The sequence below is a fragment of the Pseudophryne corroboree genome, chromosome 10 (genome assembly GCF_028390025.1).
Source record: "Pseudophryne corroboree isolate aPseCor3 chromosome 10, aPseCor3.hap2, whole genome shotgun sequence".
Classification (NCBI taxonomy): Eukaryota; Metazoa; Chordata; class Amphibia; order Anura; family Myobatrachidae; genus Pseudophryne; species Pseudophryne corroboree.
In genome coordinates, this window is record NC_086453.1 from 126364233 (window position 1) to 126508411 (window position 144179).

General features: G+C 44.4%; 1 long non-coding RNA gene across 1 annotated transcript in view; it reads right to left on the reverse strand.

Moving 5' to 3' along the window:
* Positions 1-136539: 136539 nt before the first annotated feature.
* Positions 136540-144179, reverse strand: part of LOC134966214 (uncharacterized) — an 8469-nt gene continuing 829 nt past the window's right edge. Inside the window, exons 2-3 of the long non-coding RNA XR_010188602.1 lie at positions 140660-140790; positions 136540-136666 (exon numbers count right to left, since the gene is read on the reverse strand). This is a non-coding gene — a long non-coding RNA (uncharacterized LOC134966214). The remainder of the gene's footprint in view (positions 136667-140659; positions 140791-144179) is intronic.

Consider the following 144179-nt stretch of genomic DNA (forward strand, 5'->3'; position numbering starts at 1 on the left):
AGATTCCGGGAGTTCTGGATCCCTGCCAGGCTTCGGCAACACCCTGAGGAACACTGAGTTAAAGAAACCAGGCAGGGCCCGACCGGAGAGTGATTCATTAAAAGATACCTGCAATGTGTCCCGGATATGGGGCATTAGGATTTTATAATAATCATTGGAGAGGCCGTCCGGTCCCGGTGCCTTTCCAGTCTTCAGTGCCTTAATCACCCTCTCCATCTCCTCCCCCGAGATGGGTGTCATAAGGGATGAGGCCTGGCTGTCAGACATCTGAGGTAAACTCATATTAGCCCAAAAGGCCTCTTTATTGGGCAGATTACTAGGAGGCTGAGAATACAGTTGGGCATAAAAAGAACTCGGCACCTCCGTTATTTTGGCATTAGACCTGACCCTAGTACCGTCACTAGTGCGGAGGGATTTAATTACTGAGGAAGAATGGAGCCCTTTCAATAAGAAGGACATTAATTTCCCCGGTTTATTACCATATCTGTGAAAAGAAGCAGACCTATAGAAAGTGTGCTTGGCTTCTAAGTGATTCAGAATATTATCAAAAACGGCCTTTTTGTTATTATAATCAGCCCTATTAGTTGGAGTAGGTGAATGCTTAAACCTCTGAAAGGAAGTCGTTAAGTTTGCCTGGGCTTCCAAGTATGAGCTGTCTAATTGCCTATCCCTGTGTGCGCAGTAAGACATAATTACCCCTCTCATGACGGGTTTAGATGCCTGCCAGAATGTCAGAGGCTTCTCAGACTCATAACTTGCGTTGTTACTCTTATAATCTAGCCACGCCGCCTCCAACATGTTACGAAATTTCAATGAATTAGCCAGATGTGCCGGGAACCGCCACTGCCGCACCGGACCCTTATCCACCTGCACCGCCAGCTTAATCCAACATAAGGCATGATCCGAGATACTTATAGCTTCGATCCCAGCATCCATAACCTTAGGGAACATATGTTCTGACAACAGCAAGTAATCAATGTGGGAAAGCGTACCATATGCAGCTGACAGGCAAGTATAATCCCGTTCTAGCGGATAGCATGCCCTCCACACATCCACCACCCGCATCCGGCGGGTTATATAGTTAACACCCACTTTAGGGTCACTAAGCCCTCGACTGGAAGCCACATTCCTATCCATAACATGAGACGAAACCACATTGAAATCCCCCCCTAACACAATGTTGGAATCTATATGACCATACAGTTTGTTCAGCATTTCTAGAAAAAACCCTTTGGGGCGATTATTCGGAGCATATATGTTACATAGCAATAGGCGTGTGCAGTCTACTGTGACGTCTGCAATAATATACCGACCCTGCGGGTCCACCTTTACAGAATGAACAGTATAAGAAAGAGACTGTCTAATCAATATGGCTACCCCCCGTGCCTTAGAGGAGTATGGGGCCGAGGCCAACACTGACCACCGAAGTGTGTTAAGTTTGGCCATCTCTAGAGGAAGGAGATGCGTTTCCTGCAGGAAAGCTATATCCATACGGAGCTTGTTCATATACATAAGAATTTTTTCCCTCTTAGCCGGGGAGTTAAGACGTGGGGGACGTTCCATGTGCTAATCGTTAAAGACGACATGCAGCCAATCTAAATAGACCCAGTGAAGTAATGACGAGCACAAAAAAGGCAATGGCGGTCCAGCCACCACTGTTCCACCCACCACGCTACTTGAGCAAACATACAGGGGGGACTAGACAAGACACAGAGAGGGTAACAACATATAGAAACAAAAAAGCAGAGCAGGACAGGAGGCTGCAACTCGCCTCCATCATCCAAGAAATAAGGACTTCCAGCCATTTAGAAATCCGTAATGTTAACTTCAAACATGGCGTGCTTACCCCTAGCACACCCCGGTCAATAGCAACCTTCAATGAAAAAATGAAACTCCCAGCTTCCCCCCCAGCCCAACTGAGCAAACTAAACTGAGATAAAGGAAAAGAGGGTGTTTAGTACTTGTAAACTGGATGAGTATCACTTAAACAATTTTTCCCCCGCATATGGATAGCATACAAACAGCAGGCATGCAAGCAGTCCCATCCGGAACCTCCAGGCCTTTCATCAAGTGACGCGTGAATCTCTCAGCACAGGGCCTATGATGCGGAACGTGGAGAAGCAGGAGAGGATGAGTGTCCCGACTTTCTTCCTTCAGACAGGTAGCCAGCTGCGTCAGCCACATTAGAAAAGTCACGAAATGACTCCCCTTCAAAGAGCCGTAATCGTGCAGGGTACAGCAGTGCAAATTTCTTGCCCTCCTGGACCAGGCGGGAACAAATCTGGGAGAAATCCTTGCGGGCTCGGGAGACTTCTGCGGAGTAATCCTGAAAGAGACGAATGTCCCTACCATCCCATGCCAGAGCTCTGTGTCTCCTGGAAGCAGACCAAATAGCTTCTTTATGCAGAAAGTTTAAACAACGAAAAATTACCACGCGTGGCCTCGCTTTCTGACCCGTCCTGGGCGGTCCGAGACGATGGGCCCTCTCCACTACCATGTCTGCACATGTATCCTTAATGTCCAGCAACTCCGGAAGAGACTCCTGTAGAAACCGGTATAGGTCTGGCCCTTTAAGAGATTCTGCTAGGCCCATGACCCTGAGGTTAATCCTCCTCGATCTGTTCTCCAGGTCGTCTAATTTATTCATAACTTGGTAATAAGATTTCTGCATAGTGTCAGCGTTCGTTTTCAATTCTGCTTCATCTTGGAACACTTCCCCCGATCTCTGCTCCGTGACTAATACCCTCTGGGACAGCTGTTTCATCTGAGACTTAATGTCCTGTGCCACCTGCGTTAACTTAGCAGCGTGTGTGTCCATGAGGGGCCCCATCGTTACCTTGATAGCTTTCACGACATCCTCATATGAGACTGGGGCTGCAGGGTCGGGAGAGGCAGGCCGAGACCCATCATCCAGCTGCGGACCATCCTGTGTGTCCGGTGCGGTGGCCATATTGGATTCTGCCCGGCGCCGCTCAGAGCGGGATCTTTGCTGCTTTGCCGGCATGGAAGAGGTGAGAAACTTCTCCATATGGTGGAGAAGAGCTTCCCCTCACTGAGGCTGCGGGAACCGACGGGTTTGTGTCCGCGAACGCGGCTCTGCTTGCTGTGCTGGCCGGGGTAGCAACGGAGCTCTCACGCCAGGCTCCCGATCACATGGGAGCCGGAACCGGAAGTCTCCCCAAATGACTCTTTAATACATTTAAATCATTTCTGAATCCTCCCTCACCTACCCCACCAGCCACTATCAAGGCACAAGATCTTGCTTCCTACTTTAAGGAGAAGCTTGATAAGATCAGAAATGACATGGTATGCTCTTCAGCAGCCAGTGACCTGCTCAGTTCTTTACCTGAACCCTCTGGCACTCTTTCTTCATTTGATCCCACAAATGAAGATGAAGTATTATCACTCTTCTCATCCTGCTTCTCTACTACCTCTCCTCTTGATCCTTTACCCTCACAAATAAGTAAAGCTCTGTCTCCAGTGCTCATCCCTACCTTAACTAACATCTGTAATCTATCTCTCTCTGCTGGTATTTTTCCTTCACTCTTCAAGCATGCAGTGATTAGTCCCATTTTGAAAAAACAAAATTCTGATCCTAACTCTCTCTCAAACTACCGCCCTATCTCTCAGCTCCCTTGTCTCTCTAAGCTACTTGAGAGACTTGCCTACACTCAACTCACACACTTTCTTAACTCACACAATTTATTGGACCCACTTCAGACAGGCTTCCATTCCCTACACTCTACAGAGACAACGCTGACTAAAGTGGTTAATGATTTGGTCACTACGAAGTCTAAAGGCCATTGCTCACTACTTATTCTTCTAGATCTATCTGCTGCCTTTGACACTGCGGACCACTCTCTTCTCATACAAACACTACAATCCCTAGGTCTTAAAGAGACGCCCTTTCTTGGTTCCTATCCTACTTATCTAATCGCTCCTTCAGTGTTCGCTTCTCTGAATCTACCTCCTCTTCGCTACCTCTTTCAGTTGGAGTACCACAAGGCTCAGTCTTGGGTCCTCTGCTTTTCCCAATCTATACCTCATCTCTTGGTAAACTAATCAGCTCTTTTGGATTTCAGTATCATCTGTACGCAGATGATACTCAAATCTACCTATCCTCCCCTGATTTGTCCCTATCTGTACTGGGCCGTGTTACTGAATGCCTTTCTGCCATTTCATCTTGGGTGACATCTCGCCACCTCAAACTTAATATTTCAAAAACAGAGTTACTTATATTTAAACTGGCCAGTAGTAGGTACCAACCTGATATCTCTATCACTGTTGAAAACTCGACTATCTACCCTACCCCACAAGCTCGCTGCCTAGGTGTCATCCTTGACTCTGATCTGTCCTTTGTTCCCCACATTCAATCTGTCTCAAAATCATGTTACATGCATCTAAAAAAACATATCCAAAATACAACCATACCTTACACAAGACACTGCTAAAACTCTAATGCATGCTCTCATCATCTCCTGCAGTGATTATTGCAATAGTCTCCTAACTGGTCTTCCCAAAACAAATCTCTCACCATTGCAATCCATTTTGAATGCAGCTGCAAGGCTAATCTTCCTCGCTAGATGTTCATCATCTGCAGATCCACTCTGTCAGTCCCTCCATTGGTTACCTGTATTCTGCCGTATTCAATATAAAATACTTTTACTTACACACAAGTCCATTAACCAAACTACACCAAATTACATCTCTTTGCTCATCTCAAACCCAACCTCTTCGCTCTTCACAAGATCTTCATCTCTCATCCACACTCATTACTCACTCCAACTCACGATTGTAGGACTTTCATCGGGCTGCACCCACTCTGTGCAATGCCCTACCATGCACAATTAGACTCTCCTCTAGTCTCCAAACCTTCAAGTGTACCCTGAAAACTCACCTCTTCAGGAAAGCATATCAAATCTAGAACCGCCCTCATAACTTTCATAAACCTTCCTGTCAAATTGCATCCACTCTGCACAGTCCACACATATCCTCCCATGTCTTCTCACCCTTCCTCCCGACCCCGGTTCATCATTGCTGGGTGACCATATCATACAGCCCACCAAGATCCTTTGCAGTCTGGTGGACGACTATGCAATAGATAGCACCTATCCTTGTGTATAAATGCCTATTTCCCTATAGATTGTAAGCTTGCGAGCAGGGCCCTCCTACCTCTATGACTGTTTGTTATTACCCAGTTTTCTTATATCATTGGTATTTCCAATTGTTAAGCTCAATGAAATTTGCTGCGCTATATAAGAAACTGTTAATAAATAAATAAATACATAATATACCTGAATACATACATGCATGCAGTTGTAAAGTTGTTAATGTTTACATTTTCATAACTATTCCATAATCTAACATCAGAGCCGCATGCTACAGTTGTCTCCAACAGCAGCCTGTTAAAAAAATACATTTATTTAGTACCTGTGTGATTAATGGGTCTGGGGTCGGGTACCTTTGCCTCTCTGCCACGGAAAAAGAGTAAGTACACCTGTTATTATTTATTTTACCTACCAAAACCATCTTATGCAAAAAGTGGGTGTTACATATGCTTCTTGGTGTGGTTCTAAACCAGAGAGTATACCAAATACCAGAGGCTAGAAAAATAGACGTGAAAAAGGAGATTGATAAATTGATTTCAGCTAAATGTAATTGATTATTCTTCAAGTGAATGGTTTAGCCCAGCATTGTTGGTTCCAAAACAAGGTGGGGCCATATGTTCTTGTGACAACCTTAGTTTTTCAAATAGCATTTCACATTTCGACATTTACCCTATACCTAGGATGGACAGCCTAGTGTATTTATGAAAATACCAAACAGTAACTATTTATCCAACTTAGATTTGGCAAAATCTAAGGATCTACATTTAGGATACACTGTACAGTATACCGTATATCACACAGGTAGATAAGTCAAAAACTGCCTTCAGCCTTCCCTTTGGACTGTACAAGTATAAGGTACTTCCATTTCGATAACACTGCATCCTTGCGACCTTTTATAGGGGAATGAATAATCTATTGAAACCTCACATGGTTAATACTGCTGCATATTTAGATAACATTGTACTTTACTCCTGGAAATGAGCGTAAGATCTGCTCAAGATGGAGCCTATCTTCAGGTCATTGAGAACCAGTGACTTTGAGGCAAACCCAGCTAAGTGCGCAGTGGTCATTAAAGAGGCCATAGATTTGGACTATGTTATGGGAAAAGGTCAGGCAAAGCCTCAGATACATAATTTTAGAGGCTTAGAACTGAAAGTTAAACATACATTAACAATGCACTTTTATGGGCTTAGTTGGTTTCTTCAGAAGGTTTATAAACAAGTTTGCCACTATGGTTGCACCCAGTGACGTGCGGTGAGGTCAGTGGCTGGGGAGGCACTGGCAGCTAAACAACCCCCCCCCATCCCCATTGAGGAAAAAAGAAAAAGTGTAGCCCCCCCACACACCACTAAAACTAGCACCAGGCAGAACTAGCCAGGGGGGATAATGCCATAGCAGGGGAGACACTCAGTGTGGGGTCCCCCTGCCATGCCATTAAAGTGACCCCAAACCAGTCAGCCCAGGGCTGGAATTCCTCGGAAAGTGGGCCCCCCAAAAAATTTAAATGGGGTCCCCCCTCCCGAGCAACAACCAGCACTGGGTTGATAGCTCAGTGCTATGCCCCGAACCCCTGGTGGCGGTGGGTGCGGGGCTCATTGTATTCTAATATTGTTCTTTACAGGTGGCCTACAGGTCCCAGCAAGCCTGCCCCAGCATGCTGGCACTTGGAGAACCACAAGTGCCAGCATGCCCGGGCATAAAGGGCCCGCTGGCATCTGTAGTCCACCTGTAAAGAAAATATAAAAAAAACACAACACTGTCTTTAAAAAAAAGTTTTATTACACAGGGTCTTCACCTGGGGGCGGTGGCCTTTAAGCTCTTTTGCGTGGCCGCTGCCTTCCCAGGGCTGCCGGCATCTTCACCTGGGGGGGGGGGGGGCGCCACCTCCCCAGGGCTTCCGGCATCTTTCTCCGGCGTCTTCACCTGGGAGGCGGCGACCTATAAGCTCTTTTGCATGCCCACCGCCTTCCCCAGGGCTACCGGCGTCTTCACCTGGTGGGCGACGGCTGTTAAGCTCTTTTGCATAGCCGCTGCCCATCCAGGACTTCAGGCGTCTTCTTTCTTCAGGAGCTCTTCACTGCTCCTCCTCCAATGTTGGACTGACGGCGCTGCCTCATGCTGACTTATATAAGTCAGCGGGAGGGGGCGATAATGCGGTGGCCATCTTGAATTTCAAAAATGACGCTGAGGCTGCATTTTTGAAATTGGTACCGCTCCGCTGCCAAACTCTGCAGAATGGCCCTGACTGCCGCGTCCCGCCGCCGCCACCCCCATCCGCATCTCCGCAGCATCCCGTCGCCCGCACCTCCGTCGCATCAACCCGCCGCCACCGCTGCCCGCACCTCCACAGCATCCCGCCGCCGAGCCCACCAAGTGATGACAGCGGATCCAGTGACGGATCCGCTGGCCAATCACTGTGGCCTCACTCACAGGGGCGTGCTTTCATGGGTTGAAAGCACGTCCCTGTATGAAAGCGGTGCCTCTAATGGTGCTTCTTTCCTATGTAATTTCAATGGGCTTTTCCTGCCCATGGCTTGTCCCCGCCCGTGCCCGCCCCCCGTTTCCATACCTTTCCTATTCAAAACGGGAGGCACCACGATCGGTGCCTCCCAAACACATTTAACACCTTATAATGATTAAAATAATAAAGGAGATACTTATGACACAGACTATGTGTCATAAGTATCTTCTCTGTATTATTTTACTCATTAATGACAGGGGAGGCACTGCCTTCCCTGACTGCACGTCCCTGGTTGCACCATTGACATGCATGCAGTTATCCATTGTATTCACATACAGTACTTCAATCAACCCAGGCATTCCATAAAATAAATAATAGTACAGGAGCTTCCATTTATATATTGTAGTACTGTAGTTCATTTGTAAAACTTTACTACCATAGATTCAGTAGATCTAAATAATGTTTTACTGGTCTATTTTATAATCGTAACTTTTTTTTACTTGAAGTTTTTTCTATATTTTTACGATGTTCATTAAAGAGCCATTATTATCTAGTGGATTACATTTTTGTAACAACTTTTCTTATTAGACTAGGTGCTTTATGACAACAAAGTGCCAATATCTAGATCAATTATATCTTATTATCATTATTATTATTATTATTATTGTTATTATTATTAACACTTCTTTATATATCGCACCAGCATATTCCATTGTGCTCTGCTAGTGGGAACACAACATTAATAAGACAAGACTGGGTAATAACAGTCAAAGAGGTAAGAGGGCCCTTACACTATATAGGGAAATAGGAAATTGATACATGAGGATACTATATCAATGATTGCTAATACTCACCATTCAATTTATATACTTGAATTTATACCTGTTAAACCCTGAGATAACAAATAATTGATTTTTCCCTCAACTCCATAATATATACTTACTGTATTTGCTCCATGACAAATTCAGATTAGCACCTTCATATTTTCTATAAATCGTACTAACTCCTATCACCACAGTGATTTCTCTTGGCACATTGTGGGCTGCGCAAATGAGGGTATGCCTATTCCAGGACTTGATGCAGTATGATGAAAGGAGATATGCAGCTAGGAAGAGCAGCAGCCTTTCAACTCCTCTAAAGGACAGGCTTCAGCACTATTTTTTAGAACACATAGGGGGAGATTCAATTGTTTGAAAAGTCGGTTGGGTGTCTGTTTTTTTCCTATCTATTAGATAGGAAAAAACAGACTCCCAACTGACTTTTCAAACATTTGAATCTCCCCCATTAAGTTCTTTCCTTTTAGAAATCTTGATTGGAGGTATTCAGAATATGTGAATAAAAAGAAAATGTTACAATATTTATTATATTATACATGGTAGATATGTTGCATTACACTGCACAAGTCTATAGTGTATTTCAAGCCTCTGTGGGGGTTGGTCACCCCCCCTTTGTAGGCTGACCACACCCCCTTTGTATGGGCCCCTATCACTGCATTTCCCCAGGTGGGCCCTCCATGCCCGTCTGACACTGCTCCCTCCCACACTTCCATTAAAATGCCCTTGCTGTGTGTATTTATAATATTATTACAGTTGTCATGGAAATATATTGGCATTTCTATCTGTATTAATAAAATATGTTTGCCTACAGAGTAACACTATTTTATCATATCTTGTTTAAATACATTTGGGATCTATAATGTGTATTTATCTGCAGCATAATATTCTGTTTTTATGGACTAATTTCTATTGAACATTTTTCTCTCTTTGACACATGTGATTAAATCTAGAGAACAGTGAATAAGTGAGCCAGAAGGTTGTTTGCATTTATAGACTGCTGTCACTTTCAGAAATAATTCATAGCTAATGTCCTGGAGTTTCAAACCCACAATCACGGAGCAGTTTCTACATACTGATTATTGCACTGTGTTTTAATGCATTCAAGGACTCATGCAGCTTTCAGTATAAGCCAGAGGTTCCCAAAGTGTGTGCCGGGATCCGGTCTGAAGATCGACAGTATCTAGGTCGAAAATGTTTAGGTCGACCACTATAGGTCGACAGTCACTAGGTCGACATGGATGGAAGGTCGACATGGTTTCTAGGTCGACATGTGCTAGGTCGACAGGTCTAAAGGTCGACATGAGTTTTTCACATTTTTTTTGTTTTTTTGAATTTTTCCATACTTAACGATCCATGTGGACTACGATTGGAACGGTAATCTGTGGCGAGCGAAGCGAAGGCACCATGCCCGAAGCATGGCGAGCGAAGCGAGCCATGCGAGGGGACGCGGTGCACTAATTTGGGATCCCGGTCACTCTACGAAGAAAACGACACAAAAAAAAAAAAATCCTCATGTCGACCTTTAGACCTGTCGACCTAGCACATGTCGACCTAGAAACCCTGTCGACCTTCCATCCATGTCGACCTAGTGACTGTCGACCTATAGTGGTCGACCTAAACATTGTCGACCTAGATACTGTCGATTTGATGAACCACACCCCTGTGTGCCGTGGCTCCCTGGGGTGCCTCGGGACACTTGCAGGGGTGGCCTGTGTTGGTGGTTCAGGACCAATTCAAATTATTCATGGTCAATATAATAAGCAAAACCAGTGCTGGTGGCTGCGAGTCATAAAATATGTGGCCAAACAGAAGCAAATCTTGTCCCTAACCACACAACTGACCCTAAGGATGACATATAAACGCGATCTACTTAATGTAATACAAATTTCTAAATAAGAAATTTTTGGCCTAGGGGTGCTGTGAAAAAAATTCTGATATTCTAGGGTGCCGTGATTCAAAAAAGTTTGGAAACCACTGGTATAAGCACAAATGCTTATTTCTTCCCACTTGAAAGTGAGCCCTTTCAAGTGTCAAATATAACTCGAGAAAGTCAAATGGCGTGGATGAAGATTTAAGAGGATACATCAATACCTACCTACAAATATGGGGGATATGTACTAAACAGTGCTTTTTAGGGGGCTTATCAAATCGTCACATATCGCCAGCTGTTTTCTGCCCCAAACCACAGGATTTACTATCCTGAAGTCCATAGATTAAAAAAATTAAATAACCGGTGATGTGCAAAAGTTTTGATACCCCTAAACCACATGGACTTTATGACAAGCGGCCTTGCAAATCAAGATGGGAGAGATCAGGGTTTACCACCTATTGTACAGATCTTGCTGTGGAAGTAAGGTCTGCGTCCATCTCTGAATACCACCCATAAATGGCAAGTACAAACATTTTAAATTCCATTCATAGGGGGTCATTCAGGTTTGTTAGTAAACAAAAAAAAAAGCACACTAATGAGCAAAACCATGTTGCAATGCAGGTGGGACAGATGTAACATGAGCAGAGAGATTTATATTTGGGTGGGTTATATTGTTCTGTGCATAGTAAGTACTGGTTGCTTTATTTTTACACTGCAATTTACAATTCAGCTTTAGGATTTATATTCAAAAACTAGTGATGTGCACCGGAAATTTTTTGGGTTTTGTGTTTTGGTTTTGGATTCGGTTCTGTGTCCGTGTTTTGGATTCGGACGTGTTTTGGCAAAACCTCCCTTAAAAATTTTTGTCGGATTCGGGTGTGTTTTGGATTCGGGTGTTTTTTCAAAAACCACTCAAAAACAGCTTAAATCATAGAATTTGGGGGTAATTTTGATCCTATAGTATTATTAACCTCAATAACCATAATTTCCACTCATTTCCAGACTATTCTGAACACCTCACACCTCACAATATTATTTTTAGTCCTAAAATTTGCACCGAGGTCGCTGGATGACTAAGCTAAGCGACCCAAGTGGCCGTCACAAACACCTGGCCCATCTAGGAGTGGCACTGCAGTGTCAGACAGGATGGCACTTAAAAAAATTGGCCCCAAACAGCACATGATGCAAAGAAAAGAGAAAAAGAGGTGCACTGTGGTCGCTGGATGGCTAAGCTAAGCGACATAAACACCTCAATATCACAGGAATTATTTGTTCTTCTCAGTGGTATTATTGGTCCAAATCACAGGAAGAAACTCACAGGAATTATTTGTTCTAATCAATGGTATTATTGGTCCAAATCACTGGAAGAAAATGACAAAATCACTGGAATTAAATGGCAGTAATGTCGGGAATTATATCAAATGGCAGTACTACTGGACATATACAGAGGTGACAGACAGGATGGCACTTAAAAAAATAGTCCCAAAACAGATCATGATGCAAAGAAAAGAAAAAAGAGGTGCACTGTGGTCGCTGGATGGCTAAGCTAAGCGACACAAACACCTCAATATCACAGGAATTATTTGTTCTACTCAGTTGTATTATTGGTCCAAATCACTGGAAGAAAATGACAAAATCACTGGAATTATTAGTTCTAATCAAAGGTATTATTGGTCCAAATCACTGGAAGAAAATGACAAAATCACTGGAATTATTCGTTCTAATCAATGGTATTATTGGTCCAAATCACTGGAAGAAAATGACAAAATCACTGGAATTATTTGGCAAGATCACTGTAATTAATAATTATAAATCACTGATATTAATTGGTAAAATCTCGCTATCGCCTGCCTAGTGAAGTGGAATTTAGATGGGATTTTATACCGGGGACACAATAACTTCATCAATTGTCTAAATCCCAATGCACTAATGGCGGAAAATGGGCGCATGTCTAACAGCGCAATGATTATACTGAGAAATGATTATTCTGATCACTGATGACACTACGGAGAACTGACACTGAGCAGCGAGAACAGCACTGGACTATTGTACTGTAGTATACTGGTCACCACAATGCAGAACTGACACTGAGCACAGATATTAAGCACTGATCAGGATACTAAAAGTGACACGGTGCAGCAAGATAACGCTTTGGCCTACTGTACTGTACTACTATATACTGGTGGTTACCACAATGCAGCACTGTACTACTATATACTGGTCCCCACAATGCAGCAAATATATTGAGCACTGATCCAGAGAATAGAACTGAGTCTGATATGGAGCTGCAAGATACAGCAATGGACAACTGTACTGTACTACTATATACTGGTGGTCACCACAATGCAGCACTGTACTGCTATATACTGGTCCCCACAATGCAGCAAAGATATTGAGCACTGATCTAGAGAATAGAACTGAGTCTGACATGGAGCTGCAAGATATAGCAATGGACAACTGTACTGTACTACTATATACTGGTGGTCACCACAATGCAGCACTGTACTACTATATACTGACCCTAACAATGCAGCAAAGATATTGAGCACTGATCCGGAAAATAGAACTGAGTCTGACACAGAGCTGCAAGATACAGCAATGGACAACTGTACTGTACAACTATAAACTGGTGGTCACCACAATGCAGCACTGTACTACTATATACTGGTCCCCACAATGCAGCAAAGATATTGAGCACTGATCCGGAGAATAGAACTGAGTCTGACACGGAGCTGCAAAATACAGCAATGGACAACTGTACTACTATATACTGGTGTTCACCACAATGCAGCACTGTACTACTATATACTGGTCCCCTCAATGCAGTAAAGATATTGAGCACTGATCCGGAGAATAGAACTGAGTCTGACACGGAGCTGCAAAATACAGCAATGGACAACTGTACTACTATATACTGGTGTTCACCACAATGCAGCACTGTACTACTATATACTGGTCCCCACAATGCAGCACAGATATTGAGCACTGATCCAGAGAATAGAACTGAGTCTGACACGGAGCTGCAAGATACAGCAATGGACAACTGTACTGTACTACTATATACTGGTGGTCACCACAATGCAGCACTGTACTACTATATACTGGTCCCCTCAATGCAGTAAAGATATTGAGCACTGATCTGGAGAATAGAACTGAGTCTGACACAGAGCTGCAAGATACAGCAATGGACAACTGTACTGTACAACTATATACTGGTAGTCACCACAATGCAGCACTGTACTACTATACACTGGTCCCCACAATGCAGCAAAGATATTGAGCACTGATCCGGAGAATAGAACTGAGTCTGACACGGAGCTGCAAGATACAGCAATGGACAACTGTACTGTACTGCTATATACTGGTGGTCACCACAATGCAGCACTGTACTACTATATACTGGTCCCCACAATGCAGCAAAGATATTGAGCACTGATCCGGAGAATAGAACTGAGTCTGACATGGAGTTGCAAGATACAGCAATGGACAACTGTACTGTACTGCTATATACTGGTGGTCACCACAATGCAGCACTGTACTGCTATATACTGGTCCCCACAATGCAGCAAAGATATTGAGCACTGATCCGGAGAATAGAACTGAGTCTGACACAGAGCTGCAAGATACAGCAATGGACTACTGTACTGTACAACTATATACTGGTGGTCACCACAATGCAGCACTGTACTACTATATACTGGTCCCCACAATGCAGCAAAGATATTGAGCACTGATCCGGAGAATAGAACTGAGTCTGACATGGAGTTGCAAGATACAGCAATGGACAACTGTACTGTACTGTACTACTATATACTGGTGGTCACCACAATGCAGCATTGTACTACTATATACTGGTCCCCACAATGCAGCAAAGATATTGAGCACTGATCTGGAGAATAGAACTGAGTCTGACACGGAGCTGCAAGATACAGCAATGGACAACTGTACTGTACTACTATATACTGGTGGTCCCCACAATGCAGCACTGTACTACTATATACTGGTCCCCACAATGCAGCACACTGAGCACAGATATTGAGCATTTCAGGCAGAGAATGTAGTCAAGTCCTCTCCGCTCAATCAACAATGCACGAGTGAAAATGGCGGCGACGCACGGCTCTTTATATGGAATCCGAATCTCGCGAGAATCCGACAGCGGGATGATGACGTTTTCCCCCGTTCGGGTCTTGCGTGTTAGGAGGGAAGAACCGAGGCTGCCTCAGACCCATGTAAACCATGTGAAGTTCGGGGGGGTTCGGATCTCGACGAACCGAACCCGCTCATCTCTAGTTTGAACACACCCCACCAAAATCCAACTCTCTCTGCACATGTTACATCTGCCTCACCTGCAGTGCAACATGATTTTGCCCAGTAGCAGTGCCGTAACTAGACATTTTAGCGCTGTGTGCAAGAAACAGCATCAGCCCCCCGCCATATTTTGAAATTAATTTTACCTCTCCCCCCCGCCCCATCAATCACACGCCGCTAATTACGGGCATCAAAAAATAGGGGTGTGGCTTCATGGAGCATCCATTAGTCACATAACTCCGCATGGTAGTGCCCGTTACTCACACTACGCCGCACAGTATCGTCTGTTACTCACATCACTCTGCACGGTAGAGCCCATTAGTCAAATTACACCACACAGTAGCGTTCATTAGTCACGTTACGCAGAGTGGTGGCATCCATTAGTCACAATACACAGTGCGATAGCTTCGGTCAATCACATTACACAGCGCTGTAACGTCTGTCAGTCACATTACACAGCACGGTAGCATCCGTCGTCCACATTACACAGCACGGTAGCATCCGTCGTCCACATTACACAGCACGGTAGCGTCCATCGTCCACATTACACAGCACGGTAGCGTCCATCGGCCACATTACACAGCATGGTAGCGTCCGTCGTCCACATTACACAGCATGGTAGCGTCCATCGGCCACATTACACAGCATGGTAGCGTCCGTCGGCCACATTACACAGCACGGCAGCATCCGAGTCACAGACAGTATTACTCCATATCTATATATCTAAATATATATATATATATATAAAGATATATATATATCTATATATATATATCTATATATCTAAAGATATATAGATATATATCTATATATAGATATATCTATCTATATATATATATAGATATATATAGATCTATCTATCTATATAGATATATCTATCTATCTATCTATATATATATATAGATCTATATATTATATATAGATATATATCTAGATATATATACACAAACACATTAGATTAATGTATGTGCAGCACCTACATGTCATGCCTGGTAAGCATTGAGTCTGCACGAGGGATGAGGGGAGGGAGAAGAGAGACTTCACTCGTGTGAGAATCGAAGGCAGCAGCAGCCATCTATGAGAGGAGTCATCTCATAGACGTTCCCGGAAGTGGATGTATGCAGTGCTGAGAAGAGCAGGAGGAGGGGGGCGGACTGTCAGAGGGGGACTGATCGTGGGGAGAGAGTCTACACAGGCAGCGCAGCGCTGCTGCCCGCTGTAGTGTAATGTATATTAGCAGCGCTGTTTCCGGCAAGGAAGGTGCCGGGCACAGCGCTACTAATATTACACTACACTACAGCGGGCAGCGGCGCAGCTGATGAGGAGCAATAGGTGTGTGCGGATGGTGCGCCCACAGCCTAACTGCGCTGTGTGCAATGCCCCCTTCGCACACACCTAGTTACGGCACTGCCCAGTAGTGTGACTTTTTGTTTGCTAACAACTCTGAATAAGGCCCATTGTCTTCAGATAGAACTTTTATCATTAGTTTCTTGATAACTTAGTAATCTGTGCATGTGTCAAATAACAAAAATGTATTGCTATGAAACACAGCTACTTTTTTACTCAAAATTTCCATGCAGTATACTCTAATTCCCTGCATCACAGTGTATTCTGGATATTAAGCCCTGTCTAGAGCCTAGGCATATTTTGAGTTTGATTTAAAAGCTGCCAGTGACATTTTCAAAGGTCATTTTTTGGATAGGACTGTTTCTCTTTCTCTTATCTACAAAACAGACATGCTCGGTAGAAATTCCAATGTTGAAAGTTTTTTCACATTTAGTATAAAAATATATATTTTCTTTTGTGTGAAGTAAAACGTGTATCTGTAGAGATCATTAGTCAATGTTCTTTCAAAATGTTTCACCTACAAAATCTCTCTCTTGCTTTAGGCTACAGGAACTACAGAATGTACTGTGGAAATTATACCCATTCTTCTCATTATATAAAGTACATTTGTCTTCTCTGTTCTAAATATTCAAATTATTGCAAATAAGAAACATTTATGTCTGTAGTGTTCTTGAAAATACACAGGGGTCTATGTACCTACCTTTAAAATGAATGGGTTAAAGTCTGTGTCATTTACATATCTTTGGTGTACTTTTGAATTAGAGATTCAAATAGTGTTTAAGAATTTATGTATGGCACACTACTTCAGGGCAGCTGAGAAATACTAGAGGAAAAACATGAATATATACAGTATTTTAGAAATATGCCAAGTTTGATTGAATGTTGTATAACTGAACTTTACTAGTAGAAAATGATGTTTGATTATGCAACAACGAATAAAAATATGACTTGCTAGTCATGGTTATAAATGTATTTTTGTCTTCTTATGCCGAAAGACCGGCATTTAAACTCATCTCTCAGCACTGAGGGTTAATAGTGTTTGAAAATGTAATAATGGCCTGAGAAGTAACCCTAGCTGACCTCTAAATGCTGCTGTAATGTATTCATGCATTTGGAGCTGTGAAAGCCCAGTTAGTTTATCTTCAGATGCATGTGAAAACGTTTGGCTCTTTTCCTGCAGTCAGATTGTGTATGCATTATTAGCTTCACAAAGCAACAGAAAAAATAATAATAGTGATTTGTAAAACATCTTATTAATTAGGAATATAAATCAGGGGCAAAAGAAGCATTTCCACAGGGCCCTCTCCACATGATGCTAACACAGTGATATGATCAGTATGTGAGGGGCGTTCTGTCATTTTAAATAATGTTAAACTGCTCTCCAACCCATTCTCAACCCTGTCAAATGCACTGTAATGCTGTTTGCATTTGTATTAGGTGCACATAGCTCATGGGAGGTGTGGTATGTCTTGCCAGCGCTTGGGATCCCAGCGCCCAGTATACCGGTGCCAGGATCCTGACCGCCGGAATGCCGGCAGTGGGGTGAGCGCAAAAGAGCCCGGTGGCGCGCTATTTATTCTCCCTTCAGGGGTGTCGTGGACACCCCAAGAGGGAGAATATTTGTCGATATACCAGCGGTCGGGATTCTGGCATCGGTATGCTGAGCGCCGGGATCCCGACAAGCTGGTATATCAAGTGCCACCCCTCTTTATGAACAGAAGAGTAGGATACAGGACATGCCTGCAGTCAGCACCAAGACAATGCTCTAGCAGTATCAGGGAGCTATTTATGAAGCATCATGTTGTAAAATCTGGCACTTCTGATCGCATGTAAACCCGATATTTAAATGAGCAATGCTTTTACTAGAAAAACACGGCTAGTAACAGCATTGTCCTTTTAAATATTGGGCATAAACACAATCAGAAGTGCTGGGTTCAGTGATGGCTAACCTTGACACTCCAGCTGTAATTGAACTACACATCCCAGCATGCCCTGCATCAGATTTGCTATTTGGCCATGCTAAAACTGATGCAGGGCATGCTTGGATTCCATCACTGGCTGGGTTTTACAACCCTACACTTCGTAAATAAACCACCAGTACAGTTGTCAGAACATCATTCCCTTGTGCAGGCTCCATCTGGGCCCCCTCCTCTCTAGCAGGCAGCGCTGTGATTCTGGGCACTAGGGTCCCTAGGAGACCCTAGCGCTCTCCCAGAGTCTAGATCACATGCGCAGATCACCCGGGAAAAGGTGCGGTGGCCATTTTCCCAGTGATTTTCCTACTGCGCGTGCGTAAAACACCTGTGATTTCTGGATCCATGCTGCTGTGCCGCGGGACTCCGGAAGGTAAGTATTAAAAATAATGGGTGCAGGGTGTGCGGTGTGGGTCTCCCCTGGATCCTGGGGGCCCGTGTGCACTGCACATACTGCACCCATTATAAATACGCCAGTGCTCTCCTAACTATTCTTGCTCCTTTCATTGTCTGTTGTCGCTTGTGTCTTAAGCTCAGTTGCTGATTTTCTGGAGGCCCTTTTTGGAAATAGGGCAATTATATGAAATATGGAAAGCCTAGCAATGAGTGAACACTCTAGGCCAGTGGTTCCCAAACATAGGTGTCTATTTACTAAGCCTTGGATTGAGATAAAGTACACAGAGATAAAGTACCAACCAATCAGCTCCTAACTGTAATTTTTTTTAAACCCAGCCTGTGACATGGCAGTTACTGTAGGAACTGATTGGCTGGGACTTTATCTCTGTCCACTTTACCTCCATCCAAGGCTTAGTAAATAGACCCCATGGCTCTCCAGGCACCTAACAGTCCAGGTTTTAAGAATATTTATGCTTAATCACAGGTGACCTAAATAGTTCCTCTCCCAGTTTGATTATATTATCTGCGCACAACCATGGATATCTTAAAACCTGGACTGTCAGAGTGCCTTGTGTACCATGTTTAGGAAGCATTGCTTGTAGTCAAAAGCACCATTTAATATTTAGACCTTTCTCTGTGCAACCAGTCATAGTTCAATATCATTCACAATTAATAAATAGACCTACTGTATGTCCACCCAGCCATCCCTGACATTAAATTAATGACATTTAATACTGTATATCAGCCTGTTTCTCCCCAAAGTCAACATCACTTTAATAGCATCCATATTTAAGAAATACATCTACTGTATGTCTCTTTAAAACATCCCCAACATTAAATTAATAGCATTCCAATATAATATAATATAATATCTTTTCCCCATCTGTATCCAAAAAATTGACAGTACTCACATTTAAAAAGAAAAAAAAATACCAGCCAAATTCATCATTTTAATAAAATGTATGTGACTTTAAGAAAATTCACAGTATAGCTCAGTTAAATGTAAAAAATAAATATACAGTTCTGTTCTCAAATATATACTGCAGAACCATAGATTGTTTTGCTTGTGCATGCCCGGTGTCCTAATTTTGTGTTTACAATGGTCTACAACTGCATAGCCTATAAATAAAGTCCCAAGTTGGAAATTAGTTTTCAAGATTTGATAACTCTACCTCCTAACATTCATTGTTTTACCAATACTACAATGTTTTATTACTGAGGGCATTACTTGTTCAGCAGAACCAAGGAAAAAATAGAAATTTTCCAGTGTAGCATTTTATATACTGTAGCCAGTGCAAGGTCTCTATGCACCCTAGGCAAATCTCCAGGCTAGCGCCCCCTAACCTGCAAACACTCCCCACCTTTCGGAGGGGAGATGCAGGTGGCCACTAGGTGGACTAGGGTATATTGCATTATTATACATATACAGAAAGAAGAAACAAGACTCATGGACTTTTAAAGTGAAAAAGTATATTTTTGTGACTTTGTTCGGCAATATACAGTACTTTTACTTTCAAATCTTTGAGTGATGACTATTTTTTCTGCCTATGTATACATGCTAGCTGGCATGTTGGCAATTGTTGTATAGGACACTGAGTCCAATTTCAATTTTTTTGCTGAGTGCCAGGATAATTATCTCTCTATCAGAGGAGTATCTAGGGGACCAGGCGCCCCTGGCAAAGTAAGGGACTGGCGCCCTCCCATATTTGAAATAGGGAAGGTGCATAGGCAAAAAAGGTGCATGATCTTGTGGGAAAGGGGCATGACCACACAATAGTACCCCCGATTCAAACTACATTACACAGTGGTACCCCTTATACACATTATGTCACACCATAGTGTCCCATACACATCATGCCCACACAGTAATCCTTGTCGCACTGTGGAGAAATCAGCAGTGCCTAGCCAAGGAGAGGCGCTGCCCAGCGATGTTACCTGCAGTCAGGGGGTATATCAAATATTAATGGCAGTGAAAAGGTATCTCTGCGCACTACCTAGTAGTGGCGATGTAGTGATATATTAAGAATAGCATTCTAGTAGTTTATTTTGAGTTTCTTCACTATGGTGCTGAACACCGGCGCTAGCTCTTGGCTGCTGTGCGAACCACCAGCCCAGGCACTGCCACTACTAAGTGATTCCACTCATTGGTCGGGAGTGGCACTGCCGGGCAGCGCCCCCTCATCGTCTGGCGCCCCTGGCGAGTGCCATCCTGCCAATGGATAGATACACCCCTGCTCTCTATCTATCTATCTATCTATCTATCTATCTATCTATCTATCTATCTATCTATCTATCTATCCTGTATACACTGCATCTGTATATGGGGTCTGGTGGGATAATGAATTGTATGTGTATACATACATACAGTATTATATACATATATACATATATTTGTATGCTCCTTATTGTGTTCCATCGGGGGGATCTGTACGTTAATTACAGACCCCCCTCCTTCATATGTACTGTATTGTACCCCAGTGCCTGTGTTTCCCTATTATGCTGCTTACAAGTGCAAACCACCCACCAGGCTGTAAGGTGTGTACTGCCTGTGGTCCTGCAGAAACTCCCATGGGTTACTTACCTAATAGTTGTTTCCTTGTTTTCCCTCATAATTGGTATGGCTCCTCTTACAGGCGGCAGCAACGTTACAGCGACGCTGCAGGTGCAGATATGTAGTCAGGTGCTGGTTGCTGGTGGAGAGTCGGGATCCAGGGACCTGGAGTAGGTGCATCAGGACTGTGAGGAGCGGCCGTGGGGGGCGCCCCTTGGGGAGCCATAGTTACATCTGCCTCCTATGTACCTTCACATGACATGAAGTTACACGTGTTAGCACGGAGGAAGCGCTGAGGCACTCTGTGGTAAAGCCTGATAGCGACGGCTGCACCTGATTAGACCCGTAGCTGCAGCCAGCGCAGTGTAAGGAGGAGGCCGCACACAGAGTCATCCGTCAGTTTTTTGCTAGATGAATTTAGTGGCGCCCTTAACCACTTAACTGATGATTTATTTCGCCAAAACCCGATCCGAAATGGTCAGGTTTTTTTTTATGAGTGAATTAGGTGAAGAACATGGATTTAACCCTATCCCAAATGATTTCAGTTAAAAAAAAGATTTAAAAAAATAAAATAAAATATTTTTTCAAACATAGAAACATCGATCGGGAACATCATGACCATCGGAATGTCGGGAACATTGCGACCATCGCAGCTCTCATTTTGAAAGCCGGGACAGCCTCCAGGTATACAGGGGGGATCTGGGTGTGGCTTTAGAGGGTTAATTTACGTTCCCCAGCTGCTGCCATTGTCTGCAGCCGCTGGACGGGGGTAGATCCTGACGTGCTGACCGATCAGTAGTGATTGGCAGCAAGGCAATCAGCACAGAAGAGTGCAGGGAGGCAGAGGGACCTTCCGGTCCCTCTGACAGCAGCAGCAGAGGGACTGGTCGTATCCTGTGCGACCAGGTCAGATAGAGCACTTGCAGGCATGGTCGCATCATGCCAGGCAAGTAGTTAAGGAGTCGGCGCCCCTAAGCTGCCTAATGGTAGAGCCCGCCCTGACTGTAGCTGCAGTTCTGCAAGAATGGACTGGTAATAATCAGGGGAAAATGCACTACACAGAAGCTTTTACTTAGTTTTCCTAATAATGAAAGGTGGCTTTTTATGACCTCATTAAAATAATGAGGACTGTTAAGAAGATTTCCAAGCTAATCACCATTGGGATATTATGCAACTCAGCCAATATACATATAAAATAGATTTCTGAGTAATGACATTTTCTGATTCTGACAAAGCTGATTCTGATTCATGGTAGGCCATTGATTCCATGGCCCTCATTCCGAGTTGTTCGCTCGCAAGCTGCTTTTAGCAGCATTGCACACGCTAAGCCGCCGCCTACTGGGAGTGAATCTTAGCTTAGCAGAATTGCGAACGAAAGATTCTCAAAATTGCGAATAGAAATTTCTTAGCAGTTTCAGAGTAGCTCGACACTTACTCTGCCACTGCGATCAGTTCAGTCAGTTTCGTTCCTGGTTTGACGTCACAAACACACCCAGCGTTCGCCCAGACACTCCCCCGTTTCTCCAGCCACTCCCGCGTTTTTCCCAGAAACGGCAACGTTTTTTCACACACACCCATAAAACGGACAGTTTCCGCCCAGAAACACCCACTTCCTGTCAATCACACTCCGATCACCAGAACGAAGAAAATTCCTCGTAATGCCGTGAGTAAAATACCTAACTGTTGAGTAAAATAACTAAGCGCATGCGCTCTGCGAACATTGCGCATGCGCAGTAAGCGATTAATCGCAAAATAGAGAAAATCGGCAACGAGCGAACAACTCGGAATGAGGGCCCATGTCCGATCCACTTATGGTTAAGAACATGACTTGGACTTGTAAAGGCACAAACCATAAACCTACTGTATAGAAAGCCTGTTTCAGCACTTTTTTCTTTCTTAAATGTACTGTACAGTAGTTTGTTCTGGTCAGCGTATAAAGTGCTTCTTTCCTATCGTACCTTAGAGAGTATAGATTTAAAATCTCTCTCATTTTTGCGTAGTCTTTTATAAAAGTTGCCTGACTAGTATTAAATATTTGCCAAACAAAACAACATATCCAACACCGGAGATTACATTTATATCTGGAACAGACTGCAGCTGATGCAGAGTGAGTTTTACGCCAGTTAGCATAGCATAGAGAACTTTGCTGAAACTGTGCTGTGCATGCTTAGAATACGAATGAATTCATGTGCGCAATCCCACATTATGTGCACTAATATCACTTCTCCCCAGGGGCGTAGAGAGCCACATCGGGACATGGTAAAGGAGGGGTGTGTGGCTTAAAAAGGGGCGTGATGACACCTGTTACTATAAAAATAATTAGATAATAAAATAATTGCGAGACCGAGAAGTGGCCACGCCGGGCACCCGTAAAGGAGCGGTGTGTGGCTTAAAAAGGGGCGTGATGACACCCGTTACTATAAAAATAATGATATCTTAAAATAATTGCGAGACCAAGAAGAAGGCGCAATTTTAACAAAGATCACATAAAACAAGCACAAGATGTATGGGATTAATTTTGAGTTGCCGGAAGCTGCAGTGGAGACTTTCATCCAGACATACCTGCTTCAGACTGACCCAGCTGCTTCACCAAGTGGTTTGAGTGAATTCAACTTTACATAGACTCCTCTAGTGAATGCTTTGAAAAGATTTAATGTTCATTTTGTTTGTAAATATAATACATTATGTGCATACGGAAACTTATTGCAAACCCCTCATAGCTGCAGGCAGCAACAGAAGCCAAATTTAATATATTATGCTAATGCTAAAGTATCTATTCAACTAATATGGGGGTGCATGTGCAAACTGTAACCTGTGCCACCCACTAATTTTGCACTGGCCACGGCAACCATCATAATTAGTATCTGCACCTGCACATAACTCCATGCTAGGTGCAAGAGATCCGTCAGAAACAGGTTTACCTTCCCAATACACCAGACTCAGGGGCGTTTTAGGAGAGGAGGGGACCCGTGTGCAGCCTCCGTTGTGGGTCCTCTCCTCTCAGGCAGTTTGTAGACTCTGGCACAATGCCAGAGTCTACTGCGCATGCGCAGGTCTCCAGGAACATGGCGCCCGCGCCTTGTTTCTGGGGACATCCCCAGTGCACATGCGCAAATCACTCGGAATGGGTGCAGCTTCCATTTTCCAAGCGGATTGTGCCTGAACTGCAGGGATGCTGCCGAGGGACTCTGGAGAGGTAAATATAATATAGGGGTCCATGTGCACTGCACACACTGCATCCATTATAGAACCGCCTATGACCAGACTCAGAATCACAGAGCTTTTGATACACACCATGACACCTCCACATGTCAGGGTGGTTATGTGCGATTGCATTGTAACCACCCAGTTCACACCCTCTTTCACAGAATGACAGTCCTGGACAGGTCACAACATACATTTGCATCAGTGCAATCAGTATATGCAAAAGTTTACAATTTGCACCTGTGAACATACAGTAGATCAGAAAGCCTGATTCAGAGATGGATGCAGTTCATATCGCTGCTGCATCTTTGGATGAAGCAGTGATGTGAAAACCTGCTAATTCCATAGAAGCAGGACTGGACTGGTCCTCAGGGGTACAGAGGAAACCCTCGATGGACCCCACTGCCTGCCCCAGGACTATGGTGTATTTACTACAGAGCATTGCTGTTATTAATCTGGTACATTATCATGCATGCACTACAGTATTTACTATATATAGTTATTAATGGGCTCAGCCCATGCAATCTCTAATGGTTGGGCAAACCACTGTGGTGGCTGGCCACACCTCTAAAAAGGGCCCCTACTACTGCATTCCCCAGTGGGCCCTTCACGCCACAGTATGACACTGCACGGGAGGCATCTGATGGGAAAAGAACCTCCTGCCGGAATTGCAAATCAGAGTGCTGCATCCTGAGACCCAGCTTAAGATCATCTGTAAGACCATCCGCCATCTGAGTAACCCTGAGGTTTCTCTGATTGGCCATTGCAGCTACGACACAGAGGCATTAGAAGATGCAGAGCCTGGTTTCACCATTCCCAGAAAATGAGGGTCACACCACATTTATTGTACTGCTTCTCAGCTCTTTGGAAATGTATGCAAACAATCAAGTTTGTGTACATCCCCGAAGTAGGTCCATAGACAAGCCCTTATGTGCTGATTTATATTCTGGGTAAACATGGCTTACATGTGTCCAGTGCAGAAAAGCGCTTTACCTTAATTTTGCATAAGCTGCAAATGAAGGATCAGACTTATTGTAGATTCTGCTAATAGTTATATATAACATACACTACTTTTGCACAGCTTTTTTTCTAACATAACGTACACACTTTTTGGTTACAACCAGTGTTAAAAGTAGGGTAGTATGGGGTGGTACGGAGTACCATTAAGTAATATGACGGTGGCATGCCGTACCACCAGACCACCATCGGTGCCACAGGGGAGAGGGTCTCCATCCGTAATTAGCATGCAACCCCTGGCAATGAGCAAGAAACCCCTGACATTAGGTATGTAACACCTGGCAACAAGCAAGAAATACCTGGCAAAGAGCATGTAGAGCGGTAAGTCCTACTAGAGGCATTATGTGTGTATAAGCGGCACTGCAGGGGGCATTATGTATGTAAGCAACACAGCAAGGGGCATTGTGTGTGTAAGCGGCACTACAGGGGGGAATTATGCATGTAATCAGCACTGCATAGAGCATTATGCATGTAAGTGGCACTAAAATGGCATGGGGGCACAAAATGTATAATTATGCCACTGCATGTATAGTGTTACCCAGAAGTGCTGTTAACACTGGCACCACCAGGAGAAAATGCAGAAAACTGCATCTTTTACCATGAAACCCCTGGCAGCAAGTAATTAGAAGCATTACTGTGGGGCATAATTTGTAAGGGGCATTTTTGTTTGTGGGACATAAAATGGTGTCAGTGGCATAACTGTGTGTGGCATAATAGGCATTACGGTGTGTGGTATAATATGAAATAGGCATTACGGTGTGCGGCATAATGTGTAATAAGCATAATGTGTAATAAGCATTACCATGTGTGGCATAATGTGTAATAGGCATTACGATGTTTAGCATAATGTGTATATGGCATTACGGTGTGAGGCATAATGTAGCCATGCCCCTATTTTCATGTAGCCCCTCCTCTAGTTTTGTGTGACCACGCCCCCTCATGACACATGACCATGCCCCCTCATGACACGTGACCACACCCATTTTTCCTATCAGTACCACTAAGAAAAAAATTCTACTTGCACTACTGGTGACAACTAGAGATGAGCGGGTTCGGTTCGTCGAGATCCGAACCCCCCCGAACTTCACTTGGCTTACACGGGTCCGGGGCAGCCTCGGTTCTTCCCGCCTTACTCGCAAAACCAGAACGGGGGAAAACGTCATCATCCCGCTGTCGGATTCTCGCGAGATTCGGATTCCATATAAAGAGAAAGAGCCGCGCATCGCCGCCATTTTCACTTGTGCATTGTAGATTGAGCGGAGAGGACGTGGCTACGTTTTCTGCCTGTATAGCCCAATATCAGCTAAATATCAGCTCAATATCTGTGCTCAGTATCAGTGCTGCATTGTGGTGACCAGTATACTACAGTACATTGGTCCATTGCTGTATCTTTCTGCTCCGTGTCAGTTCTAGTATCTTGAACAGTGCTCAATATCTGTGCTCAGTATCAGTGCTGCATTGTGGTGACCAGTATATAGTAGTACAGTACAGTAGTTCATTGCTGTATCTTGCTGCTCCGTGTCAGTTCTAGTATCCTGAACAGTGCTCAATATCTGTGCTCAGTATCAGTGCTGCATTGTGGTGACCAGTATATAGTAGTACAGTACAGTACAGTAGTCCAGTGCTGTTCTCGCTGCCCAGTGTCAGTTCTAGTATCCTGAACAGTGCTCAATATCTGTGCTCAGTATCAGTGCTGCATTGTGGTGACCAGTATATAGTAGTACAGTACAGTAGTCCATTGCTGTATCTTGCTGTTCCGTGTCAGTTCTAGTATCCTGAACAGTGCTCAATATCTGTGCTCAGTATCAGTGCTGCATTGTGGTGACCAGTGTATAGTAGAACAGTACAGTAGTCCATTGCTGTACCTTGCTGCTCCATGTCAGTTCTAGTATCCTGAACAGTGCTCAATATCTGTGCTCAGTATCAGTGCTGCATTGTGGTGACCAGTATATAGTAGTACAGTACAGTAGTCCAGTGCTGTTCTCGCTGCCCAGTGTCAGTTCTAGTATCCTCATCAGTGCTCAGTACCACTCGTCGTTGTTTTGTGCTGCATTGTAGTGACTAAAAGTCCGGTGTCTTGTGCTGCATCTTGCTCCTGTAGGGTGCTGTGATAGTGTCCTGTCACTGTGCATAGGTTATCATCATTCCAGTCACAGTGGTATCTGGGGGGATGACAATTCCAGAGGGCCTTTGTGCTGCTCACTAATACTAGTACAGTGTCTTGTGCTGCATCGTGCTGCTCAGTGTCAGTTCTCCGTAGCATCATCAGTGCTCAGTATAATCAGTGCTCAGTAAAATCAGTGCTCAGTATAATCAGTGATCAGTATAATCAGTGCTCAGTAAAATCAGTGATCAGTATAATCAGTGATCAGTATAATCAGTGCTCAGTATAATCACTGATCAGTATAATCAGTGCGCTGTTAGACGTGCGCCCGTTATCCACCATTAGTGCAGTGTGATTTAGACAATTGATGAAGTTGTTGTGTCCCCGGTACCAAATTCCATCTAGATTCCACTTCACTAGGCAGACGATAGTGAGATTTTGCCAATTAATTCCAGTGATTTGGACGTAGCATTACAGTGATTTTGCCAATTAATATCAGTGATTTATAATTATTAATTACAGTGATCTTGCCAAATAATTCCAGTGATTTGGACGTAGCATTACAGTGATTTTACCAATTAATATCAGTGATTTATAATTATTAATTACAGTGATCTTGCCAAATAATTCCAGTGATTTGGACGTAGCATTACAGTGATTTTACCAATTAATATCAGTGATTTATAATTATTAATTACAGTGATCTTGCCAAATAATTCCAGTAATTTGGACATACAGTATAATTCCAGTTGGAATTGTTTGTGTCGCTTGGCTTAGTCATACAACAACCTCATTGCACCTCTTCGACATCTTTGCATGAGGTGCTGTTTTTGGCCTAGTTTTTGAAAAGTGCCATCCTGTGTGACACTGCCGTATGAGTCCAGGGGTACTGCTGTATTAGTCCTGGGTACTGCCGTATAAGTCCACCAATTACAGTGACTGGAGCGTGCTGGAGATGCTGTCAGTGGACCGAACAATTGCGGCCCACTCTTGACATTCAGCCACTGTGTGAGACTACTAGATGGACCAGGTGGTTGTGTCGCTTAGCTTAGGTCTACAGCAATCTCGGTGCATCTTTTTTACATCTTTGCATCATGTGCTGTTAGGGGCCTTTTTTTGATATCTGCCCTCCTGTCTGACACTGCAGTGCCACTCCTAGATGGGCCAGGTGTTTGTGCTGACCACTTGGGTCGCTTAGCTTAGTCATCCAGTGACCTCGGTGCAACCTTTTGGCCTAAAAACAATATTGTGAGGTGTTCAGAATAGACTGGAAATGAGTGGAAAATCTGGTTATTGAGGTTAATAATACTATAGGATCAAAATTACCCCCAAATTCTATGATTTAAGCTGTTTTTGAGGGTTTTAAAAAAAACAATAACACCCGAATCCAAAACGCACCCGAATCCGACAAAAATTCTTATAGGAGGTTTTGCCAAAACGCGTCCGAATCCAAAACACGGCCATGGAACTGAATCCAAAACCAAAACACAAAACCCGACAAATGCCCGCTGCACATCTCTAGTCAGCCCTACTGTGTATGAGTCTGCCCAATATTAGCTTGTGCCATGCTTTGAAAGCCTATACTTTTGGTCCAAGACCTGCCTTTTCTAAAATCAACTCAAGAAAATTTATTGCAGCATTCTTTTATACTTTGCTAAGTATCAATATTTATGTATTAGCTCAGAAATGTTGTTCAGTGTTTAAATCACTTCCAAAAAGTGCATACTAATTTTATACCTCTGAACACAATGCATAACAAACTATTTACTCATAAAAATAATGCATTACTTAATTCACAACACACTTTCTACATTTGCTACAGAAATTGCTTGCCAATTTTATGTACATTTCATGAAAATGGAAATAAATCTCCAATCATAATGAACAGTAAACAGAAATGCCAATGCAATTGCAGTATGACTGAATTACTATTAGTAATGTAGTGCAATGTTCAGTGGTGTAAATAAGCAGATTTGCCAGGCATAAATATAACAATATTAGAGTACAACGGTCACAAACAATAATTTAGATCAACATCTCTGACAACAAATAATCTTTAAAATGCTTGTTCAATCTGTATACCGCATTCCTTAATAAATGCATATTTGAGCTGGAACTTGTCAGATTTAGTAATTTAGGGCTACATTCAGGGGTGTACACAAATTGTTTGCAATGTTGATATTTGCGCAGTTACTGATTATACAATAATAAATAAATACTTTTAATTTGTTTCTTTAAAAAAAAAAATGCGTGGCTTGTGTTGCGTGAACGATAATGGTCAAATGCACAATTTGGATTGCACCTCTATTGTGTAGTATTTTATAAACTACAAAAATGGTCCTGTCACTTTTTACCATACCTGCTACGGGTGCTCCTCAGGTAAAGCCAAGAGCCATGGATTAATATTTACTTACATTAAGACATCTCAACATTACAGCTATATAGATTTACCAAATTTTTAACACTCATTTATATTTACAACCATGAAAATCAGAAACTTCCATGCAAAGAAGAGGTAGAACAGCTAGCACATAATAAATGCTGTAGGGTGGGGGCCTGTGCTCACTATTTCTAGGATAGGGTTGGTGCAGCTCTACCTGAAGGTGTCCTACCTCCTTTTTTTGGTCTGTATTATGGAATGGTGAGCGCAACTCAGGGAGGAAGGGTGGGTTGGTGTAAGCGGGGAAGGAAGGAGATTGGAATTGAAGAGAGAGGGGGATGGAGAGTGTGTGCTTTTCAAATTGCTAAATTTGTATGTGTATTAATTGTAATGAGACATAGAGGTAAATTTACTAAGACGGGGATGTTCTATTTAAGATGGGATGTTGCCCAGAGCAACCAATCAGATTTTACTTCTCATTTATGTAGCATCTTCTAGAGGATAATAGCTGGAATCTGATTGGTTGCTATGAGCAACATCCCATCTTAAATAGAACTCCCATTTTAGTAAATTTACCCCATGGTGTTGAACAAATGTAGGTCTTTATTTAAAAAAGTTTTTTGCAGATTCACAGTGCTCAATTCATCAGGTTGGTCAGGCAGACAACCCTTTTGATGTATACTTTGCTTGTTGCTATACCTGTATGTATAAGGTTCCCTTAATGGGTGAATGTCAAGTGTACTTTTAGGCCACACCTTTACCATAGGATTTTAAACCAGAACCTACAGTATGTTCCATTTGTTATTCTTTAAAAGAACAGTCAGTGTGTCCTGGGGGTGAGTGACTCGTGCATAACATTCATTCTGGAACACAAATACACCTGGTTAGACAATGAATACTATAGACAGAAGACAGGCACAGCTGTGGGGACCAGATTCACTCTGCGCTATGCTAACCTGTTCATGAGCTAGTGGGAGGAGGATAACATCTGGCAGGGGCATGGCTTCGGAGGAAACCTAGTGACATTTTATTGATGACATAATCTTCATCTGGAAAGGGACTAAACATAAATTACAGGAATTTGCAATTCACAACAAAATACAGCAGGGAATAGATAGAATTTCTAGACATGGACATACACATAGCCAACAACAAACTAGAGACCAGAACTTTTCATAAAAAGGTGGGCGTAAATAGTTATATATTATCCACCAGTAGCCATCACCTGAACTTGGCAAAAAAAAGCATCCCCCTAGGACAATTCACATGATTGAGAAGGAACTGCACACAGTTAGATTACTACAAACAACAGGGACAAGAGCTGAAACAGAAATTTATGGACAAAAATATGACACACACATTGTAGATGAGGCCTTCACAGAAATGGGGGAGACAGACAGGAAGGAATTAGTTCAATAAAAACAAAAACAACTACACATCAAAATAAAGACATATACTTCATAACACAATATAACAATGCAGCAGGAAAAATAAAACAAAGTATAAAGAAACACTGGAGTTTATTGATACAAGATGAAACCTTAGCCAATATATTACCACCACAATCCAAAGTAGTATACAGAAAGGCTCCAGATCTGATAAAAAACCTAGTACATGACCATATACCCCCAGTTCGAATTCAACAAACCAAAATAGACAGTACTACAAAAATACATGGATTCCACTATTGTGGGACATGCATAGGTTGCAGGACAACCAACTCCAAAACTACAAAAGCTCTAACAGAATTCAATTCTAAGAACACAGGACAAGAACACAAGATAAGGGATGAACTCACTTGCCACACAAAAGGAGTAATATACCTAATCACATGTCCATGCGGTGTTCACAAGTAATTTATCCCCAGGATACACTGACTGTTCTTTTAAAGAATAACAAAAGAAACATAGGTTCTGGTTTAAGAGCCTATGGTAAAGGTGTGCCCTAAAAGTACACCTGACATTCACCCATTAAGGGGACCTTTTACATACAGGTATACCAATAAGGAAAGTATACAGCAAAAGAGTAGTCTGCCTGACCAACCTGATGAATTGAGCATTGTGACTCTGCAAAAAACCTTTTGTAAATAAAGACCTACATTTGTTCATCACCATGTCTCATTACAATTAATAATACACATATAAATTTAGAAATTTGAAAAGCACACACTCTCCATCCCTCTCCCTCTTCATCTCCAATCCCCATCCTTTCCCCTCCCACCAACCCACCCATCTCTCCCCCCACCTGAGTTGCGCTTACCATTCCATAATACGGTACATAATAAATAACAGTTTCAATTCAATCAATCACAAATAAGTACCCAAAGTGAAACAACATACAGCAATCAAAAGAACTATCTCAAATGGTTGCCTATATTGGCAGATGCCTGCAAGTTGGTTGGTGCATAGCAGTTGTGAGCAAGGAGGCTAGTCCACATGTTGACTCCAAACAATAGAAAATGTTATTGAAGATTACAGGATACAGCAGATAGAAGATAAACAGTAGCCAATATGATATGGTATTAATCTCTCCTGTTCTAAGCAATTTACAGCCATACAAAACTGTTACAGTCCAACAACACAGTGAAAGGCTTGGGCATATTTAACCCTTTTTACATAGACAATATATAACTGCTGTCTAATCAACAGTATCTTTAAGTCTGATGACAGTTATGTGATGTTATTGTGGCTGATGCATGCACAATAACACTCAATTAAGAGACAACTTTGCAGAGTTTAACCATTTTTAACACACCTCTTGATTACAGATGTCTCTTTTTGTGAAATCTAAATATCCTAAACTTTTTCAAAACCTCCTATAACAACACATAGCACAAAGCATCAAGTAATATCAATAACAAAACATCATTACTCATCACATTCCGGACCACATTTTTCACATAATGTACTCAGTGCTTGTGATGTACAGTAAGTCCTTTACTGAGTATATCAGCAATGTTTTGCTCACTCATGATATACTGTAGTTCACTGTGATTAACTCATTATAGACAAGTTCACTAATGAAATTACAGAGGTGTCCTTATATGCTGCTGTCATTTATGCAGATGTGTGCATGTGCTCCCACTTGCAATCCATTCACAGTAAACCTGTGGGAACATACGCATAAATGTGTTGGAAGCCCAACATCAATTAGGAGCGATTGATCAAAATCAAACAAAATTTACTTTTAGTAAATATACCCCTTAGCCTTTGCAAGTATAAGTTTTAATTAGAGATGTGTGGGAGATATTTTTGCTGGTTTTGGTTCTAATTTGTCATCCAGTTTTGTTTTTGCCAAAATGCTTTTACTGGTTTTGGTTTTGTATTTTTTTTTTTTTTTTTAAATATTGACAAAAAAAGCTAAGAACAAATAATGTGGTCCTTTTATACAGTATTATTAACATCAATAACATAAATTCTCAGATTCAGTCAATTTTGACCACCTCACAGCTCACAATATTGTTTTAAAGGCTGAAGCGAGCTGGCTGGTTACTAAGTGACAGAGCAGCGACACAAATACATGGCAGTTTATAGCATATCTATGAAACCTTGCAACACAGCAGTCACATGAAAGAAAACTGGTGGAAGATGGAATTGTGCTTGGGCTCTCCCACCCACCCTTATGTTGGATATTAAAGGGCTTACACAGTTTAACAAAACAAGCACTTCAGCAAAAAGGGACTAACACTTTTGAGGCTTATGTGCTTTGGGTGTTTTTTTGTAAGCACTACCTAAAATAACTAATAAGGAGGTTGATGATGAGGGTGTTTATTACATTATAATTTTGTAAATAAATGTTATAAACTTGCCGCAAATGACGTAACATGAACTTAGGTGCCTGGATGGCCAATGTTCCTACCTCTACTAACTTTGGCATCACAAATGGAACAGATGCCTTCCCAAACAATGTCAATATTTGGATAAAAATAATTCCACACCCAAGAGCTGGTTTTTCTGGTCACAATTTTTTTTTATTATGGGCAAGAACTGCAGCCACTTTTGGCTAACTTACACAAACAACATCAACAACATCCTTATCCTCAGTGTCAGACAGTAGTAGTACACATATATCCCACCATCCTGTTCCACTTTCACACAAGCATCCTCAATTTCTATTATGTCCTCACCAACCATCTTTACTTGTACTGCTCCCCACATGTGCAGATGGTGCAGAAATGGTGGAAGGAGGCGAAAGCGGATTCTCTACGAGGACATTGTGAGAAATATCAGAGTTACACATAGCTAATGGGAACACCCCTAGACTCTCCTCAGGGATGTGTGACAGTTTTGAACACAGTTTGTTCTACTGCCTTAGTGGTTTTCATTTTTTGACACTTCTTCTAGACTCTGAGTGAAGAGGTCTTGCATCGTCATGAGAAGTAGAAGAAGGTGTGTCAAAGTCGGAAAAATATCATGTTACACGTTGCCATATATTCACCTCATGCGCTTGCCCGCTGCACGTGCACATTCTCTCCCGTGCGTGCGGATACTCGCAGCTGCGTGATGGCGCCTCCTCGGCCATGCGCTCGAGCGTGTGGTATGTGCATTTACGGTAGAGTTTGTGTGCGTCTAGCGGTCGACTCAATCGTTAAATAATAAAACCAAATAGTATGTTTTATAGATAATGTTCCCCTTAATGATGACTGTAAGTTTGTTTAATGTAACTGGTCGCTGGACAGAGAAATTCCTCTTTGCATGATATGAAGGGTCAGACAGGGTTTGAGCAGTGGTGTTTGGTACCTAACTAAAGAACATTTTATTAGAAACAATCCGGTGCTGGTTAGGTAAAGATAAATCGCTCCTGCGTATAGTTATGTCTATTAGTAGTTTCTGGACATTTACTATATTTGCGGTTCATTATCCATGCGGCGGGAATTCTCAGATTCCCTCCCACCTGAGCAGTTTGATATAGTCACAGCCCACCTGTTCAAACTAACCTATGACCTTTTGTTATGATGCAAGGAGACATTCCTGTGTCCAATGAACAATGAGATTGTAGGTCCCTTTGTAGTATACTGTACGCAGTGTATATAAGGACAGCCAGCCTGGCCAGCTCAGTCTTCTCTCCACAAACGGTTGTCATCTTGACTAACTCGGAGCTGGTACCAGAGCTGCGCAGCGATCATTCCCCAGTGTGTGTAAGTTATTCTCTGTAACCATTCTAAATCTCTGTTTGTATTTGCCATATTCCCTCTCTCTGCTATTGTATAAGATTGTGACGATATTGTATATTTATGTGTAGTTAGCCTGCTTAGATATTGATGTTAGCCTGTAGTGTATGAACTGTTAACTGTTTTAACTTTTACATAGCTAGATATTGTTAGTAAAGGTGTTGGAACCTTAGCAAGGTATTGTGTGTTTATTACATTGCTGAGAGTATTCAGAGTGTCTCAATCGCTCAAGAGGCTTTCATACAATAGAGGTTAATTAGCATTGCAATGTGCTCACATTACAAAACCAAGGTTTACAGTACAAACTCAATCTTTCACTGTGTTGCATACAAGGTTTACTGAGTGTCATTCCGTGAGCGTCTGCGCCGCTCGTGTTCTCCTCGTGGTCACGAGCGTACGCTACGCTAGTAGCGTAGCATTACGGTAGTCGACCGCCTATAGCGTGCTCGACACCACGCGTTAAGTTGTGAGCGAGCGTGTCGCATGTGCGTCTCGACCACGGCTAAGCGTCTGCTACGCTAAGTGCATACCCTTACGGTACCCCATACGCCAATTGCGTACTGAGTCTCTTACCCATTTTATAGTGAATGTAATAAGATAAATAGTTAGCTTTATCAGGTGCCTCACTGACAGTTTCCAAATCACCACTCATAAATAAAGGGCAAGGTCTGAGTCATTTTTTGCTACTGCATGTGGTGAATGGCATGTTGCCAATTTTGTTTTCTGCACCAAACTTTTCCTTTAATAGAGGTGTTTTTGTCTTTACCCCTGTAAAATAGGTTGTTGTTTTTTTTACTTCATATGAGCTGACGAAAACCCTCTATGCTGTTGATCATTGGCTTTAGAGGACATTGAAGGACTAGTATCATCTTCATGACTAGTTGCAGCAGCTGCAGAGATAGTATTTGGTTGCTGCTCCTGCTCTTCTCTAAAACTGAACATTATACATTTTTTAGCTGGCAGCTCAGTACACACTGTGTGGAGTCAGACCACTTTTATATGTATGTAAATTGAAAAAGCGCACTAAGGTAGAGTGCACAGAATAAATTATACAACAATATATTGTGATGACAGGTAGGATCCATCACAGCTTTTTTCAGGTAAAGAAACAGAATGGTGCTTTACTTTCAGCATAAATAGAACAACACAAGTGAACAGAAAATAACAAATATCTATCCTCCATTCAGGGCAACTATCTCACTTCTTTGCCTCTGACTAACCTTGGGCAGCTGATCTGCTTATAAAGTCTCTCATAAAGTCACAAAGTCCCAGTCCTGTCTTTCACAGGTATATCACAGGCTCCAGCCTGGTTTGGCTTTGGCTGCCACAGCTGCTCAAATGTTTATCCTCACAATCTGGCCTGCTTCCTTGAAGGAAATGCAGTCTCAAAGCTTGACCTTCCTTGTATTCTACCGGTTTTGGTTCAGGCCTCCTGGTCTAACTATCCTGACTGCAGACTCTTCCAGTCTGACTCACCACTGCAGCAATTAGGTGTTCTCTCACCTGCCTTTACTCCCCTGTGTGGCCAGATTCATCATAGATAAAGCACAGCCACTTAATGGTCACAGCTCAGCCATTTGTAGATGTACACAGCACAGCCACTTAATGGAAACAGCACAGCCACTTGCAGATGGACACAGCACAGCCACTTAATGGAAACAGCACAGTCACTTGTAGGATGATCCAGCACAGCCACTTAATGGACACAGCACAGTAGTATAGCACACAGCAGCATGACTAGAGTGAAATAGTGCCATATCACCACCTCCTTATATAGAATTCATAACCCACAAGAATTCAGTGCTGAGAGTATAATGTTTTACCTCGATTTGGAATGTGAGCCTGGTAGGAAGACCCAAGCCAGCGCTCGGATTGACTCGGACACTGGAAGTTTTGGTGTTCCCAGATTCCAGGTAATCCGTACCACCCTTCTCTAGTTTTAATGAGCTAGTAGCTTTTAGTTATCTCAATATCCTCTTAACTGCTACACAATGCGGTTTTCCAGAATATAGTGAAAACTGTCTCACTGCATATGTAATGTCCGGGCGACTTCCAACACTTGCATACAGTACATCAGACTTACAATGGCATTTTAGGGATAGCTCTCATCTCTATTTCAGATCATGTAGTTGGCCACATGTTTCTAGTGTTGTACTTTTGTTGACAGGAGCATGCTCTGGCTGTTCATCTGACGTACCATATTTCAGTAGCACAGGTTCAAAATAGTTTTGCTTATCTATACTAATAGATCCAGCTTTCAGATTTTGCAGAATCCTTATACACAGCAGGTGATTTGCAGGACCTAGGTTTACAATTTTTCTCCCAAAAGTCTCTTGGTTAGAATTATTGGTATTTACAGGTAGGTCGAACATTACACATTTCTCAGGCACTTCATAGTTTGACTCATGAAATATTATATCTTGAGATTTAACAAGTTTTTTGTTAGCAATATCCCAAATTCTATAGCCTTGCTCTCAAGACAATATTCAAGAAAAATGCAGTCTTGTGATTCTCCCTTTCACTGCAGCAGTAGGTACATTGTTCTTTAGATAAACTACTGTTTGAACTGCCTCAGACCAAAATTTATATTCAAGGCCAACAGTGTCCATCATTGCATGGGTCCTTTCCACTGTATATTACAAATTGCACGCTCACTTACATTCTTTTGTTCTGCTGTATAAGCCATGTTTAGCTGGTGCCTAATCCCATATTTTCTCAAATGCTTAATTTATCCTTATGTGTAGAATGTTATTATCGAGTGATAACCAGTCAATAGCTACTATGGTGGAACATTATTTGAACAAGGGGGTTGTCCGCTTTCAAATGATAGTTCTCATAGCTTCTTTGAGGTAGGTGTAGGATATCTGGGATTCAACAATCCCATCACTGGGCTGCTTATTTTTTCTGCAGGTTAGAGTGCTACTGTATGCTAGCCACATTTTATCACCAAATAATAGCTAGTAAGGGTATACATAATTTGAAAGATAGAGACTTCCTCTAAAGATGATGTTACCAGTGTGATGATGGCATTACTAGGCAGGTTTCCTCCTGAATCCCCACAAACAGAATTACCAGTGGAGATTGGTAAGTATTAAAATAACTTCTTTGAATTCCATGTAATGAATTACTTCTTTGAATACCATGGCGGATATTCAATTGTTTGAAAAGTCAGTTGGGTGTCTGTTTTTTCCTATCTAATAGACAGGTGAAAACAGACACCCAACCGACTTTTCAAACATTTGAATTTCCCCCCATGTGTACTAAACATGAGTGGGTTATAAATTAGGGGGACATTTACTAAGCAGTGATAAGAGCGGAGAAGTGAGCCAGTGGAGAAGTGCTCATGGCAACCAATCAGCACTGAAGTAACATCTATAATTTGCATACTAAAAAATTATACAGAGCTGCTGATTGGTTGATGGGGCAACTTCTCAGCTGGCTCACTTCTCCGCTCTTATCATTGCTTGGTAAATGTGCCCCTTAATGTGAAAGTTGTATTTTCCATATAAAATGTGATTTAATATAACATAAGTACAAAATACCACTGCAAATAAAATTAGATTAAATTCAAACATCTGGTGTTTTTACTATTCAAAGTTAAATGGAAAACTTCTTATGTGCTGTAGCTAAGATAGAAAATAAATATTGTAATTATGAAAAAAGTATTGAGTAGAGCATAGAGACAACCTTGACTTCATAAAATATAGTCACAAAGCTAATGGATTATTTACTGTACTGAAAAGGCCTCAACAGTCAATTATCCACTAAAAGTGATTACAGATATGTCCTCATACATTTAGCCTCAAAGTGCCATGCATGACGTAATTGCCAGGCAGGAGTGAGCTGACAGATCTAATGCAACTCTACTTGTAACAAAGCATCTATTTCACCCAAAAATGTGTCTTATTCGCAATACGACATGACTAGGCCACACTAGGAAATGGGTGTGGATCGTTGGGTCGACACCTGAAATAGGTTGACATGGAAAAAGGTCGACATGAGTTTTTTTAAAAACATTTGGTGTCGTTTTCTTCATAAAGTGACCAGCACCTCCAATTAGTGCCCCGAGTCCCCTTGCATGGCTCGCTTCACTCGCCATGCTTCGGGCAGGTTACTATTCCCAATCATAGCCCACGTGGATTGTAAAGTATGAAAAACTTCAAAAAATGAAAAAAATGTGAAAAACTCATTTTGACCTTTTCATGTGTCGACCTTTGCCATGTCAACCTAGTGACCATGTTGACCTAATGACCATGTCGACCGAATGCATGTCGACCAATATTGGTCGACCTAATGAGTGTCGACCTAAGTGTTGTCGATCTAAAGACCAGATACCCTAGGAGACTATGTTGATTCATTTGATATGTCACACTTGTATATCTGTGTGCGATTGAGTCTGTACATATATAACAATCAATTTTGGTGTTGAAAAAAGCTGCTACCGCTTTATCATAGCACATCGTATACAGATTCAGAGACTCAGCCACACACAGTGGGAGTAATTCAGAGTTGATAGCAGTAGCAAATTTGTTGGCAGTTGGGCAAAATCATGTGCACTTCAAGGGGGCAGAAATAACATGTGCAGAGAGAGTTAGATTGGGGTGTGGGGTGTTCATACTGAATTCTAAATTGCAGTGTAAAAATGAAGCAGGCAGTTTTTACCCTGCACAGAAACAAAAGAACCCACCCAAATCTAACTCTCTTTGCACATATTATATCTGCTCCCCCTGCAGTGCACATGGGCCCTCATTCCGAGTTGGTCGCTCGCAAGCGGATTTTAGCAGATTTGCTCATGCTAAGCCGCCGCCTACTGGGAGTGAATCTTAGCATCTTAAAAATGCGAACGATGTATTCGCAATATTGCGATTACACACCTCGTAGCAGTTTCTGAGTAGCTCCAGACTTACTCGGCATCTGCGATCATTTCACTGCTTGTCGTTCCTGGTTTGACGTCACAAACACACCCAGCGTTCGCCCAGACACTCCTCCGTTTCTCCGGCCACTCCTGCGTTTTTTCCGGAAACTGTAGCGTTTTTTCCCACACGCCCATAAAACGGCCTGTTTCCGCCCAGTAACACCCTTTTCCTGTCAATCACATTACGATAGCCAGAACGATGAAAAAGCCATGAGTAAAATTACTAAGTGCATAGCAAATTTACTTGGCGCAGTCGCAGTGCGAACATTGCGCATGCGCATTAAGCGGAAAATCGCTGCGATGCGAAGATTTTTACCGAGCGAACAACTCGGAATGAGGGCCATGGTTTTGCCCAACTGCTAACAAATATGCTGCTGTGATCTACTCTGAATTACCCCCAGTTTCCCATATCAAATTAATCAGCACAGTCTCTGGTGTGTTCTTTTCAAGCAAAAGGATGCAAAAAAGATGCGTGGCACAAGCAGAGTCTTATGGGATCTGGAGCACCGAGATGAGCAATGCGTGAGGACACATCTGTAGATATTGAAACTGATCATCATTGTCTTAAGTATTCTTGCAGCTTCCATCCAATTCTCAAGTGAGATGCTCCACCTGAAGGTGTGTCTGTATGTAATCTAATTATTTTATAATCATGTGAACACACCCTTTCCATACTCACCCTACATTTGCTGCCATTGCCTGTCTTGTTTTACTTTGCTAGGTAATTGGAGAGGCAAGTCAATGAAAAACAAAAAAGTATGCAATGATTTTCATTCTTATTGTGCATGTCTAGTATAGAAATGCATATACTCTGCAAGAATGTATAAAAGCTCCATTACAGTATGTCACATAATTAGCACTTTGGTCAAAAGAACGCAACACAACATTTACTACAAATGAAAAAGTTTCAGATAAGCTGATGGTAATTCTTCATCATTGTAGAATAGGCTCTTGGATAATGTGTTCTAAAAAGTGTTATAATGTATACTCAACAAAGAGTAACTATATTAGCTTTGATCATTCCTGTCTCCTTAAATCAATAAGTAAAAACTTTATTCTAGCTGCTTCATTTCAAATAGAAACAAGGATCAATGCCACATGGTTGAATATGGTGTAGAATGAAAATGATGCAATATGTGCTAGGAAAAAACATCAAAGAAATCCACATAGATCAAACGCAGGAAGGTTTTAGGTCTATTAAATCATAATCAAGTATATTCACTTACAATTGGGCTAAATCAAGCAGACGGGCATTGTGGCACTCAATACAAACAAATGGAGGGATAAGTAAAGTAAATGGGCGCCTAGATAGAAGTGAGATAAAACAAGGGTATAGCAATATGTTCCTTACAGTTTGGTCAGTGCCTCTTCATAGGTTCATTCCCCTTTTTTGCCAGATGAAGATTCAGAGTTCGTGGAGAACTGGTGTAAAGCAGCTCCCAAACAGGCGTGTTGGTAAATAATACTGCCTTGAGAAAGACCCACAGCACTTGGGTCGAAACGCATATGCTTAAACATTTGGACCCCCTTGTCTCGGTTGAGAATTTGGACTGCAGTATCTGTTGCCCAAGGGCGATTCCAGGCTGTCAACCCGGGAAGACTCCCTGGTGATTATTTACCAACACGCCTGTATGAGAGCTGCTTTACACCAGTTCTCCACAAACTCTGAATCTTCATCCGGCAAAAAAGGGGAATGAACCTATGAAGAGGCACTGACCAAATTGAAAGGAACGTATTGCTATACCCTTGTTTTATCTCACTTCTATCTAGGCGCCCATTTACTTTACTTATCCCTCCATTTGTTTGTATTTCACTGTTGTAAGTGTTTGGAGAGACACTTTCTTTTGGGATAAAGTTGGTTCTGGGCAGCCTTAGTGCGCAATCTATATAATTTGATTCTGTTTTTTATTGTGGCAGTCAATGTCTGTTGAATTATCCATACTGTAAAGTTACGCTTACCTTTATCTGAGTCAATTTTACAAAGTATCTCATAATATAAACCAAGGGGATATCTACTGTAAGTAAGCCACTGTTTACAGTGTACGATTAAGAATAAGCCTCCCTCCATTATAAAGATGTTCCATGTATTATCAGGGAAATTATTGGACAGTAGAACATTTCTCTCAAATGAAACATATCTAAGTGAATACCAAAGTTAAAATAAATACTGTAGGTACAGTATTAAAAAATAATATTGCTGCTCATACCAACAACAACCACAAATTACACAAACGCATAATCTCTAAGTAGAAAATTACGTACTCTGAACACAACAAAATCAATCAAATGCTTATTTAATGTATATACTGTACATTTATCAAAAGCCAATAGTAAACAAGAAATGAAGTATCTTATATATAAAATTCATTCGTCGGTTTGTGTGTTTGTTTGGTTGTGTGTCTGTCCGGAGTGCATCTGGACACGCCTTAACCGATTCAGATGAAACTAATGTGAGGTGGTCCAGTTGGATCCTGGACAGATTTTAGGGAGATAGAGTCTCAGTCCTATTTATGTACACTGGGCAGAACTTTGACTCAGGGAGCCTGTTCTGGGCCTTCCACTGGATGGTAATATCGGATCCCAGAGGATATACTAGGGGGTTCGGGTCCTGGTTGGACATCCTATGAGTGTTCACCAGGCAGAACTTTGACCCAGTGAGCCTGTTCTGGGCCTTCCACTGGATGGATTTAGATGAAAACTTCACACAGTGATAACATTGGGTCCAAGAAAACATGCTAAAGGGTTGAGATCCTCATTGTTGGATCCTGTTGGTGTATGCCAGACAGAACTTTAACACAGGGAGCCTGTTTCAGGTCTTCCACTGGATGGATTTGAATGAGAACTTTAACAAACTGTAATAACTTACAGAAATAACCATAATTCAAGGACCTGAACTAACTGACTTAAATTACCAAAAACCAATTACCTAAAACAACTGACTGAAATGGAGATGGGAAGACAAAAAATATTGCGTACCCAAATGCCTTGGATTAGCAACATTGATAAGAGAAGGAAAACTGTGTACCCATCTCTTAATGTAAAAGTTATTATAAAACTGAACATTTTGTAAAGGAAAGTTGGGTATTAGGGCTACAGGTGACACCCAAATAAATATTGTTGACAGTTACATCTAACTCATTAATAACTTCTTAGCTTTAAGATTTAAAACCTCACAATGCTGGGTACTTCAGCTAGTCTTACAATAAATATCTGTTCACCAGTTTGTAAATCTCAGTGTTGGTGGTAATTAGTGTATTACATACAAAGACACAACTTTGTGTGAAACCAAATTCCCTTGTGGAGCACGCTTGGAATAATTATAATGATGGAATTAAAACTTAACTATCAGCAGAATAATACGATTTTACTCACCGGTAAATCTATTGCTCGTAGTCCGTAGTGGATGCTGGGGACTCCGTAAGGACCATGGGGAATAGCGGCTCCGCAGGAAACTGGGCACAGCTAAGAAAGATTTAGGACTACCTGGTGTGCACTAGCTCCTCCCACTATGACCCTCCTCCAGACTTCAGTAAGGATACTGTGCCCGGAAGAGCTGACACAATAAGGAAGGATTTTGAATCCCGGGTAAGACTCATACCAACCACACCAATCACACCATATAACTCGTGATAATATACCCAGTTAACAGTATGAACTCAACAGAGCCTCTCAAAGGAAGGCTCAACAATAACCCTTGAAGTTAACAATAACTATATACAAGTATTGCAGACAGTCCGCACTTGGGACGGGCGCCCAGCATCCACTACGGACTACGAGAAATAGATTTACCGGTGAGTAAAATCTTATTTTCTCTGACGTCCTAGTGGATGCTGGGGACTCCGTAAGGACCATGGGGATTATACCAAAGCTCCCAAACGGGCGGGAGAGTGCGGATGACTCTGCAGCACCGAATGAGAGAACTCAAGGTCCTCCTCAGCCAGGGTATCAAATTTGTAGAATTTTGCAAACGTGTTTTCCCCTGACCAAGTAGCAGCTCGGCAAAGTTGTAAAGCCGAGACCCCTCGGGCAGCCGCCCAAGAAGAGCCCACTTTCCTCATGGAATGGGCTTTTACAGATTTAGGCTGCGGCAAGCCAGCCACCGAATGCGCAAGCTGAATTGTGCTACAAATCCAGCGAGCAATAGTCTGCTTTGAAGCAGGAGCACCCATCTTGTTTGGTGCATACAGGATAAATAGCGAGTCAGTCTTCCTGACTCCAGCCGTCCTGGAAACATAAATTTTCAAGGCCCTGACTACGTCCAGTAACTTGGAGTCCTCCAAGTCCCTAGTAGCCGCAGGCACCACGATAGGTTGGTTCAAGTGAAAAGCTGATACCACGTTAGGAAGAAACTGGGGACGAGTCCTCAATTCTGCCCTATCCATATGGAAAATCAAATAGGGGCTTTTACATGACAAAGCCGCCAATTCTGACACATGCCTTGCCGAAGCCAAGGCCAAAAGCATGACCACTTTCCACGTGAGATATTTTAAATCCACGGTTTTGAGTGGCTCAAACCAATGTGACTTTAGGAAACTCAACACCACGTTGAGGTCCCACGGTGCCACTGGAGGCACAAAAAGAGGCTGAATATGCAGCACTCCCTTGACAAATGTCTGAACTTCAGGCAGTGAAGCCAGTTCTTTTTGGAAGAAAATCGACAGAGCCGAAATCTGGACCTTAATGGAAACCAGTTTTAGGCCCATAGTCACCCCTGACTGTAGGAAGTGCAGAAATCGACATAGCTGGAATTCCTCCGTTGGGGCCTTCCTGGCCTCACACCACGCAACATATTTTCGCCATATGCGGTGATAATGCTGTACGGTTACATCTTTTCTAGCTTTAATAAGCGTAGGAATGACTTCCTCCGGAATACCCTTTTCTTAAAGCCGCGGTAAGTCTTGGAACAGACAGGGCCCCTGCAGCAGCAGGTCCTGTCTGAGCGGCAGAGGCCATGGGTCCTCTGAGATTAATTCTTGAAGTTCCGGGTACCAAGACCTTCTTGGCCAATCTGGAACAAGGAGAATAGTTCTTACTCCTCTTTTCTTTATTATCCTCAGTACCTTGGGTATGAGAGGAAGAGGAGGGAACACATAAACCGACCGGTACACCCACGGTGTCACTAGAGCGTCCACAGCTATCGCCTGAGGGTCTCTTGACCTGGCGCAATATTATTCTAGCCTTTTGTTTAAGCGGGATGCCATCATGACCACCTGTGGCTTTTCCCAACGGTTTACAATCAGTTGGAAGACTTCTGGATGAAGTCCCCACTCTCCCGGGTGGAGGTCGTGCCTGCTGAGGAAGTCTGCTTCCCAGTTGTCCACTCCCGGAATGAACACTGCTGACAGTGCTAACACGTGATTTTCCGCCCATCGGAGAATCCTTGTGGCTTCTGCCATCGCCGTCCTGCTTCTTGTGCCGCCCTGTCGATTTACATGGGCGACTGCCGTGATGTTGTCTGACTGGATCAGAACCGGCTGGTTTTGAAGCAGGGGCTTTGCTTGACTTAGGGCATTGTAAATGGCCCTCAGTTCCAGAACATTTATGTGTAGGGAAGTCTCCTGACTTGACCAAAGTCCTTGGAAGTTTCTTCCCCGTGTGACTGCACCCCAGCCCCGAAGGCTGGCATCCGTGGTCACCAGGACCCAATCCTGTATGCCGAATCTGCGGCCCTCTCTGAGATGAGCACTCTGCAGCCACCACAGCAGAGACACCCTGGTCCTTGGAGACAGGGTTATCAACCGATGCATTTGAAGATGCGATCCGGACCATTGGTCCAACAGGTCCCACTGAAAAGTTCTGGCATGGAACCTGCCGAATGGAATCGCTTCGTCGGAAGCTACCATCTTTCCCAGGACTCGCGTGCAATGATGCACCGACACCTGTTTTGGTTTCAGGAGGCCTCTCACTAGAGATGACAGCTCCTTGGCTTTCTCCTCTGGGAGAAACACTTTTTTCTGGACTGTGTCCAGAATCATCCCCAGGAACAGTAGACGTGTCGCCGGAACCAGCTGAGTCTTTGGAATATTCAGAATCCAACCGTGCTGGTGTAGCATCTCCTGAGATAATGCTACGCCGACCAACAACTGCTCTCTGGACCTCGCCCTTATCAGGAGATCGTCCAAGTATGGGATAATTAAAACTCCCTGTTTCCGAAGGAGTATCATCATTTCGGCCATTACCTTGGTAAATACCCTCGGTGCCGTGGACAGGCCGAACGGCAACGTCTGGAATTGGTAATGACAATCCTGTACCACAAATCTGAGGTACTCCTGGTGAGGATGGTAAATGGGGACATGCAGGTAAGCATCCTTGATGTCCAGAGATACCATGTAATCTCCCTCTTCCAGGCTTGCAATAACCGCCCTGAGCGATTCCATCTTGAATTTGAATTTTCTTAAATATGTGTTCAAGGATTTCAAATTTAAAATGGGTCTCACCGAACCGTCCGGTTTCGGTACCACAAACATTGTGGAATAGTAACCCCGTCCTTGTTGAAGTAGGGGCACCTTGACTATCACCTGCTGGGAATACAGCTTGTGAATTGCCTCTAACACAGCCCCCCTTTCTGAAGGAGTCTTTGGTAAGGCAGATTTGAGGAAACGGCGGTGGGGGGGATGTCTCGAATTCCAGCCTGTACCCCTGAGATACCACTTGAAGGATCCAGGGATCTACCTGTGAGTGAGCCCACTGATTGCTGAAGTTTTTGAGATGGCCCCCCACCGTACCTGGCTCCGCCTGCTGAGCCCCAGCGTCATGCGGCGGACTTAGCAGAAGAAGCGGGGGAGGACTTTTGTTCCTGGGAAGTGGCTGTATGCTGCAGCTTTTTTCCCCTACCTCTGCCTCTGGGCAGAAAGGACGCGCCTCTACCCCGTCTGCTCTTTTGGGGGCGAAAGGACTGCACCTGATAATACGGTGCTCTCTTTGGTTGTGAGGGGACATGTGGCAAAAATGCTGACTTCCCAGCTGTTGCTGTGGACACTAAGTCTGAAAGACCATCCCCGAACAACTCCTCACCCTTATAAGGCAAAACTTCCATGTGCCTTTTAGAATCTGCATCACCTGTCCACTGCCGGGTCCATAACCCTCTCCTGGCACAAATGGACAGTGCACTTATTTTTGATGCCAGCCGGCAAATATCCCTCTGTGCATCTCTTATGCAAAAGACAGCGTCTTTAATATGCTCTACGTTTAGCAATATAGTGTCCCTGTCTAGGGTGTCAATGTTTTCTGACAGGGAGTCTGACCATGCAGCTGCAGCACTGCACATCCATGCTGAGGCAATAGCTGGTCTCAGTATAATACCAGTGTGTGTATATATAGCTTTCTGGAGAGCCTCCTGCTTTCTGTCAGCAGGTTCCTTTAGGGCGGCCGTATCCTGGGACGGCAGTGCCACCTTTTTTGATAAGCGCGTAAGTGCTTTATCCACCCTAGGGGGTGTTTCCCAACGTGACCTATCCTCTGGCGGGAAAGGGTACGCCATTAGTAATTTTTTTGAAATTACCAATTTTTTATCGGGGGAAGCCCACGCTAGTTCACACACTTCATTCAATTCTTCAGAAGGGGGAAAAACTACTGGTAGTTTTTTCTCCCCAAACATAATACCCGTTTTTGTGGTACCTGGGGTCACCTCAGAAATGTGTAAAACATTTTTCATTGCCTCAATCATATAACGAGTGGCCCTATTGGACATTACATTAATCTCGTCGTCGTCGACACTGGTATCAGTATCCGTGTCGACATCTGTGTCTGCCATCTGAGGTAGCGGGCGTTTTAGAGCCCCTGATGACTTTTGAGACGTCTGGGCAGGCACGGGCTGAGAAGCCGGCTGCCCCGCATTTGGCATGTCGTCAAATTTTTTATGTAAGGAGTCGATACTTTAACGTAATTCCTTCCACAAATCCATCCACTCCGGTGTCTGCCCCGCAGGGGGTGACAACACATTTATAGGCACCTGCTCCTCCTCCACATAAGTCTCATCAAACATGTCGACACAGCCGTACCGACACACCGCACACACACAGGGAATGCTCTGACAGAAGACAGGACCCCACAAAGCCCTTTGGGGAGACAGAGAGAGAGTATGCCAGCACACACCAGAGCGCTATATAAATCAGGGATTAACTAAATTATATCCCCTTATAGCTGCTATATGTATATTGCGCATAAATTTAGTGCCCCCCCTCTCTTTTTTACCCTTTTCTGTAGTGTAGACTGCAGGGGAGAGCCAGGGAGCTTCCTTCCAGCGGAGCTGTGAGGGAGAAATGGCGCCAGTGTGCTGAGGGAGATAGCTCCGCCCCTTTTTCGGCTGACTTTTCTCCCGCTTTTTTATGGATTCTGGCAGGGGAATTTATCACATATATAGCCTCTGGGGCTATATATTGTGATATATTTGCCAGCCAAGGTGTATTTATTGCTTCTCAGGGCGCCCCCCCCCCCCAGCACCCTGCACCCTCAGTGACCGGAGTGTGAAGTGTGTATGAGGAGCAAGTAGTACTTTTATGAAGATCAATGTGAAGTTCTATATGTTTATGTTTGTTACAATGTTATATTTTAATGGATTAATAAAGGTTATATTTTAAGACAACTAGGATAAATTAGCCCTGTTTTGTATTTCAAAGAGTGCCCCCAAAATAGAGTCTTCTTTTCTCTCTACTTCTACTTTGACTTTCTGACTCTGGGGAGCAACACCAACCTCTGCCTGTGACGGATTTCCACAGCAAGTATAGGTATCTGGTTTGTAGACCCTTTTGTGTATATTTACTTATTCTCCAACAATATTTATGGTAATAAGGGTTTTCTTGTTGCGGATCATCTCAACTGTCTTTTTCTTATATTACAAAGCATTAAGTTAAACTCTTTGATTGTCCGAATATTTATTTTCCACAAGAATATACAAATAATGTGATTTCCTATTTTTTTTTTCAGATTCTGTCTCTCACAGTTGAAGTGTACCTATGATGAAAATTACAGACCTCTCCCTTTTTTAAGTGGGTCAACTTGCACGAGTGGTGGCTGTCCAATTACTTTTTTGCCCCACTGTATCTAACAATAAAACACTAAGGGATTAATGGGATTGATGTTGTATAAGGTCAAATATTTACTAAAGATGGGGAAACACCCTGGTTTCAGGAGACATTGAAGACTGATCCAAACAAAAGCAGAGATGAGAGGATGTGAGAAGATATAGTCACATCTCTGTGAGATTAGCTCCCTTCAAGAGAGAGGAAAATAAAACCTGCACATACTGTACTTGCAGTAGTAATTTGGAACTGTGGGCTTTCTGGGCTGCACAGCTCCAAGGGGAAAAAATGAATTCTGGGTTTTCCAGCTCACCCAGAGGCAGCAGGAAGTCAAAAGCAGGAGAAGAGTTTAAAACTCCCATACACCAACCTCACGAGGCACTGATGCCTGATAGAGGCCAGTTAGTAGGCCAGAGTTTTGTAGTTTGCTGTTCCAGGAAGAGCATGGTGGATGTTGGCTGCAGGTCATTGCAGCAGAATGACTGTTGAGCATGGGGAGTGCCAAGACATTTACTTTTCATTTGTTAATTTTCAGTTATTTACCATTCCATAAGTATTTATATGCACCAGTGACGTCCACGGATAGAAGCAATGCAGTAGTGATTAGAGGTGGCACTCACACGGACTTCCAAACAAATAAAGTTAACTGTTGCCGCAGTTTGATTGTAACGTTTCAAAACTTGTAATCCGTCATAAGAGAACACACAGTGAACAAATTGACTTACCTAAACAGATTTCAATCACTAGTGAACACAAACACCTGTAGCGAGGCAACATCCACAGCAGTCTGGCATGCTGACATCATCAGCCGAAGTTCCGAGCCAGCCCAGCCGTCCTGTCAGGGTAGCCGTGGAAACAGTGTAAATAGAGAGTGAAGAGAAAGCTGGAGCGCATAGGTACATTTCAAAGTTACAACATAGGTGGTGTCACGATCCGGGTATCTGGACGCCATTATTTGCCATTTAGATGTCTCCTGAGGCTGGCTCAGCGTTCCAGGACCGGATCTCACCTGTGTTACTGATGTCCACATTCTACGTCTCCCTTCTGTCACTCTGAGACGCTGTCACAAGCGGCATCGCGTTTGGCGTCTCCAGCCTCTGCGGCCTCCGCTCCTGTGTTCCAGTTCCTGATTGTCAGTGTGGCATTTCATGTCTGCCGCGATCTCCGCTGTCATCCATATGTTCCATCGTGCAGGTTACCAGTGTGACGTCTCCTGCCCTCCGCGGCCTGCGCTGCCATTGCTGCTGAATCTCCACATGGTTTTCTCAAACTAACTTTCCCTCCAAGTGCTAACATGGGCGCAGCCATGTTGGTTTCAGTCACATGCCTCAGTCTCCACCAATCCGCTGCTCCTGGAATCTGCATAATTGCCCAGCCAATGCCTGCCTTGCTACAGGTATAAGTATCCTGTGCCTGGGCCAGGAAGGCGTCAGTGCTTTGGTTGTCAAACCTTGTTCCAGTCTCTCTCTCTCCTGTGATTGTTTCTCCAGGTTTCCAGCTCCTGTTACCAGCAGCCACTAGAGACCCGCACCTGCTTCCATCCTGCGGTGCAGCCTGACTCTGCAGTCCTCCGTGACTACTCCAGCTTCCAGCTACCAACGATCTGCTTCCAGCGGTCAGCTTCCAGCAGTATCCAGTTTCCTTAAAGGGCCGGTGTTGTTCCAGTGGATACCAACATACCAGCAGTATCCACAAACCATCGGTAACCACCGTTCATCTTTCCAGTATCCACGCTCCCTAGCTTCATCGCATCACCTGGCTGGTTCCATCCAGCATCCACTCCGTGTCTGCATCACCTGGCTGGTTCCATCCAGCATCCACTCCGTGTCTTCATCACCTGGCTGGTTCCATCCAGCAACCACTCCGTGTCTTCATCACCTGGCTGATTCCATTCAGCATCCACTCCGTGTTCTATCACCTGGCTGATTCCATTCAGCATCCACTCCGTGTTACTACCATCTGGCTGGTTCCATCCAGTATCTACAGCAGTCTGTTCAAGTTACAGCGTTACCAGCTTCACCTGTTACATCTGCTGGCATGTTCCTCGGCTACCTTCACTACTACAGACAGGCCTGGTAAGGATATTCCATCAATGGGACTTTAACATCCATTCCTCAACCTACCAGTGCTCTGTGGCGCCTCCCAAGGTTATAGTGATCCAGGAACTGTATCATTTATCACTGCTCATTATCATCTTTGATTACTGTTGTATTAATACGGAGTCTGTTAATAAATCTTTTATTGACTTTTAAACCTGGTTGTCATGGTCACACCTTCGGGTAATCCTTCTACACTTACATGTCCAGGGGTCTGATTAAACCTCCCAAGTTCAACTTTATCTCAGCCCCTACAACAGAGGCTTCCTCCTGTCAGCCTAGACCCTCAGTTGTGACAGTAAGCACTGACCAGATGAATCCAGCCGGAGACCAGGATCAAGCGGCCAGGCCGATGCAAGAACTGGCAGCCAGACTCGAACATCAGGAGGCTGCACAAGGCCACATTATCCGCTGTCTCCAGGATCTCTCTACTCAGCTGGATGGGATCCAAACAACCCTCCATGGATCTGGCGCATCCGGTGCGTCCACCACAGTGACACCAGCTGTAACCTCACCCACCTTACCCATTTCTGCTCCACGTCTTCATCTTCCAACGCCAGCAAAATTTGATGGATCTCCAAGATTCTGCAGGGGATTTCTCAATCAATGTGAAATTCACTTTGAGCTACAACCCGCCAGTTTTCCCAGTGACCGTACTAAAATTGCCTATATTATTTCCCTCCTTAGTGGCTCAGCCCTTGACTGGGCATCACCTTTATGGGAGAAGTCCGATACCCTGCTGTCCTCCTATACTGACTTTGTAACAACATTTAGGCGCATCTTCGACGAGCCAGGCCGAATAACTTCAGCTTCTTCTGAGATTCTCCGGTTACGCCAAGGAACGCGAACTGTGGGACAGTATCTTATACAGTTCAAGATTCTGGCATCCGAACTGGCATGGAACGACGAAGCCCTATATGCTGCATTCTGGCATGGCTTATCAGAACGCATCAAGGACAAATTAGCTACCAGAGACTTGCCCTCTAAGTTGGATGAGCTAATCTCATTATGTACAAAAGTTGATCTACGGTTCAGAGAAAGAGCAACTGAGCGGGGAAGGTCATCTACTCCAAAATCTTCTGCTCCTCCTCCTCGTCAACCGTCTCCATCCAAAGATGAGCCCATGCAAATTGGTCATTCTCGTCTATCTCCTGCTGAGCGCCGAAGACGTCTTTCCGAGTCCCTCTGTCTTTACTGTGCAGCTCCATCTCACGCAATCAATGTTTGTTCCAAGCGTCCGGGAAACTTCAAATCCTAGCTCGCCAAGGAGAGGGCCGGCTAGGAGTAATGCTCTCCTCTCCATCTCCTCATGATTGTAATCTCCCAGTCTCGCTTCAAATTGCTCAACGTTATAGGAACCTCATTGCCCTCCTAGATTCCGGAGCAGCTGGGAATTTCATAACTGAAGCAGATGTTAAACGGTGGTCTCTACCCACCGAGAGACTTCCTTCATCCATTTCCTTGACTGCCGTGGATGGCAGTAAGATTTTTGATGCAGTTATTTCTCTAAGGACTCTACCAGTTTGTCTGAAAGTCGGAGTTCTTCATTCAGAATTTATATCTTTTTTAGTGATTCCAAGAGCCACACATCCAGTGGTTTTGGGCCTTCCATGGCTTCGTCTCCACAATCCATTGATTGATTGGAAGACTACGCAAATACTAGCATGGGGTCCCTCCTGTGCTGAGACCTGTTTGTCCAAAGTGCTTCCTGTTTGTTCTTCCTCCTCTAGGTCGTCTGATGTTCCACCTCCTCCATATCGAAACTATACGGACATGTTCAGTAAAGCTTCTGCTGATATCCTTCCTCCTCATAGAGAATGGGACTGTCCAATCGATCTCATTCCAAGGAAGGTTCCACCTCGAGGCCAAACTTATCCGTTGTCCATTCCAGAGACGCACTCTATGGAAGAATACATTAAGGAGAATCTGGCGAAGGGTTTCATCCGACCTTCTTCTTCTCCAGCAGGTTTCTTCTTCGTGAAGAAGAAAGACGGTGGCCTGAGGCCGTGCATCGACTACAGAGGCTTGAACGACATTACCGTTAAAAACCGATATCCTTTACCCTTGATTACAGAACTCTTCGATAGAGTCAGCGGAGCAACCATCTTTACAAAGTTGGATTTGAGGGGTGCCTACAATCTCATCCGGATCCGAGAGGGTGACGAGTGGAAGACCGCCTTTAACACCCATGATGGACATTATGAGTACCTCGTCATACCCTTCAGATTAAGTAATGCTCCAGCTGTCTTCCAGCATTTTGTGAATGAGATCTTCAGAGACATCTTATACCACCATGTCGTGGTTTATCTAGATGATATACTCATCTTTGCTAATAATCTAGGGGAACATCGTTTCTGGGTAAAGGAGGTTCTGTCCCGTCTTCGAGTCAATCATCTCTATTGCAAATTAGAGAAGTGTGTTTTTGAAGTCAAATCCATTCCGTTTCTAGGCTACATTGTGTCCGGTTCCGGACTAGAGATGGATCCTGATAAACTACAAGCAATCCAGAATTGGCCGATACCTTTAACCCTCAAAGGGGTCCAGAGGTTTCTAGGATTCACCAATTACTACAGAAAGTTTATATGAGACTTTTCCACCATTGTGGTGCCTATCACTGCGTTGACCAGAAAGGGTGCTAATCCGTCCAAGTGGTCTGAAGAAGCTACGCAAGCTTTTCATCTTTTAAAGCAACGATTCATCTCTGCTCCGGTCTTGAAACAGCCTGACATCGACACTCCTTTCATCCTAGAGGTGGATGCCTCCTCCGTTGGAGTAGGAGCGGTGTTAACCCTCGTCAAGCCAGATGGGCACTTTTCTTTTCCAGGTTCGACTTTAAACTCCAGTTCTGTCCGGGCTCTCATAATCGCAAGGCCGATGCCCTTTCCCGCTCTTGGGAGCAAGAAAATGAGTCGGAGTCTTCTGACAAGCATCCTATTATTAATCTGTTGGCATTCTCCACGGTAAGGATGGACTCTACGCCCCCACCAGGGAAAAGCTTTGTGAAACCGGTATTAAAGAAGAAGCTCATGCATTGGGCCCATGCTTCCCGTTTCGCCGGACATACAGGCATTCAGAAAACCCTTGAGTTTATCTCTAGGTCTTATTGGTGGCCAACTCTGAAGAAGGACGTCACAGAGTTTATTGCATCTTACCCAAAATGTGCCCAACACAAAGTATCCCGCCAGTCGCCTGCGGGGCAACTGGTTCCATTATCCGTTCCCCGTCGACCATGGACCCATTTGTCGATGGACTTTGTTACAGACCTGCCTATGTGCAACAAGTTTAATACCATCTGGGTGGTAGTTGACCGGTTCACCAAGATGGCACATTTCATTCCTCTCACCGGTCTTCCGTCAGCTTCCAAGTTGGCTCAAGTATTCATTCAAGAAATTTTCCGACTTCACGGTCTTCCTGAAGAGATTATCTCTGATAGAGGAGTACAATTTGTAGCCAAGTTCTGGCGAAGTTTGTGTCAAGCCCTCCAAGTCAAATTAAAGTTTTCTACAGCTTACCATCCTCAGACCAATGGTCAAACTGAGAGGGTGAATCAGGACTTGGAGGCCTTCCTCCGCATCTATGTATCTTCCTCTCAAGACGACTGGGTTCAACTCCTTCCCTGGGCAGAGTTCAGCTACAACAACCAATATAATTCCTCATCTTCTTCAACACCATTCTTCATTAACTATTGTTTCCACCCTAAAGTTCCAGAATTCCAGCCGCTTCCAGCGACTTCAGTACCAGCAGTGTATATCACCTTACGCCAGTTTTCAAATAACTGGAAAAATGTGCGAGCGGCTCTGCTCAAAGCATCATTCAGGTACAAGAAGTTTGCGGATAGGAAGCGTAGGGCAGTTCCTGCTCTCAAAGTGGTGATCGTGTGTGGTTGTCTACGAAGAATTTGAGGCTAAGAGTTCCCAGCATGAAGTTTGCACCTCGTTACATCGATCCTTTTCGAGTTGAACAAGTCGTCAATCCTGTTGCTTACAGACTCCAGTTACCCCCCTTCTTGAAAATACCTAGGACATTCCATGTTTCCCTTCTGAAACCACTGATTCTGAATCGCTTTCATTCTGCACTACCTCCGGCTCCTAAAGTTCAGACTCAACAGGGAGTTGAGTATGAAGTTGCCAAGATTCTAGATTCCCGTTTCCGTTACGGTCAGTTGCAATATCTTATTGACTGGAAGGGCTATGGTCCTGAAGAACGCTCTTGGACCAATGCTTCTGATGTCCATGAGCCTGCCTTGGTCCAGAATTTCCACTCTAAATTTCCTCAGAAGCCTAAGAAGTGTCCTGGGGCCACTCCTAAAGGGGGTGGTGCTGTCACGATCCGGGTATCTGGACGCCATTATCTGCCATTTAGATGTCTCCTGAGGCTGGCTCAGCGTTCCAGGACCGGATCTCACCTGTGTTACTGATGTCCACGTTCTACATCTCCCTTCTGTCACTCTGAGACGCTGTCACAAGCGGCATCGCATTTGGCGTCTCCAGCCTCTGCGGCCTTCGCCGCCGCTCCTGTGTTCCAGTTCCTGATTGTCAGTGTGGCGTTTCATGTCTGCCGCGATCTCCGCTGTCATCCATATGTTCCAGCGTGCAGGTTACCAGTGTGACGTCTCCTGCCCTCCGCGGCCTGCGCCGCCATTGATGCTGAATCTCCACATGGTTTTCTCAAACTGACTTTCCCTCCAAGTGCTAACATGGGCGCAGCCATGTTGGTTTGTCACATGCCTCAGTCTCCACCAATCCGCTGCTCCTGGAATCTGCATAATTGCCCAGCCAATGCCTGCCTTGCTGCAGGTATAAGTATCCTGTGCCTGGTCCAGGAAGGCGTCAGTGCTTTGGTTGTCAAACCTTGTTCCAGTCTCTCTCTCTCCTGTGATTGTTTCTCCAGGTTTCCAGCTCCTGTTACCAGCAGCCACTAGAGACCCGCACCTGCTTCCATCCTGCGGTGCAGCCTGACTCTACAGTCCTCCGTGACTACTCCAGCTTCCAGCTACGAACGATCTGCTTCCAGTGGTCAGCTTCCAGCAGTATCCAGTTTCCTTAAAGGGCCGGTGTTGTTCCAGTGAATACCAACATACCAGCAGTATCCACAAACCATCGGTAACCACCGTTCATCTTTCCAGTATCCACGCTCCCTAGCTTCATCCCATCACCTGGCTGGTTCCATCCAGCATCCACTCCGTGTCTTCATCACCTGGCTGGTTCCATCCAGCAACCACTCCGTGTCTTCATCACCTTGCTGATTCCATTCAGCATCCACTCCGTGTTCTATCACCTGGCTGATTCCATTCAGCATCCACTCCGTGTTTCTACCATCTGGCTGGTTCCATCCAGTATCTACAGCAATCTGTTCAAGTTACAGCGTTACCAGCTTCACCTGTTACATCTGCTGGCATGTTCCTCGGCTACCTTCACTACTACAGACAGGCCTGGTAAGGATATTCCATCAATGGGACTTTAACATCCGTTCCTCAACCTACCAGTGCTCTGTGGCGCCTCCCAAGGTGCTGTATCATTTATTACTGCTCATTATCATCTTTGATTACTGTTGTATTAATACGGAGTCTGTTAATAAATCTTTTATTGACTTTTAAACCTGGTTGTCATGGTCACACCTTCGGGTAATCCTTTTACACTTACATGTCCAGGGGTCTGATTAAACCTCCCAAGTTCAACTTTATCTCAGCCCCTACAACTGAGGCTTCCTCCTGTCAGCCTAGACCCTCAGTTGTGACAGGTGGTCATTCCGAGTTGATCGCTGGCTGTTTTCGTTCGCAGCGCAGCGGTTAGGTAAAAAAGCGGCACTTCTGCGCATGTGTATGCATGCGCGTCATACTTTCACAACAGCCGAAGTAGTTTCACACAAGGTCTAGCAATGATTTTCAGTCGCACTGCTGGCAGCAGAGTGATTGACAGGAAGTGGGTGTTTCTGGGAGGTAACTGACCGTTTTCGGGGAGTGTGTGGAAAAATGCAGGCGCGTCAGATACAAACGCAGGCGTGGCTGGCCGAACGCAGGGTGTGTTCGTGACGTCAAAACAGGAACTAAACAGTCTGAAGTGATCGCAAGCTAGGAGTAGGTCTGGAGCTGCTCAGAAACTGCACAATTTTTTTTTGTTGCAGCGCTGCGATCCTTTCGTTCGCACTTCTGCTAAGCTAAGATACACTCCCAGAGGGTGGCAGCTTAGCGTTTGCACGACTGCTAAAAGCAGCTAGCGAGCGAACAACTCAGAATGAGGGCCTTAGTCAAATGTAACAAACTTGCAGCATAGTTTCAATGTATGATAACTAATAGGCAAATAACAAACATAACTCTGTTCATAAACTGCGGCAAAAGCACCACGGATCATTTGATCCAATACACCAGTGGTTCTCAAACTCGGTCCTCAGGACCCCACACAGTGCATGTTTTTATAGTAATCCAGCAGGTGCACAGGTGTGTTAATTACTCACAGACACATTTTAAAAGGTCCGCAGGTGGAGCTAATTATTTCTCTTGCGATTCTGTGAGGAGACCTGCAAAATATGCACTGTGCGGGGTACTGAGGACCGAGTTTGAGAACCTGTGCAATACACTAGTACTGTCTAAAAATATATACATATACTATATATGTGTGTAGGAGTGAGTGGGATTGTGTGAGTGCGAGGTCACTGCCGGACCGTTGCTGCTACCTTGGCTTATGGAGTGAGTGAGTAAGTAAGCAAGCATGTGAGGGCCACATTTACGTGTGTGTAAGTGTGTGAAAAGTGTGTGAAAGAGGGAACTTTGAGTGCAGCTGTTAGTGGTTGAGTGACTGAGTGTGTGCTGCTGGGGGTGAGAAAGAGTGTGAGTGCTGCAGCTGCTGCAGGGGTGAGTGAGTGAGAGTGTGTTGCTGGGGCAGACAAAGGGTGTGAGGGCTGCTGCTGCTGGGTGAGTGAGGACTGCGGATGAAGTAGGGGCCGGAAGCCGGGTGCACGGCAGCAAGTGAGAAGGAGGTGAAGAGAGCTGGAGCAACTGCAAGGAGAAGGAGAGGTGATAAAGGAGAGGATTCACTCAGATAAGTTATACTTATTTACTTTATTGTGTATGTGATTGATTTAACTATTTCTGCTGTGTTGTGAATATTGATTCTCTTCACAGCTAGGTCATAGTCAATATCGCATTGCATAGTTTGCATTGTTCTTCAGAAGGTAATAGGGAGTTAGAGTTTTCAAAACAAATGGGAGGGGCCGTGATTTAGAGTCTCACTCAGTGCGTGTCGTGTAAGATGTATGCGCACCTGGAGCAGCCGGCCCAGTGCAAATACATATGCACGAGATGTGTGCGAATGGTTGCCCTGGAAGCCCAGATAACTGAACTAGAGCAAACCATTACGTGACTGAGGGATATTCATAATCTCGAGCAAAGTTTAGATAGAACGGTGGAGGAGTTGCAAGGGGGGTCACCGATAGACGAGGATAATCAGGTAGCCAGTTGGGTTACTGTTAGAAGGAAGAAAAAGAAGGGGAGGCAAGACATCTCTGAATTATCAAAACCGAACAAATTTTCCTGATTGGACGAAGATTCGGTGGATGATAGCAATGAATTGACGGAGCTGGAGGAGACTGTTCCCTCTAGCAACCGGAGGAGTGGTCTCTCTGGCTCAGATGGGATGACAGTTAGAGAGGCACCCAGGCTGATGCTGGTGGTAGGGGACTCTATCATCAGGAAGGCATATAGGGCAATCTGCTACCGGGATCGCTATCGCCGTATGGTCAGTTGTCTCTCGGGTGCTCGGGTATGGCACATCGCAGTAGACAGATTGTTGGGAGGGGCTGGGAACAACCCAGTGGTCTTGGTACACGTTGGCAGCAACAACAAAGTTAGTAGTAGGTGGGATGTCCTTAAGAAAGATTGTAGGGATTTAGGCCAGAAACTAAAAGAAAGGATATCTAAGGTAATATTTTCTGAAATATTACCAGTGCCACGCGCTAGCCCAGGGAGGCAGAGGGATATCAGGGAGGTAAATGTGTGGCTTAGAGACTGCTGTAGGAAGGAGGGGTGTGTGTTCTTGGAACACTGGGCGGACTTCTCAGTCAGGCGCTATCTTTTTTGTTGCGATGGATTGCACCTGAATGCGGGCTGCGGTGCTGGGTGGAAGGATGGTTAGTAGGTTGGATGAGCTTTGAAACGAGGAGCCTGGGGGAGGGTATAGCTAGAAACTATGGGTCATGCATTTAGAATAGTAGTGATGGTGGTAGTGAGCTAAATGGTGGAGGGAAAGAGCAGACGGCAAGGGCAAGGGTATTTACATGGGTTCTAAAAAGGGTATTAACAAAGGTATTACTAAAACATTAACTAACAACAATTATGTGTCATAATTACAGCATATAGAAAATGATGTATGGAGCATAAGGGAAAATACTTATGTCAGGGCTGAGAGTTTAGACAGAAACATAGGGTTGATGAAAGAGAAGAGTAAGGTGGGCAGTATTAAGTATGGTGTGGGTGGAGAGGGAGCGAGAAGGACAGTCAGTAAGAGTCAGTCTAGGGAGGCACTAGTAAACCATGATAAGATATTTTTAAATACACAAATGGACAAGGGAACCGCTAAACTAAAATGTATGCTTGCAAACGCAAGAAGCCTAGCAGGTAAAATGGGGGAATTGGAATTGTTAGCATCAAAGGCTGAGTATGATATTATAGGTATTACGGAAACATAGTGGGACGACTCTCATGACTGGGTTGCAAACTTGGAGGGGTACTCTCTTTTCAGGAGGGACAGCGCAAGCGGAGGAGGTGTATGTCTTTATGTTAAACCATCTCTTAAACCATACTTAAAGGAGTTTATTTAAGAGGGAACAGGCGATAATGTGGAGTCACTATGGGTTGAAATCTCAAGTGGGGGTATTGATGCAAAAAAACTACTCATAGGCACGAGCTACAAACAGCTGAATATTAGCAAAGCATACATGAAGAAGAACAACTCTTGCAGCAAATCAAAAGGGCTGCGGGATTGGGGACATCCTAGTGATTGAGGATTTTAATTATCCTGATATAAATTGGAGTAACAATTCATGTGTTAAAGCTAGGGGCAACCGGTTCTTAAATATGTTAAAGGATCACTACTTGTCTCAATTAGTTGAGGACCCAACTAGGGGTAAAATGACTCTGGATCTAGTAATTACTAATAATGTGGACATTATATCAAACACTAAAGTTGGGGAGACCTTGAGTAACAGTGATCACTATATGATCACATTTGACATCAGTTTCAGGAAACAGCTGTAATGGTTCAATCAAAACATTTAACTTAAGGGAGGCTAATTTCAGTATGCTGAGATATGCACTTAATGATTGGGAAGTTTTTTTTCATAGCAAGAACACTTTGGAAATGTGAAATGCTTTAAAAGGGTTGCTAGATATCAATATGCACAAATTTATTACTATGGACAGTAAACGCAGGAGTACTAAACTCAAACCGATGTGGCTTAATAAGAAGGTCAAGGCAGAAATGGATAAAAAGAAGCGTGCTTTCAAAGCATTTAAATCTAATGGAAAGGTGGAGTCATTCCAGTATTACAATGATTGCAATAAAAAATGCAAAAATCAATAAGAGCATCTAAAATGGAAACTGAAAAGCAAATCGCTATAGAGAGTAAAACCAATTTGAAAAAGTTTTTGAAATACATAAACAGTAAAAGGTTAAAAAAAAAGGAGAACATAGGTCCAATAAAAGATGAATTTGGAGTATTGATAACTGATGGCGGAATAAAAGCGAAAATACTGAACACATTTTTTTCATCAGTGTTTACCAGAGAAGAACTGATGGTGGGAGTAGTGCATAACGATAGTGACAGTAATGATTCGTGGTTAGATACTTGTTTAAATGAAGAAGTAGTCCGGGAGAAACTAAGCAAAATTAAGATACATTAATCACCTGGTCCTGATGAACTTCACCCAAGGGTTCTTGTGGAGCTTAGGTCACAACTCTCAAGACCCCTATACTTGATTTTCAATCATTCAATTAGATCAGGCATGGTACAGAAGGATTGGCGTATAGCTGAGGTAGTGCCATTATTTAAAAAGGGTTCCAATAATCCTCCGGGTAACTACAGATTGGTTAGTTTGACGTCTATAGTGGGGAAAATATTGGAAGGAATTCTAAGGGATAGCATACAGGAGTATCTACAGACCGTTAAGATTATTAGCAAGAACCAGCATGGGTTTGTGAGGAACAGATCATGTCAAACTAACTTAATTAGCTTCTCCAAGGAAGTTAATGATAATCTTGACCAAGGAAAAGCAGTGCTGTGGTCTACTTAGATTTTGAAAAAGCCTTCGATACAGTGCCTCACAGGAGACTGATCATCAAATTAAAGGAGCTAGGAAAAAATGTTTGTACATGGATAAGTAACTGGCTGGATAATAGGGTACAGCGAGTGGTGGTCAATGGGAAGTCCTCAAGCTGGACCCCAGTAGTCAGCGGAATACAACAAGGGTCCGTACTCGGGCCACTACTGTTCAACATATTTATCAAAGACCTATAACTAGGCCTGGAAAGCACACTGTCAATCTTTGCAGATGATACTCAAGTGTGTAGGGTAATTAATTCAGAAATAGATGTGGAGTCTCTGCAGAATGATTTATCTAAACTTGAAATGTGGGTGTCTAAATGGAGAATGAGGTTCAATATAGAAAAATGCAAGGTTATGCATTTTGGGACAAAAAACAAACTTGCATCCTACATATTATATGGGGAAAGTCTAGGGGTAACAGTATTGGTAAAAGATTTGGGGGTACTCCTTGATAATAGGCTTAACAACCGTATACAATGTCAAAGCACAGTAAAAAAGGCAAGTAAGGTGCTAGCATGCATAAAACGGGGAATAGAGACAAGGGATGAGGACATCTGCACATGGAATATTGTGTTCAGTTTTGGGCACCACTGAATAAAAAAGATATTGGTGAACCCGAAAAGGGTTCAAAGGCAAGCTACTAAATTGATTAAAGGGCTAGAGGGATTGGATTACGAGGAAAGGCTTACTAGGTTCAATATGTATACACTGGAAAAGAGGCGTCTAAGAGGAGACATTATTAATATCTTCAAATATGTAAAGGGACATTACAAAGAGTTATCAGAGGAATTATTTATTAAAAGAATTCTGTTTAACACACGTAGGCACTCGCTGAGTCTGGAGGAAAGAAAATTCCGTACGCAACGGAGGAAAGGGTTCTTCACTGTTAGGGCAATAAGAATTTGGAATTCCCAGCCAGGGATGGTGGTAAGGTTGGTTCTATTCCCAGCCAGGGATGGTGGTAAGGTTGGTTCTATTTCGGAGTGGGAGAAGGGACCTTCTGACGTTTCAAGGGGAGGAGCTACGTCATCAGGGGGAGGAGCTACGGCCGAACAGGGTGCCCGAAAAGTACCCTCGCGGGCTCGCTTCGCTCGCCACGCTACTAAAGGTAATAGTTGGTGGCGTGGACAGTAGAGCAACTATCCCGCTGGCCTAGCTCCTCCCCCTTGTGTCGTGGCTCCTCCCCCTGACGGAAAAGGTCCCTTACGCCCCTTGGATCTAGCATCTACCATGGTGGTAATGGCCTACTCTGTAACTGCATTTAAAAAAGGATTGGATACATTTCTGATTGAAAATGGTATCCAAGGTAAAAACATTTAAAATATTGACGTTGATAATCCGGTTGTAACATGATTTATAGTTGTTAACTAGTCATAAAACATTACTTCAGCAGGGACATTATAATTAACTCAACTTAATACAGGTTGAACACGATGGGCATTTTGCCTCTATTCAACCTTAATTACTGTTACTAACTATTTATATATATATACCGTGCAGGAGAGGGGGGCTCAAGCACAAAAAATACAGGAGGCAGGAATTACAAGGGGGGACGGAAATAACTGTCTTCAATCTATCAGATTACACTCCAACAGAGGCAGAAATGGCAGTATTATCTAAAGGACTCACTTTTGTTCAAACATATAAACAAAACAAGTTTGATTGTGAGGTCGAATTATTTAAATTTTTTCGACAATTAAAACTTAAAGATTATTTCTCAAAAAGGGATACTGTTTCTGTCAAAAGGAGTCAATTTAAAACACCCAGTAACTTTGACCCACCATCCATGAATCCTGCCATTGAGGTTTTTATTAATTTAGTTAAAAAAGAAACTTTACCTTGCATCAATAATATTAAAATTAAAAATCACAATATGACTAAATTAGAAAGACTGGCAGTCAAATCTCTAAGGGATAACCCAAATGTTATCATACGCCCCGCCGATAAGGGTGGGGGCGTGGTATTATTAAATCGTACTGATTACATTGATGAAATCAATCGGCAATTAGCCGACAAACAATGTTATAAACAACTCCGATTTGATCCAACCAATAATTTTAAACGTGAGGCAGATTCCATAATTGGTTTAGGTGTTTCTAATTATTGGATTGATGATCAAACAGCTAAATTCCTTACCCAGGACTTTCCCCGCATTCCTTTGATTTATGTTTTGCCCAAAGTCCACAAATGTCTGGACAAACCCCCTGGGAGACCTATCATTTCCTCCAGGGGCTCTTTGTGCCAGACATTATCCCAATATGTGGACTTTTTTCTGCAGCCGGTTGTGCAATCAACGCCATACTTCATTAAGGATACTTCAGATTTTTTATCGAAATTAAAGGCAGTTGGTCCTCTTCCCAATGACTGTATACTGGTGACACTCGATGTCACCAGTTTATACACTTGTATCAATCATCTTGAGGGCATTGAGGCAACTAGGAAGGCCATTACCTCCAGTCCACAGTATGAGGGTCCACCAAGTGAATTTTTGTTACTTTTGTTAGATTTTATCTTACACAAAAATTATTTTTTGTTTGAAAATTCATTTTACTTACAACTACAGGGCACAGCGATGGGGTCCAATGTGGCCCCATCGTATGCTAATTTGTTTATGTTTCAGTATGAACAACAATATATCATGGCAGATCCGAAATTTTCATCCTACATTTTATTTTATGTGCGATATATTGATGACCTGTTCATGCTGTGGACTGGGGGTGAGGCTGAGCTTCAACAATTTATTACCAAATTAAATCAAATTCCAGGGTCTATTAGGCTCACATGTGTTCACGACTTTTTGTCTATTAATTTTTTGGATGTTACGATCAAATTAAACAACGGGTCCATCACCACCCAGGTTTATAGGAAGCCTACAGATAAAAACTCTCTCTTGTTGGCTACGAGCTTCCATCCGCAGCCATTAAAGAAGGGACTACCCTTCTCCCAACTTTTACGAGTGAAACGCATAACTTCGGATGAATTATTATTACCAGCTGCTTTGACCGAGATGGGCAAGAAATTCATCGAGAGGGGCTATGATCCGACTGAGATACAAGGAGCGATCACGAGATGTCTCCAGATGGAACGTTCAGACGTATTAAGATCCAAGAATAAAGATCCAGAGATTGGACGATTGGTCTTTTCCAGCACATATTCTGTCGCCTCTGGTGCCATGAGACGTGCGATCTCTAAGCATTGGCATATTTTACAGGCAGATTCGACTATGGGAAAATTCTGTGACAGCTTACCATTATTTAGCTACAAACGTAGTCCAAATCTCAAGGATCAGATCACCTATTCTGATATAGCACCAATGTCGCAACAAGGCAATGGTTGGCTAAAATTGAAACCAGGAGCACACAAATGTGGCTCCTGTGTTAATTGCAAGCATATGCACACAGGTAGCACGTTCGTCCATCCAACTAGGGGAGACACTTTTCGATTGAAACATCGAATGACATGTGAGACCAAATATGTCGTTTACGTGATCCAATGCCCCTGCAAGAAACTATATGTCGGAAAGACTATTAGAATGCTCAAAGAACGGATGGCCTTGCACCGGTCATCAATTAAGAAAGCGTTCATCAAAATTGAAAATTCCACTCCGCCAGTTGCTAAACACTTCGTTCATCAAGGTCACCACATTAAAGATCTTTTTTTCATGCCCATTGACCACATACCACCATTGAAGAGGGGTGGTGACCGGCATAAGCTGCTATTACAACAGGAATGCCGCTGGATCCGACGATTATTTTCCCTTTCACCATTGGGACTTAATGAGGAATTCTCGTTGGTACCTTTTTTATAAATAAATATATTTTTTTCTTTTCTTTTTTTATATTTACATTTTTTTCACTTCACATTTTTTATGTACGTGAACACATGTGAGCCTGATGACTCTGCATCCGGATCCATTGTCTTATCTATGTATTTTTTGTTTATTTGTTTATTAATTAGATTAACTGTTTATGCTTATATGCACACTTCAGTTGATTTATATACCTACTTACTGAAAGGCCTATAAATTGGGGCTTTGTTATAAGGCATGATTTATATATAATAACTAAGAATGTAGTCAGTGACAGATTTAAATTCAGTTTAATTCATTGTTAAATCATTTATGACTGGCCATAGACATGCTTTATTATCAGTAGATTCATTATCAGGATGTAAGTGTGCATCTAATTTATTTTCATTTTTATTCATTTTTATTAGTTCAATGTTATCTTACACTGTTTTTCTTTGCCTGTGCGCCTCTCCCCTTGTCCCCGGAAACAGGTCTGATGCTTCTTCAGTTCCGGGTGTGTTCGTTTACCCGGACTGTTTTAAGCACGACCTGTTGGTTGCCACGGGTAACGCGTTAGAAGTGACGCGCGGCCCGAGGGTGATTCTTCACACCAGGACACAGTTACGGAGACTTATGTCTCCGTGCAGGATGGACAGGTCCCGGCTCCATCGTTTGGTCACTGACGATGTGTAGCGGCTAATACCCTCCCCTGCACGTCACTTCCGGTTCACGGCATGCCGTGCTGCTTGGATGTAACGCAGCTGATGTCCACGTGTGACGGGGAACAGGTGAGACAGCTTACAGGTAAGTATTTCACACACTATTTAATGCACTCATGGGCTAAGCTTTTCAGGCACACGTCACTTTGGAACCAGACACTGCGGATGGCAGTGTACAGCACCATGTCACTTTATCTATTCCCATGATGAAGATAGTCGAAACAGCTGTCGGAATGATAAGTACTCATTGATCTATTCATGCTGCTACCATCATGTGTGCTATATGCTTGTTGCCTTTTTAAATGATTTTTCTGGACAAGTAAAACTTCTTCTTTTGCATCTAAGCTGTGTGCTGGTATTTCTGGGTACAATCACCTGTGTGGTTATTCTTGGATTTTTTCTATATATAGATATATATATATATAGATATTATATATATATATATATATATATATATATAGATATTATATATATATTATTTATATATATATATATATATATATATATATATATATATATGCAATATAAGTACCAGACCCAGACTAATAGATGGTGGGGAGTTATATTGTCAAAGTCGAAAAATATCATGATGCATATGCCTTGCACTAACCCCATGCACATGCCCGCTGCTCGTGCACTCAGTCCCCCGTGCGTACACATCCCCGCAGGTTGCGTAGGGGACGCACCAGCGTCTCGTGCGCATAAGATGTGTATTTACGGCGGAGTTTGTGAGCGTGTGGTGTGCGACTCGATCGTAGCATATTTAACCCATATAGTGCATTTTGTAGTTAATATTCCCCTAGACCATGTCAGCAAGTATGATTAGTTTAAACAGTTCCTGGACAGAGAGATTCCTCTTTGCATGATAGGAAGGGTCAGATAAAGGTTGAAAGGTGGTGTCTAGTATCCAGCTGTAGGGTATTTTCAGGGTAATATTTCGGTATTCGTTAGGAAAGGATCGCTCGCTCCTGCGTATAGTTATGTACAGAAGTAGATTATGAACATTAACTGTATTTGCTGTAAATTACACATGCGGCGGGAATCCTGAGGATACCTCCCACCAGAGCAGTTGGGGAAAGACACAGCCCACCTGTTCAAATCCACCTATGACCTTTGCTGTTATGTAGAGACACATCCCTGTGACCAATGAACAATGAGATTACAGATACCATTGTATTGTGAATGTATGTTGTGTATATAAAGACCACTGTTGCCTGGCCAGCCTCATGTCTCTGAAGGCTTTCTACCTGAACAGCTGAGGACTGGACTTCAGGTCGCGCTTGCGAAAGATTCCCCACGTATGTATATTTCTCTGTAGCCATTGTTCATTTTATTCTCTGTTATTCTGTTAGATTTCTGTGTTAGCTTGTAGTGTATAACTTGTACTGTTTTCCCTTTTTCTTTGAATAATCCATGGCAGTGTTAGAGCTGCTGTGGTTTTTAACCAAACCCAGTGTTGTGTTTTCACTTTCCTGCAAAGGGCTCTCTTAGCGTCTTAATCGCTCAAACAGCATACACATTGTTAAGGTTTTTAAGCGTTACAACATTACAGTATTTGACTACTAAGGTTTAGAGTATAAGCATATTCTAACTGTGTTTTATGAACAGGGTTTACTGTATATCATTCTGTGAGCGTCTGCGCCGCTCGTGTCTCACTCTCACGGCACAGTGTCTGCTACGCCAATAGCGTAGCAGTACGGTACTCGGTACGCCTATAGCGTGCTTGGTACAAAGCGTGAATCCGTGAGCGTACGTGTCGCTCGTGCGTCGCGCCCACGGCCTAGCGTCTGTTACGCTAAGTGCGTACCCCTACGGTACTCCGTAATAGTGTATAGCTTTATGTTTTAAGGTAAAAGTTGACATTATCAATTGGGGGCATCGTCCGGTTCTCCTCATATTCGCAGCCTAGCAGGACAAGGCAGACTTTTATCTATCAGCAAAGGGCGGGAAGGTAGTATCCCCTGTTACCCGTTTTTGTGGTCGGGGATACATTGATGCTGATTAGATAAGCGTCTGCTCCGCTTGGTTTGTAGGGATGCTGGTGGGATCCGAATCCGAAAGGTAAGAACGTAAAGCTATTGTTTTTTTTTTTTTAAATCTGTTAAATTTCTATGTGGTGTCAACTGCGCACGCAACACACGTAACACACGCACACAACTGTATTTTATTTGGGCACTCTGCATATCTATTCGCTTGTTGCAATTAGCATTGATTATTAGATACATTTTGACCCGTGCTGAAAAATTTGTTGCTATTTAGTTAAAAATATAGAGTAATATTTAAGGGAGTACATGTAAAACACACACGCAGCCTGGCCCAGTTATAAAGGTTTATACAGGAGATACTGTGTGGTGTGGGTAAGCGATTATAGTTGAATATCGTTTACATTTATAGAAGCGTGTTATTTGTGTTGCTGCGGACGTATCCGGCCTTTGTATACGTGTCTCGGGCAGCGTGCGAGACTGCGTACGCAACGCAAAGGCCTACACACGTGGCGTATTTTACGCAAGGTGCGTACAGATACGCCCACAAAATACAAATCACACAATAGCATTGTTTCAGTTTAGGCGAGACGGTAGCCACGCGATAATAGCACAAATTGATCAATATCCAATATTTAGTTTAAAAAATAAAAAAATAAAAACTTTTTTTTCTGTATTACCTCTGGGGAAAGCTATCAGTTAACAGGAAATGATTGTTCTGATCAGAAAACTATAGAATGATAGTGTGGGCTGAAAAAGGTATGAGTGTATTGAACCCCGCTTGGTGGTCTTGGTGAAGCTTGGTGAAGCACGGTCTATGTGAAAACGTGCGAGCACGGTCCAGGTGTACACGTGCGATGGAGTGTGATAAAGTTTTCGTGGTATTACGCTCCGGCTGTTGTGGAGCACAGTAGGGAGACTCCAATGATCCTACCATTTATAGATAACAAGTGTCTATAAGTGGTACGATTGGACCGCACGGTTGTATGTGTAACACGTGACGCAACGTGATATGAGGTTGCATATTCGTGCGTAAATCTTGTCCTCATACGTGTTGTAGGGAGCACATGCAAGCGTGATTTGTGTAAAGTAAAAGTTTAGGGAATTTTCGCTGGTCTCTCAGGAAAATCTCTAGAGGTAGGGCCTGCAACGGCTACACGAGTCTGCTAGAAGGCGGACCGGGGATACTCGGAGCAGAAGAAGCTGGTGGAAGAGCTTTGAGAACTTCCACCGTAGACTACTGTGTTTGGTGCATTTTAGGAAGTTTTTCTGTGTTAAAAAGGTCCTCAATGGAAGCCAAGTGCACACACAGGGACGTTTCTCAGCCAGGGTTCAGGCAGAGATTTTCAGACTCCGGGGGTCTGCCCGGTTAGTAATGTGGGGGAAGTATGGTCCCCACACTGAGACCTTTTGTGATGAATGGACACGAATGACTGTGGGGGATAAAGCACCATTTCCTGGGATAGGTAGTTTTGACTCAGAGGTATTGCATAATGTAAGGTTTAGGATCTGTCTCATAAAATCCCCAAAACAGAGGATCAGACACACAAACTGTTTACATTTATGGCAACGAGAGAGTGATATACAGAGGGAATTCGCTTACACAGCTGGTTCCAACCCTAGCAGAAAACTGATAGCAACAGCACCACCACCACCATACATAACAGGAGAGAAAATGGCTACAGAGAATGGCATACTGGTATACGATAAAAGTGCACTTAATAAATGTATTAATGACAATAAGAGTAAACGTAATCTATGTATTAATGACGATAGGAGTAAAACTGATAAATGTATAAATTCTAACCCGTGCAAGTTGCACCCCATGTTAAACTTCCCTCAGGATTACAAGCAAGAAAGTGAGCCCAGCACGATGTCGGCACTTTCTCCAGCAGCCACCATACAAGACACCCAGGTGGGCACGGCCCAATCGGTAAGGGCAGTAGTAAAGCCCCCTAACGGAGGGTCAGGTGAGGTCGTGTCCACAGGTAAGTACGGTATTGTACATTATGCACAGACAATTGCACCTCACATTGTAGAGTCAACACAAGATGGTGTAATTGAACTAAATCCTGTCAGGGTGATCACAGTCCCCAATGGGAGGACTGACGCTCAGGGAGTCACTCCCGTCAGAGACATTGCTATGCATTGTCCCTGGTCCCGGGCAGAATTGAGAACAATTATGTCTGAATTTCCCGATCCCAGGAGAGATTTAGCCGCATGTCAAAGGTTTATTAAAGAACTAGGTAATGCCACCGAACCCACAAACAAAGATTGCCGAACAGTGCTACGAGTATGTCTACCCTCCAACATTGACCCTGTGAAATTCATTACTTATTGTAAATTAGACGCAGAAGTACCTCTCACTGAGGAACACACTCAGGAGAATGTACACAAATCAATCTGCAATTAGGAGTATATTTCCCAACTGTTGTCAAGTGGAACAAAATTTTCTCCATTAGACAAAAAGAAGGTGAAACTGCTTCTGACTATTTCCATCGAGCACTGCAGGAAATGGCTAGATACACTGGGATCGCGGACATTGAGGAAAGTGTACATCATAGAGAGGTAGCGGTGTCCGTATTAATGGAAGGTTTAAAAGAAGTGTTGAGAACAAAGGTACAGACCACTCAGCCTAACTGGAGAGGTATCTCGGTGGCTGCATTAAGAGAGTCCGCTGTTAAGCACGATCGGAACATCAGGAAACACAGGGAGTCACAGGGGGGTAAGCTGATGACAATAAGTATAAAAGTCCTGACAACGAAGCCACATCAGCCTAAACCCCAGACTCCTGTTGGTAAGTCATATGTGGTAAAATGTTATAACTGCCAGAGGGAAGGACATTATGCACGGAGTTGCAGATTTAGAGACCCACATAAGGTATATCGACCCCCTAGACCTGAACATGACACACTGTATGACGCATGTAATTGTAATCAGGGGTCATATAGGAAAAATGTTGGGCCGCACCTGTAATTTGCAGCCAGTGAAGTTGATTGTTAGCCTAGGTAGTAAACCTGAGGTCACAGTTGATGTAATTGGTAGGTCATTCCTCGTAGACACAGGGGCGGCCAGGTAAACTCTGTTTTATCTTTAAATGTTTCCTCTTCCTCTCTGACGTTCACCAGCAGAACTACAGCTCAAATGTCACATGTCTACTTGGTCTTTTCAGAGGTCTACCCAACCCCAGTATATCTTACCAGCATCACTGTGCCTGGCCATGCACAGAGGGTGGAGAGTGGAAATACTGGTGGGGCAGACTGTGCGGAGATACCGATAGACATGTTGGTGTGACAGCCTGATGGTGAACGGAAATCTGACAATTTTTCTCTTTTTCTATTATTCTCTTTTTTTTTTTTCATGTTCTACGGATGGTATGTCACACAACAGTTAAACAAATGGTAATGCAAGATTTATGCTCCTTACAGAAAGGTCACTGATTCGGAAAGAATATCGTGTCACTGGAGTGTTCGTTTTGGGAAGACTGAGAGGCAGCACTGTTAAGACGGCATCTGAGCAAGAAGAACAACAAGACTAGAGGCGGTTGTCGCACCAGTTTTCTTTCCCTCCTAATTATTTTCTTTACCCCCATTACCACTCTTTCTTTCTCCTCCTGCAAGATGGACTTGCCCCAAGAGACTGCATTCCGGGTTTTCCTGTTGACCCTGTTGTTGACCAGAGCAGTCTATTTCGGTGAGAGTACCAGAGAGGTCGAGAAAGGATCTGGAATGGGTTCTGATGACAAGGACGGATTAGTAGAATTCCACGAGCAACACAGTCACCGAGCAAAGGCGATTATCAGAAAACGATCTGGTAGTCATGACACTAGGAGACATTGTGAAGGATTGTTAGCTGAAGAGAATTGTATCTGTAGGAATTGTGAAAACATAGTTGAGGACGGGTGCATCCAGAGATGTCAGTCCAGCCTTAATATCAACATGGACCGTCATCCATTGAGTGACTATCACTCATTAGTGGGTAAGGTTTTAAACCAAACGGAATGCTGGGTGTGCTCACAAGTACCTCAAGGTCATAGAATGTCAGGACTAGTGCCATACTCTTTAACAATAGACGAGGTACTTGAATTAAGGGGTGGGAGACCGGTGGACAAGAAATTTTATATTTCTAGGCCTCCTAGTTTGAAGCTCCACCAATATCATGTGGATAGGTCCTTAATATGTTTTAACATTTCCAATCCCTGAAAGCCGGGAAATTGGGAAGTGACATGGAACAACCAAACCATGGCATTTTCACACAGAGCCGATAGAATGTCCGTAGACTCAGAGCTTATACACCAAATAGCCAACGGTGGGAGATATTTTCAGTATAGGTACACTCTAGGAAGTAGGACCATGCGGGTTGGAGAAGTATCACCAGGATACTGTGCGCATATCATACAGCCTGATACGTGTACTGAACAGATGAGAGTTAGGGATAGGATTTTTCACCTGGAAGGTTTGCCATATCGTGATGTCATATTCTGTCCCATATGTCCTCCCCGATGATGCATATTTCATATGTGGGAGGAAGGTGTATAAGTGGTTTGCCCCAAACTCAGAGGGATTGTGTTACATTGGAAGAGTGTTGCCAGAAGTAATGACCATTACCCATGATAAGATGAAAGACGTTCACCGCAATGCTCAAGCTCCTTACACTCACTACGAACACATTGTTAAGAGACACCTTATAGATAGGACAGAGCACGCAGCCTCTGATTTGATCCACGAATCCACCGGGATTCAATTCCTACTCGCGCTAGATATCACCCGTACCGCCAGAGGAGTTATAAATTTTAGGTATATAACTGCGCTAGCGAACCTGATAGACAATATCACCGAAATGTATGATGACACCTTCAGGTATACTGGGAGGGAATTGCAAGCTTACAAAACGGAACTGATCCAGCACAGGATGGTTCTCAATTACATCACAGCGGTGACAGGTGGGTATTGTGTCACCATAGCAACTCAGTATGGTGTGAAGTGCTGTACATACATCACAAACAGCACGGATGACCCAACCGAGGTCATAGATCAAAAGATGGACGATATCTTGCAATTGAAATAGGAGTTCCGAAGGAGACACAACCTTACCCTAACTGCCGTGAGTAATGAACTGACCGTCTGGGTTTCATGGTTGAACCCACGCAATTGGTTCTCAGGTTTAGGAGAATGGGCTCAAAATGATATTGTGAATGTAGGGAAATTTCTCTTGTCTTTCCTGGGAGTTGTCATAATGATTGGTTTGATATTTAGATGTGTTCGGATTTTAATGCATTGCAAGCGCAGTACCAAATTGATGAGTTTGAGGAGCGAGGGCATTGTTACAACAACTGGTTTGATTTATGACCCATCAATTGAGACAATGTTGTGATAAGACGTGATTCCATGGTCCATTTCTTTCACCCGTTTCTCCTTTGTTTTTCTCCAAGGTAAAAAGACATCCACTCTGAAGATTTTGATGCAGATTTCTACAGACCGTTGATGAACATTTCCACAGAACTTTGATGAACTTTTTCACAGACTTTGCGAGACACTTTAGAGACTTTAACTTTCTATGGACACTTTAAAAACTTTGCTTACCACTTACAGCAAAGATACAGCAATCCGGACAAGACTTCAACAGACGCTGTCACGATCCGGGTATCTGGACGCCATTACTTACCCTTCAGATGCCTCCTGAGGCTGGCTCAGCGTTCCAGGACCGGATCCCATCCGTTACACTGATGTCCACATTCCTGCCTCCTCTCCTGTCACTCTGAGACGCGGTCACCGCGGCGCCATGTAACATCTGGAATGGCGTTCCCCGCGGCCTCCACCGCTGTCCCTGAGTTCCTGCATGCAGAGTGTCAGAGTGGCGATTACGTCAGCCGCGGCCTCCGCTGTGCCCGCGTGGTTTAGATGTGCAATCATCAGTCTGGCGCCTCCTGTCTCCTGTGGCCGGCGCCGCCATTGCTGTTTCAATTCTCACATGGATTACAAACCAAACTTCCCTCCAAGTGTCTGCATGGGCGCAGCCATCTTGGATTTTGTCATCTGATCATTTCCACCAATCTGCTGTCTGTATTGTTAATCTGCATAATTGCCTAGCCAACCCCTTCCTTGCTGCAGGTATAAATATGCTGTGCCTGAGCAAGGAAGGCGTCAGTGCTTTGGTTGTCTAACCTAGTTCCAGTTTGTCTCTCTCCTGTGGTTGTCTTCCAGGTTCCAGCTCCTGTCTCCAGACTTCTGCTACAGAGACCCGCACCAGCATTCCATCTGCGGTGTAGCCTGACTCTCCGATCCATTCTGGACTCACCTGTTTCCAGCTACAACAATCACCTGCTTCCAGCCCAGCTTCCAGCAGTGTACAGCTTCTCTTAAAGGGCCGGTGTCCTTTCTGCAGTTTACCACTCTCCACCGGTATTATTATTTCACCGCTCTCAAACAATCACCTGCTTCCAGCCTAGCTTCCAGCAGTGTACAGCTTCTCTTAAAGGGCCGGTGTCCTTTTCTGCAGTTTACCACTCTCCACCGGTATTATTATTTCACCGCTCTCAAACTCCAAACTTCATTATTATTTCATCGCTCTCAAGTTCGTTTATTATTTAACTGGTTCCAGCCAGTATCCACTCCGTACCAACAACAGTCTGGTTCCAGCCAGTATCCACAGCAGCCGTTTTACCTTCAGCAGCCCAGCCTTTCCTGGAACATCAACTGGTACGATCCTGGGTTCTCTCCATTGCTGCAGTCAGGCCTGGTAAGGACTTTCCAACTAGAAGATTATAAGAACTGTCTCACACTACCAGTGCCTGTGGCCCTTGCCACCCTGTAGTACCCAGGAATTGTAATTATCCTCTGTTGACTTTTAGGTTTCCTTTTACTGCTGCTGTGTTACGGAGTTTGTCATAATAAACATCATTGACTTTTATCCTGGTTGTCGTGGTCACGCCTTCGGGCAGTTATTCTACATGTTACTTACATGTCTAGGGGTCTGATACAACCTCCCAGGTTCCGTTACATCTCAGCCCCTACAACTGAGGCTGCCTCCCGTCAGCTCAGGCCCTCAGTTGTGACAGTAAGCACTGACCTAATGAATCCAGCCGGAGACCAGGATCAAGCGGCCAGGCCGATGCAAGAACTGGCAGCCCGACTTGAACATCAGGAGGCTGCACAGGGCCACATCATCCGCTGTCTCCAGGATCTCTCTACACGGCTGGATGGGATTCAAACGACCCTCCGTGGACCTGGCACGTCCGGTGCGTCCACTACAGTGACACCAGCTGTAACCCCACCCACCTTACCCATTTCCAGTCCACATCTTCATCTTCCAACGCCAGCAAAATTTGATGGATCTCCAAGGTTCTGCAGGGGATTTCTCAATCAATGTGAAATCCACTTTGAGCTTCTACCTGGCAATTTCTTCAGTGACCGTACCAAAATTGCCTATATCATCTCCCTTCTCAGTGGCTCAGCCCTTGACTGGGCATCACCTTTATGGGAGAAGTCTGATCCCCTGCTATCCTCCTATACTGACTTTGTAGCTACATTCAGGCGCATCTTCGACGAGCCAGGCCGGATAACATCTGCTTCATCTGAGATTCTCCGTTTACGCCATGGAACACGTACTGTGGGACAGTATCTTATACAGTTTAAAATCCTGGCATCCGAACTGGCATGGAACGACGAGGCCCTGTATGCTGCATTCTGGCATGGCTTATCAGAACGCATCAAGGATGAGTTAGCTACCAGAGACTTGCCCTCTAAGTTGGATGAGCTAATTTCTCTTTGCACGAAGGTTGATCTACGTTTCAGAGAGAGAGCAACTGAGCGTGGAAGATCATCTGCTCCAAAATCTTCTGCTCCTCCTCCTCGTCAACCATCTCCATCCAAGGATGAGCCTATGCAAATTAGTCGTTCCCGTCTATCTCCCGCTGAGCGCCGAAGACGTCTCTCTGAGTCTCTCTGTCTCTACTGTGCAGCTCCGTCGCACACTATCAATGCCTGTCCCAAACGTCCGGGAAACTCCAGATCCTAGCTCGCCAAGGAGAGGGCCGGCTAGGAGTAATGATCTCCTCTCCATCTCCTCATGACTGTAACCTCCCAGTGTCGCTCCAAATTGCTCAACGTTACAGGAACGTCATTGCCCTCCTTGATTCCGGAGCAGCTGGGAATTTCATAACCGAAGCTTATGTTAAACGGTGGTCCCTACCCACCGAGAGACTGTCCTCGTCCATCTCTTTGACTGCCGTGGATGGCAGCAAGATTTTTGACGCAGTCATTTCCTTAAGGACTCTTCCAGTTCGTCTGAGAGTGGGAGTTCTTCATTCTGAGTATATTTCTTTTTTAGTGATTCCAAGAGCCACACATCCAGTGGTTTTAGGCCTTCCATGGCTCCGTCTCCACAACCCATCAATTGACTGGACGACTACGCAAATACTGGCATGGGGTCCCTCCTGTGCTGAGACTTGTTTAGCCAAAGTTCTTCCTGTTTGTTCTTCCTTCCCCAGGTCATCTGATGTTCCGCCTCCTCCATATCAAGACTTCACGGACGTGTTCAGTAAAGCCTCTGCTGATATCCTTCCTCCTCATAGAGAATGGGACTGCCCAATCGACCTCATTCCAGGGAAGGTTCCACCGCGAGGCCGAACTTATCCGTTGTCTCTGCCTGAGACACACTCCATGGAAGAGTACATCAAAGAGAACCTGGCGAAGGGTTTCATCCGACCATCTTCTTCTCCAGCCGGCGCAGGCTTCTTCTTCGTTAAGAAGAAAGACGGTGGTCTGCGTCCGTGCATCGACTACAGAGGTCTGAACGACATTACCGTCAAGAACCGATACCCTTTACCCCTGATTACCGAGCTCTTTGATAGAGTTAGTGGTGCAACTATTTTCACAAAGCTGGACTTGAGGGGTGCCTACAATCTCATCCGAATCCGTGAGGGTGACGAGTGGAAGACCGCCTTTAACACCCGTGACGGACATTATGAGTACCTCGTCATGCCCTTCGGATTGAGCAACGCTCCAGCAGTCTTCCAGCACTTCGTGAATGAGATTTTCAGGGACATCTTGTACCGCCATGTCGTGGTTTATCTAGACGACATCCTCATCTTTGCTAATAATCTCGAAGATCATCGTTTCTGGGTAAAAGAGGTTCTTTACCGTCTCCGTGTCAATCACCTCTATTGTAAATTGGAGAAGTGTGTGTTTGAAGTTAAAACCATTCCGTTTCTAGGTTACATTGTGTCCGGTTCCGGACTAGAGATGGATCCTGAGAAACTCCAAGCAATCCAGAATTGGCCTATACCCTTAAGCCTCAAAGGGGTCCAGAGGTTCTTAGGGTTCGCCAATTATTATAGAAAATTTATACGAGACTTTTCCACCATTGTGGCGCCTATCACTGCATTAACCAAGAAAGGTGCTAATCCGTCCAAGTGGTCCGAGGAAGCTACACAGGCCTTTCACCTTCTGAAGCAACGGTTCATCTCTGCACCAGTTCTGAAACAGCCCGACACCGACTCTCCTTTTATCTTAGAGGTAGATGCCTCCTCCGTTGGAGTAGGAGCAGTGTTATCCCAGAGGGCCAAAGATGACATCTACATCCTTGCAGTTTCTTCTCCCGGAAGTTCTCCCCAGCTGAGCGCAACTATGCCATTGGCGATCAGGAGTTGCTAGCCATCAAGCTCGCTCTGGAGGAGTGGAGATACCTGTTGGAGGGAGCTTCCCACTCAATCACCATACTTACCGACCACAACAATCTTTTATATCTCAAAGGCGCACAATGTCTGAATCCTCGTCAGGCCAGATGGGCACTTTTCTTCTCTAGGTTTGAGTTTAAACTCCAGTTCTGTCCTGGTTCTCAGAATCGTAAGGCCGATGCCCTTTCCCGCTCATGGGAGCAAGAAAATGAGTCAGAGTCTGCAGACAAGCATCCTATTATTAATCCGTTGGCATTCTCCACGGTAGGGATGGACTCTACGCCTCCACCAGGGAAAAGTTTTGTTAAGCCAGTTCTAAGGAAGAAGCTCATGCATTGGGCCCATGCTTCCCGTTTTTCTGGACATACAGGCATTCAGAAAACCCTTGAATTTATTTCTAGGTCCTACTGGTGGCCAACTCTGAAGAAGGACGTTATGGAATTTATTGCCTCCTGCCCAAAGTGTGCCCAACACAAAGTCTCCCGCCAGTCGCCTGCGGGGCAACTGGTTCCATTATCTGTTCCCCGTCGACCTTGGACCCATTTGTCGATGGACTTTGTTTCCGATCTACCTATCTGCAACAAGTTTAATACCATCTGGGTGGTAGTTGACCGGTTCACCAAGATGGCACATTTCATCCCTCTCACCGGTCTTCCGTCAGCTTCCAAGTTGGCTCAAGTGTTTATACAAGAGATCTTCCGACTTCACGGTCTTCCTGAAGAGATCATCTCGGATCGTGGAGTACAATTTGTAGCCAAATTTTGGCAAAGTTTGTGTCAAGCCCTCCAAGTCAAGTTAAAGTTTTCCACGGCTTACCATCCTCAGACCAATGGTCAAACCGAGAGGGTGAATCAGGACTTGGAGGCCTTCCTCCGTATATATGTGTCTTCCTCTCAAGATGACTGGGTTCAACTCCTTCCTTGGGCCGAGTTCAGCCACAACAATCAATACCATTCCTCATCTTCTTCTACACCATTCTTCATTAATTATGGATTCCACCCTAAAGTCCCAGAATTCCAACCGCTTCCCGCAACTTCTGTTCCAGCAGTGGATGTCACCTTGCGTCAGTTTTCAAATAACTGGAGGAACATCCGCGCAGCCCTGCTTAAAGCCTCATTCAGGTATAAGAAGTTTGCCGATAGGAAGCGTAGAGCGGTTCCTGCTCTCAAGGTGGGTGATCGTGTGTGGCTGTCCACGAAGAATTTGAGGTTGAGAGTTCCCAGCATGAAATTTGCACCTCGCTACATCGGACCCTTCAAGATTGAACAAGTCATCAATCCTGTTGCCTACAGGTTACAGTTACCATCCTTCTTGAAAATACCCAGGACATTTCATGTTTCTTTGTTGAAACCGCTGATCCTGAATCGGTTTCATTCCGCACTTCCTCCAGCTCCCAAAGTTCAGACTCAACGGGGAGTCGAGTACGAGGTGGCCAAGATTTTGGACTCACGTTTCCGTTACGGTCAGTTACAATACCTCATTGACTGGAAGGGCTATGGTCCTGAAGAACGCTCTTGGACCAATGCCTCAGACGTCCATGCTCCTGCCTTGGTCCGAAATTTCCACGCAAAGTTTCCTTTAAAGCCAAAGAAGTGTCCTGGGGCCACTCCTAAAGGGGGGGGGGGTGCTGTCACGATTCGGGTATCTGGACGCCATTACTTACCCTTCAGATGCCTCCTGAGGCTGGCACAGCGTTTCAGGACCGGATCCCATCCGTTACACTGATGTCCACATTCCTGCCTCCTCTCCTGTCACTCTGAGACGCGGTCACCGCGGCGCCATGTAACATCTGGAATGGCGTTCCCCGCGGCCTCCACCGCTGTCCCTGAGTTCCTGCATGCAGAGTGTCAGAGTGGCGATTACGTCAGCCGCGGCCTCCGCTGTGCCCGCGTGGTTTAGATGTGCAATCATCAGTCTGGCGCCTCCTGTCTCCTGTGGCCGGCGCCACCATTGCTGTTTCAATTCTCACATGGATTACAAACCAAACTTCCCTCCAAGTGTCTGCATGGGCGCAGCCATCTTGGATTTTGTCATCTGATCATTTCCACCAATCTGCTGTCTGTATTGTTAATCTGCATAATTGCCTAGCCAACCCCTTCCTTGCTGCAGGTATAAATATGCTGTGCCTGAGCAAGGAAGGCGTCAGTGCTTTGGTTGTCTAACCTAGTTCCAGTTTGTCTCTCTCCTGTGGTTGTCTTCCAGGTTCCAGCTCCTGTCTCCAGACTTCTGCTATAGAGACCCGCACCAGCATTCCATCTGCGGTGTAGCCTGACTCTCCGATCCATTCTGGACTCACCTGTTTCCAGCTACAACAATCACCTGCTTCCAGCCCAGCTTCCAGCAGTGTACAGCTTCTCTTAAAGGGCCGGTGTCCTTTCTGCAGTTTACCACTCTCCACCGGTATTATTATTTCACCGCTCTCAAACAATCACCTGCTTCCAGCCTAGCTTCCAGCAGTGTACAGCTTCTCTTAAAGGGCCGGTGACCTTTTCTGCAGTTTACCACTCTCCACCGGTATTATTATTTCACCGCTCTCAAACTCCAAACTTCATTATTATTTCATCGCTCTCAAGTTCGTTTATTATTTAACTGGTTCCAGCCAGTATCCACTCCGTACCAACAACAGTCTGGTTCCAGCCAGTATCCACAGCAGCCGTTTTACCTTCAGCAGCCCAGCCTTTCCTGGAACATCAACTGGTACGATCCTGGGTTCTCTCCATTGCTGCAGTCAGGCCTGGTAAGGACTTTCCAACTAGAAGATTATAAGAACTGTCTCACACTACCAGTGCCTGTGGCCCTTGCCACCCTGTAGTACCCAGGAATTGTATTTATCCTCTGTTGACTTTTATGTTTCCTTTTACTGCTGCTGTGTTACGGAGTTTGTCATAATAAACATCATTGACTTTTATCCTGGTTGTCGTGGTCACGCCTTCGGGCAGTTATTCTACATGTTACTTACATGTCTAGGGGTCTGATACAACCTACATATAGATTGGTAAATGCTCAATTAGCTTAGTGATATCATTCAGGTGCTCGAAAGGAAGGGGTATTTCTGAGCAAGAAAAAAAGCAATTGTTTCCCCAGCACACTGAATGGATAACAGTAACCAGATATAAATCCCACATGATAATAGAATTCAGAGATCTTCGTTACACATATTTGCGCAAATGTGTGGTTAAGCCCCAAAGCCGCATCAAGGCCTCTCTGTATATTTGGGGTCCCTAGCGCTATATCTAGGTGCAGGGTGTGGCACCCCAAAACACCAGAATGAGCCAGAAAGCACAGCGTGACATACCAGTGTAAAAAACTATAGTGTTAATAAATTAGTATTTAGGAAGCCGAAGCTATAGAGGGGGTGATACAAACATGAAATGTAATTAAAATAGAGAAATAGTGTTAGAAAATTAATAAGTGAAAAGTGTTAATAGAATGTAAAGGTATGCCACACTAAAGCCATCCAGCTCAGCCAGTCCAGAGGCACTACACCTCACACCTCCATTACTTGCGCAAATATGTGTAACGAAGATCTCTGAATTCTATTATCATGTGGGATTTATATCTGGTTACTGTTATCCATTCAGTGTGCTGGGGAAACAATTGCTTTTTTTCTTGCTCAGAAATACCCCTTCCTTTCGAGCACCTGAATGATATCACTAAGCTAATTGAGCATTTACCAATCTATATGTATGTTGTGAGAGGCAGAGAGGTTTCTGCATTAGGAGGAGGTGCAGGCCCTGACATGCCACATGGAGCATTATGGGGTTGCTCCAAGGTAAGTAGCTCTTAGCTTAGACATATTTTAGTAAGGAGCCATTATCATGTGACTCCTTGCTGGTTAATATTAGACCCAGATTGGGGTAATGGAGGTGTGAGGTGTGGTGCCTCTGGACTGGCTGAGCTGGATGGCTTTAGTGTGGCATACCTTTACATTCTATTAACACTTTTCACTTATTAATTTTCTAACACTATTTCTCTATTTTAATTACATTTCATGTTTGTATCACCCCCTCTATAGCTTCGGCTTCCTAAATACTAATTTATTAACACTATAGTTTTTTACACTGGTATGTCACGCTGTGCTTTCTGGCTCATTCTGGTGTTTTGGGGTGCCACACCCTGCACCTAGATATAGCGCTAGGGACCCCAAATATACAGAGAGGCCTTGATGCGGCTTTGGGGCTTAACCACACATTTGCGCAAATATGTGTAACGAAGATCTCTGAATTCTATTATCATGTGGGATTTATATCTGGTTACTGTTATCCATTCAGTGTGCTGGGGAAACAATTGCTTTTTTTCTTGGTCTGATACAACCTCCCAGGTTCCGTTACATCTCAGCCCCTACAACTGAGGCTGCCTCCCGTCAGCTCAGGCCCTCAGTTGTGACAGACGCCCAAGGACAATCACACACATTACCATATGAATGTATTTATAACACATGTTTCTTATCTTCATCTCTACGATCTTCAGGTAGTGACACGCATAGTCGACAGGTGATATAGGTACATATATTAGCACTCACATATTTTTCCCCTCCATGTATCATCAACTAATGTGCACCCCATTTGTTGGAACTAAAAGCCGAAAAGAGCCCGGTAGAGTTAGTTAGCCCACTTACAGACCCTTAATACGGGATAAGAAGGATTTAATGTAAACTTCGCAATACCTCGAAGCTTATCTAGAACATGTACGGCACGATGATATATGACCCCTCAGACATGAATTTCATACATACATGCTTTAACTATCCCACTAGGTCATACATTTCGCACCTTCTCCTCTCCTCCCTACACCCAATCATTTATAGGTATTTCATTGTATTATATATTTTTCTGCTTAATTGTTTAGATAGTGGCAGTTATTGTTGACTGTCAAAGGGTGGACTGTCAAAGTCGAAAAATATTATGATACATATGCCTTGCACTTACCCCATGCACATGCCCGCTGCTCGTGCACTCAGTCGCCCGTGCGTACACATCCCCGCAGGTTGCGTAGGGGACGCACCAGCATCTCGTGCGCATAAGATGTGTATTTACGGCGGAGTTTGTGAGCGTGTGGCGTGCGACTCGATCGTAGCATATTTAACCCATATAGTGCATTTTGTAGTTAATATTCCCCTAGACCATGTCAGCGAGTATGATTAGTTTAAACAGTTCCTGGACAGAGAGATTCCTCTTTGCATGATAGGAAGGGTCAGATAAAGGTTGAAAGGTGGTGTCTAGTATCCAGCTGTAGGGTATTTTAAGGGTAATATTCCGGTATTAGTTAGGAAAGGATCGCTCGCTCCTGCGTATAGTTATGTACAGAAGTAGATTATGAACATTAACTGTATTTGCTGTAAATTACACATGCGGCGGGAATCCTGAGGATACCTCCCACCAGACCAGTTGGGGAAAGACACAGCCCACCTGTTCAAATCCACCTATGACCTTTGCTGTAATGTAGAGACACATCCCTGTGACCAATGAGATTACAGATACCATTGTATTGTGAATGTATGTTGTGTATATAAAGACCACTGTTGCCTGGCCAGCCTCATGTCTCTGAAGGCTTTCTACCTGAACAGCTGAGGACTGGACTCCAGGTCGCGCTTGCGAAAGATTCCCCACGTATGTATATTTCTCTGTAGCCATTGTTCGCCATTGTTCATTTTATTCTCTGTTATTCTGTTAGATTTCTGTGTTAGCTTGTAGTGTATAACTTGTACTGTTTTTCCCTTTTTCTTTGAATAATCCATGGCAGTGTTAGAGCTGCTGTGGTTTTTAACCAAACCCGGTGTTGTGTTTTCACTTTCCTGCAAAGGGCTCTCTTAGCGTCTTAATCGCTCAAACAGCATACACATTGTTAAGGTTTTTAAGCGTTACATCATTACAGTATTTGACTACTAAGGTTTAGAGTATAAGCATATTCTAACTGTGTTTTATGAACAGGGTTTACTGTATATCATTCTGTGAGCGCCGGCGCCGCTCGTGTCTCACTCTCACGGCACAGTGTCTGCAACGCCAATAGCGTAGCAGTACGGTACTCGGTACGCCTATAGCGTGCTTGGTACGAAGCGTGAATCCGTGAGCGTACATGTCGCTCGTGCGTCGCGCCCACGGCCTAGCGTCTGTTACGCTAAGTGCGTACCCCTATGGTACTCAGTGCGCAAATAGCGTACTTAGTCCGTAATAGTGTATAGCTTTATGTTTTAAGGTAAAAATTTACATTATCAATATAGAGACCCGAGCATATAAAACAGGGGTTATGCAGTTAGCTAAGACAGTTTATACATATAGAAAGGTAAAGTGTAATAATATATAAAAAAAACTTGAATCTTGTTAAAGCCTTACTAGCAATGCCTAGAAATGGAAGCACATACTATATATTGATAACAAGAGTGAAAACTAGCAAGCAATGTAGGTACATATATTTCCAATAATAATGAAAGAACAAAACGTATCTAATGCCTTTTGGTCTTTGCAATGCTTCTGCAGTTTTCCAAAGCTATTTAAACAAACTTTTTTTGTGATCTTCTTTACAAGTGTTTAGTAGTGTACTTGGATGATATCTTAATATTCTCCAAGGATCTGAAGTCTCACTGTCTCCAAGTTAAACAGGTACTGACCCGTCTGAGGAAAAAAACGTCTGTATTGTAAGTTGGAGAAGTGTACTTTTGAAGTATCTTCTAGCCTGTTCCTTGGTTATATCATTTCCGGATCAGAGCTACGTATGGATCCTGTTAAGGTACAAGCTATCCAAGACTGTACCACTCCTACGACTCTCAATGGGATTCAGCAATTCCTTGGCTTTGCCAGTTTCTATAGGAAATTCATTGAAAATTACTCTACGTTATTCGCTCCCATCACAGCCCTGACACGCAAAGGAGCAAATCCTACAAACTTGAAACAACCAAAACCTTCTTTGATTTGAAGCAAGCTTTAGCGTGAGCTCCCATTCTTCAACAGCCAGATTTGAACCTTCCCTTTCTATTGGAGGTAGACGCATCTACGGAAGCAGTGGGAGCTGTGTTGTCGCAAGTCTTTGAAGATAAAGTCCATCCATGTGGATATTTCTCCCTTAAGTTCAGTCTACCGGCTGAACGTAATTATGCTATTGGGAAGCAGGAATTACTTGTTATCAAATTAGCATTCGAGGAGTGGAGATACCTTCTAGAGGGAGCACGACATCCCATGACAGTATATACTGATCATAAGAATCTTCTTTATCTGCAGTCTGCTCAGTGTTTGAATCCATGACAAGCTCGATGGGCTCTTTTCTTCACCTGATTTAATTTTAAGCTCACCTATCATCCAGGGTCTCAAAATAAAAAAGCGGATGCCCTTTCTCGGTCCTTTAGTTCCTCCGAGTCAGACAATGCGTCCACAAATCAAGCCATCGTAAGTCCTACCTCTTTTTCAACGACTCAAACTTCTCCAGTCCCGGTTCCTCCTCCTGGCAGAACCTATGTCGCCTCAAAACATCATAAATGACTGCTTACTTAGGCTCACTTTTCATATTTCATGGGTCATCCTGGGGTCCAAAAGACTCTTAAATTTATTCAACAGTCTTACTGGTGGCCACATCTTAAATCTGACGTCCAACAGTTTATAGCAGCATGCCCTAAATGCTCCCAACAGAAGAATCCAAAGGGTCCTCCTTCAGGTTTGGTACAACCATTATCTATACCCAAACGACTCATATTTCAATGGATTTCGTAACCAACTTACCTCCATCAAAAGGGCGGAATATCATTTGGGTGGTGGTGAATCGATTTTCGAAAATGACGCATTTTATTCCATTAACAGGATTACCATCAGCTCCTTCACTAGCCGGATTATTCTTTTCTGAGATCTTTAAGTTGCATGGCCTTCCTCAATAGATTGTTTCTGATCGTAGAACACAGTTTGTAGCCAGGTTTTGAAGGTTGCTTTGTTCTTCATTAAACATTAAGTTGAATTTTTCTTCCACATATCATCCCAGACAGATGGACAAACTGAAAGAGTAAATCAAGATTTTGAAACTTTTCTCAGGTTATAAATACTGTATTTTATTCACAGGATGATTGGATAGACTACCTTCTGATAACAGAATTTGCTCATTATAATCTTTTTCATTCATCTTCAGAATCGACACTGTTTTACATTAACTTTGGTTATCATCCTCGTGTACCAGAGTTCCATCCTCTGCCAGCTCAGGAGGTCCCAGCGGCAGATCAAGTGCTTAAACATTTGTCTAAAATCTGGAGTTGTGTGCGCAAATTGTTGATTAAATCTTCTGCTCGTTATAAATCTTTCGGAGATAGAAAACATAAGGCTGTACAAGGTAGGCGATCAAGTTTGGATTTCTACTCGCAATCTTAAGTTCAAAATTCCTTCTAAGAAGTTTGCTCCCAAGTTTATCAGCCCATTTCCCATAGAAAAGGTACTCAATCCTGTAGCATACAAAGTCAAGTTGCCACATTCTTTTAAAATTGCTAACACCTTTCATGCATCTCTGCTGAAACCTTTGATCCTCAATAAGTTTTGTGCTGCCCTGCCCAAACCTCCTAAAATTCACTCTTTGAAAGATAAAGAATTTGAGGTTAAGGAGATTGTGGACTCACGTCGTCGATATGGACGTCTTCAGTTCCTTGTTGATTGGAAAGGTTATGGTCCGGAGGAGAGGTCCTGGGTCTTTGCCGAAGATGTTCATGCTCCAAGACTGGTTAAAAAATTCTACTCCATGAATCCTGACAAAGTTCAAAGGTGTCCAGAGTCCGCCTTTAAAGGGGGGTGTACTGTCACAAACCGGTCACTCATTGCTGCGGGTTCTGGTGCTGTGGGGACCCGGCAGGGTCGGTGGCAGAGGTGATGCAGGTTCTGGGAGTCGGGAGTGTGGGGACCCAATGGCCGCAGGCGCCTCTGTGTGTCTGCAGTATAGGAGGTGGCCATGTTGGAGACCAAATGCAGCACCTGTGGGTAAATGTTAGCCAATCCCGTGCCTGTGCTGCCTATAAGAAGGCTGGGATTATTTCACTCTTGGCCAGTGCTTTGTTGTAGCTACTCTGTACCATAGCACTGTGCTCTCCCTGTGAATTTCTGTGTGATTCCAGTGGTCCTGATATCACCTCCGCTCCCAGAGGTCTGCCTGCAGCCTTCACCACAAGTGAACCACCAGTGGCAACAAGTGGATTCCCGGAGTCCCATGAGAGGTTACCCTGTTCGTTCAGTGACTGCCTGCTATAATTACACAGCCTGTGGAAATTTCTACTTAATCCTGGTCCTCGTTTACTCATCTCTCAGTTAACCCATAACTCACCATTGTTTTCTGCTGCAGTTCTTCAGTGTTTCAAGTATAATCTTCACAACCTGCAAGTACTTCGTTCAGCATTGTATTTACGTTTTTGCATCATTCAAAGACATTTCTTCACAGTTCTCCAGTTCAGCCTTTAAGCGTCAGTAACAAGTCTTCACAGTTATTCATCTTTGTCTAGAATATCCAATTAACACTTCTTTACAGTATCCAATTTACAGTATCCAATATCCAATTTACACTTCTTGGCACCAATCCTTGCTTAATTCTGGACAATTCTTCAGTAATCTTGAGGCACCTTTATCTTATTCATATGAATATTTCTTCAATGCATCTTTAATACAGATCCTGCTAATCGTTATGCCATTCATTGCAGTACGTCAGTTTATATATGGTGTCTAGTGATTGTCATTTAACTCCTTACTGGAATTGTAGTTTCTAATAAATATATGAAACAGAAATTTCTTCATCCTCCCTGTTTCCAACACCTTCGGTTGGTCCAAGGTTAACGGATCCCCAAAATCAGTTGGTCCTGACATACACACTTTAAACTGGAACATGAATGCTCACTTCAACACATCAAAAGATTCATTGGTATCAAACATGTTAAATCTACATGGGGAGACAAGAATACAGAAATAAATTTAGCAATATCAGAATTGAAGACCATATTTTCTCTTAACACCTTGAGTCCAAGTAGTCTCAATCAAACTTCTGAGCTAAAATGGTTCTTATAGGTTACCATTACCCTCTACCATCCACTTAATCTAGATCTGGCTGCATATCCATCTGTCATCTGAAACAAGCACTAGTGATCTGTTCACTACTCTCCAAGCCTTTATCATAGCATTTATTCACTTGACCCATATGCACAATTTCTAAGATTATAAAGTATTAAGACCCCTAATACTGATACATATTACACATACAAGTATTATCTATTTTATTAATTTTTCTTTATTGTCATTTTAATTTACATTTTTATTTTTACTCTTATTTTTTTCATATTATTTTCTTATTTTGATCAAGATTTATTTTTATTTATATTCTTTTTATTTTTATTTTATATTTTTTACTCTTATTTTTTTTATATAGATATTTATTATCTGTTAACCATACCATTTATAGGAACCTATAATATGGATAAGCACTCATAGTCTCCATTGTGAATCCTAATAGAAGACTCACATGCTTTGTGTAACTTTGTATCAAGACTAACATCCTGACATCTCTGTTCATAGAAAAGAGAAACCACAAGCAACAACAGAAGGGACTACATTTCCCATAATTCTTAGCCGATACTGTGACAATCTCTGGCTTAAAATAATCTGTACTTCTGATATATGACATGGCGCTCAGGGAGAACTACATCTCCAGAGACCATGAGCGGGACTTTTGACACTTCTGGCGGCAGCAACCAACACATCCTTCTGGCCGGCTATACCTCTCTCCAAGTGAACTATAATTCCCACAATTCCTCTACGCCACGACAATTTCCGGTCACAGCGTCAGTGGAGTTTTAACATGAACTACATCTCCCATAATTCCTACAGCACTGGGACAATTTCCGTTCGAGGCACCCGTGAATTTGAACCAGTGGGATCTTGGTACAATTTATAATCACTAGAGCTTAGCGGGTTCGGTTCGTCAAGATCCGAACCACCCCGAACTTCACCTATTTTACAAGGGTCCGAGGCAGCCTCGGATCTTCCCGCCTTGCTTGGTTAACCCGAACGCGGACGAACGTCATCATCCCGCTGTCGGATTCTCACGAGATTCGTATTCTATATAAAGAGCCGCGCGTCGCCGCCATTTTCACTCGGGCTTTGGAGATTGAACGGAGAGGACGTGGCTACGTTCTCTGCCTCAAAAGCTCTATATTTGTGCTCTGTGTGCTGCAAATATCTGTGCTCAGTGTGCTGCAAATATCTGTGCTCAGTGTGCTGCAAATATCTACGTTCTCTGCCTGAAAAGCTCTATATCTGTGCTCAGTGTGCTGCAAATAGCTGTGCTCAGTGTGCTGCATTTTGGTGAGAAACAGTATATAGTTGTACAGTACAGTAGGCCATTGCTGTATCTTGCAGCTCCGTGTCACTGCAAGTATCCATTCCATATCTCTGCTGCATTTTTGTGAGCAGTATATATAGTAGTACAGTGCAGCATTTTGGTGACCAACAGTATATAGTTATACAGTACAGTAGGCCATTGCTGTATCTTGCAGCTCCGTGTCACTGCAAATATCCATTCCATATCTGTGCTGCATTTTTGTGAGCAGTATATATAGTAGTACAGTGCAGCATTTTGGTGACCAACAGTATATAGTTGTACAGTACAGTAGGCCATTGCTGTATCTTGCAGCTCCGTGTCACTGCAAGTATCCATTCCATATGTGTGCTGCATTTTTGTGAGCAGTATATATAGTAGTACAGTGCAGCATTTTGGTGACCAACAGTATATAGTTGTACAGTACAGTTGGCCATTGCTGTATCTTGCAGCTCCGTGTCACTGCAAGTATCTATTCCATATCTGTGCTGCATTTTTGTGAGCAGTATATATAGTAGTACAGTGCAGCATTTTGGTGACCAACAGTATATAGTTGTACAGTACAGTTGGCCATTGCTGTATCTTGCAGCTCCGTGTCACTGCAAATATCCATTCCATATATGTGCTGCATTTTTGTGAGCAGTATATATAGTAGTACAGTGCAGCATTTTGGTGACCAACAGTATATAGTTGTACAGTACAGTAGGCCATTGCTGTATCTTGCAGCTCCGTGTCACTGCAAGTATCCATTCCATATCTGTGCAGCATTTTTGTGAGCAGTATATATAGTAGTACAGTGCAGCATTATGGTGACCAACAGTATATAGTTGTACACAGAGGAGTCAGAACATTTATAGGTTGGGGGGGCAAGATAGATCCTCATTTTGGCGCCCCTGGGGGTAGAGGCGATACTATGAGGATGAAAATGAGGCAGCACCACGGTGGGCAAGAATCCGCACCATGTAGATAGAGGCAGGGAGTCCCATTGATGGAGGTGCTACGATGGGGAAAGGAGGAGCATGCGACTGCTGCATTGCGCTGGCAAGCACCATTGTGTAGGTGAGGCTGGCCCCCTGGAGCAGGCAGGGATGGCAACAGAAATATTGGGGCCCAGTACACAGATATCTATTGGCCCCCTTCCCCACCTCGACCCCATACATCCCCATCCACTGCCATTATAATTCCCCTTAGGGTAGCAGGAGAGACAGGGGAGTGAGAGAGAAACATAGAGTGTGTCGGCGAGAGAGAGAGGAGCAAGAGACAGATGGTCAGGGAGAGAGGTGCAAGAGGAGATAGAGTGTTAGGGAGAGCGAGCATACGCGCACGCAGGGGGGATCTGAGTACCTAAAAGCCTCCTGGCCACCGATCATGACATGACTCCTCTCAGGCTGATCTCCCATGGTGGAGCTTGCGAGGTGAGAGCCTGGCGCATGGTAGTTGCGCAGTCTTCAGTATCTTCACTCCCTGCCACAGCACTGACTTCAGAGCAGCAAGGTGATGTGTCCATGGCAGGGGCGGGTGGGCGCCGGTATTTAATAATGAATTAAGCTCTCCTTGACCAGCATGAGAGCAGGGAAAGTTGTGGGGGGTTAGTGAGGAATGATCATGGTGCCAGCCTGTGTACTGTCTATGTGGTGGGGAGGTGGTTGTGGTGCCTGTGTGCTATCAGTCCCTGGAGGGGAGGAAGGGGGGTCTTGCTGCCGGTCTATGGATGCCATATTGGTTTTTTTACATATATATTATATATATATATATATATATATATATACTGCTCAAAAAAAATAAAAGGAACACTAAAATAACACATCCTAGATCTGAATGAATGAAATATTCTTATTAAATACTTTGTTCTGACAACAAAATCACACAAAAATTATCAGTGGAAATCAAATTTATTAACCCATGGAGGTCTGGATTTGGAGTCACACTCAAAATTAAAGTGGAAAAACACACTACAGGCTGATCCAACTTTGATGTAATGTCCTTAAAACAAGTCAAAATGAGGCTCAGTAGTGTGTGTGGCCTCCACGTGCCTGTATGACCTCCCTACAACGCCTGGGCATGCTCCTGATGAGGTGGCAGATGGTCTCCTGAGGGATCTCCTGCCAGACCTGGACTAAAGCTTCTGCCAGCTCCTAGACAGTCTGTGGTACAATGTGGCATTGGTGGATGGAGCGAGACATGATGTCCCAGATGTGCTCAATTGAATTCAGGTCTGGGGAACGGGCGGGCCAGTCCATAACATCAATGCCTTCGTCTTGCAAGAACTGCTGACACACTCCATCCACATGAGGTCTAGCATTGTCTTGCATTAGGAGGAACCCAGGGCCAACCGCACCAGCATATGGTCTCACAAGGGGTCTGAGGATCCCATCTCGGTACCTAAGGGCAGTCAGGCTACCTCTGGCGAGCACATGGAGGGCTGTGCGGCCCCCCAATGAAATACTACCTCACACCATTACTGACCCACTGCCAAACCGGTCATGCTGGAGGATGTTGCAGGCAGCAGAACGTTCTCCTTGGCATCTCCAGACTCTGTCACATGTGCTCAGTGAGAACCTGCTTTCATCTGTGAAGAGCACAGGACGCCAGTGGCGAATTTGCCAATCTTGGTGTTCTCTGGCAAATGCCAAACGTCCTGCACGGTGTTGGGCTGTAAGCACAACCCCCACCTGTGGACGTAGGGCCCTCATACCACCCTCATGGAGTCTGTTTCTGATAGTTTGAGTAGACACATGCACATTTGTGGCTTGCTGGAGGTCATTTTGCAGGGCTCTGACAGTGCTCCTCCTGTTCCTCCTTGCACAAAGGTGGAGGTAGCGGTCCTGCTGCTGGGTTGTTGCCCTCCTACGGCCTCATCCACGTCTCCTGATGTACTGGCCTGTCTCCTGGTAGCGTCTCCATGCTCTGGACACTACGCTGACAGACACAGCAAACCTTCTTGCCACAGCTCGCATTGATGTGCCATCCTGGATGAGCTGCATTACCTGAGCCACTTGTGTGGGTTGTAGACTCCGTCTCATGCTACCACTAGAGTGAAAGCACCGCCAGCTTTCAAAAGTGACCAAAACATAAGCCAGAAAGCATAGGAGCTGAGAAGTGGTCTGTGGTCACCACCTGCGAACAACTCCTTTATTGGGGGTGTCTTGGTAATTGCCTATAATTTCCACCTGTTGTCTATTCCATTTGCACAACAGCATGTGAAATTGATTGTCAATCAGTGTTGCTTCCTAAGTGGACAGTTTGATTTCACAGAAGTGTGATTGACTTGGAGATATACATTGTGTTGTTTAAGTGTTCCCTTTATTTTTTTGAGCAGTGTATATATATATATATATATTTATATATAAAATGGGGGGATAGGGGTACTGGCGACGAGTGTGGCTAAAAACAATGTTTTTGTATGCTTATAATTAGAAGCCAAAAGATATTATAAAATTATAAAAATAGATTTTAATATATACGAGAGTAAAAACAGTTTCAAAGAATGGTTTTAAAACAAGAATAAAAAACTTTTGTCAATAAACGAGAAATATAAAAGGATAGGAATTCTGAACTTACCTTGAAAACAGTGGGTGGTCAGTACAGGCCCAACGCGTTTCGGCTCAGCAGACTTCTTCAAGGGGTAGGGACAGAATGAAGCTGCATGTCTACTTATACCCATATCACTAAGTCAGAGGGTTGTGACATCATAATAGATCATGTGATGTAATTACACATTGTATATTCAAAAAGTTGACAAAGCTTATTTCATAGCAAAGCTGGAGTGAGAACCAAGTCAGACAAACTCAATAGTGCTAGTGATTTGAGACAATAAAAAAAGTTTAAAAACGTCCACAGTATGATTAAGAGTCACTTCCGCCACACTTCCGGTGACGGAGGACTCCAGCTGGTCACTACCGCCCCACTTCCGGCGGCAACTGCGCATGCGCCCACGGCGGCTCCCGGCTTCATTGCGCATGCGCCCGCGGCTGTTCTGAGCTTATCCTAGGTAGATGGTGATATTCTGACTCCTTAGGCTGTATCAGATGGAGTCCATTTTGTATGGGATATTTGGAATGCTTTTCCATAATGCTGTGGCGGCCATCTTTGGGTGGATGAGCAGCTACTCCTAGAATCCAGGCACATCGGTTTCCATAGTAACGGGTTACATACATGGAATGATAGAAAACAAATGCTAATTTCAAAGTGGTGGTGCATATGCATATTTAGAGGCACAGATTTCATAACAAATATGTAGATATATTAACATTAACCCTTGCCCGTAAGCTGAAAGTGCTAGTGCAATACAGGTGACTCTATGAGGTGACTTAAGTTATTATTAATAGTAATGGTGCAAAAACTTACTATAATAAGCCCCACGTGACTATTAAAATATATATATATATATATATATACACAGTACATGTAACAGGTGCATAGAATTGCACCTAAGTACATCAGAAGGATACTAATAATCAGTGATATACAAATCGGAAAAACCCGGAAAAAAATGGCGTGGGGTCCCCCCTCCAAAGCATAACCAGCCTCGGGCTCTTCGAGCCGGTCCTGGTTCTAAAAATCCGGGGGAAAAACGGACAGGGGATCCCCCGTATTTTGAAAACCAGCACCGGGCTCTGCGCCTGGTGCTGGTGCAAAAAAATACGGGGGACAAAAAGAGTAGGGGTCCCCCGTATTTTTTACACCAGCATCGGGCTCCACTAGCTGGACAGATAATGCCACAGCCGGGGGTCACTTTTATACAGTGCCCTGCGGCCGTGGCATTAAATATCCAACTAGTCATCCTGGCCGGGGTACCCTGATAGGCTGTATCAGATGGAGTCCATTTTGTATGGGATATTTGGAATGCTTTTCCATAATGCTGTGGCGGCCATCTTTGGGTGGATGAGCAGCTACTCCTAGAATCCAGGCACATCGGTTTCCATAGTAACGGGTTACATACATGGAATGATAGAAAACAAATGGTAATTTCAAAGTGGTGGTGCATATGCATATTTAGAGGCACAGATTTCATAACAAATATGTAGATATATTAAAATTAACCCTTGCCCATAAGCTGAAAGTGCTAGTGCAATACAGGTGACTATGAGGTGACTTAAGTTATTATTAATAGTAATGGTGCAAAAACTTACTATAATAAGCCCCGTCACTATTAAAATATATATATACAGTACATGTAACAGGTGCATAGAATTGTACCTAAGTACATCAGAAGGATACTAATAATCAGTGATATACAAATGACCAAACAAAGTGATTCTGTATAGGTGCTATTCTTTGGTGAATATTCATTGGAAATCGTTTGTCATCATTACAGTACCTGATCTTCCCAGGTAGTCTCCCCCCTGGTACTGGTCAGGCCCGGACACTGCTTAGCTTCCAAGATCAGGCGAGATTGGGCGTACCAGTGTGGTTTGACTGTACGTGAATCTTTAACAGATACCATGACACCATTGCACCCGGAACCAGGTTGTCACTAAATATGTGATTCTATAGTGGTGATAATAATATTATTCATTGTGCATCGATTGTCATCCTTTACAGTACCCGATCTTCCCAGGTAGTCTTCCTCCCTGGTACTGGTCGGGCCCAGACACTGCTTAGCTTCCAAGATCAGACGAGTTTGGGCGTACAAGTGTGGTTTGACTGTACGCAGATTATATGGACACATTGATAACAACAGACGGAATTTTTTTTTTTATTATTAACTGTGAAAGTGCTGAATTTGCCTAGTTCATATCATGTGAAAAATAGGAAACGAGATGAGAGGGGGGTAAAGGATACTGCACCTCATAGAAAAGGTACAATCTCGTATCCTTCATTCAGACCAGCTGGATGTAGAGTCTGTAACTGGAATATCCAGTACATTTCCCGTCTGGAAAGTTTATTAACAAAATCCCCTCTCTCTCACCCAAGGCCACATGTTCAATAGCCTTGAATGTAATTTCCTCTGGGTTGGATTTGTGTTGTAACGCAAAGTGTCTGGAAACTGCGTGACTTTCTACTTTGTTTTTAATGTTCCTTATGTGCTCCTGGATCCGTAGTTTCAACGGTCTTTTTGTCTTTCCCACGCACTTTATATTGCAAGTGCACTCCAAGAGATAGATTACGGATGTTGTGTTGCAGTTCATAAAGTCTTTTATGGTGTATTCCTTATCACCTTCTGTACCACTAAAAGTCTTTCTGTTCCGATGTAAGTATCTGCATATGTTGCATTTTCCACACTTGTATGAACCTGTGCATTTCAGCCTCGGAGCCTTGTAGATGGATTCTTCTCTTAACATACTTGGTGCAATAATGTCCTTTAAATTTCTTGATTTTTTGAAGATAAGTTCTGGTTGGGGCGGTAGGATCTCTTTAAGCACTGGATCCATTAGGAGGATGTTCCAATGGGTTTTTAATGATTTTCTTATTACTTTTTCGTGTTGACTGAAGGTGGTAATGGAGGCCACTGAGTCTTTCTTCACTTCCCTGGTTTTGTACGTGAGTAAATTTTCTCTGTTGAGATTTCTTGTCTTTACCAGAGCTGCATCCAGAATAGGCCCAGGGTATCTTTTATCCTCAAATCTTTTCTTGTAAACTTCAAGTTGGTCATCACAGTCATCAGAGCTCGTGCAGTTCCTCTTTATTCTTGAGAATCGGGATGCCAGGATGTTGTTCTTCCACCTTTCCAAATGGTTACTCTGATAGTGTAAGTAACTATTCATGTCGACCTTCTTGATGACATTTTTTGTAGTGACCCCTCCATTCTCTCCAGTTAGAATCAGATCTAGATACTCCACTGATCTACTGTCTACAGTAGAGGTGAAGGCGAGATTTATGTAATTGATTCCCAAAGTATTGAGGAACTCATTAAAAGTCTCTATTGTGCCGTCCCAGATGATTAGGATGTCGTCAATGTAACTTTTATATAATATTACTTTCTCCTTGAAGACTCCAGAGTTGTAAACATAGACTCTCTCCCAACTTCCCATAAAAAGGTTAGCGAAACTTGGGGCAAATGTTGTTCCCATTGCTGTGCCGCAGCGTTGTAGATAAAACTGGTTTATAAACTTAAAGTAATTGTGGCTAAGGATAAAATGCATAAGATCACATATAAAATCCCTATGGGTACAAGTTAGGGAAGAGTCATTTTCCAAAAACTCCCTGCATGCGGCTATACCCTTGGAATGCTCGATACATGTATACAAGGATTGGACATCCACAGTCGCCCAAATGTAGGTGTTTTTCCACTCCACCGTTCTTACTATGTTGAGTACCGATGTGGAGTCTTTTAAAAAGGATGGGAGCTCTTTCACATACTTTTTTAAGAACACATCAACATATTCAGATATGTTTGCGGTGAGCGACCCTATCCCTGCCACTATTGGTCTGCCCGGTGGATTCGTCAAGGATTTGTGTATTTTCGGCAGGAAATAGAAGGTGGGGGTAATGGGATTAGACTGCATCAAATATTGATATTTGTCTTTGGTTAGTATATTATTCCGGAGGCGATGTAGGAGTAGAGTTCTGAGTTCATCCACTAAAGCTTCTTTCGGATCACTTTGCAACAGTATATATGAATTTGTGTCTCCCAAAAGTCTTAGTGCCTCCTTGGTATATGCCTCATAGTCCATAATGACTAATCCCCCCCCCCCCCCCTTTTGTCAGCTTGTTTTATAACAATATTGTTATTTTTATGTAATTTCTTCAAAGCTTCACATTCTCGGTTGTTCATATTCTTTTCCTTGACTGGTTTCAGTTCTGTGTCACATAAATCCTTCTTCACCAAATCATAGAAAATGCTAACATTATTGCCTTTGGATTCCAAGGGATAGTATTTAGATGTTGGTTTTAAACCGGACTTGGATCTGTCTTTATAATTACTAATGACTGCTTCTTCTTTCCTCAAGAAATGTCTTTTCAATGTTAGTTTCCGTATAAATTTATTTAAATCAATAAAAGTCTCAAATTTACTTGAACCACTCGTAGGCGCAAAAGATAATCCCTTATTCAGAAGGGTCACTTCAGGTTTGGTTAAATTGTGCTTGGACAGGTTGAAGATGCCTTTGGTTTGTAGTTCAGCTGCTATAGGTTCCTTCTCTTTTGTTCTCTTCCTCTTACCGCCCCGTTTTCCTCTTCTTCTAGGAACCTTCTTTTCATTGGTGAGGCCTGTCTGCTGTCCTCCTTCACCATGTTTCTTACTGTGTCTTTTGCTGGTGCACCCGTTCTTAAAGATAAAAAATCCTGGTCACCTGTTGAATCTCTTTTTTGCAAAGCTGTAAACCTATTGGTCGTTCTTATGTATGGGCTTGATGTGGAGTCTGTACTCATGTTTCTAGTGGTTCTCCCTTTGTTTGGTATTGTTTTCCAATGATATCTTCCTGCCTCATTGGACTGGTCACGTGCCCTGAATTTGCTCCAACTTTTTGTCTGTCCTTGGTTGTAATCACTCTTGTCCCTAATAAACTTTTTTTCTTTTCCTTTTATGACCCCCCCCCTTCAATATGTTCAAGTTATTGAAGGCTTTTTCATTTATTTTGTAATCTTCCTTATCCTTAAAGCTGAGCATCTCAGACTCCTTTAGTTTAATCTCAGCTTCTAGTTCCACCAGGACATTTTTCTTTTTCCTGATGAGTAATTTCATTAGGTCAATCGAACATCTGTGTAAAATGGAGTCCCACTCCTCTATAAATTCCGTATCCAAGTTACCAAATGTGGGTTGTTTTAAGATTCTCAGGCCTCTAGGTACTCGGTTAACTGAGATATAATGTTCAAGTCCTTTCACATCCCACCAGGCTTTAACTTCCTTTATAAGGAGTTTTTCCATTCCCCAAAACAAGTCATCCAAATCTCGTGTTGGCATGGGAACATTATCTATTTTACTCTCATTAAATTTTTTTGGCATAAATCATTTATTTTAGTCGTACGCTCATTGTTTCCAAACATAATTGTTTGGTACTGGATACTTTAGCCCACCAGGCTGCTATACAGTTGTACCAATAAAAGAGTTTTGTGCAAAAAAGATAGTATAGCGCCACTTGTGAGGATAAAATCTCAGTAAAACTATATGAATGAATTATAAACTTTTGTTAAAAAAGATACAAGCCCAGGTAACCTTTTAAAATGGTGTCAGCACACCCCTAAAAATACAACACAGGTAAGGTATTGTTAACGGGTATAAAAAATGGGGGGATAGGGGTACTGGCGACGAGTGTGGCTAAACACAATGTTTTTGTATGCTTATAATTAGAAGCCAAAAGATATTATAAAATTATAAAAATAGATTTTAATATATACGAGAGTAAAAACAGTTTCAAAGAATGGTTTCAAAATAAGAATAAAAAACGTTTGTCAATAAACGAGACATATAAAAGGATAGGAATTCAGAACTTAGCTTGAAAACAGTGGGTGGTCAGTACAGGCCCAACGCGTTTCGTCTCAGCAAACTTCTTCAAGGGGTAGGGACAGAATGAAGCTGCATGTCTACTTATACCCATATCACTAAGTCAGAGGGTTGTGACATCATAATAGATCATGTGATGTAATTACACATTGTATATTCAAAAAGTTGACAAAGCTTATTTCATAGCAAAGCTGGAGTGAGAACCAAGTCAGACAAACTCAATAGTGCTAAAATTGAGTGATTTGAGACAATAAAAACATTTAAAAACGTCCACAGTTTGATTAAGAGTCACTTCCGCCACACTTCCGGTGATGGAGGACTCCGCTGGTCACTTCCGCCCCACTTCCGGCGGCAACTGCACATGCGCCAGCGGCAGTTCCTGACTTCATTGCGCATGCGCCCGGGGCTGTTCTGAGCTGCTCCTAGGTAGATGGTGATATTCTGACTCCTTAGGCTGTATCAGACGGAGTCCATTTTGTACGGGATATTTGGAATGCTTTTCCATAATGCTGCGGCGGCCCTCTTTGGGTGGATGAGCAGCCACTCCTAGAATCCAGGCACATCGGTTTCCATAGTAACGGGTTACATACATGGAATGATAGAAAACAAATGGTAATTTCAAAGTGGTGGTGCATATGCATATTTAGAGGCACAGATTTCATAACAAATATGTAGATATATTAACATTAACCCTTGCCCGTAAGCTGAAAGTGCTAGTGCAATACAGGTGACTCTATGAGGTGACTTAAGTTATTATTAATAGTAATGGTGCAAAAACTTACTATAATAAGCCCCACGTGACTATTAAAATATATATATATATATATATATATATACACAGTACATGTAACAGGTGCATAGAATTGCACCTAAGTACATCAGAAGGATACTAATAATCAGTGATATACAAATCGGAAAAACCCGGAAAAAAATGGCGTGGGGTCCCCCCTCCAAAGCATAACCAGCCTCGGGCTCTTCGAGCCGGTCCTGGTTCTAAAAATCCGGGGGAAAAACGGACAGGGGATCCCCCGTATTTTGAAAACCAGCACCGGGCTCTGCGCCTGGTGCTGGTGCAAAAAAATACGGGGGACAAAAAGAGTAGGGGTCCCCCGTATTTTTTACACCAGCATCGGGCTCCACTAGCTGGACAGATAATGCCACAGCCGGGGGTCACTTTTATACAGTGCCCTGCGGCCGTGGCATTAAATATCCAACTAGTCATCCTGGCCGGGGTACCCTGGGGGAGTGGGGACCCCTTCAATCAAGGGGTCCCCCCCAGCCACCCAAGGGCCAGGGGTGAAGCCCGAGGCTGTCCCCCCCATCCGCAGCCTTTGGAAAATTGAAAGAATATTGTTTTTTCCAGTAGTACTACAAGTCCCAGCAAGCCTCCCCCGCAAGCTGGTACTTGGAGAACCACAAGTACCAGCATGCGGGAGAAAAACGGGCCCGCTGGTACCTGTAGTTCTACTGGGAAAAAAATACCCAAATAAAAACAGGAGACACACACCGTGACAGTAAAACTTTATTTCACACCTGCCGACACATACATACTTACCTATGTTGACCCGCCGACTGCCACGTCTCCCTCGTCACTGTAGAATCCGGGGTACCTGTGAATAAAATTATACTCACCTGATCCAGGGTCCAGAGTATAATCCACGGACTTGTAAAAACAAACAAACCGCAATTACCCGGACCACACGGACTGAAAGGGGTCCCATGTTTACACATGGGACCCCTTTCCTCGAATGCAAAGACTGCTGTCACAGAAGTGTCTCTTCAGCCAATCAGCGAGCGCAACGTCCTTGCACTCTGCTGATTGGCTGTATGCGCCTCTGAAGTGACAGAAGCGCATCGCACAGCTCCCTCCATTAGTTTCAATGGTGGGAACTTTCCGGTCAGCGGTGGGGTTACCCGCGGTCAGCCGCTGACCGCGGGTGACCTCACCGCTGCCAGGAAAGTTCCCACCATTGAATATAATGGAGGGAGCTGTGCGATGCGCTTCTGTCACTTCTGCCGCGCACAGAGCCAATCAGGTGAGTGCCAAGGAGTGGCGCTTCCTGATTGGCTGAAGGGACCTCTGTGACAGCAGTCACGTGGGGTCCCGGCATTCGGGGAAAGGGGTCCCATGTGTCAACATGGGACCCCTTTCAGTCCGGCATAGTCGGGTTTGTCGTTTTCTTTTTTTGCCAAGTACGTGGATTTATCTCTGGACACTGGATCAGGTGAGTCTAATTTTTTTCACAGGTTCCCCGGATCGACGGAGACTGTGGCAGTCAGCGGGTCAACATAGGTAAGTATGTGTGTCGGCAGTTGTGTAATAAAGTTTTACTATCAAGGTGTGTGTCTCCTGTTTTTATTTGGGTATTTTTTTTCCAGTAGTACTACAGGTACCAGCGGGCCCGTTTTTCTCCCGCATGCTGGTACTTGTGGTTCTCCAAGTACCAGCTTGCGGGGGAGGCTTGCTGGGACTTGTAGTACTACTGGGAAAAACAATATTCTTGTCATTTTCACGAGGCTATCAGCCTCCCATCCGCAGCCCTTGGATGGGGGGAACAGCCTCGGGCTTCACCCCTGGCCCTTGGGTGGCTGAGGGGGGGACCCCTTGATTGAAGGGGTCCCCACTCCCCCAGGGTACCCCGGCCAGGGGTGACTAGTTGGATATTTAATGCCAAGGCCGCAGGGCACTGTATAAAAGTGACCCCCGGCTGTGGCATTATCTGTCCAGCTACTGGAGCCCGATGCTGGTGTAAAAAATACGGGGGACCCCTACTCTTTTTGTCCCCCGTATTTTTTGCACCAGCACCAGGCGCAGATAAATGTAAAAGGAGTACTAGATTGCGCTATGAACGGGATTTGATAGCAGCTCAATTAATTAATTTTTCATATAGTACGGAAATAAAAAAGCGCTTGTTATATATAATTATGTGTATGCGCAAAACCTGTAAAAAAGAAAGATTAGTAAAAATGTTTACAGCCCTTTTTGGACTATTTGAGATTGGATTGCAGATCAGCCAAAGGAGATCAGGATAAATATCTAACCCTATCTAAATACTAATCAGTCCATAAGATGTTAAAAACTGATGTATATGTAAGGAGTTTCTTACCCCTATTCATTCGTGCTTTCTTAGCAGTGGTCCAGGCATCCGTAGCGCACGTTGCTGTCGTTTTAAACGGGTAGCAGTGATCTTGCTGCTTTTTAATCAGCAGCTGAGCGGCTGGCGGCCGGCTGACGGCTTTGATTAGCTGCCAGCTAACTGCTGTTTCCCCGTCCGAGCGGCTGAAGGCTGGATGACGGCTGGCGGTTGTAATTACCGGCTGGCTGACTTGCTGGTTCCCCATCCGTAATGCACAGTTTGATATTGTGAGTTCCGTGCAAAGTAGGGGTTCCTGTAAGGTTTTGCGCATACACATAATTATATATAACAAGCGCTTTTTTATTTCCGTACCAGGCGCAGAGCCCGGTGCTGGTTTTAAAAATACGGGGGATCCCCTGTCCAATTTTTCCCTGGATTTTTAGAACCAGGACCGGCTCGAAGAGCCCGAGGCTGGTTATGCTTAGGAGGGGGGACCCCACACATTTTTTTTTTTCAATTAAAAATGACATTAAATAAATTTACAAAAAAAAAAAAATTTCTGGTCTCAACAGGATTCGAACACGGGAAGCACGCATTGCAAGCAGACACTGTAACCATTATGCCACTGCTGACCACGATATGAGCAGGCTCTCAAGGTAAATATATGATGTGTTCTACTCTTAGTGAACGCGCGGCACCGTGCTTAACATGGAGCATTCGCCACCTAGCGGTGAAAATAAGATTTTACTTACCGATAAATCTATTTCTCGTAGTCCGTAGTGGATGCTGGGGACTCCGTCAGGACCATGGGGATTAGCGGCTCCGCAGGAGACAGGGCACAAAAATAAAGCTTTAGGATCAGGTGGTGTGCACTGGCTCCTCCCCCTATGACCCTCCTCCAAGCCTCAGTTAGGATACTGTGCCCGGACGAGCGTACACAATAAGGAAGGATTTTGAATCCCGGGTAAGACTCATACCAGGCACCAATCACACCGTACAACTTGTGATCTGAACCCAGTTAACAGTATGACAACGTAGGAGCCTCTGAACAGACGGCTCACAACAAGAACAACCCGATTTTTTTGAAACAATAACTATGTACAAGTATTGCAGACAATCCGCACTTGGGATGGGCGCCCAGCATCCACTACGGACTACGAGAAATAGATTTATCGGTAAGTAAAATCTTATTTTCTCTAACGTCCTAGTGGATGCTGGGGACTCCGTCAGGACCATGGGGATTATACCAAAGCTCCCAAACGGGCGGGAGAGTGCGGATGACTCTGCAGCACCGAATGAGAGAACTCCAGGTCCTTTTTAACCAGGGTATCAAATTTGTAGAATTTTACAAACGTGTTCTCCCCCGCCCACGTAGGTGCTCGGCAGAGTTGTAATGCCGAGACCCCTCGGGCAGCCGCCCAGGATGAGCCCACCTTCCTTGTGGAATGGGCCTTGACAGATTTAGGCTGTGGCAGGCCTGCCACAGAATGTGCAAGTTGAATTGTGCTACAAATCCAACGAGCAATCGTCTGCTTAGAAGCAGGAGCACCCAGCTTGTTGGGTGCATACAGTATAAACAGCGAGTCAGATTTTCTGACTCCAGCCGTCCTTGAAATATATATTTTCAATGCCCTGACAACGTCCAGCAACTTGGAATCCTCCAAATCGCTAGTAGCCGCAGGCACCACAATAGGCTGGTTCAGGTGAAACGCTGACACCACCTTAGGCAGAAAATGAGGACGCGTCCGCAGTTCTGCCCTGTCCGAATGGAAAATCAGATATGGGCTTTTATACGATAAAGCCGCCAATTCTGACACTCTCCTGGCTGAAGCCAGGGCCAGTAGCATGGTTACTTTCCATGTAAGATATTTCAAATCCGCCGATTTGAGTGGCTCAAACCAATGGGATTTGAGAAAATCCAAAACTACATTAAGGTCCCACGGAGCCACTGGGGGCACAACCGGGGGCTGTATATGTAGTACTCCTTTTACAAAAGTCTGGACTTCAGGAACTGAAGCCAATTCTTTCTGGAAGAAAATCGACAGGGCCGAAATTTGAACCTTAATGGACCCCAACTTGAGGCCCATAGACAATCCTGATTGGAGGAAATGTAGGAATCGACCCAATTGAAATTCCTCCGTGGGGGCCTTCCTGGCCTCACACCACGCAACATATTTTCTCCAAATGCGGTGATAATGTTGTGCAGTCACCTCCTTCCTGGCTTTAACCAGTGTAGGAATGACCTCTTCTGGAATGCCGTTTTCCCTTAGAATTCGGCGTTCAACCGCCACGCCGTCAAACGCAGCCGCGGTAAGTCTTGGAATAGACACGGTCCCTGCTGAATCAGGTCCCGTCTTAGAGGTAGAGGCCACGGATTTTCCGTGAGCATCTCCTGAAGTTCCGGGTACCAAGTTCTTCTTGGCCAATCCGGAGCCACGAGTATCGTTCTTACTCCCCTTTGCCCTATAATTCTCAGTACTTTGGGTATGAGAGGCAGAGGAGGAAACACATACACTGACTGGAACACCCACGGTGTTACCAGAGCGTCCACAGCTATTGCCTGAGGGTCTCTTGATCTGGCGCAATACCTGTCCAGTTTTTTGTTGAGGCGAGACGCCATCATATCCACCTTTGGTTTTTCCCAACGGTTCACAATCATGTGGAAGACTTCTGGATGAAGTCCCCACTCTCCCGGGTGTAGATCGTGTCTGCTGAGGAAGTCTGCTTCCCAGTTGTCCACTCCCGGAATGAACACTGCTGACAGTGCTATCACATGATCTTCCGCCCAGCGAAGAATCCTTGCAGCTTCTGCCATTGCTCTCCTGCTTCTTGTGCCGCCCTGTCTGTTTACGTGGGCGACTGCCGTGATGTTGTCCGACTGGATCAACACCGGCTGACCCTGAAGCAGGGGTTTTGCCAGGCTTAGAGCATTGTAAATCGCTCTTAGCTCCAGTATATTTATGTGAAGAGACATCTCCAGGCTTGACCATACTCCCTGGAAGTTTCTTCCCTGTGTGACCGCTCCCCAGCCTCTCAGACTGGCATCCGTGGTCACCAGGACCCAGTCCTGTATGCCGAATCTGCGGCCTTCTAACAGATGAGCACTCTGCAACCACCACAGAAGAGACACCCTTGTCCGTGGCGATAAGGTTATCCGCTGATGCATCTGCAGATGCGATCCGGACCATTTGTCCAGCAGATCCCACTGAAAAGTTCGTGCGTGGAATCTGCCGAATGGGATTGCTTCGTAAGAAGCCACCATCTTTCCCAGGACTCTTGTGCATTGATGCACAGACACTTTTCCTGGTTTTAGGAGGTTCCTGACAAGTTCGGATAACTCCTTGGCTTTCTCCTCCGGAAGAAACACCTTTTTCTGAACCGTGTCCAGAATCATTCCCAGGAACAGCAGACGTGTTGTCGGGGTCAACTGAGATTTTGGAAAATTCAGAATCCACCCGTGTTGTTGCAGCACTACTTGGGTTAGTGCTACTCCGTCCTCCAGCTGTTCTCTGGACCTTGCCCTTATCAGGAGATCGTCCAAGTAAAGGATAATTAATATGCCTCTTCTTCGCAGAAGAATCATCATTTCGGCCATTACCTTGGTAAAGACCCGAGGTGCCGTGGACAATCCAAACGGCAGCGTCTGAAACTGATAATGACAGTTTTGCACCACGAACCTGAGGTACCCTTGATGTGAAGGGCAAATTGGGACATGCAGGTAAGCATCTTTTATGTCCAGGGACACCATAAAGTCCCCTTCTTCCAGATTCGCTATCACTGCTCTGAGTGATTCCATCTTGAACTTGAATTTTTGTATGTACAGGTTCAAAGATTTCAGATTTAGAATAGGTCTTACCGAGCCGTCCGGCTTCGGTACCACAAATAGCGTGGAGTAATACCCCTTTCCCTGTTGTAGGAGGGGTACCTTGACTATCACCTGCTGAGAAAACAGCTTGTGAATGGCTTCCAATACCGTCGCCCTGTCTGAGGGAGACGTTGGCAAAGCAGACTTTAGGAACCGGCGAGGGGGAGACTTCTCGAATTCCAACCTGTAACCCTGAGATACTACCTGCAGGATCCAGGGGTCCACCTGTGAGCAAGCCCACTGCGCGCTGAAATTCTTGAGTCGACCCCCCACCGTTCCTGAGTCCGCTTGTAAAGCCCCAGCGTCATGCTGAGGGCTTTTCAGAACCCGCGGAGGGCTTCTGTTCCTGGGAAGGAGCTGCTTGCTGCCCTCTCTTACCCTTTCCTCTGCCTCGGGGCAGATATGACTGTCCTTTTGCCCGCTTGTTCTTATAGGACCGAAAGGACTGCGGCTGAAAAGACGGTGTCTTTTTCTGTTGGGAGGGGGTCTGAGGTAAAAAGGTGGATTTCCCGGCAGTTGCCGTGGCCACCAAATCCGATAGACCGACGCCAAATAATTCCTCCCCTTTATACGGCAATACTTCCATATGCCGTCTGGAATCCGCATCACCTGACCACTGTCGTGTCCATAAACTTCTTCTGGCAGATATGGACATCGCACTTACTCTCGATGCCAGAGTGCAAATATCCCTCTGAGCATCTCGCATATAAAGAAAAGCATCCTTTAATTGCTCTAAAGTCTGTAAAATACTGTCCCTATCCAGGGTATCAATATTTTCAGTCAGGGAATCCGACCAGACCACCCCAGCACTGCACATCCAGGCTGAGGCGATGGCTGGTCGCAGTATAACACCAGTATGTGTGTATATACTTTTTAGGGTAGTTTCCAGCCTCCTATCAGCTGGATCCTTGAGGGCGGCCGTATCAGGAGACGGTAACGCCACTTGTTTTGATAAGCGTGTGAGCGCCTTATCCACCTTAGGGGGTGTTTCCCAGCGCGCCCTAACCTCTGGCGGGAAAGGGTATAATGCCAATAACTTTTTTGAAATTAGCACTTTTCTATCTGGGTTAACCCACGCTTCATCACATACATCATTCAATTCCTCTGATCCAGGAAAAACTACAGGTAGTTTTTTCACCCCCCACATAATACCCCTTTTTGTGGTACTTGTAGTATCAGAGATATGCAAAGCCTCCTTCATTGCCGTGATCATATAACGTGTGGCCCTACTGGAAAATACGTTTGTTTCTTCACCGTCGACACTAGATTCAGTGTCCGTGTCTGGGTCTGTGTCGACCGACTGAGGTAAAGGGCGTTTTACAGCCCCTGACGGTGTCTGAGACGCCTGGGCAGGTACTAACTGGTTTGCCGGCCGTGTCATGTCGTCAACTGATTTTTGTAATGTGCTGACATTATCACGTAATTCCATAAACAAAGCCATCCATTCCGGTGTCGACTCCCTGGGGGGTGACATCACCATTACCGGCAATTGCTCTGCCTCCACACCAACATCGTCCTCATACATGTCGACACACACGTACCGACACACAGCAGACACACAGGGAATGCTCTATTGAAGACAGGACCCCACTAGCCCTTTGGGGAGACAGAGGGAGAGTTTGCCAGCACACACCCAAGCGCTATAATATATATGGGAACAACCCTATATAAGTGTTGTATCCTTATAGCAGCTTAAATATAGTAATATCGCCAAAAAAAGTGCCCCCCCTCTCTGTTTTACCCTGTTTCTGTAGTGCAGTGCAGGGGAGAGTCCTGGGAGCCTTCCTCACAGCGGAGCTGAGCAGGAAAATGGCGCTGTGTGCTGAGGAGAATAAGCCCCGCCCCCTATTTCGGCGGGCTCTTCTCCGGAGTTTGTGAGATCTGGCAGGGGTTAAATACATCCATATAGCCTCAAGGGCTATATGTGATGTATTTTTAGCCATAAAAAGGTATTATACATTGCTGCCCAGGGCGCCCCCCCAGCGCCCTGCACCCTCCGTGACCGCTGTGTGAAGTGTGCTGACAACAATGGCGCACAGCTGCAGTGCTGTGCGCTACCTCAGGAAGACTGAAAAGTCTTCTGCCGCCTGCTTCTGGACCTCTTCCATCTTCGGCATCTGCAAGGGGGGTCGGCGGCGCGGCTCCGGGACCGGACTCCATGGCTGGGCCTGTGTTCGATCCCTCTGGAGCTAATGGTGTCCAGTAGCCTAAGAAGCCAATCCATCCTGCACGCAGGTGAGTTGACTTCTCTCCCCTAAGTCCCTCGATGCAGTGAGCCTGTTGCCAGCAGGACTCACTGAAAATAAAAAACCTAAAATAAGAATTTACTTACCGATAATTCTATTTCTCGGAGTCCGTAGTGGATGCTGGGGTTCCTGAAAGGACCATGGGGAATAGCGGCTCCGCAGGAGACAGGGCACAAAAGTAAAGCTTTCCGATCAGGTGGTGTGCACTGGCTCCTCCCCCTATGACCCTCCTCCAAGCCAGTTAGGTACTGTGCCCGGACGAGCGTACACAATAAGGGAGGAATTTTGAATCCCGGGTAAGACTCATACCAGCCACACCAATCACACCGTACAACTTGTGATCTAAACCCAGTTAACAGTATGATAACAGCGGAGCCTCTGAAAAGATGGCTCACAACAATAATAACCCGATTTTTGTAACTATGTACAAGTATTGCAGATAATCCGCACTTGGGATGGGCGCCCAGCATCCACTACGGACTCCGAGAAATAGAATTATCGGTAAGTAAATTCTTATTTTCTCTATCGTCCTAGTGGATGCTGGGGTTCCTGAAAGGACCATGGGGATTATACCAAAGCTCCCAAACGGGCGGGAGAGTGCGGATGACTCTGCAGCACCGAATGAGAGAACTCCAGGTCCTCCTTAGCCAGGGTATCAAATTTGTAGAATTTAGCAAACGTGTTTGCCCCTGACCAAGTAGCTGCTCGGCAAAGTTGTAAAGCCGAGACCCCTCGGGCAGCCGCCCAAGATGAGCCCACCTTCCTTGTGGAATGGGCATTTACATATTTTGGCTGTGGCAGGCCTGCCACAGAATGTGCAAGCTGAATTGTATTACACATCCAACTAGCAATAGTCTGCTTAGAAGCAAGAGCACCCAGTTTGTTGGGTGCATACAGGATAACAGCAAGTCAGTTTTCCTGACTCCAGCCGTCCTGGAACATATTTTCAGGGCCCTGACAACATCTAGCAACTTGGAGTCCTCCAAGTCCCTAGTAGGTGCAAGGCACCACAATAAGCTGGTTCAGGTGAAACACTGACACCACCTTTAGGGAGAGAACTGGGGACGAGTCCGCAGCTCTGCCCTGTCCGAATGGACAAACAGATATGGGCTTTTTTGAGAAAAAACCACCAATTTGACACTCGCCTGGTCCAGGCCAGGGCCAAGAGCATGGTCACTTTTCATGTGAGATGCTTCAAATCCACAGATTTGACTGGTTTTAAACCAATGTGATTTGAGGAATCCCAGAACTACGTTGAGATCCCACAGTGCCACTGGAGGCACAAAAGGGGGTTGTATATGCAATACTCCCTTGACAAACTTCTGGACTTCAGGAACTGAAGCCAATTCTTTCTGGAAGAAAATCGACAGGGCCGAAATTTGAACCTTAATGGACCCCAATTTGAGGCCCATAGACACTCCTGTTTGCAGGAAATGCAGGAAACGACCGAGTTGAAATTTCTTTGTGGGGCCTTCCTGGCCTCACACCACGCAACATATTTTCGCCACATGTGGTGATAATGTTGTGCGGTCACCTCCTTTCTGGCTTTGACCAGGGTAGGAATGACCTCTTCCGGAATGCCTTTTTCCCTTAGGATCCGGCTTTCCACCGCCATGCCGACAAACGCAGCTGCGGTAAGTCTTGGAACAGACATGGTACTTGCCGAAGCAAGTCCCTTCTTAGCGGCAGAGGCCATAAGACCTCTGTAAGCATCTCTTGAAGTTCCGGGTACCAAGTCCTTCTTGGCCAATCCGGAGCCATGAGTATAGTTCTTACTCCTCTACGTCTTATAATTCTCAGCACCTTAGGTATGAGAAGCAGAGGAGGGAACACATACACCGACTGGTACACCCACGGTGTTACCAGAACGTCCACAGCTATTGCCTGAGGGTCTCTTGACCTGGCGCAATACCTGTCCCGTTTTTTGTTCAGACGGGACGCCATCATGTCCACCTTTGGTATTTCCCAACGGTTTACAATCATGTGGAAAAAACTTCCCGATGAAGTTTCCACTCTCCCGGGTGGAGGTCGTGCCTGCTGAGGAAGTCTGCTTCCCAGTTTCCATTCCCGGGATGAAACACTGCTGACAGTGCTATCACATGATTTTCCGCCCAGCGAAAAGTCCTTGCAGTTTTTGCCATTGCCCTCCTGCTTCTTGTGTCGCCCTGTCTGTTTACGTGGGCGACTGCCGTGATGTTTTTCCCACTGGATCAATACCGGCTGACCTTGAAGCAGAGGTCTTGCTAAGCTTAGAGCATTATAAATTTACCCTTAGCTCCAGTATATTTATGTGGAGAAAAGTCTCCAGACTTGATCACACTCCCTGGAAATTTTTTCCTTGTGTGACTGCTCCCCAGCCTCTCGGGCTGGGCTCCGTGGTCACCAGCATCCAATCCTGAATGCCGAATCTGCGGCCCTCTAGAAGATGAGCACTCTATAACCACCACAGGAGAGACACCCTTGTCCTTGGATATAGGGTTATCCGCTGATGCATCTGAAGATGCGATCCGGACCATTTGTCCAGCAGATCCCACTGAAAAGTTCTTGCGTGAAATCTGCCGAATGGAATTGCTTCGTAGGAAGCCACCATTTTTACCAGGACCCTTGTGCAATGATGCACTGTTTTTAGGAGGTTCCTGACTAGCTCGGATAACTCCCTGGCTTTCTCTTCCGGGAGAAACACCTTTTTCTGGACTGTGTCCAGAATCATCCCTAGGCACAGCAGACGTGTCGTCGGGATCAGCTGCGATTTTGGAATATTTAGAATCCACCCGTGCTGTTGTAGCAGTATCCGAGATAGTGCTACTCCGACCTCCAACTGTTCCCTGGACTATGCCCTTATCAGGAGATCGTCCAAGTAAGGGATAATTAAGACGCCTTTTCTTCGAAGAATCATCATTTCGGCCATTACCTTGGTAAAGACCCGGGGTGCCGTGGACAATCCAAACGGCAGCGTCTGAAACTGATAGTGACAGTTCTGCACCACGAACCTGAGGTACCCTTAGTGAGAAGGGCAAATTTGGGACATAGAGGTAAGCATCCCTGATGTCCCGGGACACTATATAGTCCCCTTCTTCCTGGTTCGTTTATCACTGCTCTGAGTGACTCCATCTTGATTTGAACCTTTGTAAGTGTTCAAAACATTTTTTAGAATAAGTCTCACCTAGCCTTCTGGCTTCAGTACCACAATATAGTGTGGAATAATACCCCTTTTCTTGTAGTAGGAGGGGTAATTTAATTATCACCTGCTGGGAATACAGCTTGTGAATTTTTTCCCATACTGCCTCCTTGTCGGAGGGAGACCTTGGTAAAGCAGACTTCAGGAGCCTGCGAAGGGGAAACGTCTCGACATTCCAATCTGTACCCCTGGGATACTACTTGTAGGATCCAGGGGTCCTGTACGGTCTCAGCGCCATGCTGAGAACTTGTCAGAAGCGGTGGAACGCTTCTGTTCCTGGGAATGGGCTGCCTGCTGCAGTCTTCTTCCCTTTCCTCTATCCCTGGGCAGATATGATCTTATAGGGACGAAAGGACTGAGGCTGAAAAGACGGTGTCTTTTTCTGCAGAGATGTGACTTAGGGTAAAAACGGCGGATTTTCCAGCAGTTGCCGTGGCCACCAGGTCCGATGGACCGACCCCAAATAACTCCTCTTCCTTTATACGGCAATACACCTTTGTGCCGTTTGGAATCTGCATCACCTGACCACTGTCGTGTCCATAACATCTTCTGGCAGATATGGACATCGCATTTACTCTTGATGCCAGAGTGCAAATATCCCTCTGTGCATCTCGCATATATAGAAATGCATCCTTTAAATGCTCTATAGTCAATAAAATACTGTCCCTGTCAAGGGTATCAATATTTTTAGTCAGGGAATCCGACCAAGCCACCCCAGCTCTGCACATCCAGGCTGAGGCGATCGCTGGTCGCAGTATAACACCAGTATGTGTGTATATACTTTTTATGATATTTTCCAGCCTCCTGTCAGCTGGTCCTTGAGGACGGCCCTATCTATAGACGGTACCGCCACTTGTTTTGATAAGCGTGTGAGCGCCTTATCCACCCTAAGGGGTGTTTCCCAACGCGCCCTAACTTCTGGCGGGAAAGGGTATACCGCCCATAATTTTCTATCGGGGGGAACCCACGCATCATCACACACTTTATTTAATTTATCTGATTCAGGAAAAACTACGGTAGTTTTTTCACATCCCACATAATACCCTCTTTTGTGGTACTTGTAGTATCAGAAATATGAAACACCTCCTTCATTGCCTTTAACGTGTGGCCCTAATAAGGAATACGTTTGTTTATTCACCGTCGACACTGGATTCAGTGTCCCTGTCTGTGTCTGTGTCGACCGACTAAAGTAAACGGGCGTTTTAAAACCCCTGACGGTGTTTTTGAGACGTCTGGACCGGTACTAATTGTTTGTCGGCCGTCTCATGTCGTCAACCGACCTTGCAGCGTGTTGACATTATCACGTAATTCCCTAAATAAGCCATCCATTCCGGTGTCGACTCCCTAGAGAGTGACATCACCATTACAGGCAATTGCTCCGCCTCCTCACCAACATCGTCCTCATACATGTCGACACACACGTACCGACACACAGCACACACACAGGGAATGCTCTGATAGAGGACAGGACCCACTAGCCCTTTGGAGAGACAGAGGGAGAGTTTACCAGCACACACCAAAAACGCTATAATTATATAGGGACAACCTTATATAAGTGTTTTCCCTTATAGCATCTTTTTTATATATTTCTAACGCCAAATTAGTGCCCCCCCTCTCTGTTTTAACCCTGTTTCTGTAGTGCAGTGCAGGGGAGAGCCTGGGAGCCTTCCCTCCAGCCTTTCTGTGAGGGAAAATGGCGCTGTGTGCTGAGGAGATAGGCCCCGCCCCTTTTTCGGCGGCCTCGTCTCCCGCTCTTAACGGATTCTGGCAGGGGTTAAATATCTCCATATAGCCTCCGGAGGCTATATGTGAGGTATTTTTAGCCAAAATAGGTATTCATTTGCCTCCCAGGGCGCCCCCCTCCCAGCGTCCTGCACCCTCAGTGACTGCCGTGTGAAGTGTGCTGAGAGGAAAATGGCGCACAGCTGCAGTGCTGTGCGCTACCTTTAGAAGACTGAGGAGTCTTCTGCCGCCGATTCTGGACCTCTTCTTACTTCAGCATCTGCAAGGGGGCCGGCGGCAAGGCTCCGGTGACCATCCAGGCTGTACCTGTGATCGTCCCTCTGGAGCTGATGTCCAGTAGCCAAGAAGCCAATCCATCCTGCACGCAGGTGAGTTCACTTCTTCTCCCCTAAGTCCCTCGTTGCAGTGATCCTGTTGCCAGCAGGACTCACTGTAAAATAAAAAACCTAAGCTAAACTTTTCTAAGCAGCTCTTTAGGAGAGCCACCTAGATTGCACCCTTCTCGGCCGGGCACAAAAATCTAACTGGCTTGGAGGAGGGTCATAGGGGGAGGAGCCAGTGCACACCACCTGATCGGAAAGCTTTACTTTTGTGCCCTGTCTCCTGCGGAGCCGCTATTCCCCATGGTCCTTTCAGGAACCCCAGCATCCACTAGGACGATAGAGAAAAACTTTTTCTAAGCAGCTCTTTAGGAGAGCCACCTAGATTGCACCCTGCTCGGACGGGCACAAAAACCTAACTGAGGCTTGGAGGAAGGTCATAGGGGGAGGAGCAAGTGCACACCACCTGATCCTAAAGCTTTATTTTTGTGCCTTGTCTCCTGCGGAGCCGCTAATCCCCATGGTCCTGACGGAGTCCCCAGCATCCACTAGGACGTTAGAGAAAATGTGTATTACATGGCGTGGGACACAACGCACGCCATAACGTTATAACAACTCGCGATTCAGGACCCTAAATAGCGCGCTATGAGCAACGGTGTATGAGGATACATATGAATGTGCATGTACACAGCATGCATACATATACAGCAGGAGTAGGCAACGTCCAGCACTCCAGATGCTGTGGAACTGAACATCCCAGCATGCCCAGCTACAGTTATAGCTTGCCCTAACTGCAAAACATGGGGCAAGACATGCTGAGATGTGAAATTACATGGCAGCTGTAGTGCTGAACGTTGCCTATATACATAGCATACATATATTTACATAGTATACACATACATACAGTATACATAGTATACACATACTGTACATATACATAGTATACACATACATATACATAGTATACATAATCAAAGCATACACACACATACCTATAAATATATATGTTTATCTATATAAAACATCATGAAATATATACAGCCATTAGCCATCAGCCTGATGACAGCCGGGCAAGCAGCTGCATATGTAGCCTGCTATAATGAACCGCCCGGTGACCTCGTCTAGGCCCGCACTCCTGCTATAGAGGCCGTGGCTATCAATCTCCGGGGCCTACCGTGGATTTCCCTGATATCCTAGCAGCCCAGTCCAAACTTCAGCGGAGGAGCCAATAAAGATGGAAACTAGGCGTGTGGAGCTAGAGGAGGCCCTATCACAAAAACCCATTACAATTACAATTTATGCAACGCTGTACCCACAATATAACTCATTCATATTAGTCCCTGCCCCACTGGAGCTTACAGACTACAATTCCTAACACACAAGCGCTCAAACACATGAATAATAAGAATTTACTTACCGATAATTCTATTTCTCGTAGTCTGTAGTGGATGCTGGGGACTCCGTAAGGACCATGGGGAATAGCGGCTCCGCAGGAGACTGGGCACAAAAGTAAAGCTTTAGAACTACCTGGTGTGCACTGGCTCCTCCCCCTATGACCCTCCTCCAAGCCTCAGTTAGGATACTGTGCCCGGACGAGCGTACACAATAAGGAAGGATTTTGAATCCCGGGTAAGACTCATACCAGCCACACCAATCACACCGTATAACTCGTGATCTAAACCCAGTTAACAGCATGATAACAGAGGAGCCTCTAGAAAAGATGGCTCACTACAGCAATAACCCTATTTTTTGGTAACAATAACTATGTACCAGTATTGCAGACAATCCGCACTTGGGATGGGCGCCCAGCATCCACTACGGACTACGAGAAATAGAATTATCGGTAAGTAAATTCTTATTTTCTCTAACGTCCTAAGTGGATGCTGGGGACTCCGTAAGGACCATGGGGATTATACCAAAGCTCCCAAACGGGCGGGAGAGTGCGGATGACTCTGCAGCACCAAATGAGAGAACTCCAGGTCCTCCTCAGCCAGGGTATCAATTTTGTAGAATTTTACAAACGTATTTGCTCCTGACCAAGTAGCTGCTCGGCAAAGTTGTAAAGCCGAGACCCCTCGGGCAGCCGCCCAAGATGAGCCCACCTTCCTTGTGGAGTGGGCATTTACAGATTTTTGGCTGTGGCAGGCCTGCCACAGAATGTGCAAGCTGAATTGTACTACAAATCCAACGAGCAATAGTCTGCTTAGAAGCAGGAGCACCCAGCTTGTTGGGTGCATACAGGATAAACAGCGAGTCAGATTTTCTGACTCCAGCCGTCCTGGAAACATATATTTTCAGGGCCCTGACAACGTCTAGCAACTTGGAGTCCTCCAAGTCCCTAGTAGCCGCAGGCACCACAATAGGTTGGTTCAGGTGAAACGCTGAAACCACCTTAGGGAGAAACTGAGGACGAGTCCTCAATTCCGCCCTGTCCGAATGGAAAATCAGATAAGGGCTTTTACAGGATAAAGCCGCCAATTCTGACACGCGCCTGGCCCAGGCCAGGGCCAACAGCATGACCACTTTCCATGTGAGATATTTTAACTCCACAGATTTAAGTGGTTCAAACCAATGTGACTTTTGGAACCCAAAAACTACATTGAGATCCCAAAGTGCCACTGGAGGCACAAAAGGAGGCTGTATATGCAGTACCCCTTTTACAAACGTCTGAACTTCAGGGACTGAAGCTAGTTCTTTTTGGAAGAAAATTGACAGGGCCGAAATTTGAACCTTAATGGACCCCAATTTCAGGCCCATAGACACTCCTGTTTGCAGGAAATGTAGGAATCGACCCAGTTGAATTTCCTCCGTCGGGCCTTACTGGCCTCGCACCACGCAACATATTTTCGCCAAATGCGGTGATAATGTTTTGCGGTTACATCCTTCCTGGCTTTGATCAGGATAGGGATGACTTCATCCGGAATGCCTTTTTTCCTTCAGGATCCGGCGTTCAACCGCCATGCCGTCAAACGCAGCCGCGGTAAGTCTTGGAACAGACAGGGTCCTTGCTGGAGCAGGTCCCTTCTTAGAGGTAGAGGCCACGGATCCTCCGTGAGCATCTCTTGAAGTTCCGGTTACCAAGTCCTTCTTGGCCAATCCGGAGCCACGAATATAGTGCTTACTCCTCTCCATCTTATCAATCTCAGTACCTTGGGTATGAGAGGCAGAGGAGGGAACACATACGCTGACTGGTACACCCACAGTGTTACCAGAGCGTCTACAGCTATTGCCTGAGGGTCCCTTGACCTGGCGCAATACCTGTCGAGTTTTTCCCAACGGTTTATAATCATGTGGAAGACTTCTGGGTGAAGTCTCCACTCTCCCGGGTGGAGGTCGTGTCTGCTGAGGAAGTCTGCTTCCCAGTTGTCCACTCCCGGAATGAATACTGCTGACAGTGCTATCACATGATTTTCCGCCCAGCGAAGAATCCTTGCAGCTTCTGCCATTGCCCTCCTGCTTCTTGTGCCACCCTGTCTGTTTACGTGGGTGACTGCCGTGATGTTGTCCGACTGGATCAACACCGGCTGACCTTGAAGCAGAGGTCTTGCTAAGCTTAGAGCATTGTAAATGGCCCTTAGCTTCAGGATATTTATGTGAAGTGATGTCTCCAGGCTTGACCATAAGCCCTGGAAATTCCTTCCCTGTGTGACTGCTCCCCAGCCTCGCAGGCTGGCATCCGTGGTCACCAGGACCCAGTCCTGAATGCCGAATCTGCGGCCCTCTAGAAGATGAGCACTCTGCAACCACCACAGGAGGGACACCCTTGTCCTTGGTGACAGGGTTATCCGCTGATGCATCTGAAGATGCGACCCGGACCATTTGTCCAGCAGGTCCCACTGGAAAGTTCTTGCGTGGAATCTGCCGAATGGGATTGCTTCGTAGGAAGCCACCATTTTACCCAGAACCCTTGTGCATTGATGCACTGAGAGTTGGCTCGGTTTTAGGAGGTTCCTGACTAGCTCTGATAACTCCCTGGCTTTCTCCTCCGGGAGAAACACCTTTTTCTGGACTGTGTCCAGGATCATCCCTAGGAACAGAAGACGAGTCGTCGGAACCAGCTGCGATTTTGGAATATTGAGAATCCAATCGTGCTGCCGCAACACTACCTGAGATAGTGCTACACCGACCTCCAACTGTTCCCTGGATCTTACCCTTATCAGGGAATCGTCCAAGTAAGGGATAACTAAAATTCCCTTCCTTCGAAGGAATATCATCATTTCGGCCATTACCTTGGTAAAGACCCGGGGTGCCGTGGACCATCCATACGGCAGCGTCTGAACTGATAGTGACAGTTCTGTACCATAAACCTGAGGTACCCTTGGTGAGAAGGGTAAATTGGGACATGAAGGTAAGCATCCTTGATGTCCCGAGACATCATGTAGTCCCCTTCTTCCAGGTTCGCAATCACTGCTCTGAGTGACTCAATCTTGAATTTGAACCTCTGTATGTAAGTGTTCAAAGATTTTAGATTTAGAATCGGTCTCACCGAGCCGTCCGGCTTCAGTACCACAACAGTGTGGAATAATACCCCGTTCCCTGTTGCAGGAGGGGTACCTTGATTATCACCTGCTGGGAATACAGCTTGTGAATGGCTTCCAAAACTGTCTCCCTGTCAGAAGGAGACATCGCTAAAGCCGACTTTAGGAAACGGCGAGGGGGAGACGTCTCGAATTCCAATTTGTACCCCTGAGATATCACCTGAAGGATCCAGGGGTCTACTTGCGAGTGAGCCCACTGCGCGCTGAAATTCATTGAGACGGGCCCCCCACCATGCCTGATTCTGCTTGTAAAGCCCCAGCGTCATACTGAGGGCTTGGCAGAGGCGGGAGAGGGTTTCTGTTCCTGGGAACTGGCTGATTTCTGCAGCCTTTTTCCTCTCCCTCTGTCACGGGGCAGAAATGAGGAACCTTTTGCCCGCTTGTCCACGAAAAGACTGCGCCTGATAATACGGCGTCTTCTCATGTTGAGAGGCGACCTGGGGTACAAACGTGGATTTCCCAGCTGTTGCCGTGGCCACCAGGTCTGAAAGACCGACCCCAAATAACTCCTCCCCTTAATAAGGCAATACTTCCAAATGCCGTTTGGAATCCGCATCACCTGACCACTGTCGTGTCCATAACCCTCTACTGGTAGAAATGGACAACGCACTTAGACTTGATGCCAGTCGGCAAATATTCCGCTGTGCATCATGCATATATAGAAATGCATCTTTCAAATGCTCTATAGGCAATAATATACTGTCCCTATCTAGGGTATCAATATTTTCAGTCAGGGAATCCGACCACACCAACCCAGCACTGCACATCCAGGCTGAGGCGATTGCTGGTCGCAGTATAACACCAGTATGTGTGTAAATACATTTTAGGATACCCTCCTGCTTTCTATCAGCAGGATCCTTAAGGGCGGCCATCTCAGGAGAGGGTAGAGCCCTTGTTCTTACAAGCGTGTGAGCGCTTTATCCACCCTAGGGGGTGTTTCCCAACGCACCCTAACCTCTGGCGGGAAAGGATATAATGCCAATAACATTTTAGAAATTATCAGTTGTTATCGGGGGAAACCCACGCATCATCACACACCTCATTTAATTTCTCAGATTCAGGAAAACTACAGGTAGTTTTTCCTCACCGAACATAATACCCCTTTTTGGTGGTACTCGTATTATCAGAAATGTGTAAAACATTTTTCATTGCCTCAATCATGTAACGTGTGGCCCTACTGGAAGTCACATTTGTCTCTTCACCGTCGACACTGGAGTCAGTATCCGTGTCGGCGTCTATATCTGCCATCTGAGGTAACGGGCGCTTTAGAGCCCCTGACGGCCTATGAGACGTCTGGACAGGCACAAGCTGAGTAGCCGGCTGTCTCATGTCAACCACTGTCTTTTATACAGAGCTGACACTGTCACGTAATTCCTTCCAACAGTTCATCCACTCAGGTGTCGACCCCCTAGGGGGTGACATCACTATTACAGGCAATCTGCTCCGTCTCCACATCATTTTTCTCCTCATACATGTCGACACAAACGTACCGACACACAGCACACACACAGGGAATGCTCTGATAGAGGACAGGACCCCACTAGCCCTTTGGGGAGACAGAGGGAGAGTTTGCCAGCACACACCAGAGCGCTATATATATACAGGGATAACCTTATATAAGTGTTTTTCCCCTTATAGCTGCTGTATTGTTAATACTGCGCCTAATTAGTGCCCCCCTCTCTTTTTTAACCCTTTCTTTAGAGTAGTGACTGCAGGGGAGAGCCAGGGGAGCTTCCCTCCAACTGAGCTGAGAGGGAAAATGGCGCCAGTGTGCTGAGGAGATAGGCTCCGCCCCTTTTTCGCGGACTTTTCTCCTGCTTTTTTATGGATTCTGGCAGGGGTTAAAATTCATCCATATAGCCCTGGGGGCTATATGTGATGTATTTTCGCCAGCCAAGGTGTTTTTATTGCTGCTCAGGGCGCCCCCCCCCCTAGCGCCCTGCACCCTCAGTGACCGAAGTGTGAAGTGTGCTGAGGAGCAATGGCGCACAGCTGCAGTGCTGTGCGCTACCTTGGTGAAGACAGGACGTCTTCTGCCGCCGATTTTCCGGACCTCTTCTGTCTTCTGGCTCTGTAAGGGGGCCGGCGGCGCGGCTCTGGGACCCATCCATGGCTGGGCCTGTGATCGTCCCTCTGGAGCTAATGTCCAGTAGCCTAAGAAGCCCAATCCACTCTGCACGCAGGTGAGTTCGCTTCTTCTCCCCTTAGTCCCTCGATGCAGTGAGCCTGTTGCCAGCAGGTCTCACTGAAAATAAAAAACCTAAAACTAAACTTTTCACTAAGCAGCTCAGGAGAGCCACCTAGTGTGCACCCTTCTCGTTCGGGCACAAAATCTAAGTGAGGCTTGGAGGAGGGTCATAGGGGGAGGAGCCAGTGCACACCAGGTAGTTCTAAAGCTTTACTTTTGTGCCCAGTCTCCTGCGTAGCCGCTATTCCCCATGGTCCTTACGGAGTCCCCAGCATCCACTTAGGACGTTAGAGAAATTTCATTGCACCTAGCCTTCTTGGCAGGGTGATTTCTCACAAAGAGCCCTATTTATTTTACCTACATTTATACAAAAGTAGGTGAAAATGAACATTTTCACCTACTTTTGTAGAAATTAAGAATCGTGGCCATTCATTGGAATACTAATACAGGAGATATCACCTATCTCCTGCTCAGATTTCAGTCTTGATCTGGCCCACTGTACCCATACAGTAGTATGAGGATCTAAATTCATCAAGCTCTCAAAATGTCTTTAGGAAGAACGTGTATAGAAAACACATATTTAATAAATATTAATGTATTTCAGAAACATATTACCGCGCCTCTACAGGTCTAGAACCAAAGTCTAGCCTGAGTTATCTGTAATTAATAATAATATTAATTACCTGTCTTGGGTCAGCTACTCCTGACGTTCTATCTTCAATATATGCTTTGTTGTAAAGATGACCTCACAGAAGCCCAGAAATGTAGTTTGCTCCGCTGATGATCTCACAATTCAATCATAGAGAAGGTCCACCTGAAAAAAGAAGATAAGGGCGCGATAATATGTTCCTGATAGACATGAATATTTATTACGGTTTCTTTATATAGTACCACAAAAACGCAGTGCTGTATAGAGAACACAAGTCATCCATATCAGTCCCTGCCCCATAGGAGCTTACAGTCTAAATTCGCTAACACACACACACACACACACACACACACACACACACACACACACACACACACACACACATTACACACAGTGTTGCATAAATATCTCCTGTTGGCAGGGAGATTTCACACTAAAACAATTGGATTATTGGAAGTAAAATCTTCAAGTATAATAAATGTGATAAACGGCGTAGTCACAAATACCCTATCCGACACCAATTTAACAATACAATACAACAGCAGTAAAGCAGCTGCCTGAAGGCGCCATTCAGTCCCGCACAACACGAAGTCAGGAGAATAGCAGGAACAATGTGAAACCCAACTCTACAGTGATGGATAGTGCTGTGCATCTATACCCCAGCACCAAACATACTTTGCCGCTCAAATGAGAGTCTAGCTATAGAGAACTGGCGTATAATAAACAAATATATTCATTAACAAAGAGTAACAAACAAGATATACACTGACCATAGTCACCAAAACATAGAGAACAGATTACAGCAAATAGCAGCCAGGCCCCCTCGCAAGTGCACGTATTTTATAGTGGGGAAAAAACATAAATATAAAATAATATCTAAAAACATATGAGCTATCAATATAAAATATATACAATATATAAATATAAAAAATATAAATCTAAAAAATATACTGTGGAAAAACTATATACAGATGGGTTCACGATTATTTTGGCTAGTTTGCTGCGCCTAGGCACAACATGGTTTATTAACATAAACCCTTCATCTATTGTTCTCAGCTGCAATACAATACAGAGAACAATACAGCAGGGGATTAAGTCATTACAGCAGGGGAATAAGTCCGACTGCCCAGTCTCAGTTAATCCTATTAAAGGTCAAGATAAACATGGACCCATCTGTATATTAGAAAGATATTTTTTAAGTAAAATACAAGGGCTTAATTGACAGAACCAAACAAATAGTGATGCTGCAATTGCGTTCAAATCAAAACAAAATATAAAAATATAAATCGGAACAATAAGCTCAACCAGGTGAAAGCTATTGCAGCAAAGGTGACCTAAAACATCCCAGAAGACTGGGCCGTAATGTTGTCCAGTCCAAGGAGATTAACTGGTAAGGGACAGAGACACCACATTCCTATAGGATAGAAGAAAAATACTCGGGCCCACTAGCCCCATCCTAAATCTCCTGCATAGTGTCAAAGTCAGAAAAATATCTCTATACACACTGCCATATTTGCACCTCATTCTGGTCCGCGCTGCGCATGCGTACGCTCTCCCGTACGTGCACATACTCACAGTCGCGGGCACCCGCAGGCGCACGGTATGCGTATTTACGGTAGAGTTTATGTAATCGTAGCGTGCGACTCATTCGTTACATATTTTCACTAATAATGTATTTTGTAGATCATGGTCCCTTTGATAGATACTGAAAGTTTAGTTAACATAGCATGTTCCTGAACAGAGAGATCCCTCTTTGTATTGTACGAAGGGTCTAACAGGGGTCATACAGTAGTGTTTGGTACCCATCGGAAGAGTATTTAAATAGCAATATTCCGGTGTTGGTTTGGAGCGGATTAATCGCTCGTGCGAATAGTTATGGACATAAGAAGTTTATGTCCATTTACTATTATTTGTTCTTACTTAGTCATGCGGCGGGAAACCCAGTATCCCACCCACCTGGACAGTTGGAAACAGTCACAGCCCACCTGTATGAATCAACCTATGACCTTTTGTTATAATGCGAAGCCGAATTCCTGTGTCCAATGAACAATGAGATTGTAGGGACCATTGAATTGTATTGTGTGTGGGGCATAAATAGGCAGGCCGACCGTATCCAGCGCTCTCTCTTCAACGGTTCTCATTGCTGATAATCGGGAGCTGGATATCGAGGCGCATGCGATCGTTTCCCCTTGTGCGTAAGTGTTTCTCCGCAATCATATTGTCTTGATGTTATTGTGAGCCATTTCTCTCTCTCTCTCTCTCTCTCTTCTATTTCTCCCGTATTTTTCCCTTAATTGTATTGTATTGTATTTCCTGTGTAGTTATCTGGTTAGTTAGTCTATGTTATATTGTAGTGTATGCTTTGTACTGTGATTCTTTTGCAAGTATAATAGTCATAATACATATAATAGGTTTTGGACCCTAAGCCCAGGTATCTGTGTATTTCTTATAGTGTTAAGTATTCCCTGAGCGTCGGTGACGCTCAAGCAGCTTTGTAGTTAATCAGGTTACACCAGGTTGCACTTACACTCTGTCACCACACTAAGGTTTACTGTATATTTCGTTGTTAAAGGTATAGATATAAAGGTTTAACGTTATAAGCGTCTGCACCGCTGGTGATCTCCTCGTGGTCCCGAGCGTCCGCTACGCTATAGCGAATCATTACGTTAGTCGGCAGCCAATAGCGTGCCTGCCTGTGATCTCTGGGCCGTAAGCGAACGTGACGCTTGAGCGTCTCGACTACGGTTGAGCGATCGTTACGCAACTTGCGTACCCTTACGGTACTTCTTACGTAGATAGCGTACAGTGTTCTTAGACCTCTTAAAGTGTTTTATATACGATAAATATTTAGCTTTATCAATTGCGGGCTCGTCCAGTCCTTCACATATCTGCACTAGGTAGATCAGCAGACATTATCCCTCAGCAAAGGGCGGGAGGTTGTATCCCTCGTAGTGCTGACGGGATAAGCGTCTGCTTCGCTTAGGTAAAGGGTGCTGAAGGAATCCGGGAACCGGAGGTAAGAGCAAAACGCTAGTGTCTTTTAAAACTGTTTATTTTTCTATCTTGCGTACACACGCACACATATATATCTGCATTCCTTTTTCATTTGTGTATTTTCGTATATCACTCTCCTGTCTGCCAGTTTTATAGTTGATAAAAGTGCTAAAAGAGATTTGCTGTTATTTCATAATTTAAGAATAGAGGTAATAAAGTTAAAATATAGACAAACACACAGTTTTGCCTGGGAGATAAGGCGAAGTCAGTGTGGTGTGTGGTAGATGATCAAGGATCATCTACATTGATAAAAGTATAAATTGTGTTACGGTGGATCTTTGCTTTGCGTGCACGTGTCCCTAACAAAGACTTGCGTACGCAATCCAAAGGCCGACGCACGCAGCGTATATTACGCAACGGAGCGTCCGGTTACGCCCACGTAGCTCAAGTCACGATAAGTTGATTTTTAACGCAAAGCGATAAATAACGCAAAGCGGTAAATAACGCGAGGCGAGAAATAACGCAAGTCTATTTTTGGGTGTCCGAAATTTAAATTAACAGATCCTGCTCCTAATTGGTAACACATCTGGTCTAAAGAAAAATTTCTGCGCAGAAATAGAAATAGAAACAAAAGTGTACATGTGATGAGTGAGTGTTTTTGTATTACATAAGTTTATATAACTTGGAGGTTGAACCAAAAGAAATCACCGAGTACTCGTGAGGAACATACGTGTAAGTGACATGCACGGTGGCTAGGGAGGCATCCTTAGTTAAACATACAATTTGAGCATTAGAGTATAGCGGACCAGGAGGTCGTATAAAACAAGACCAGGAGGTCGTATAGAACAAGACCAGGAGGTCATAGTAGACCAGCAGGTCCAGGTACAGTAAACAAGGAAGTCCGCTATACAGTCCACAGGCACAACACCGAAAAGGGTTGGTGCAACACCCATATAGGCCATACAAGCTCTCGCTGAAGGAATTCGCAGCCGCAATTTTCGATTCCATTGGTCTTTCCGTACATAAGCTTAGTTGCTTGTGTGCTGAACGATTGGACCGCACGTAATTGTGTACAGTAGTTAGTAATCTGACCTAGTACCATTAGAGTAAAGGGGTCACAAACGCTATTTGTACATTCTAACGTGATTTGTGTAATTTTTTATTTTTTCAAAAAGGGAAGTTCGCTGGTCACTCAGGAACTATCTGACAACCCCACCTTTACTGGAAAGGGTAGTGCTCTTCGGATCACACTCGCATTTTTCAAGTAAACAAAGGTTAATAGGTGCCCTGGGTCGAGTGCGCCAGCACCATATCGGTGTGATCAGGCCGCATTGGTCGGCGTGGGCGAGCGAGTGGGGTGCTCGGTAAACTTCACCGTCTGCCTATCGTGAATATTTTGGTTTTCTGAAAGGGTTCGCTGAAGACCCTGATATAGAGATCAGAGGTAGAGCAAGCAACACCTGCAGATTATGGGGGCCAGTTGTTCAGGAAGGGGGCGATCAACCTCGGTTCGGGTTGACTCTGTAAACCGACCAGTAGGATCGGCCAGATACGTAATGTGTGAGAAATATGGAAGTCACACAGAGGTTTTATGTGATGAATGGGAGAGAATGACGGTACATGACGGGGAGAAATTCCCAAGAATAGGTAGCTTCAGCCCAGAAGTGTTACAAAATTTAAGGAGGAGGATATGTCTCATAAAATCAGCAAAGAGACGAATCAAGCATTATGATTATTTGCAGTTGTGGCAACAGGAAGGTGAGATACAGAGAGGTTTGGCTCAGGCGGCGGGATCTGGGTCGGTCAGGAAACTGATAGCCACGGCCCCACCGCCACCATATATAGCGGGAGAGAAGTTGATTGCGGAGAAAGACGCACTAAGGTGTAACACACAATCACTTAGTAACCATGTAAATGTTAAAGATAATGTTGAACCATTAACCCATGCAAGTATTAACCCGTGCAAGTTGTACCCTGTTTTGAACTTTCCTCAGGAGTGTGATCAAGAAGACGATTCGGCAACAATTTCAGCGCTCTCTCTAGCGGCCACCATATCGGAAACCACAGTAGGAACTGCTCCACCCCCGAGATTAGTAACAAAGGCCCCTAGCGGAGGGATAGGTGAGGTCGTGTCAACGGGTAAGTACGGCACCATACATTATGCTGAAACAATTTCACCACAGGCTGTAGAATCTACACAGAATGAGGTTGTTAGAGTAAATCCTGTTAAGGTAATAGTAGTTCCCAATGGGAAAACAGACACGTCAGGAGCCACACCCGTTAGGAACATTGCCATGTATTGCCCGTTTACCCGAATGGAATTGAGGACCATAGTGTCTGAATTCCCTGACCCTAGAAAAGATTTAGTTGCTAGCCAAAAATACATCAGGGACCTAGGAAACACTTTAGAGCCCAATAATAAAGATTGGCAGATATTGCTAAGAGCTTGTTTACCCTCCAATGTCGACGCAACTCAATTCTTAGTTGACTGTGGATTAGATCAGGATGTACCTCTTACAGATGTGTACAACAAAGATAACGTAAAAAGGATAAATTTACAGTTAAAGGAGTATTTCCCAGCCGTTGTTAAATGGAACAAAATATTCTCCATTAAACAAAAGGAGTCAGAAACGGCAGCAGAATATTTTCACCGGGCACTATTAGAAATGGCAAAGTACACTGGTATAGAGGACATTAAGACCAATGCAAACCATCAAGAAGTAGCAGTATCTGTACTAATGGATGGTTTAAAGGAAGCATTAAAGGCTAGGGTACAGACCACGCAACCATGTTGGTGAGGTCTGTCAGTGGCCACTTTGAGAGAGGCTGCTATTGATCACGACCGGAACATCACCAGACACAGGGAGTCACAAGGTGATAAGTTAATGTCAGTAAGTATACAGGCCCTGACCACAAAGCAGCCTGTGGTAATATCACCAAACCCTGTGGGTAAGTCAACTGTGGTAACATGTTATTTTTGTCACAAACAGGGACACTTTGCACGAGACTGTAGATCAAGAAATCGACAAAAGTCTTACCAACCCCCTAGACAACGACACGACATTGGGATCAGGGTCCACAGAGACGGAGTTATGAGCCACATACAGGGGAAACAAAAAGATATCCCCCGAACAGAGACTGGCATGCCTCTGGTAGTTCCCAGCTATCTCCCTCACAAGTAGTTGCTGCCAGCGGGATTCAGGGAGGTCACCATACCCAATAGGGGTGTGGCCATACCTGTAATCTGCAGCCAGTAAAATTGATTGCAAGCCTTGGAAGTGAACCCGAAATTGCAATTAATGTAGCTGGTAAATCATTAAACTTTCTTGTAGACACAGGGGCGGCCAAGTCAGTGATAAATTCGACAGTGGGCATGAGAACCACTGGTAGGACAATTCCAGCCATGGGAGTAACAGGAGTAGTCCAGCACTACCCTGTTAGCAAACCAGCCGAGATTACAATAGGGCCTTTGCATACCAAGCATTCCTTTTTGCTGGCTGCATCGGCACCAACTAATCTCCTGGGAAGAGACTTACTGTGTAAAAAGGGGTGCGTCATTTATTGTACTCCTGAAGGTGTATTCTTGGACATACCTGAGAATCACGCTCAGGAAGTGCGAGACATGTTAGACTCCCCATCAAAATTAATGTCGCATACCATTATGACAAATAGGAATCCATCCCAAGTAGAAGAGATGACATCTCAGATACCAGAGTCACTTTGGACAAAAGACGGACAGGACACTGGATTAATGGCAAAGGTAGCTCCAGTAGTTGTACAAGTAAAAGATGGTAGGATAGCTCCAAAAATCCCACAGTACCCTCTGAAGCCAGAGGTGGAGTTAGGAGTTTACCCAGTAATAGAGCGCTTGCTACAACAGGGCATTCTGGTAAGAACGTCCAGCACTGCCAATAGTCCCATCTTCCCTGTTAAAAAGAGTGGGGGGAGGGGTTACAGACTAGTGCAGGATCTAAGGGGGATTAACAAAATAGTTGAGAGTCAGTTCCCCGTAGTGCCAAATCCAGCTGTCATCCTAATGCAAATCCCTCCCACTGCCAAATTTTTCACTGTCATTGACCTCTGCTCCGCTTTCTTTTCGGTACCTCTGCACCCTGACAGCCAATATTTATTCGCATTCACATACAGAGGAGTCCAATACACGTGGACTCGATTACCCCAAGGTTTCATAGATAGTCCAAGTATATTTTCTCAGGCTTTGCATGATTGTTTACAGTCTTTCCAACCAGAGAGTGGATCAGTATTGATACAGTATGTGGACGATTTACTGCTGTGTTCAGATTCACTGGAAGCATCCCTGAAGGATACGAAACAGCTCCTGTTTCATCTTTCAGACACAGGACACAAGGTTTCCAAAGACAAGTTACAATTATGCCAAACTAAGGTAAAATATTTGGGACACTGTCTAACACAAGGACTGAGACACCTGACCGCTGATAGAATCCAAGCAATTAGAGACATGACTCTGCCACAAACCCAGCAACAGATCAGAACGTTTTTAGGAATGTGTGGGTATTGCCGTAATTGGATCCCAGGGTTTTCCATTTTAGCATTACCTTTGCAGGAAATGGTCTCCTCAAACAAACCTGATAGGATTTCGCATACAGATGAGTCCGAAACAGCATTTGAGAGACTTAAACAGTGCCTAACGCAGGCACCAGCACTAGGTATGCCAGACTATGGGAAACCCTTTGAACTATACGGAACAGAAAGTGCTGGTTGCGCGGCAGGCGTACTAACCCAAAAGCACGGTGATGCCAGCAGGCCAGTTGCATACTACAGCGCTCAGCTAGACACGGTAGCGCGATCCCTCCCCACATGCTTGCGAAGCGTTGCTGCGATAGCATTGCTAGTGACAAAAAGCGAAGATGTCGTGCTAGGCCACAACCTCACAATCCATACGCCACATGCAGTGTCGGCCTTATTGAATTCTGCCCAAACCAGACACGTATCATCAGCGAGGTTTACAAGATGGGAATTGGCCCTAATGGCCCCCGTAAACATCACCATAAGGAGATGCAGTGCATTAAATCCTGCAACATATCTCCCAGGTGTGCCTGGTCAGGCACAAAGGGTGGAAGGTGAGAGTGATGGGGAAGGAGGATTTAATACAAAGGAAGATACACATGATTGTATGGAATATTTGACCCAAAATTTTACCGCAAGGCCTGACATCAGTGACAACCCACTGGAAGATGCAGAACTCACGTTCTACACGGACGGTAGTTGTCATAGACAGTCAGACTCGGGAGACTTGTGTACTGGATACGCAGTCGTAGATGACCAAGACACCATAGAAGCGGAACCGCTAGGCCCACCTCACTCAGCCCAGGTTGCTGAACTGGTCGCCCTAACCAGAGCATGTGAATTGGCTAAGGGTAAGTCAGCCAATATCTACACCGATTCTAGATACGCCTTCGGGGTAGTTCATGATTTCGGAGCCCTATGGCGCCTCAGAAATTTCATGACGGCAGCTGGTACACCGGTAGCGCATGCAGCTCACATAAAAAGGCTTCTAACAGCGATACAGGAACCCGACAGAGTGGCTGTTATCAAATGTAAAGCACATACATATAGCCAGGACCCAGTATCACTTGGTAACAGCCGAGCAGACGAAGCTGCTAAGTTAGCAGCTGCTACCCCCAGACAGACAGACACAACACAACTGATGGTATTTAATACCATCAACACACAAAAGTTGTGTGAAATGCAGAATTTGTGTTCCACACAGGAAAAGGCAGTCTGGAAGGCAAAGGGATATGGCCAGGAGTCCTCAGGACTCTGGACGGATGGACATGGTAAACCAGTGGCCCCCAGAGCATATCTTCCATGTCTGGCTGAAGCAGCTCACGGGCTGACTCATCTAGGCAAGGAAGGGATGTGCAAATTGGTAAGAGCATATTGGTGCGCCCCAGGATTCTCCTCTCATGCGAGTAAAAGAGCAATGTCATGCCTTACCTGTTTGAGAAAGAATAATGGAAAGGCAATACCTACAGAACCATCCCATATCCCACCTGCCGGCGGCCCTTTTCAGGTAATACAAATTGACTTTATACAATTACCCCCTTGTCGGAATTTGAAATATGTACTTGTCTGTATAGATGTTTTCTCAAATTGGGTCGAAGCATTTCCTGCGGCTACAAATACCGCTATGTTTACTGCTAAGAAAATTGTGCAGGAATTTGTATGTAGATATGGTATCCCTAGAATAATCGAAAGTGATAGGGGTACCCATTTTACAGGTGATGTCTTTCAAGGAATGTGTAAGTTGATGGGAATTGATAGCAAGCTGCACACTCCGTACCGTCCACAGGCGAGTGCGAAGGTCGAAAGAGTGAACAGCACTATTAAAAATAAATTGAGTAAAGTGATGGCAGAGACAGGATTGACATGGCCAGAAGCTTTACCCATTGTATTGTACAGTATCAGAACCACAACCACTCCCAGGTCCCCTCTTAATCTGTCCCCTTTTGAAATCTTGTTTGGTCGACAACCGCATGTCATGATTAACCCCCAGGATGATTTGAAATGTAACAATGAAGTGACTGTAAAGTACTTGATTAACATGAGTAAACAGTTAAGGAATCAAAATGATAATCTGAAGTTGGTGATTCCTGATTTACCAGATAGTAATTGTCATGACATTGAACCTGGGGATTATGTGATGATACGGAATTTTCTACGCTCAGGTTGCCTTATTGACAGATGGGAAGGACCATACCAGGTCTTATTGACTAGCACTACAGCATTGAAGGTTGCTGAGAGAGAGACTTGGGTTCATTCATCCCACTGCAAGAAGGTTGCTGATCCAGAGAAGTCCCGTGATAAGGAACAGACGGTAGAGGTTGTATCACTGGAGTGTCTGTTCCAGGAGGACTGAGGCGGCACCTGAGCCGTGAAAATCTCAAGACCAAGAGCTGTTGTCGACTCCCCACTCCCTTTTATTGTTTTTCTCCACTTCCCATCCCCTCTCCCTAAAATTTCTTTTTCCCCCTTCTCATTCTTCTCCGTTTCCTCCTATAAGATGGACTTGCCCCAAGAGACTGTGATCCGGATTTTCCTGTTAACCATGATGTTGACCAGAGCAGTCTGTTCCGGCGAGAGTACCATGGAGGTCGAGAGAGGTTCTGGAATGGGTTCTGATGATAAAGATGGAGGCGTAGTTTTCCAAGATCAACCTAACCAACAAGCAAAGGCGAGTATCAGAAAACGATCCGATAGCATTGACCATAGAAGAAATTGCGACGGATTGTTAGCTGAAGAAAACTGTATCTGTAGGCTCTGTAACAATGTCATTGAGGATGGGTGCATTAAGAAATGCCAATCCAGTTTTAATATCCATATGGACCGGCATCCATTGAGTGACTATCACTCCTTAGTGGGTAGTGTGTTAAACAAAACAGATTGTTGGGTATGCTCTCAAGTACCTCAGGGTCATAGCAAATCAGGGCTAGTACCATTTCCTTTAACGATAGGGGAGGTACTTGAGTTAAATGGTGGGAGACCGGTGGACCGGAGGTTTAATATCTCCAGTCCTCCTAGTTTAAAGCTCCACCAATACCACGTGGATAGGTCCCTATTATGTTTCAACATCTCCAATCCCCGAAAGCCAGGAAATTGGGAAGTGTCATGGAGCAACCAAACCATGACCTTTTCGCATAGAGCAGATAGAATGCCTACAGATACAGAGCTTGTACGCCACATAGCCAGTAGAGGAAAATCTTTCCGGTATAGGTACACCTTAGGAAATAGAATTACGAGAGTTGGAGAAGTATCACCAGGATACTGTGCACATATCGTACAACCTGATACGTGTACTAAGCAGATGGAAGAATTAGGGTTAGGAGATTTCACATGGAAGGTGTGTAATATGGTTATGTCCTACTCCGTCCCATATGTTCTCCCCGATGATGCATATTTCATATGCGGGAGAAAGGCGTACAAGTGGCTTGCCCCAAACTCTGAAGGATTGTGTTATATTGGAAAAGTATTGCCTGAAGTAATGACTGTGTCACATGACAAAATGAAAGACATACACCGTGGTGCCCAAGCTCCTTATACTCACACCCATTACGAGCACGTTGTTAAAAGGCACCTGATAGAGAAGACAGAGCATCCGGCCTCTGATCTGATAAGTGAATCCACCGGGATTCAATTCTTAATCGCGTTAGATTTCACCCGCACCGCTAGAGGAGTGCTGAATTATAAATACATATCGGCGCTCGCAAATTTGTTAGATAATATCACTGAAATGTATGATGACACGTTTAGATATACTGGAAGGGAACTTCAAGCTTATAAAACAGAACTGGTGCAGCATAGAATGGTTCTTAATTACCTCACAGCAGTGACAGGCGGATATTGTGTTACATTGGCAACACAGTATGGCGTGAAGTGTTGCACGTATATCACGAATAGCACCGAGGATCCGGTCGAGGTCATAGACCAAAAGATGGACGATATTCTCCAATTGAAGTGGGAATTTCGCCGAAAACACAATCTCACTCTTGCTGCTGTAGGTAATGAGCTGACTGGTTGGGTGTCATGGTTGAACCCGCGAAATTGGTTCTCCGGTTTAGGAGACTGGGCTCAAGGAGTCATAATGGATGTTGGGAAGTTTCTCCTATGTATCTTAGGTGTTGTCATATCAATTGGCTTGATATTTAGATGCGGTCAGGCTTTAATGAAGTGCAAACAAAATACAAGAGTAATGAGTTTGAGGAGTGAGGAAACTGTAATTAACCTGGATTTGATTTATGACCCAACAATAGAAACAATGATGTAATGAAAATGCGATTATACGGTCCGTTTCTTTCACCTGTTTTTCTGGTTTTTTTCTCCAAGATAAAAAGACCCACTTGGACAAGGAAGTTGACGAGACGCTATACAGACAACGGATTGACCAAAGAAGAAGTTTTGACCACTGTAGATACGGACATTTGATGAACTTTGCCATGGATCCCCAGTTTCCCTAGAATTCTTAAACTTACGCTAGCCCAACATTTTTTTTGTAAATCTAATGGCATTGACAAAGCTTTTTGCTCGCACCTAATGGGCAAAACAGCGCAAAGAAGACGACTTTCAACTGATACCGAACAAAACTTCAACCGACAGATGTACATTAACCTGACATAGAATACCACTGCATTTTCCATAAGTGTTCTTTATCTTCATCTCTACAACCCTCAGGTAATAACACACATAGTCGATAGGGAATACAGGCACAGATATCAGCAACCACATACCTCCCCTATTCATGTATCATCAACTAAAATGTGCTTCCCCATTTTGTTACAACTGAAAGCCGAAATGAGCTCGGTAGAGTTTGACAGCCCATCCACAGACCCTTAATACGGGATAAGAAGGAATTCAAATGTATACTTCGCAATACCTCGAAGCTTGATTTACAACACGTACGGCACGATGATACATGACCCCCCAAACATGGACTCATACACACATGCTTCTGCTATCTCACTAAGGTCATACCCTCTTCCCACCTACTCCTCTCTCCTCCCTTACCCAACCATGGAAATGAATTAACCCCTGACATATATTTTTCTCCTTTTGAAATGTTTTAGAAGGTGGCAGTTATTATTGACTGCCAAAGGGTGGACTGTCAAAGTCAGAAAAATATCTCTATACACACTGCCATATTTGCACCTCATTCTGGTCCGCGCTGCGCATGCGTACGCTCTCCCGTACGTGCACATACTCACAGTCACGGGCACCCGCAGGCGCACGGTATGCGTATTTACGGTAGAGTTTATGTAATCGTAGCGTGCGACTCATTCGTTACATATTTTCACTAATAATGTATTTTGTAGATCATGGTCCCTTTGATAGATACTGAAAGTTTAGTTAACATAGCATGTTCCTGAACAGAGAGATCCCTCTTTGTATTGTACGAAGGGTCTAACAGGAGTCATACAGTAGTGTTTGGTACCCATCGGAAGAGTATTTAAATAGCAATATTCCGGTGTTGGTTTGGAGCGGATTAATCGCTCGTGCGAATAGTTATGGACATAAGAAGTTTATGTCCATTTACTATTATTTGTTCTTACTTAGTCATGCGGCGGGAAACCCAGTATCCCACCCACCTGGACAGTTGGAAACAGTCACAGCCCACCTGTATGAATCAACCTATGACCTTTTGTTATAATGCGAAGCCGAATTCCTGTGTCCAATGAACAATGAGATTGTAGGGACCATTGAATTGTATTGTGTGTGGGGCATAAATAGGCAGGCCGACCGTATCCAGCGCTCTCTCTTCAACGGTTCTCATTGCTGATAATCGGGAGCTGGATATCGAGGCGCATGCGATCGTTTCCCCTTGTGCGTAAGTGTTTCTCCGCAATCATATTGTCTTGATGTTATTGTGAGCCATTTCTCTCTCTCTCTCTCTCTCTCTTCTATTTCTCCCGTATTTTTCCCTTAATTGTATTGTATTGTATTGTATTTCCAGTGTAGTTATCTGGTTAGTTAGTCTATGTTATATTGTAGTGTATGCTTTGTACTGTGATTCTTTTGCAAGTATAATAGTCATAATACATATAATAGGTTTTGGACCCTAAGCCCAGGTATCTGTGTATTTCTTATAGTGTTAAGTATTCCCTGAGCGTCGGTGACGCTCAAGCAGCTTTGTAGTTAATCAGGTTACACCAGGTTGCACTTACACTCTGTCACCACACTAAGGTTTACTGTATATTTCGTTGTTAAAGGTATAGATATAAAGGTTTAACGTTATAAGCGTCTGCACCGCTGGTGATCTCCTCGTGGTCCCGAGCGTCCGCTACGCTATAGCGAATCATTACGTTAGTCGGCAGCCAATAGCGTGCCTGCCTGTGATCTCTGGGCCGTAAGCGAACGTGACGCTTGAGCGTCTCGACTACGGTTGAGCGATCGTTACGCAACTTGCGTACCCTTACGGTACTTCTTACGTAGATAGCGTACAGTGTTCTTAGACCTCTTAAAGTGTTTTATATACGATAAATATTTAGCTTTATCAATAGTTTGACATGAAATGAAAGCCACAGATAACTCAGCTATCAGAGCTATCAGTCTGTTTCCTCAGTCGAAAAACTGCTAGAAAAAGCTGTTCCATAGCATGGTCAGTATGTACAGCCAATATAGGAAAACAAGTAAGTTCCACAGAGTAGCCCTGAACAGAAGACTAGGGTGCTGAAATCAACAGATGTGATAGAGAGCCAGCGAGACAGATGAGAAAGTGAAGGGAACAGTTCATGCAAAGGACAACCAGACTGCAGCAGGTAAGTATCAGCAGCCTGACTCAACAGAGTAGCCCTGAACAAGAGACTGGGGTGAACAAATCAATAGAAGTGATAGAGAGCCAGCGAAACAGACGAGAAAGTGAAGAGAACAGTTCACGCAAAAGACAAACAGGCTGCAGCAGGTAAGTATCAGGAGCCTGACTCCACGGAGTAGCACCGAACTGGTGACTGGGGTTACCAGATCAAAGTGAAAGAAACAGTTCAAGAAAAAGACAACCAGGCTGCAGCAGGTAAGTATCAGTAGCCTGGCCCCACAAATTAGCACTGAACTGGCGACTGGGGTTACCAGATCAAAGTGAAAGTAACAGTTCAAGAAAAAGACAACCAGGCAAGTATCAGGAGCCTGGCTTCACAGAGTAGCCCTGAACAGGAGACTGTGTAACCTGAGTAACAGAGCAGGTAAGGGAATGATGATGGCTTAACACCAGTAGACATCAAGGAGATCAGGGTGTCCATCATCACAGGAGCGTGGAAGTGGAACAGCAAACTAAGCAGCAGTCACCAGGGCCTCACAGACACAAGCTACAGCATTCAAAATGGGGCAGACGGAAGTCCCCAGCAGCAGAGAAGCGACCAGCGAGTAGGAACATTCAGCTTAATAGAACCCCAGCGCTGCAGCAACCACTGGAGAGCAGCAGTCACCAGGGAGGAAGCCATAAGTAGGAGCCACCACGCGGTAGAGGATGTCCCTCAAGCCAAGTCAGTGCAGCAATGTGCCCACTTTAATAAAATTATCAATAATAGGAAATTCTTAAGGCCGGTACTCACCAGCCGATGCGGGAGAGATGTGTGCTGAGCAAACCGCTCAGCACACATCTCTCCCGCCGCTCAGCACAGCGCGATGTGTGCTGAGCGATGCAGGGGAGGACGGGGGGGGGGGCGCTCATTTCACCCAGCGGGTGAAACGAGCGACCTGCTAGATTGGCCTGCACGGCAGGCCAATCTAGCACCAGCGATAGCGATGCGCGGGGCTGCGCATCGCTTTCGCTGCGGGGGCTACACACGGAGCGATCCTGCTTAAAATCTAAGCAATCTAGTCAGATTGCTTACATTTTAAGCAGCGATCGCTCCGTGAGTACCCCCCTTTATTATAGTAGCAATAATCGGTGCCCCTTTTAATGGATTATCAATAATACACATAGCGAGTGTGTGTGTGTGTGTGTGTGTATAAATATATATATATATATATATATATATATATCTACACATGCACACAAGTATACACATATATAGGGGCATATCCAAGTGAGAGCGAAAGCTGCCCTCCCCCTATTATGATGGCTTCCATACCCGTCCTACCCGGTTCGCCTGCATCCGCCTATTTATATAGTGTACATTAACATACCCATACAGAGTGTAGATACAGACCTACAATATATGTGCATGTACACAGCATGCATACATATACAGCAGGAGTAGGCAACGTCCAGCACTCCAGATGCCGTGGAACTGAACATCCCAGCATGCCCAGCTACAGTTATAGCTTGCCCTAACTGCAAAACATGGGGCAAGACATGCTGAGATGTGAAATTACATGGCAGCTGTAGTGCTGAACGTTGCCTATATACATAGCATACATATATTTACATAGTATACACATACATACAGTATACATAGTATACACATACTGTACATATACATAGTATACACATACATATACATAGTATACATAATCAAAGCATACACACACATACCTATAAATATATATGTTTATCTATATAAACATCATGAAATATATACAGCCATTAGCCATCAGCCTGATGACAGCCGGGCAAGCAGCTGTACTATGTAGCCTGCTATAATGAACCGCCCGGTGACCTCGTCTAGGCCCGCACTCCTGCTATAGAGGCCGTGGCTATCAATCTCCGGGGCCTACCGTGGATTTCCCTGATATCCTAGCAGCCCAGTCCAAACTTCAGCGGAGGAGCCAATAAAGATGGAAACTAGGCGTGCGGAGCTAGAGGAGGCCCTATCACAAAAACCCATCACAATTACAATTTATGCAACGCTGTACCCACAATATAACTCATTCATATTAGTCCCTGCCCCACTGGAGCTTACAGACTACAATTCCTAACACACAAGCGCTCAAACACATGAATATTTCATTGCACCTAGCCTTCTTGGCAGGGTGATTTCTCACAAAGAGCCCTATTTATTTTACCTACATTTATACAAAAGTAGGTGAAAATGAAAATTTTCACCTACTTTTGTAGAAATTAAGAATCGTGGCCATTCATTGGAATACTAATACAGGAGATATCACCTATCTTCTGCTCAGATTTCAGTCTTGATCAGGCCCACTGTACCCATACAGTAGTATGAGGATCTAAATTCATCAAGCTCTCAAAATGTCTTTAGGAAGAACGTGTATAGAAAACACATATTTAATAAATATTAATGTATTTCAGAAACATATTACCGCGCCTCTACAGGTCTAGAACCAAAGTCTAGCCTGAGTTATCTGTAATTAATAATAATATTAATTACCTGTCTTGGGTCAGCTACTCCTGACATTCTATCTTCAATATATGCTTTGTTGTAAAGATGACCTCACAGAATCCCAGAAATGTAGTTTGCTCCGCTGATGATCTCACAATTCAATCATAGAGAAGGTCCACCTGAAAAAAGAAGATAGAGGCGCGATAATATGTTCCTGATAGACATGAATATTTATTACGGTTTCTTTATATAGTACCACAAAAACGCAGTTCTGTATAGAGAACACAAGTCATCCATATCAGTCCCTGCCCCATAGGAGCTTACAGTCTAAATTCGCTAACACACACACACACACACACACACACACACACACACACACACACACACACACACACACACACACACACACACACACACACACACACACACACACACACAAATTACACACAGTGTTGCATAAATATCTCCTGTTGGCAGGGAGATTTCACACTAAAACAATTGGATTATTGGAAGTAAAATCTTCAAGTATAATAAATATATGTGATAAACGGCGTAGTCACAAATACCCTATCCGACACCAATTTAACAATACAATACAACAGCAGTAAAGCAGCTGCCTGAAGGCGCCATTCAGTCCCGCACAACACGAAGTCAGGAGAATAGCAGGAACAATGTGAAACCCAACTCTACAGTGATGGATAGTGCTGTGCATCTATACCCCAGCACCAAACATACTTTGCCGCTCAAATGAGAGCCTAGCTATAGAGAACTGGCGTATAATAAACAAATATATTCATTAACAAAGAGTAACAAACAAGATATACACTGACCATAGTCACCAAAACATAGAGAACAGATTACAGCAAATAGCAGCCAGGCCCCCTCGCAAGTGCACGTATTTTATAGTGGGGAAAAAACATAAATATAAAATAATATCTAAAAACATATGAGCTATCAATATAAAATATATACAATATATAAATATAAAAAATATAAATATAAAAAATATACTGTGGAAAAACTATATACAGATGGGTACACGATTATTTTGGCTAGTTTGCTGCGCCTAGGCACAACATGGTTTATTAACATAAACCCTTCATCTATTGTTCTCAGCTGCAATACAATACAGAGAACAATACAGCAGGGGATTAAGTCATTACAGCAGGGGAATAAATCCGACTGGCCAGTCTCAGTTAATCCTATTAAAGGTCAAGATAAACATGGACCCATCTGTATATTAGAAAGATATTTTTTAAGTAAAATACAAGGGCTTAATTGACAGAACCAAACAAATAGTGATGCTGCAATTGCGTTCAAATCAAAACAAAATATAAAAATATAAATCGGAACAATAAGCTAAACCAGGTGAAAGCTATTGCAGCAAAGGTGACCTAAAACATCACAGAAGACTGGGCCGTAATGTTGTCCAGTCCAAGGAGATTAACTGGTCAGGGACAGAGACACCACATTCCTATAGGATAGAAGAAAAATACTCGGGCCCACTAGCCCCATCCTAAATCTCCTGCATAGTTTGACATGAAATGAAAGCCACAGATAACTCAGCTATCAGAGCTATCAGTCTGTTTCCTCAGTCGAAAAACTGCTAGAAAAAGCTGTTCCATAGCATGGTCAGTATGTACAGCCAATATAGGAAAACAAGTAAGTTCCACAGAGTAGCCCTGAACAGAAGACTAGGGTGCTGAAATCAACAGATGTGATAGAGAGCCAGCGAGACAGATGAGAAAGTGAAGGGAACAGTTCATGCAAAGGACAACCAGACTGCAGCAGGTAAGTATCAGCAGCCTGGCTCAACAGAGTAGCCCTGAACAAGAGACTGGGGTGAACAAATCAATAGAAGTGATAGAGAGCCAGCGAAACAGACGAGAAAGTGAAGGGAACAGTTCACGCAAAAGACAAACAGGCTGCAGCAGGTAAGTATCAGGAGCCTGACTCCACGGAGTAGCACCGAACTGGTGACTGGGGTTACCAGATCAAAGTGAAAGAAACAGTTCAAGAAAAAGACAACCAGGCAAGTATCAGGAGCCTGGCTTCACAGAGTAGCCCTGAACAGGAGACTGTGTAACCTGAGTAACAGAGCATGTAAGGGAATGATGATGGCTTAACACCAGTAGACATCAAGGAGATCAGGGTGTCCATCATCACAGGAGCGTGGAAGTGGAACAGCAAACTAAGCAGCAGTCACCAGGGCCTCACAGACACAAGCTACAGCATTCAAAATGGGGCAGACGGAAGTCCCCAGCAGCAGAGAAGCGACCAGCGAGTAGGAACATTCAGCAGAACAGAACCCAAGCGCTGCAGCAACCACAGGAGAGCAGCAGTCACCAGGGAGGAAGCCATAAGTAGGAGCCACCACGCGGTAGAGGATGTCCCTCAAGCCAAGTCAGTGCAGCAATGTGCCCACTTTAATAAAATTATCAATAATAGGAAACTCTTAAGGCCGGTACTCACCAGCCGATGCGGGAGAGATGTGTGCTGAGCAAACCGCTCAGCACACGTCTCTCCCGCTGCTCAGCACAGCGCGATGTGTGCTGAGCGATGCAGGGGAGGACGGGGGGGGGCGCTTATTTCACCCAGCGGGTGAAACGAGCGACCTGCTAGATTGGCCTGCACGGCAGGCCAATCTAGCACCAGCGATAGCAATGCGCGGGGCTGCGCATCGCTTTCGCTGCGGGGGCTACACACGGAGCGATCCTGCTTAAAATTTAAGCAATCTAGTCAGATTGCTTAGATTTTAAGCAGCGATCGCTCCGTGAGTACCCCCCTTTATTATAGTAGCAATAATCGGTGCCCCTTTTAATGGATTATCAATAATACACATAGCGAGTGTGTGTGTGTGTGTGTGTGTATAAATATATATATATATATATCTACACATGCACACAAGTATACACATATATAGGGGCATATCCAAGTGAGAGCGAAAGCTGCCCTCCCCCTATTATGATGGCTTCCATACCCGTCCTACCCGGTTCGCCTGCATCCGCCTATTTATATAGTGTACATTAACATACCCATACAGAGTGTAGATACAGACCTACAATATATGTGCATGTACACAGAATGCATACATATACAGCAGGAGTAGGCAACGTCCAGCACTCCAGATGCCGTGGAACTGAACATCCCAGCATGCCCAGCTACAGTTATAGCTTGCCCTAACTGCAAAACATGGGGCAAGACATGCTGAGATGTGAAATTACATGGCAGCTGTAGTGCTGAACGTTGCCTATATACATAGCATACATATATTTACATAGTATACACATACATACAGTATACATAGTATACACATACTGTACATATACATAGTATACACATACATATACATAATCAAAACATACACACACATACCTATAAATATATATGTTTATCTATATAAAACATCATGAAATATATACAGCCATTAGCCATCAGCCTGATGACAGCCGGGCAAGCAGCTGTACTATGTAGCCTGCTATAATGAACCGCCCGGTGACCTCGTCTAGGCCCGCACTCCTGCTATAGAGGCCGTGGCTATCAATCTCCGGGGTCTACCGTGGATTTCCCTGATATCCTAGCAGCCCAGTCCAAACTTCAGCGGAGGAGCCAATAAAGATGGAAACTAGGCGTGCGGAGCTAGAGGAGGCCCTATCACAAAAACCCATTACAATTACAATTTATGCAACGCTGTACCCACAATATAACTCATTCATATTAGTCCCTGCCCCACTGGAGCTTACAGACTACAATTCCTAACACACAAGCGCTCAAACACATGAATATTTCATTGCACCTAGCCTTCTTGGCAGGGTGATTTCTCACAAAGAGCCCTATTTATTTTACCTACATTTATACAAAAGTAGGTGAAAATGAAAATTTTCACCTACTTTTGTAGAAATTAAGAATCGTGGCCATTCATTGGAATACTAATACAGGAGATATCACCTATCTCCTGCTCAGATTTCAGTCTTGATCAGGCCCACTGTACCCATACAGTAGTATGAGGATCTAAATTCATCAAGCTCTCAAAATGTCTTTAGGAAGAACGTGTATAGAAAACACATATTTAATAAATATTAATGTATTTCAGAAACATATTACCGCGCCTCTACAGGTCTAGAACCAAAGTCTAGCCTGAGTTATCTGTAATTAATAATAATATTAATTACCTGTCTTGGGTCAGCTACTCCTGACGTTCTATCTTCAATATATGCTTTGTTGTAAAGATGACCTCACAGAAGCCCAGAAATGTAGTTTGCTCCGCTGATGATCTCACAATTCAATCATAGAGAAGGTCCACCTGAAAAAAGAAGATAGAGGCGCGATAATATGTTCCTGATAGACATGAATATTTATTACGGTTTCTTTATATAGTACCACAAAAACGCAGTGCTGTATAGAGAACACAAGTCATCCATATCAGTCCCTGCCCCAAAGGAGCTTACAGTCTAAATTCGCTAACACACACACACACACACACACACACACACACACACACACACACACACACACACACACACACACACACACTACACACAGTGTTGCATAAATATCTCCTGTTGGCAGGGAGATTTCACACTAAAACAATTGGATTATTGGAAGTAAAATCTTCAAGTATAATAAATGTGATAAACGGCGTAGTCACAAATACCCTATCCGACACCAATTTAACAATACAATACAACAGCAGTAAAGCAGCTGCCTGAAGGCGCCATTCAGTCCCGCACAACACGAAGTCAGGAGAATAGCAGGAACAATGTGAAACCCAACTCTACAGTGATGGATAGTGCTGTGCATCTATACCCCAGCACCAAACATACTTTGCCGCTCAAATGAGAGTCTAGCTATAGAGAACTGGCGTATAATAAACAAATATATTCATTAACAAAGAGTAACAAACAAGATATACACTGACCATAGTCACCAAAACATAGAGAACAGATTACAGCAAATAGCAGCAAGGCCCCCTCGCAAGTGCACGTATTTTATAGTGGGGAAAAAACATAAATATAAAATAATATCTAAAAACATATGAGCTATCAATATAAAATATATACAATATATAAATCTAAAAAATATACTGTGGAAAAACTATATACAGATGGGCTCACGATTATTTTGGCTAGTTTGCTGCGCCTAGGCACAACATGGTTTATTAACATAAACCCTTCATCTATTGTTCTCAGCTGCAATACAATACAGAGAACACTACAGCAGGGTATTAAGTCATTACAGCAGGGGAATAAGTCCGACTGCCCAGTCTCAGTTAATCCTATTAAAGGTCAAGATAAACATGGACCCATCTGTATATTAGAAAGATATTTTTTAAGTAAAATACAAGGGCTTAATTGACAGAACCAAACAAATAGTGATGCTGCAATTGCGTTCAAATCAAAACAAAATATAAAAATATAAATCGGAACAATAAGCTCAACCAGGTGAAAGCTATTGCAGCAAAGGTGACCTAAAACATCCCAGAAGACTGGGCCGTAATGTTGTCCAGTCCAAGGAGATTAACTGGTCAGGGACAGAGACACCACATTCCTATAGGATAGAAGAAAAATACTCGGGCCCACTAGCCCCATCCTAAATCTCCTGCATAGTTTGACATGAAATGAAAGCCACAGATAACTCAGCTATCAGAGCTATCAGTCTGTTTCCTCAGTCGAAAAACTGCTAGAAAAAGCTGTTCCATAGCATGGTCAGTATGTACAGCCAATATAGGAAAACAAGTAAGTTCCACAGAGTAGCCCTGAACAGAAGACTAGGGTGCTGAAATCAACAGATGTGATAGAGAGCCAGCGAGACAGATGAGAAAGTGAAGGGAACAGTTCATGCAAAGGACAACCAGACTGCAGCAGGTAAGTATCAGCAGCCTGACTCAACAGAGTAGCCCTGAACAAGAGACTGGGGTGAACAAATCAATAGAAGTGATAGAGAGCCAGCGAAACAGACGAGAAAGTGAAGGGAACAGTTCACGCAAAAGACAAACAGGCTGCAGCAGGTAAGTATCAGGAGCCTGACTCCACGGAGTAGCACCGAACTGGTGACTGGGGTTACCAGATCAAAGTGAAAGAAACAGTTCAAGAAAAAGACAACCAGGCTGCAGCAGGTAAGTATCAGTAGCCTGGCCCCACAAATTAGCACTGAACTGGCGACTGGGGTTACCAGATCAAAGTGAAAGTAACAGTTCAAGAAAAAGACAACCAGGCAAGTATCAGGAGCCTGGCTTCACAGAGTAGCCCTGAACAGGAGACTGTGTAACCTGAGTAACAGAGCAGGTAAGGGAATGATGATGGCTTAACACCAGTAGACATCAAGGAGATCAGGGTGTCCATAATCACAGGAGCGTGGAAGTGGAACAGCAAACTAAGCAGCAGTCACCAGGGCCTCACAGACACAAGCTACAGCATTCAAAATGGGGCAGACGGAAGTCCCCAGCAGCAGAGAAGCGACCAGCGAGTAGGAACATTCAGCTTAACAGAACCCCAGCGCTGCAGCAACCACTGGAGAGCAGCAGTCACCAGGGAGGAAGCCATAAGTAGGAGCCACCACGCGGTAGAGGATGTCCCTCAAGCCAAGTCAGTGCAGCAATGTGCCCACTTTAATAAAATTATCAATAATAGGAAACTCTTAAGGCCGGTACTCACCAGCCGATGCGGGAGAGATGTGTGCTGAGCAAACCGCTCAGCACACATCTCTCCCGCCGCTCAGCACAGCGCGATGTGTGCTGAGCGATGCAGGGGAGGACGGGGGGGGCGCTCATTTCACCCAGCGGGTGAAACGAGCGACCTGCTAGATTGGCCTGCACGGCAGGCCAATCTAGCACCAGCGATAGCGATGCGCGGGGCTGCGCATCGCTTTCGCTGCGGGGGCTACACACGGAGCGATCCTGCTTAAAATCTAAGCAATCTAGTCAGATTGCTTAGATTTTAAGCAGCGATCGCTCCGTGAGTACCCCCCTTTATTATAGTAGCAATAATCGGTGCCCCTTTTAATGGATTATCAATAATACACATAGCGAGTGTGTGTGTGTGTGTGTGTGTGTGTGTGTGTATATATATATATATATATATATATATATATATATATATATATATCTACACATGCACACAAGTATACACATATATAGGGGCATATCCAAGTGAGAGCGAAAGCTGCCCTCCCCCTATTATGATGGCTTCCATACCCGTCCTACCCGGTTCGCCTGCATCCGCCTATTTATATAGTGTACATTAACATACCCATACAGAGTGTAGATACAGACCTACAATATATGTGCATGTACACAGCATGCATACATATACAGCAGGAGTAGGCAACGTCCAGCACTCCAGATGCCGTGGAACTGAACATCCCAGCATGCCCAGCTACAGTTATAGCTTGCCCTAACTGCAAAACATGGGGCAAGACATGCTGAGATGTGAAATTACATGGCAGCTGTAGTGCTGAACGTTGCCTATATACATAGCATACATATATTTACATAGTATACACATACATACAGTATACATAGTATACACATACTGTACATATACATAGTATACACATACATATACATAGTATACATAATCAAAGCATACACACACATACCTATAAATATATATGTTTATCTATATAAAACATCATGAAATATATACAGCCATTAGCCATCAGCCTGATGACAGCCGGGCAAGCAGCTGTACTATG